The sequence below is a fragment of the Salvelinus fontinalis genome, chromosome 21 (assembly GCF_029448725.1).
Source record: "Salvelinus fontinalis isolate EN_2023a chromosome 21, ASM2944872v1, whole genome shotgun sequence".
In the NCBI taxonomy this organism is placed as follows: Eukaryota; Metazoa; Chordata; class Actinopteri; order Salmoniformes; family Salmonidae; genus Salvelinus; species Salvelinus fontinalis.
This window is the reverse complement of record NC_074685.1, coordinates 37,435,944-37,580,122: the sequence shown is the minus strand read 5'-3', so window position 1 is coordinate 37,580,122 and position 144,179 is coordinate 37,435,944. Positions and strand designations below refer to the sequence as shown.

The 144,179-nt window shown below is 42.8% G+C and overlaps 4 protein-coding genes, 1 long non-coding RNA gene and 1 pseudogene across 10 annotated transcripts; 2 read left to right on the top strand and 4 right to left on the bottom strand.

Moving 5' to 3' along the window:
• Positions 1-5,678: 5,678 nt before the first annotated feature.
• ndufa8 (NADH:ubiquinone oxidoreductase subunit A8) lies at positions 5,679-25,135 on the bottom strand. Its single transcript, XM_055875098.1, has 4 exons — positions 24,955-25,135; positions 24,308-24,471; positions 13,560-13,725; positions 5,679-6,168 (listed from the first exon to the last, which is right to left on the bottom strand). The coding sequence occupies exons 1-4, from the start codon at positions 25,003-25,005 to the stop codon at positions 6,031-6,033; spliced, it is 519 nt and encodes a 172-aa protein (XP_055731073.1). The 5' UTR covers positions 25,006-25,135; the 3' UTR covers positions 5,679-6,030.
• Positions 25,136-26,133: 998 nt separating this feature from the next.
• On the top strand, positions 26,134-48,131 carry LOC129818834 (MORN repeat-containing protein 5-like). Its single transcript, XM_055875097.1, has 5 exons — positions 26,134-26,343; positions 26,517-26,664; positions 27,335-27,446; positions 28,113-28,244; positions 46,755-48,131. The coding sequence occupies exons 1-5, from the start codon at positions 26,297-26,299 to the stop codon at positions 46,832-46,834; spliced, it is 519 nt and encodes a 172-aa protein (XP_055731072.1). The 5' UTR covers positions 26,134-26,296; the 3' UTR covers positions 46,835-48,131.
• Positions 48,132-50,055: 1,924 nt separating this feature from the next.
• LOC129818833 (LIM/homeobox protein Lhx6-like) lies at positions 50,056-65,079 on the bottom strand. Of its 2 annotated transcripts, none has more exons than XM_055875095.1 (9): positions 64,554-65,079; positions 63,711-63,785; positions 63,217-63,399; positions 61,486-61,607; positions 53,544-53,764; positions 52,898-52,998; positions 52,482-52,577; positions 52,132-52,321; positions 50,056-51,814 (listed from the first exon to the last, which is right to left on the bottom strand). In XM_055875095.1, exons 1-9 carry the CDS (start codon positions 64,731-64,733, stop codon positions 51,732-51,734), a joined length of 1,251 nt encoding a protein of 416 aa, XP_055731070.1. In that variant the 5' UTR covers positions 64,734-65,079; the 3' UTR covers positions 50,056-51,731. The 2 variants fall into 2 exon arrangements, with proteins under 2 accessions (XP_055731070.1, XP_055731071.1); XM_055875096.1 differs by having other exon boundaries at positions 52,147-52,321; positions 64,554-65,078.
• A 1,636-nt stretch (positions 65,080-66,715) lies between these two features.
• Positions 66,716-94,566, bottom strand: LOC129818832 (probable RNA-binding protein 18). Of its 4 annotated transcripts, none has more exons than XM_055875092.1 (6): positions 94,333-94,566; positions 92,894-93,316; positions 81,079-81,205; positions 80,282-80,368; positions 72,941-73,029; positions 66,716-68,141 (listed from the first exon to the last, which is right to left on the bottom strand). In XM_055875092.1, the coding sequence occupies exons 2-6, from the start codon at positions 93,307-93,309 to the stop codon at positions 67,982-67,984; spliced, it is 879 nt and encodes a 292-aa protein (XP_055731067.1). In that variant the 5' UTR covers positions 93,310-93,316; positions 94,333-94,566; the 3' UTR covers positions 66,716-67,981. The 4 variants fall into 4 exon arrangements, with proteins under 4 accessions (XP_055731067.1, XP_055731066.1, XP_055731069.1 ...); XM_055875091.1 differs by having other exon boundaries at positions 94,233-94,565; XM_055875094.1 differs by having other exon boundaries at positions 80,288-80,368; positions 94,233-94,565.
• A 3,545-nt stretch (positions 94,567-98,111) lies between these two features.
• Positions 98,112-129,943, top strand: LOC129818276 (ribosome-recycling factor, mitochondrial-like; annotated as a pseudogene).
• Positions 129,944-132,060: 2,117 nt separating this feature from the next.
• LOC129819156 (uncharacterized) lies at positions 132,061-134,358 on the bottom strand. 2 transcript variants are annotated; one of them, XR_008754026.1, is made up of 4 exons: positions 133,345-134,164; positions 133,059-133,169; positions 132,610-132,870; positions 132,061-132,484 (listed from the first exon to the last, which is right to left on the bottom strand). It is a non-coding gene; the product is annotated as an uncharacterized LOC129819156 (long non-coding RNA). The 2 variants fall into 2 exon arrangements; XR_008754025.1 differs by having other exon boundaries at positions 132,610-133,169; positions 133,345-134,358.
• Between the last annotated feature and the right edge of the window lie 9,821 nt (positions 134,359-144,179).

Sequence of the window (144,179 nt, the reverse complement as noted above, 5' to 3'; positions counted from 1 at the left end):
AGGCAGGCGCAGGTAGACGCACGCATTGTCACAATATTGCAGACCGTTTACTAGCTAGTTTACTCTGTAAAAGTATACCACAAAATTATTCTCGACTACCGTGGTCTCCCGTGCAATAAAAGCTAAAGATATGGGAAGTAACCATAAACTGATCATAACCTAAATGTTATAACGTTTGTGTGTGTGACTCAAAACTCGACTGGTTTTTAGTGCATTCAATGTATAGCCAGTGTAGTGTACTGGTTTCAATGCACATGAGCTTTGTTTATGGAGTTTGCCCCACCAACATGCTCATGTTAAAATCACCACTCTAGAATGTTGGGCCAGTAACCGAAAGGTCGCTGTTTCGAATACCCGAGCCGACAAGGTGAACAATCTGTCGATGTGCCCTTGAGCAAGGCACTTAACCCTAATTTGCTCCAGGGGCGCCGTACTATGGCTGACCTAGCCCAAGATGTACTCTTAAGGAGCCTAACGTTGCCGCTATCCCTTAAGGTCCAAGGACCTTTTGTTAATTTTCAGAGGTAGACTGGCTCTGTCAGCCAAAAACAACCAAATACTCCATCTAAACGTACATCGATATTCAATTGCGATACGGTTCTTGAAACATAAAGCACTCTACTTTCATATCCCGTCAAATTAATTTCAGATGCAAAATATACACTTGCTGTACATTGTTTTAACCGGCTTTATCACCGTCGTAGCCAAAAGCATTTTACAGTAACAACACGTTTCTGGCAGCCTTCTTCCGTTACACACAAATATTCCTAGAAAATTAGCACATGTGGTCCCTCGGTGGTCCGTCTGTCTTCTGTAAACAAGCGCCATAACGTGGAGATATGGCCGTGTGGGAACGCTAACTCAAACAAGGTGTGCATCAATTGAATGTTTTTTTTTACAGTATTTCTCGCTGATATGAAAGATTACGCTTCCAAATCCGTACCGCAACCGATGCGTGTTAATGTTCAGACCGAGCATCGATGCTCTTAACAAAACCACCCATTGTACAGAAGACGCCATAGGGCTCTGGTCAAAAGTAATGCACTGTATAGGGACTTTTTTAGTCTGTCAGCTTTTGTCATTCTTTGTTTTTATCCTCATGTTTGTGTAGTCAATATTAATGTATTTAGTTTCATCGTTTTTTCTTGTGATGCGCATTGTGTTGCATTCATGTCTGAAATGTGCTATATAAATAAACCTTGATTTGATTTTGGATGCAGTACCACAACTCATGGAGTGCTAAGCAGTGAGACAACACCCTGGGGAGAAATAGCAGACCTTTAGACAGATCATGTCATCACCCACTTTAGACAGATGCACAGATTTTAAAAACACATTCTACTGATCCTGATGAAGAAAGGTGTTAAACACTTAAAAATATAAATCACCAGCACAGTGCTATTCAAGGACACAAACTGAAATACAAACTAAGCTACATTTGTTTACAGTAAATATAAAACAGTTTATAAAATGCATGTTTGTTCATGAACAAATGTTCATAGAAAGATATCGGACCGGGGAATACATATATACAAAAAAAATTATTAACAGTTAAAAGTTTTTTTTAGGATTCCCCTTTGCACATACTGTACATAAGATACACTAGATCTATAGAGGCACCTGACCCAGAGTGCCGTGGTGCGAGAGCTCACCTGTGCCATCTTGTCTTTGCCCTGCTCACACCTAGCTCGCTGAAACACACACACAGCAGTTGCTAAACGTTAGCTGAACCAAAACATTCATGGGAGTTTTAAAAACACTGAAGGTAAAAGACAGTATGTAAAGCTACTAGAATGCAAACGAAGATTGTCACTTTAAAATAGCTCTGTCACCAGCTACGATTCCATCTTTATAGGTATGTGATCATATAACACATTATTTTCTGAGTAATTGTTTCTTTTTATATGGTATTTGTACACATCTCTAATATACCCAGACACATTTCTGTATACCCAGCCACCTTTAAAATGACCCTGAAACAACAACACTTTGGAAGGTTAAGATCTGGCTGAAAAGTGTTAACTTTATTTATTATTAATTCATTAGAACAACAGGTCTCCGGGGAGACTAGGGTCTTGAAGAAACAGTTTAGTACCCAGTAAAGTTCTTTCTCCTGTTAGCCTAAACTGGCTTGGTGCACTGATTTCTATAATTGGCCAGGGGATCAGTGGTTTGGGTGGTTGTGTGGGGTTTGTAAAAATAGGTCCCTCCTGTCAAACACATGACAGTAATCCCATTAAAATGCAAGAATTCTCTCTCTGCTAATCATGTTCATGTTATGGTTCATGTTTTGAATTTCTCAAAAAAATATATGCCAGGATTTTTCCAACTTCAGCTGAAATACATTAGGAGCTAGTGCCACTCTTTGGGCTTGAAAAGCACATCGAAAGTATTTTAAATGATTTCAAATGGTGTTTGAACCAAGGTCGGGGCTTAACGAGAGATAGGACCAGGGCTTATTCAGACTAGACTGGTGGGGATCCAGTCTTCCAGAGCTCGTTGTACTCCACAGAATGACAATTCCCATGAGTGGCAGAGTCAGACTGTGTATTAAGAAACATGAAAGTTGAACTCCGCTCAACAGCATGTACAGATCCGAGAGCTCAACAGCATGTACAGATCAGAGAGCTCAACAGCATGTACAGATCAGAGAGCTCACAGATCAGAGAGCTCAACAGCATGTACAGATCAGAGAGCTCAACAGCATGTACAGATCAGAGAGCTCAACAGCATGTACAGATCAGAGAGCTCAACAGCATGTACAGATCAGAGAGCTCAACAGCATGTACAGATCAGAGAGCTCAACAGCATGTACAGATCAGAGAGCTCAACAGCATGTACAGATCAGAGAGCTCAACAGAAGATGAGGATAAACAAATCAAACGCATCCGCTTGACGAGGTTCATAATGGTATCGATACTTTACATTTTTGCAAGACAGATTTTTTTTATTAATTCAATACCCTAATAGCGATCAAGAAATGCCTCAAATCAAGATGATTATCTTGAACAAAAAGTGATTTTGCGGGCGCATTACTACAACTAACAATGAATGATCGTCAGTTAATATACCAAACACTAAAAAGACCAAAGAAACAGTGCCTACGTAAAGACTTCCCTTCACACCTCATAGAATTCCATCCCAGGGCTCCAACAAAGATGACCTGGTGACTGTGAGAGAAGGAGTCGGGCAGCAACTGACTGTTTGTACCCACGAGCCACCGCCACTTCAAATATTTATTTGATTCTGTCAAAGCGGCGGGCTAAACAATGGGAATATTGACAGGTGGGAACGTGAATTAGCTGGTTTGTTTAAGTGTTTTAGCACCGCAGTCTCCTGTCCCGAGCAGGCTGTTGCTTTGAGAAAGTCCTGTATTGTATTTCTTTCCTCTGCCAGAGTGGGTTTCCTGTCAACTGATGGTGACCCCACCCCCTTTTCCTGTATGAGGCTCTGAGCCCGGCCCGTCACAAGCCCCGCGGCCCTGCTGCCTCGAGCCACTAGCCTGCATTGAGCCCCCCCCCTCATTCAGCACCCCCTTCCATCCCTCCACTCAACTCCACCCCACCCACAGGCAGGCCCGGCCTTGTGCCACTCCATCCCCTCTCGACCTCTCCCCCTCCATCCCTGCTTAGTCCCTTCCCCTCCATCCCGCTAAACATCTCCCAGGTCAGAACCACCGATGTCGGACGCTTCCTGCACGAGCCACCGTTACAGACCAGAAACCACACCTCAGGGGATCATCAGGGGATTTCTGCAGAAGACAGAATTGGCTCCGACAACAATTGAGTTATTTCGGGGAGGGGGGGGGGGGGGGCAGTTCCAAACAGGGCAGTAGAGGAAAAGAGTGTCGCTATCACAATCATGTCTTCCTGGTTTAAGAAGTCTTCGGAATTCAATCAATCTGTGGTTGTCGGCCTGTATTTGGAGTGTATCATCTCGATACTCGTCTGCTCTGTCTGAAGTAGGCTATAGGTCTCATCTGTGAATTTGTTTTTTAGAGGATGGAGGAAACCTGTGAGAAAAATGTAAAGAATATACAGACTGTGTCCTCAGTACGCTCAAGATTGATTCATATTTTCACGTAAGCAGTGACATTAGAATGTGGGTATCTGTAGATGTTAACATTTTACATTTACCGTGTATCAGTAGGTTCACTTGGCCACAGGGTTTTTGGAAAGAGGCCACTTTACATAATTTAAAAACACCCCAGGGCCACATAGTTGCGTTTAAGTCTGAGACCTGTCAAACGTACAGTCCTATTGGTCCCTATAGAAATTAACCACATGGCATAGGTTAATTCTCAGAGTTGTGCCTTAAGCTTTAAGGGAACAAGAAGTCAAACCACAAGGCCCACCCTTAAAACCCTTTCTCCCCTGTTCCCCACCTCCAACAGTCAGGGGGTACATGGTGATAGGTCAACAACAAAAAAGTTACATCGATTTTACAATGGTGGGGTGACAGGACTGAGTCAGAGGCTACGCACCGAATGTCTGCATCCCAATATTGCACTACTTTTGACCAGATACCTATAGGGCCCTGGTCAAAAGTACCAAACTATATAGGGAATAGGGTGCCATTTGGGACTGAAGCTCAGACTCAAGGAGCAGTGTTATGTTTCCCTTGATGTGATACCCTGAGCAGCCCTGGGGCTCTGAGGCCCGGCTGGTGCTCTGTGATGCTGGTAGTGTCCCAAATGGCACCCTATCCTCTATGTAGTGCACCAGAGCCCTACAGGAGCTCTTGTAATAGTAGTACACTATGAAGCGAATAGGGTGCTATTTGGGGTGCACCCCTGGCAGACAGGCCCTCCCTGGTCGGCAAAGGCAGCCCTGCCTCTCCCCCTGCCAAGGAAACGTCAGGCCAAATCCACCAAAGACCTCTCAGACTCCACACTGCTCTGACATCAGCCCATACAGCTGAAGAAAGCAAGCTAGGGAATGGGAATGACATGAAACCACTATTGACTAGTATGACTATGTAGGGCCCTATCCAATGTTATGTCTTGCCCACACACATTGAGAAAAAAGAACATGGTGGAATGGTTTTAGCTTTAAGTATTTACACCTTTATAACATTACCTTTTTGTATATATGTATATATATATTTAAAAAAATACAGGCCTTATGATTGTTAACATTTTTGTGAAAAGTTCAAAACAAGTCAGAGTAATATGGTGAATTCCCTGTGGGGACAAAGTCGGGTTGAATGGAGTACTCTTTTGGCCAGTGAAAGACCCCTTAAGACAGTTTTGTTCCAATACTCGTTAAACCGTTTTCCTGTGTCAGTGTTAGTGTGGATATTGGCACAGCAGCGTTCTCTCCAAATGGCACCATATTCCCTATATAGTGCACTACTTTTGACCAGTGCTTTTTAAACTGGCTGTCTTCCCAGGACCCTGAACTCAAGACACTTACGCAACAAAGTTGATGACTACACTTCAAGATTTGAAGTGGGAGACACACATTGTTCCTGTCTGCACAATCCACTTAGTGTCTCCTACCTACAGTTCGTACCAATTTAATTGTGTTATTTCTAACAAACTCAAGACGAAACATTTCAGCACAACATTTGCATGAACTGATGTGTGATTAGATACAGGCCAAGTTGTGCAATGGACCAGATCTAATGTGTGATTTAATGTACTAACTACTAGACAGGACAGGAGATTTCTAAACAAGTTTAAATTAAATATTTTTTTATTTCACAACAATAAACACATAGGTTGCTTTTTGTTCAATCCTTAACATTTCTACAACATAGGGATTGGAGAGCTGTACGATGGCTGGTGCACAAAGAAGTCCCTTCCTGTCCGAAGAAGTCTGAAGATAGTGGGTGTGCTGGAGGAGACAGCAGGCAAGATGAGGCTCTGAAGGACTGCCTCTTGGTGTTGGGTGAAGTTGCTCCTAGATGCTGATCTGGGGTCAGTTTAGCGTTCTCCCCACTAATGGTTAAGGTTAGGATTCGGGGAGGGGAAGCTGATCTTAGATCTGTACCTAGGGGAACTCAACCCGGAAGTACTGACTACCTCCTTTACCAGCTCCAGAAGAAGAGTCGACTGCCGTGCTTGGCTGGCTGCAGTTGGCCCTCGATGACAGGGTTGGGCTCCGGCCGGGGTCTCGAGTGGTAAGCATTCTCAGGAAGGGGCCGAGAGGTGTCCACCTTTGTCACCTGAGAAGAAACACATAAGGGTTTAAACTTCAGAAAAGACAAGATGAGGGAGAAAAAAGGCCGGTTTGTTTACTATGAGTATGTAGAGTGAATTTTTTGCGCTTGAAAGAGAAAGCATAAACCAAGTACATAGGCTCAATTAAAATACGTGTCAACAAGCTTCAAGCTGTTTTCAAATGTGAGATAGTACAGTTTACCCAAACCTTAAAGGGATATCGCAGGATTGAGATTTAGGTCATTTTTCTACTTATCCAGAGTCAGACGAACTCATGGATAGCAATTGTATCTCTGCATGCAGTTTGGAGATGATTGAAGTTAGCATATCGTTAGCTTAGTACAATTTCTGGAAGTCTCCAGGTACAGTAGCCAGCTCCTTTCAAAAGTAGGGAAATAAACATAGCTACCCCCCCCCCCCCTCTTGCTTTTGTTTTTTTCCATTTGAGCCACTCAGTTGTTGTGAGAAGGTAGAGGTGGTACACAGAAGACAGTCCTATTTGGTAAAAGACCAAGTCCATATTATGGCAAGAACAGCTCAAAAGAGCAAAGAGAAACGACAGTCCATCATTACTTTAAGACATGAAGGTCAGTCAATCTGGACATTTTCAAGAACTTTGAAAGTTTCTTCAAGTGCAGTCACAAAAACCATCAAGCGCTATGATGAAACTGGCTCTCATGAGGACCGCCACAGGAATGGAAAACCCAGAGTTACCTCTGCTGCAGAGGATAAAGTTAGAGTTAGAGTTACCAGCCTCAGAAATTGTAGCCCAAATAAATGCTTGGGAGTTCAAGTTCAAGTAACAGACACATCAACAGTTCAGAAGAGACTGTGTGAATCAGGCTTCGTGGTCAAATTGCTGCAAATAAACCACTACTAAAGGACACCAATAAGAAGAAGAGACTTGCTTGGGTCAAGAAACTCGAGCAATGTACATTATTTCCACATTACACTGGTGGAAATCTGTCCTTTTGGTCTGATGAGCGCAAATGTGAGATTTTTGGTTCCAACTGCCGTGTCTTTTTGAGACGCAGGGTAGGTGAATGGATGATCTCCGCATGTGTGGTTCCCACCTTGAAGCATGGAGGAGGTGTGATGGTGCTTTGCTGGTGACACGGTCAGTGATTTATTTAGAATTCAAGGCACACTTAACCAGCATGGCTACCACAGCTTACTGCAGCGATACGCCATCCCATCTGGTTTGCGCTTAGAGGGACTATCATTTGTTTTTCAACAGTTTATCCGAGGTGAAGCTGGTTGAGAGAATGTGAAGAGTGTGCAAAGCTGTCATCAAGGCAAAGGGTGGCTACTTTGAAGAATCTAAAATAAATATTTTGATTTGTTTACCACTTTTTTGGCTACTACATGATTCCATATGTGTTATTTCATAGTTTTGATGTCTTCACTATTATTCTACAATGTAGAAAATAGTAAAAAAAAAAAAAAAAAAAAAAATAGAAACTTGAGTAGGTGTCCAAACTTAGTGGGGCAAAAAAGTATTTAGTCAGCCACCAATTGTGTAAGTTCTCCCACTTACAAAGATGAGAGAGGCCTGTAATTTTCATCATAGGTACACTTCAACTATGACAGACAAAATGAGAAAACAAAATCCAGAAAATCACATTGTAGGATTTTTTATGAATTTATTCGCAAATTATGGTGGAAAATAAGTATTTGGTCACCTACAAACAAGCAAGATTTCTGGCTCTCACAGACCTGTAACTTCTTCTTTAAGAGGCTCCTCTGTCCTCCACTCGTTACCTGTATTAATGGCACCTGTTTGAACTTGTTATCAGTATAAAAGACACCTGTCCACAACCTCAAACAGTCACACTCCAAACTCCACTATGGCCAAGACCAAAGAGCTGTCAAAGGACACCAGAAACAAAATTGTAGACCTGCACCAGGCTGGGAAGACTGAATCTGAAATAGGTAAGCAGCTTGGTTTGAAGAAATCAACTGTGGGAGCAATTATTAGGAAATGGAAGACATAATTTCCCCCCTAATCTTTACAGGAAAATGCCACGGGCACTATCTGATGTGTGGAAACATTTCACTGCAGCTAATGTAGAAGGAAAAGCTGTGTACATGTGCAAATACTGTGCCAAATCATATGTGAAAAACACAACAAAGATTCAGAATTATCTGGCCAAGTGCATAAAGTTCCCTCAGCGCTCACAACAAGCAACCTCTGACAAAAGTCTATTTGAGGTGAAAATGATGAATCAGACACCTTATCGATAGCAACAGCTCATGGTCCTTTTTTTACTCAATGGAGGAACGTAGTCAGAGAAATGCGGATGAATGTCTTGCTCAAGCTGTGTATGCAACTGGTTCACCTCTGATGCTCACAGGCAATGTGTATTGGAAGAAATGTCTGAATGTTCTTCGCCCAGCATACACCCCTCCAACCAGACATGCTTTATCTACTCATTCCCTTTCTTTTGATGTTCAGTGAAATCCTCCCATGTGAAGAGTCAACTCATTTAATTAAAGTTCAATTCGTAAAAAAATTTTTTTGTTTTTATTGGAAGGATTTAATCATTTGCAATTATGTCTACTTATGATAAGGTAAAATGTTTATGTTTCTGTCTCCATATGATATGGTAAATATATCCAATGCAAAAAACATCTACATTTAAATTGTATTAATATAAAATGTGCATATATTTCCATTAATCCCCATATATCCCGTTAATTCCCATATGCCCGTTAATTCCCACGGAAAGTTTCCACCTCTGAATATTCCCCAAAATGTGGAATCATAATTGTGTGGGTAAGTCACCTGCTCATTATTGACTAGTTAAAATGTGAGATATATATATATATTATTGTAAATAATTCGAAGAAATTATCAATCTCCCAATGAAGTGAATGGAACGTTGCAATTCACTAACATTTACATAAAGTAGTAAAAAGTAGAATTCGAACAAACTTTCAGTTTTGCATAAAGCATAAGGATTTGTTAATAATATGACGACCCGACCCTAATTATTGGTCTTAATTGTAATTGTGTAACTGTAATTGTGTATTCTGTACTGCCTCGTGTATATTAAAGGTCCACAGTTAATTTCATACATTTTTACTTTTATTCGAATCAACTCTGTTCTACACCAGCCCTGAAAATGTCATAACAATATGACAACCCTATCTTGAGATACTGGACAAAACGTGTTGAAAGAATTTTTAAGTAGGGATTAACTTCTTGCGACTACAGGGGGTGCTGTTTTCTCATTAGCATAATTGCATTACAGACTAAACGGCTTCCTACTAAATTCTTGCTCGTACAATATGCATATTATTACTATTATTGGATAGAAAACACTCTATAGTTTCTATAGGCGTTGGAATTTTGTCTCTGAGTGGAACAGAACTCATTCTACAGCAATTTCCCTGACATGGAGTCAGATTTCACACATTTTGGCCCCTGATCTGGAGTCAGTTTAAAGGCCACTGTGAACGCTACCAGGATACGGACACTGCTTACGTCTTCCCCTGGATGCCTTTACGTGATGACGATTTGAATGGTATCGATTGCGCAATCACAGCCACTATAAATGAAAAAATCCTGTAGGTAGGAACTCTTTTCCAGCTGCACCGGATGCGCGTTGGACACCGCGCTGCTCTTTTTCCAAACATTAGTGTAGGCAGTAATATTTCTCCTGTCATGTTTTTACCCGTTATAGGTGTTAACAGCATCATAAGGTAGTTAATTTGAACCGTTGTATAGCAATTTATATCCTTTTAGTGCGATTTTGAGGCATTGCTTTGTTGTGCACTTTGACGCGCTGGGCACATTTCGGGGTCCCGGTCGTACGTTAGTGGGCATTTCGACGGACAAGTGGACATCTTTCGACCAAAAGAAGATTAGACCCAAGAAAGGATTCTTTGCACAAGATTCTGATGGAAGAACAGCTCAAAGTAGGAACAATTTATTATGATAAATCGTGTTTCTGTCGAAAAATGTTAATGGCTTATGACGCCATCTTTTTAGACGTAGCTTCGCTTGGCGCAAACTGTATTGAAAAGTAAGGATAATTTAAAAAATGTAAATCAGCGATTGTATTAAGAATTAAATTGTCTATCAATCGCTGTCCACCCTATATTTTTTAGTCACGTTTATGAGTATTTATGTATACGACTAGATCACTGTCTAATATGGCGCACGACATTGTCTGACCAGCTGGGCAACTTTTGTCATTGTCTAACCATGATTTTGGTGGCTAAATATGCACATTTTCGAACAAACTGTATATGTATGTTGTAATATGATGTTACAGGAGTGTCATCTGAAGAATTCTGAGAAGGTTAGTGAAAAAATTAATATATTTTGGCGATGATATCGCTCTCTTTGGCTAGAATCAGTGCTCGGGTAACGTTTGCGTATGTGGTATGCTAATATAACGATTTATTGTGTTTTCGCCGTAAAACACTTAGAAAATCTGAAATGTTGTCTGAATTCACAAGATCTGTGTCTGTCCATTGCTATGTGCTGTGTATTTTTAAGAAATGTTTTATGATGAGTAAATTGGTAATACAAGTTGCTGTCTCTAGTAATTCTAGGAGCTTTGGTGAGATTTGTGATGCTGGCTGCAATGGCAAACTATGATTTATACCTGAAATATGCAAATTTTTCTAACAAAACCTATCCTATACCATAAATATGTTATCAGACTGTCATCTGATGAGGTTTTTTCTTGGTTAGTGGCTATCAATATCTTAGTTTAGCCGAATTGGTGATAGCTACTGATGTTGAGAGAAAATGGTGGAAAAGAAAAATTGTGATTTTTGCTAACGTGTTTAGCTAATAGATTTACATATTGTGTCTTCCCTGTAAAACATTTTAAAAATCTGAAATGGTGGCTTTATTCACAGGATCTGTATCTTTCATTAGGTGTCTTGGACTTGTGATTTAATGATATTTAGATGCTACTATTTAATTGTGACGCTATGCTAGCGATGCTAATCAGTGTGGGGGGGGTGGGGGGTGATCCCGGATCCGGGGTAGATACTCGTGAAAGGTTAACATTGACCAGTCTGCGACCTCTCTGAACTTTTCCGATGACTTTAAAATAAAACCCCAACAACGGTAAGGCCTATCCCCATGAAATAAATGATCTGTGTTCCTGAGAAGCTTTTCTATAACATGGAATACAAAGTAAAACACCAAAACCACAGTTTAATTTTGATCCCTTACACCCTAGTAATGTATTTTCGTTATGTGTCGGACAAAGTTTGATTTTGGAAGAAGCTAACCGCTTAGCTAGATAGCTAACTAGCTACTAAATTAGCACACCAAATGCACAACAGCAGAGCATTTATCACATTTTAGACAGTTAACTTAATAGTTATAAGATACCTAGCTGGCAAACAATTAGCTGTGAATTCCATACTGTAACTAGATCACCTGGTACGCATCACCCGGGGCAAACTACCTGCCCTCCAGGACACCTACACCACCCGATGTCACAGGAAGGCCATAAAGATCATCAAGGACAACAACCACCCAAGCCACTGCCTGTTCACCCCGCTATCATCCAGAAGGCGAGGTCAGTACAGGCGCATCAATGCAGGGACCGAGAGACTGAAAAACAGCTTCTATCTCAAGGCCATCAGACTGTTAAACAGCCACCACTAACATTTAGCGGCCGCTGCCAACATACTGACTCAACTCCAGCCACTTTAAAAATGGGAATTGATGGAAATTATGTAGAAACGTACCACCAGCCACTTTAAACAATGCCACCTAATATAATGTTTACATACCCTACATTACACATCTCTTATGTATATGTATATACTGTACTCTATCATCTACTGCATCTTGCCATCTTATGTAATACATGGACCACTAGCCACTTTATACTATGCCACTTTATGTTTACATACCCTACAGTACTCATCTCATAGGTATATACCGTACTCTATACCATGTACTGCATCTTGCCTATGCCGTTCTGTACCATCACTCATTCATATATCTTTATGTACATATTCTTTATCCCTTTACACTTGCGTGTATAAGGTAGTAGTTGTGGAATTGTTAGGTTAGATTACTTGTTGTTATTACTGCATTGTCGGAACTAGAAGCACAAGCCTTTCGCTACACTCGCATTAACATCTGCTAACCATGTGTATGTGACTAATAAATTTGATTTGATTTAGATTTTTGGTATGTGCTGTACAACAGTGAGTGACTCAAAAGGCTCCGGACTCTCATTGTTGTGTCCTTGTAAACAAACACCATCTGACTGGGGACTTACCAGTAAGGTTCACAAAGAAAAATTTGGTGACAGGTAAAATGAAGTACGTGATCTTTATCTCCTAACGTATTGCACATGTTGACTGCATGTATTTACTTAAAAAGTAGCTACAAATATTAAAATAAAAAAATGCTGACAGTAATAAAAAAAAAACATCCCGTGGCTATTTCCAAATACCCCAGGATAACGTAATGACGCCACAAAAAATACAGCGCTAAACGTGCAACACGGCATTCCTAATGCCCAGAACTAGCCTAGGTGCTGCCATTGGCGTCGGCTAATGGAGATCTCAATAAAATAAAATAAAATCTACTCCAAAGCTGAGTGATTGATCACTCAATAGTTAATAAATGTGTAAATTTGACTGATACTAGATTCTACCCACTTCCTCATTCTGTCCCGTTGTCGCAACGATGTATCCGTCTCAATGGCGCTGCCCGTGCGCTCACAGATACTTGCGATTTCTATTATCAGTAAAATTAACGAATTTATAAAATATGTGTAGCTTTTTAAGTCTGGCTGACTCTGGGTAAGTAAAAAAAAAAAAAAACGATCTAAATGTCAAACTCTCGTAGTATCCCTTTAACACTGCTGGAGGACTGAAAAGGCAAGTACACCGTAGTATACAGCTGGTCATTCAAAAGCTAAAAATACTTCAAAGAGGATTAACTGTTGCACGTCAGGGGCATAATATAATCAGAAATCTCTTTCATTACAAAGGTTATTGTTAAATTATTGCTAGTGAACTTGGGGCTTGGTGTCACCCTATGATAGTTTGTCACATTCCAAAAAAAAAAAGAAATCTACAACACGCTAGCTAGCTTATCTTGCACTGTAGGGTATAGCTAACAGTCTCTGTTTGGGACGTACAAGCAGCTGTCTCTAACAGAAACTGTTGCACAGAAATGAAAACGTTTGCTAACTAGCTAGCAAACAAGCCACCTTTTTAATCCCAGATCTTGTCGGGATTAATCATTAAAATGATTGCTAATGAACTTGGGGCTTGACGTCACCCTATGAGAGTTTGTTACATTAAACGACATACCGGATGTTACGGTCAAGTAACTTTTAAATGCCCAGAACTATACTGCGAGGCAGTAAAGCTGCAGGCATTATGCCTCCGGGGGACTCACCTTGGACAGTTCTCCCAGGTTGGGTCTCTCCCAGCCAAGCTTGTCCAGCACACAGCTGTCAAAGGCCTGCTGCTGCTTGCGGCATTGACGCAGCTCCGCCAGGTTGGAGTAGTCCAGGCAGGTCCAATACTCTGTGAAGGACTCAGCACAGCTTCCTTTTATCTGCCTGGAGGAAAAATTGAAGCAAGCATTTGTTAAGGACATTTTTTTTTAAAGGTGACAACTCAGACAATCACTTCCCCAGGCAGCTGTTGACTTAATTACTAAGAGTGACTCCCTTTAAAAAGGAACGGATCTCTTTGTAAACGGCCTATGTGGCATCGGTGAGTCATTAACGGTTGTTCTAGTGTCATTTGACTACATTGTACAGTGCCTTTGAAAAGTGTTCAGACTAGGGATGCACGATATAGTCGGCGAGAATATCAGAATCGGTCAATATTAGCCAGAAATGCCAACATCGGCCCGATGTCTAGTTTAACGCCGATGTTAAAGCTGAAGTGCATACCTATATAGCGTAGGTAGGTGACATAATGACGCCATAATGAAGAAAAATACAGCCCTAAACGTGCAACACAGCATTCCTAACCTAGCCCACAAGGTCTGCGGTGTGGATCTATTTTGAAGTTTCAAAGGAAGATAACAAAAAGGCCATATGTAACGTTTGTGCTGCTATTATTTCCTGAGGGGAGAAAGGGAAATCTTTCAATGCCACAAACCTAATTACTAATTTGAAAGTGCATGACCCCCAGACGTTCAGCGACTACTTGGAACAAAAGGAGAAAAAACTAAGTGCACACTTCCAACAACTAAACAAGTTCAAGTCCAGCAGTCATTTGAAAGAGTAAGAACATTTCAGTGAGACAACTCAAAGGCGAAATCCATTACTGCCAAAATAATGGAATTCATTGCCCTTGACAATCAACCGTTCTCTGTTGTGGATGAGGTTGGCTTTCGAGCCCCGGTACACACTACCAAGTAGGCGCTATTTTTCAGATGTTGCCCTACCGGAGTTACACAGTCTTGTTGAATCGCACATCCACGAGCTACTTGCTATGGGCGTCACTGCTATTAGCTTTACGACTGAAATTTGCTCAGCCCCATGAGCATGGCGAGTCTGACAGCACAGTGGGTCGCCGAGGATTTCGTATTGAGGAAAGCCATATTGCATGCTCAAGAATGTGCTGGTTCCCATACCGTTGCTGCCATTTCAATGGCATTTGAGAAAATGTTTGAAACTTGGAAAATCCCCAAGAACAAAGTACACGCTGTGCTACGTGACAATGCACGTAACATGACAAAAGCTTTTGAAGATTGCGGGGTCGCCAGTTTGCCATGCATGGCACACACGCTGCAACTGGCTGTGAACTAAGGTGTTTTGGCCCAACGCAGAATATCTGACATAGTGGCAACAGGTAGGAAGACAGTGGGTCATTTTAAACACTCACAGAAGCATACAGCCACCTGCAAGCAACACAGGAGCAGCTTGGAGTGCAAATAAAAAGGCTTAAGCAAGACGTTTCCACCAGATGGAACAGTACTTTTTACAAGATGGAGAGCATGCTGGAACAAAAACGAGTGCTTGGCGTGTACGCAGCTGACTGAGTTACCTGCAACAATCAGTACAAACCAGTGGAATCTCATTGAAAACATGAACACACTTTTAGCTCCATTCGAACAACTGACTCGAGAAAAAGCTCTTCAACTGCATCTGCAGCAGACGTGATACCCTCTGTCATGGCATTGAAACACCTGCTCAACAAAACTTCCGACACAGACCGCGGGGTTAAAACTTGCAAAAGTACTCTACTAGACGCCGTGAACAAGCGATTTGGGGACATTCTCTCTGAGCCTCTTTACTGTGACGCCACCATGCTCGATGCTAGGTACAAGGACCGCTACGCCGATGTAGACAAGAAACAGGGTTTACGTGAAATGTTAACAGACACAGCTGGACAAGATGGAAATGGACACAGTGACAGTGCGCACCGAAGAAGAGGACCCATGACAGAAGAGGCCACAGACAGACAGGAACAAAACGTCACTGCTTGACATGCGTGATGAAATCCTGCATGAAGCGACTGAACAAAAGAACAAAACAGCAAGTAAGTGAAAGAAATAGGTTTTGATTATGTTTTACTGGTAATGGGGACATACGTAAATGCCAACAAAGTAACTTTTGGTCAGAGTGTGTATCTCTGTGAGAGAGGCGTTGTATTTTCATTTTCTGCCACTACATCGGCCAACATTTGCTAATGCTGATCTATGCCTAATGATTCTTTGGAATGCAAAAATAATATGTTGTATTAAATGTACTAACCCCCCCATTATTTGCAGATACTAGGATACCTGACAGAACCTACTATTCCCAGGAATGCACTTGGACACTAGAGAAGTTTCCCCATCCTAGCTAAAGCTTTGCGCAAGTATCTTGGTGCTCCCTGTACTAGGGATGACAGTGAGCGCCTTTTCAGTGCAGCTTCACACATTGTAGACGAAAAAAGAAACAGACTCTCGTGACAAAGCCGAGCAGGTCCTCTTTGTGAAGAAAAACCTCACCCAAATGTTAAAATTGTAAATGGGCAGTCATATTGTAACCCAGCCATCTAGAGTCATTGGAAAAATGTTTACTAAGCCTAATGGCTTTTCTGTTGTTCATTCATGGCTGGTATAGATCAAGATTTTAAATTTAATACAAAGCAGTTTTTTCTTCTCCCTAAATGAAAGATGAGATGATGTGTTGTAAATTTGCTCTCATTATATCAATCAAGTCAGTTGAGCACATTTGTAAAGTTTAAGTTGTGTCATTTATAGCAATTTGACAGCCTAGAGACAGTAATTTTTTTAATCAGTTAAGGCTAAAATTATTAACTGCATTTTAGTTTAAACCAATATTCCTTTCAAAGCATTTAAGTTCCTCCATACAGTCAAGATTGGATAGTAAGAAGAGCCAGAGTGGCATGAGCTGATCACGCGTGTTCACATGAGAGTGAGCTCTGTTCCATTGCATTTCTACAGACAAAGGAATTCTCCGGTTGGAACATTATTGAAGATTTATGATAAAAACATCCTAAAGATTGATTCTATACTTCGTTTGACATGTTTCTACCAACTGTAATATGACTTTCGTCTGAACTTTTGCCTGGACTTGCCTGCGCCTCGTGAGTTTGGATTGTGTACTAAACACGCAAACAAAAGGGAGGTATTTGGACATAAATGATGGACTTAATCAAACAAATCAAACTTTATCAAACAAATCAAACATTTATTGTGGAACTAGGATTCCTGGGAGTGCATTCTGATGAAGATCAAAGGTAAGTGAATATTTATAATGCTATTTCTGGCTTCTGTTGACTCCACAACATGGCGGATATCTGTATGGCTTGGTTTTGTCTGAGCGCTGTACTCAGATTATAGCATGGTGTGCTTTTTCCGTAAAGTTTTTTTGAAATCTGACACAGCGGTTGCATTAAGGAGAAGTAGATCTAAAATTCCATGCATAACAGTTGTATCTTTCAGCAATGTTTATTATGAGTATTTCTGTAAATTGATGTGGATCTCTGCAAAATCACTGGATGTTTTGGAACTACTGAACATAACGTGCCAATGTAAACAGATTTTTGGATATAAATATGAACTTTACCGAACAAAACATACATGTATTGTGTAACATGAAGTCCTATGAGTGTCATCTGATGAAGATCAAAGGTTAGTGATTAATTTTATCTCTATCTCTGCTTTTGTGACTCCTCTCTTTGGCTGGAAAAATGGCTGTGTTTTTCTGTGACTTGACTCTGACCTAACATAATCGTTTGGTGTGCTTTAGTCGTAAAGCCTTTTTGAAATCGGACACTGTGGCTGGATTTACAACAAGTGTATCGTTAAAATGGTGTAAAATACTTGTATGTTTGAGGAATTTTAATTATGGGATTTCTGTTTTGAATTTGGTGCCCTGCAGTTTCACTGGTGAGGTTAAGCAAACCCTAAGTGGGCTGTCATGTGCCTTTAACTGAGAAGTGGCTTCTGTCTGGCCACTCTACCATAAAGGCCTGATTGGTGGAGTGCTGCAGAGATGGTTGTCCTCCTGGAAGGTTATCCCATCTCCACATAGGAACTCTGGAGCTCTGTCAGTGACCATCGGGTTCTTGGTGACCTCCCTGACCAAGGACCTTCTCCTTGCTAAGTTTGGCAGGGTGGCCAGCTCTACGTAGTCTTGGTGGATCCAAACTTCTTCCATTTAAGAATGATGGAGGCCACTGTGTTCTTGGGGATCTTCAATGCTGCAGAAATGTTTTGGTACCCTTCCCCAGATCTGTGCCTCGACATAATCCTGTCTCTGAGCTTTATGGACAATTCCTTCGACCTCATGGCTTGGTTTCTGCTATGACATGCACTGTCAACTGTGGAACCTTATATAGACAGGTGTGTGCCTTTCCAAATCATGTCCAATCAATTGAATTTACCACAGGTGGACTCCAATCAAGTTGTAGAAACATCAAGGATGATCAATGGCAATAGGATGCACCTGAGCTCAATTTCGAGTCTCATAGTAAAGGGTCTGAATACATATGTAAATAAGATATTTCTGTTTTAATTTTTTATATAATAGCAAACATTTCTAAAAACCTGTTTTCAGTTTGTCTTATGTGCAGAATGGTGAGAATTTTACTGTATTTAATTGATTTTAGAATAAGGCTGTAAAGTAACAAAATGTAGAACTTCACTACTATGGCCTATTTATTGCCTTACCTCCTCACGCCATTTGCACACACTCTATATAGACTTTTTCTATTGTTTTATTGACTGTACGTTTGTTTATTCCATGTGTAACTCTGTATTGTTGTTTGTGTCGCACTGCTTTGATTTATCTTGGCCAGGTCGCAGTTGTAAATGAGAACTTGTTCTCAACTGGCCTACCTGGTTAAATAAAAGGTGAAATATTTATATATTTTTTTAAATAAGACTTTTTAACCACGTTGTAGACATTGCTTCAGTAAATGCTTTCATTCTCCACAAGCAGATGGCCAAAGCTAAAGGTCAAACCCCTCTCTCCCAGTTGGCCTTTCGGGACAGCTGGTGTTGGAAATGGCTGCTTTGGGGCCCAACGCAACCTCACAACCATCACAAGACCCCCCCCACTCAGGGTGAGCGCCACTATCCAACACATGTCAAAAGGAAGAACTGCAAGCATTGCACAAAACACGGGGGGGGTGAAATGCCAGACCTCCAGTCCAAAATGTCAGTTCGCTTTTTGTTTCCTGGCAGAGAGGGACTGCTTCAAAGACTATCATGACATGCACAAGCTACGGTGAAAGTGAAGTCTAATCATCTACACCTGGGATGTAAAACGAACACGAATGCCATTTGTAAATAGTTTATTTCTATTTTTGCACCTTTTTTAGTGAAGGACATGTGTGTAACCAAGTTTGTGTTTGATAAGATGTAGATATCTATATCTTTCTGTTGCTTTTATATTGTAAACATTTCATTTGTATGTGGGACCAATACATTGGATATGCCTCGGCTAAACGTTCAGGATATCCCCTGTATGTCCCCCGACACCACCACGTTTGAGAGAGTTTGTTGTAGATGTTTTATAGTGAACAGTAACATGTAGACACATCCAGTGTGCAAAAACAGTGCAGACTGTTTGGAGAGGTTTAGGGACACTTGGAAACGTCCCGTGACCACACCTGACACCACTTACTAAAACATCGGCCCATTTCTAGTTAGGTCTATCAATCCCATTTTCTTCTGATAAGTGTTCACGTTGTGGAAGCCATCTGATGTGTTTCCAGCTTTGGGCATCAATAATTCACTAATAGCTTGTAAATGAAAGATGACTTTCAAAATAAATAAGTTACTTGTGTGTGCTTGATCTTGTGTATTCTGAACGATATAACTCCTCTCTATCTTCTGATCTTTTCCTCAATCTCCAAGATGTCTTCTTTCTAAATATACCAAGTTCTGGCATGTCAGATTCATGGAATTACACATGAATAGCAGTTACTTTTGGGTATGTCTATTTAGGCGGAAATCTACATTTTGCTTGAGAAATACTGCACCAAACACCTTAGACGTAAAATTGCGCAACTAGATTTTTTGAGTTATCTTCATTTTGGAGACTTTGAGGAAGTGAAATAGGCTTCTGCGTCTACAGTGTCTCATGGAGGACAAACATCATTAACCAAACGCGGAATCGGTCAGGAAACACACCTCTAAGACAGGGTTTTCATTAGGAAAATGTGGCACCAGACCTCTGACTGGCAGCATTTTCATTTACCGGACATTTGAGAAATCTACCAGACCCATATGCATTGGGTGTATAACCTGATTAGGGCATCCATCCACAGTGCTCAGAATGACAAATCACATTTAGATTATGGTAATTAATATTAACAGAACATGCAAGTCGAGGATGGTCAGCTTGTCGAGAAAGAAATAATCCGTTTTGGAATAGGCTATGGGACAATTGTTGAATATTATACACTACTGTTCAAAAGTTTGGGGTCACTTAGAAAAGTCCTTGTTTTTGAAAAAAATATTATAATAATAATCCATTAAAATAAGATCAAATTGATAAGAAGAACAGTGTAGACATTGTTAATGTCGTAAATGACTAGTGTAGCTGGAAAAGGCAGATTTTTTATGGAATATTTACATGGGCGTAGAGACCAATTATCAGCAAACATCACTCCTGTGTTCCAATGGCACGTTGTGTTAGCTAATCCAAGTTTATCATTTTAAAAAGGCTAACTGATCATTAGACAATGCTTTTACAATTATGTTAGCATAGCTGAAAACTGAGGTTCTGATTAAAGAAGCAATAGAACTGGCCTTCCTTAGACTAGTTGAGTATCTGGAGCATCAGCATTTGTGGGTTCGATTACAGGCTCAAATGGCCAGAAACAAAGAACTTTCTTCTGAAACTCATCAGTCTCTGCTTGTTCTGAGAAATGAAGGCTATTCCATGCGAGAAATTGCCAAGAAACTGAAGATCTCGTACAACGCTGTGTACTACTCCCTTCACAGAACAGTGCAAACTGGCTCAAACCAGAATAGAAAGAGGAGTGGGATGCCCCGGTGCACAACTGAGCAAGAGAACAAGTACATTAGAGTATCTGGTTTGAGAAACAGATGCCTCACAAGTCCTCAACTGGCAGCTTCATTAAATAGTACCCGCAAAACACCAGCCTCAACGTCAACAGTGAAGAGGCGACTCCGGAATGCTGGCCTTCTAGGCAGATTTGCAAAGAAAAAGCCATATTTCTGACTGGCCAATAAAAAGAAAAGATTAAGATGGGCAAAATAACACAGACATTGGACAGAGGAAGATTGGAAAAAAGTGTTATGGACAGACAAATCTAAGTTGAGGTGTTCGGATCACAAAGAAGAATATTCGTGAGACGCAGAAAAAATGAAAAGATGCTGGAGGAGTGCTGGACGCCATCTGTCAATCACAGTGGAGGCAATGTGATGGTCTGGGGGTGTTTTGGTGGTGGTAAAGTGGGAGATTTGTACAGAGTAAAAGGGATCTTGAAGAAGGAAGACTATCACTCCATTTTGCAACGCCATGCCATACCTTGTGGACGGCGCTTAATTGGAGCCAATTTCCTCCTACAACAGGACAATGACCCAAAGCACAGCTCCAAACTATGCAAGAACTATTTAGGGAAGAAGGAGTCAGCTGGTATTCTGTCTATAATGTAGTGGCCAACACAGTCACCGGATCTCAACCCTATTGAGCTGTAGTGGGAGCAGCTTGGCCGATGGTACGTAAGAAGTGCCCATCAAGCCAATCCAACTTGTGGGAGGTGCTTCAGGAAGCATGGGGTGAAATCTCTTCAGATTACCTCAACAAATCAACAACTAGAATTTCAAAGGTCTGCAAGGCTGTAATTGCTGCAAATGGAGGATTCTTTGACTAAAGCAATGATTAAAAATCATTATTTATAACCTTGTCAACGTCTTAAGTATATTTCCTATTCATTTTGCATCTCATTTCATGCATGTTTTCATGGAAAACAAGGTCATTTCTAAGTGACCCCAAACTTGTGTGCGTGTGTATGTATATAGCTTAAAATGTTGATTAACAATTTCATCACATTATAAGTGCAGCAGTGTGCACAAGGCAGTAGGCTGTGTGAATGTTCGTTCCATAAGGCAATTACCGGGAAAGTTGCCAAAAGCACACCACACATGCAAGAGGTTTCATGTGACAGAATGAAAAATATCCATTAGACATTTTTCCAGAGGGGATATCTAATATGCAACAACTAGCATGGGTTGCTAACATGACTAGGATTGTGCCTACGTCTCTACTAACTTTGCACAACCAGACTCCAATATTTGCCCATTCTTCCTTGCAGAATTGTTCAAGCTCAGTCAAATTGCATGGTGACCGCTCATGGACTGCACTCTTCAAGTCATTCCACAGATTCTAGATGGGATTTAGGTCGGGGCTCTGACTAGGCCACTCAAGGACATTCACCTTCTTGTCCTTCAGCCACTGTACGGTTGCTTTGGCGGTGTGCCTTGGGTCATTGTCATGTTGAAACGTGAACCATCTTCCCATTTTCAACTTCCTGGCTGAGGGATGCAGGTTCTCCTCAATAATCTGTAAGTATTTTGCACTGTCCATTTTCCCTTTTATCCTGATAAGTGCTCCAGTCCCTGCTGCAGAGAAACACCCCCACAACAGGATGCTGCCAGCGTCGTGCTTTACTGTAGGCATGGTGTTCTTTGGTTGGAAAGATGTATTGGGTTTTCTCCAGACATATCGTTTTGCATTCAGGCCAAAAAGTTCAATTTTGGTCTCATCTGACCACAGCACCTTTTGCCACCTGGCCTCGGAATCAACAATGTGCTTCCACCCTGGAAGGTGGTTGGTTATACCTCAGCAGGTTTGCAATTGCAATTCTAAAGGGGGGGGGGGGGGGGGGGGTGACGACTTGGATATTGTGGGTTACTGTGTGTAAATAAAGCCAGAAAAAGTATATTTTATGTGTTTTGAAAGGGGGAGGTGACTTTCTATACTCACTGTATATGGCTGATTTTGGTTAGGCTACTTTGAAGCAAGGCAAGACAGGCCTCATAATAAGTAGTAAAAGTAAAACATTTAGGTTTCAAACAATTAAGTATATGTTTTCAAAATGCATACTGCCTCCAGCTCATTTAAAAGTGGTGTGTGACACGCTGGAAGAGCCTGCCTTCCGTTATCTATGTATTTGCTGTTTTAGATGCTGTAGCATCTCTGCTGAAACTAGGCTCTGTATCTGTATGATAAACAAGATACATAACAAATATATACTGCACAGACATGCTAATTTAATTCCACTAAATTATGCAAATTAACCTATAAGCATGACAAGTCAAATGAATTTTCTATCGACTGGTATTTACATAAATGAATAGGCTATAAAATAATTATTTCACAATGAGATTTTTCTTCTTCGCCCAGACAATTGGCCAGTGCTAATTTTATTTACCAGCTTTTCTATTTTAAAAAATGCGGCCAAAAGCGGGCTATAACCGGCTAACGGAAAACTCTGCTCCAAGACTGAAATCTCGTTTTTCTCATGAGCAACAGAAAAAAACACGTGGCAATCGGCGAGTTCAGTTGCTCTTTAAGCCTGTTGCTCCTATCAGTAGAATAGGCCACTGACGTATATCCCAAATCAAACTCCGGCAACTCCATCGCACCCAGGCAACTAGAGTGAGTTCTAAATGTATCCCTTTCCAAGCACATGCGTTGACTTTCTTATTGAGGAATTAACAAGTGGGTTCATAATATTATAATAATGGAACCAGATTTTGTTAAAAGACGTTCCAGATGCATGTACTACTATCTAGCTACGCCTAGGATTATTTACATTTGCAATGCGAGTAAACTACAACTTTGAGGTGGGTGTAGGACCTCCAAAGCCTAAACAATCAGGTGTAATTATAAGTTTGTCAAATCTGGCACCATTACAATAATTACATGCATTACCATTCTCAGAAACCCTATGTTTACATCTGGGACCAGAACTGTTTATTGGTTCCTGCTTTGGAAGTGGTGCTCTTTGTGGACCTGACACAGAGAGAGCCTGCATCTCAAGCCCTGCCCCATTCAGTGACAGCTACCAGTCACTGCAGAGGTGTGTGCACGCACGTGCACACTCGTCCGGTAGTGTTATTAGTGCACAGCAGCCTTATGTAAACACAGACACCATGCCCGACAGTGAGACAACCCAGGCAGACCACTTCCATCTATATCGCAATTATGACAGAGAAACAGCAGCCTACAGTTATCCTATAGCTACAGCCTCCCTCTCTTGACTCTTGTTGGTCAGTTGCAGAACAGAAGTGGAAAGGTAAACATGTGCTAAGTTTAACCCAAACATAACATACACGTTGCCTTTACAACGGTGAATAAGTTCATGTCAAAACACCCTGGTTGAGAGTTTCATTGGATGAAAACAAAGCGGTTCAAAAAACGATAAAATCAAAACAGCAGACCTCAAAGATTAGCACGCCATTGTAGAGATAAGAGAGCTGAATATGGATCCGCAGTTTCATTCAGAAACATACACCCTGACACTGGGGTTCACATCTTTTCTTTTTTTTTTAAACACACTGAGGCTTAAAATCGCATCACAACGATCACTGGTTCTTTAATGACACTAAAACAGTCTGGAAGTTGCTCAAGTTAAAACAGACCTACCTTTATCACTTTGGGTGCGAAGTCACTCAACACTATGATTGCCTACCTGAAGAAGTTAAGAGCACACTCGTTGACTTTCCTCCCTTCGTTCAGACACTTTCTTGGGTCCTTCTCCTCCCAGCGACAGAGCATGAACTCCTTGTTGGCCTTGTCACACTGAGAGCCGTAGTGGTGGGCAGCTCCCTTCAACACCGCAGATGACACACTGATCTACACATGAGCAAGGGAAGAAATGACACTATTTAACACAAACACACATACCGTATTTAGACACGTCTAGCCTACTTCAATATCAAACATTAACAGCCTAATCTAGTGACCGATTGCAAAATAATTCCACAACAACACGCTAGCTTGTTAGCTTATCTTGCACTGTAGGGTATGGCCAACAACCCTGGGTATGTTAAGAGACAGCTGTGTTTGTATGTTCCAAACTCGAGCAAACATTCTACCCAGATCTTATCGCAATCTAGCTATGCGTATACAATACTTTCCAATCACCACAAAAGCTAGCACACGAAACCTAGCTACTAAACCTGTTGGAAAGCCAGTACAGTAGTAGCCTATTTAGAAAACGTTATAACTACCGGTTCCCAGCCTGCTAGTGCTATGCTAGCTGCAATTACAGCTGATTTAGCTAACTAGCAAGCTAGCATTGCCAACCAGTTCCTCAATACTATGATTAGTGCTTACCTCCTCAACATTTAAGTCGTTAAAAGTGGGAACCTCCACCGAACCCGGCATGGTTCGGTTTATGTTAGAATAATCAAAATGAGAGAATAAAGTGATAAACTCCTCAACACACTCAAGGTCCTCGTCTATCTACAGGACGAACCCGCACAAGGAAGGTCAGTGTATTGCGCATGTCTGCAGGTTTCGAATGCGCTTCAGTGACGCAATTGCACTTTAGTGACGCAATTTCTTTGCGACACAAAACTGAGAAAATGTGAGCCAGTTATTCTCTTTTCTCGATTTTTAGAGCAATTTGCATTGTCTCAAGTATTGTGTTCACAAGCCTAGTTTTTTTCTCAGACAAGAGATAACATGCTCGGCTTCTTTTAGCATAATAAACTACATGCAAATGGTGAAATAATCAAAAAGACACAACCCTAGCTTCACCGTTTCCACGGCGACGTTGTCAAACAAACACCCTGCAGGCCTAGTTGCAGAAATTGCTTCCCACTGGATAGCAGCCACAAAGTCAAAATTGGCCAAATCGTAAAAGTGAAGGAAAAGAAAATGTGCTTTTTGGTCTTAAATTAAGGTCCGGGTAAGGTTTAAAAATCACATATTAATAAGAGAAATTGTACAAATATGCGGGGTTTGTGGCTGTTGTAACTAGTGACGCCCACAGAAACCAGACACAGTGATGCCAATTTAGCAACTTTTCAGACTACCCTGGCAACCTTTTTTTTCAAACAGCACCTAGCAACAAATTTAGCTACTTTTAAAAATGTATTTGTAACTTTTAGCAACTTTTGAAAAGTGTCTCAAACGCTAAAATGCACGCATTTTCCCTCTAAATTACACAAAAACGATTTTCTCTGTCACACACTCAGTCACAACACACGTGCCTGGCTGCAAACGTGCATTGTGAGTGACGTCAGCAGAAGGCCAGCAGCAATTTCAGTAAATTGCAAATCATTGTTGGCTGACTGCAGCAGCAGTAGTAAGGTTTGACGAGCCGAACCCAATGAATATAGTTGCTCACGAATGTTTGATCTTGAACAGAACTTACAACATCAATCAACATGTCTCAATCAAAAATGTACAGAAAAGAGTGGGAGTCTGTACCTTAATGTCAAATCATATTTTTTTGCCGAGATGGCCAGTCAATTTGTGTAACGTTATTGTGTATTCTACGTAATGACGCAGTTTTACGTTATCACGTAATGACATCACAACGTCATTTAGCAACTTTTAGCAACAAATCAACCTGGCTCTAGCAACTTACCCTGAAAATTTGTTGGCAACACTGACCAGACAGCTAAACTAACCCCAGTTGTTCTATGTAGCTTTTAATAAAATAACACATATGGAGTTCACAGGTAGCAGTTACACTGGAGCCTTCAAGAATGGCAGGTAAATTAATCACTATTTTTGTCGTAGAAATTTAGCAAATTGGTAAGTTAAGTGTCAAAATTGTAATGTTGGGAAGCTAGCTAGCTTGCACCAGTTCTTGCACAAGTTGAAGTTCATTGTTGTTCTCATCTCACCACTGGTGAATTAGATATGTAATTTGCTCTGTTCTTCAGGATGGAGGGAGAAGGAGAGTATAAATTCCCCACAGAGACAAGATATGTTGGGGAGATGAAGAATGGCATGTTCCATGGAAAAGGTGTACTCAATTTCCCAAATGGAAGCAAATATGAAGGAACTTGGGAGAAAGGAATATCCAAACAGGTGTGTGTGTGTGTGTGTGTGTGTGTGTGTGTGTGTGTGTGTGTGTGTGTGTGTGTGTGTGTGTGTGTGTGTGTGTGTGTGTGTGGGGGGGGGGGGGGGGTCTATGTGTGTGTTTCACATTGGTTATAGTGGACATTACATCTGGTCCCCTTTAGCAATGATATACATTAATTGTTGCAATTATTACGTTGCTATACCTCTCCCCCTACATGTGCTCTCTGCATGCTCCACACAGGAAATACATTCCTTTTTGGTCAACAGTTCATTCATGCGTATCTCAGCCATAATAGTAGCCAGTTCGATTATTATCATGATTACTACGCTCCATTAGACATGATCTAGCAAGCAAGCAAGCCCATGACCAAACACACCTTACTCCGAGCCAGCGCAGACCCTTTGTTCATGGTAAAAACTCCACAGGATATGGAACATAGCCTCGATCTCTTAACAAATGATGCATGATTAAAAGACAATTCAACCATATTGACATAGACCTATGTTGTGGTAAAATGTAATTGCCCAATCCAAACACAAGTTTGTCTCTTTTTTGCCTAATATCCCTCTTTTGCCATTAGATGCAAGTTTCAAGTTTATGACTGAATATAAACAGTTTGATGCAGGGTACTACAGTGTTTCAAATCACTGAAACTACAAAGTGTTTAATCCACAGGGTAAGTATACTTTCTCTGATGGACTGGAGTACCAAGAGAAGGACTGGGCGTTTTGTGATGGCTATGACAGACAGTTCTACACTGAGAGGTGCAATGGACTCAAACCTGCAGGTAAACTTTAGCTTATTTTTCTGTGAAAATCTTCCACAGGGTGTATATGAACAGATTTTAATAAGCTTTAATGGTGCTAAAACAGTGTCGGTTCCTCTTTAATATAAGCAGACTAAATCCTCAAATCCTTAAAAGTGGCAATATGTAACTTTTTGGGCGACCTGACCAAATTCTCATAGAAATGTGAGTTGTAGATATCATTCTACTTGAAAGTCTAAGAAACAGTATATCTGTTCTATGTGCACCATTTCTATACTTCCCGTTCTTAAGTTTTGTTTTTGCGTCTTTTACTTTCGGTTTTGTACATCAGCTTCAAACAGCTGAAACAACAATAATTTTGGTTATCGAAAATATATTTCACAGCGGTTTAGATGGTACAATGATTCTCTACACCAGCTTATTTTGTCACATAAACTGAAATTAGGGGAGCTATTAGAGTTTTAGCAACCAGGAAATGGCGGAGCGATTTCTGCATAGTGCAACTTTATTTAAAGAATTAGGGTAATCATCTATTTAGTCTATACCATAGCAATGGAATATAATATATTATCTCAATGGTTTTTACCGCAATCTGTCTTTTTTTCTTAAATTAGGTCACTTCATTTGTTGTTGTTTGTCTCAATACATATAACCAGTCACTTACTCTCTGTCTATCTGACCTGGCAGGGGAGTCTCAGCTGACAGACCTAGACTCATTGCGTGTCATCCCAGATGGCTGCTATGACTGTGGGGATGGATTCTACGACCCCAACGCCAGGGTCGTCACTGACTATGAGCATCACTTTCTCAGAAACGCAGGTGAGTGGAGACTGTTGGAGCTCACTTCAAGGTTTTTGTGAGAACAGATCCTGGCGTCTTGTATCACATATGTTTCTGACCTCCAGCTCATTAGAGCTCAGAGAGCGTGCCACCTTGTCTCCATTACAATTTGACTTTGACATATGTCTTTCTTATCTAATTGTTTGGCCTTTCAAAGTAAAATGTATTCCTTTATCATAATGTTCAGGGTAGATATTAACCCATGAGTAAGCGTCGGCCACCGGGGAAACATTTGATACTAAACTGAAAAATTACTATACTGGTGGATTACTCAGATTCTCTAATATAGTAGATTATTTTAGTCAGATACTTTGCTGAGGCAGCCTAATTACCCTATAACTCATCATCTGCTGGTCCTCTCAGCCAAGCTTGCCTCTCCACTGCAGTCATTTTAGTTTTCTTTTCAAAGGGAAAATGTAAAACACATTTTTTCCACCCATTGAGTGCCCAATGTGGGATCTTTGATTTGAAGGCAATGAGGTATGTCAGGTTTTCCGATAGCAATTCCAATACCCGTGCCAGTTTTTCATAGTTTTGCATCACCAGACAATGTCATGGTTTAGGAACGGTTATGGATCTAGTCGTATCTCTGTGAATGGGATGCATGGTGCTTTATGGGAGATGGCCCAGCTGTCATGTCCTGTGAAATAATAGACATACTGTATGCTATCTTTTGGCATAGGTTGCAGCCAAGTCAGCATTCTTTGGAAACAGTGAGTGTAGCTTAGCCTATACATACACATACAAGAACTGAAAAACAAATTATGATATGAACATTTATATTTATGATTGTCTTTGATTAGCACACCACAAACAAAGTGTGTAAATTTGGATGATCGCTGACAGGCAGACAGCGGCCTGTGATTTACAAGTGGTCCCAGCCAAACATAATACATATAAGAATCCGCATATTAATCACTATGTGATCCGGAGCATGTAAATCTAATTCATGTGTATAGACAAAAACAGACGAAGAGATGCACATCCTGAACAGATGTCTTGAACATACTGTATGTAATAAGAATTATGTTCCCGATTTTCCTCGCTTTGGGTCCTTCATAACAGTTCTGCTATTGATCAATGAAACGGAGGGAAAGAAAGGTAGAGTTGAGGATTAAAATAGGAGGAGCTTTAAAAACAATACTGTTGTTCCAATAGTCTGATTCAGATTAATTTGGTCTGTCTGCTGTTTGTTCTGTGATTTTGCACAGGACATATATAATTCATTTTGCACTGATTTGTGATTTCAAACTCAACATTATAAATCTCTCAGATACATTATCATCTCCTAGATGGATTATTGGCCCCTTATCCAGACACTTCTATAGTGCATAATTAAAAATGTAATCTGCATATGTTTCTTTTAATGGAAACATCCAGTGTTTGTGTAAGAGGAACTGTGTACGAGTGGGATCATTGGGCTTCGGGCCCATATGACGTGACGAGGAACACTGTGTGTCCTCTGGATTTATTTTAATCTCTGAGAGGTTGAAGGTACATTTGTCAAAATGGGTGTGAAGACGGAATTTATTGCCAATGGCTTCCGTCCAGGAAGGAGGAGAGCAGAGGGTCCCGGCACTTACTGGACGTCCAGAGGAACTGCTCTCCCTGCGGGGACGACGTGTTTTGAGGAGGAGAGGAAAGAGTGCACTCACAGCTGTGGTACAGGACAGAAGAAGGGTTGTGTGCCAAATGGCACCCTATTTCCTATATAGTGCACCACTTTGTGCACTATATAGGGAATTGGGTGATTATTTGGGACACAATCAAGAACAGAAGGGGGAGATAAGAAGCAGGGGTAAAAGGGCAGGGGGACAGGGGAGCGGAGCAGGGCCCTCAGCCCAGAGAGCTGCTGCTGGGCCGGGAAGGAAGAGTCAGGGAAATGCCCAGGCTTTGGGCCAAGACTTGAGAAGAAGTACAAAAGCAGATGGGAGGAAGCCCTGAGGAGGAATCTCTAAGTCTTCGCAGCAGCGGAGGAGGGGCGGGGCGAGACAGATCATCTGGATGTGACCCAGCATCTCTCAGGTCGGTCCAGTCCGGGAGTGGAGTGGTGGCGCCATGGCGCGGGTGGAAGAAAGGAGTGTCCCCGTCCGCCTGACTGTCAACCAACGCCACATGGAGCCCACTGCTGCCTGCCTCCCAGGTATAATCGACTGTGTCGTTGTATCCTCCTCTTTACCCTTCCCTACTCTCCCCTGTCCTGGCAACACACACACGCACAAACACACCCCAGCACTGCTCTGTCTCCAAAAACAAACAACCTAGGAATCACAGATAGAAATCAAAAGAAAGCTTGAGACTTTTGTAAATGAAAGGTACTTTTCCTGAAACCATCGGAACACCATTCATAGTTAGAATTCGAATGAGTGCTTCTAATTCTATGAGGCCATAGGGGTATTTCAAGGGGAAGTGTAGGACACTGGAGGCTTTGTAATCTGAAGGCTGCTGTTGCCAAAGCCAAGCCCCCATCATTATCTTGATCATGTGTAATAACACTGGCTAGGAGAGCCTTGTGTATGAACAAGGTTTAGGAACTTCACAGAGCATCTTGCATGGAGCAAACCGCACAGAGCCGAGGTGGCAGGCAGGCAGTGATCGACTGACATCCCAGCTAACAACAAGCGTTCCCGCAACTTTAGAACATTTTCCCTAAAAAGTTTAATTAGTTCATTAACTAACGTTTTTATAAGAATGTTCCTCTGCTGCAAGGAATATTTCAAAGAGACCATTCCCTTAATGCCAGGAGCATACCACTGCTGGCTTGCCTCTGAAGCTAAGCAGAGTTGGTCCTGGTCAGTCTCTGGATGGGAGATCAGATACTGTTGGAGGGCCAGTAGAGGACACTCTCCCTTTGGTCTAAGTCGATCTCAATGCCCCACCACCTTTTTATTTAGTTTTGTCATTTTTATTTTTCAGAGGGTGGTTACAGGTACAAAGAAAATCTAATAAATGCATATAAAGATAACCCTGATCCATTCACCCCCTCAGTCCCCATCCACCCGCCCACTTCCTCCCTCTCCCCATCCAGAAACCATGCTTCCCACTCCGCCATGCACTTTATTATTTATTTCATAACTTTGCCCCAGAAGCATTTAACAACAGGTCACTCCCTCATCATATGAAGGAATATGCTTACCTGATTTAGGTGACTCAGTGAGCAGTTGGGAGTTGGGGACAATTTCATCATAAAACATTTCCTGGGTGTTAAATACAGTCTGAACAAACTTGAAATGTATAAATTGATGGTTTGGATTACGGGATGCCAGGGTTATATTTTTCTCACATTCTGTTCCATTTAAAGCATGGAACAGATTAAATTAAATCTGTAGACCATACTTCTTTAATGGCTATCTCAGATATTATGTTTAGATATTATAGAGGTCAGTCCTTTCGGGAGCCCAGATAATTTATTTATAAATCCCATCAATGGATGTTTCGGTAGTCGGGTTTCCCAAGGGACTCCATAGGCCAGTATTGCTGACCTAAGTTCTAAATGTAGAAAAAAGGAGTTGCCCGTTAATGTGTATTTCAAATTTTGGAATGTTCTCAAACCAATACTGTCCATGATATTGGTAAGGGTACGGATTCCATATTTGGACGATTGGGGTGTTCCAAAGGCTGCCCTCCAGATCGCAAGCCATTATTATGAAATATTGGAGTATGGGCATATCACTGAAGAGATATATTAAAACTTTTTGGGGATAGGGGGCAGCATTTTCACTTTTGGATGAATAGCATGCCCAGAGTGAACTGTCTCCTACTCTGTCCCAGATGCTAATATATGCATAGTATTATTACTATTGGATAGAAAACACTCTGAAGTTTCTAAAACTGTTTGAATGATGTCTGTGAGTATAACAGAACTCATATGGCAGGCGAAAACCTGAGAAAAATCCAACCAGGAAGTGGGATATCTGAGGTTGGTCGATTTTCAAATCAGCCCCTATTGAATACACAGTGGGATATGGATCTGTTTGCACTTCCTACGGCTTCCACTAGATGTCAACAGTCTGTAGAACCTTGAATGAGGCTTCTACTGTGATGTGGAGCCAGATGGGAGCTGTTTAAGTCAGTGGTCTGGCAGAGAGCCAGGTCCTGGTCACGCGCATTTCACATGATAGCGACCTGCGTTCCATTGCTTCTCTACAAAGGAATTCTCCGGTTGGAACGTTATTGGATATTTATGATAACAACATCCTAAAGATTGATTCTATACTTAGTTTGACAAGTTTCTTCGACCTGTAATAACTTTTGAAGTTTTCGTCCAAGGTTCGGCTGGACCTACACGAGCGTTTGGATATGTGTACTAAACGTACTAACAAAAGTAGCTACTTGGACATAAATGGACATTATCGAACAAAACAACAATTTATTGTGGAACTAGGATTCCTGGGAGTGCATTCTGATGAAGATCATCAAAGGTAAGGGAATATTTATAATGTAATTTCTGTTGACTCCAACATGGCGGAGAATTTTTTTTTCTTTTTTCTGAGCGCCGTCAGATTATTGCATGGTTTGCTTATTCCGTAAAGTTTTTTTGAAATCTGACACAGCGTTTGCATTAAGAACAAGTGTATCTTTAATTCTATGTAAAACATGTATCTTTCATCAAAGTTTATGATGAGTATTTATGTTATTTGACGTGGCTCTCTGCAATTTCTCTGGATATTTTGGAGGCATTTCTGAACATGGCGCCAATGTAAACTGAGGTTTTTGCATATAAATATCAACTTTATCGAACAAAACATATGTATTGTGTAACATGAAGTCCTATGAGTGTCATCTGATGAAGATCATCAAAGGTTAGTGATTTAATTCTATCTCTATTTTTGCTTTTTGTGACTCCTGTCTTTGGCTGGAAAAATGGCTGTGTTTTTTTACATCTAACATAATCATATGTTGTGCTTTCGCTGTAAAGCATTTTTAAAATCGGACACAATGGGTAGATTAACAAGATGTTTATCTTTCATTTGCTGTATTGGACTTGTTAATGTGTGAAAGTTACATATAAAAAAAAAATGAATTTCCTGCGCTGCCTTTCCAGCGGAATGTTGTCTCGGGGTTCCGCTAGCGGAACGCCTGTCCTGGAAAGGTTTTAAGGGATATATCACTGAAGACCACCTCTTCCAGGGCAATAGGAGACACTATACACTATATTTCTCTCGATACTCAGCCAGGGGGCAGAATAATCTAAACCAATATTAGGATGGGGCAAAATGCTAGAGCCTGGAAATACAACTTAAAGCTGCAATATGTAACTTTTTGGGCTTCCCGACCAAATTCACATGGAATAGATCTGTCATTCTCATTGAAAGCAAGTCTAAGAAGCAATTCTTATGCTTCCCATTCTTAAGTTTAGTTTTTATGTCTTCTACTTTCATTTTGTACACCAACTTCAATCAGTCCCCTTGGAGTTTGCCTAAAGGCATCTAAACTACTCAGACCATGAGAAACAAGATTCTCTGGTCTGATTGAACTCTTTGGCCTGAATGCCAAGCGTCACGCCTGGAGGAAACCTGGCACCATCCCTACGGTGAAACATGGTGTTTGCAGCATCATTCTGTGGGGATGTTTTTTAGCGGCAGGTACTGGGAGACTAGTCAGGATTGAGGGAAAGATCAACGGAGCAAAGTATAGAGAAATCCTTGATGAAAACCTGCTCCAGAGTGCGCAGGACCTGAGACTGGGGCGAAGATTCACCTTCCAACAGGACAACGACCCTAAGCACACAACCAAGACAACACAAGAGTGGCTTTGGGACAAGTCTCTGAATGTCTTTGAAGGGCCCAGCCATAGCCCGAACTTGAACCCGATCAAAGATCTCTGGAGAGACCTGAAAATAGTTGTGCAGCTACACTCCCCATCCAACCTGACAGAGCTTGAGAGGATCTGCAGAGAACAATGGGAGAAACTCCCCAAATACAGGTGTGCCAAGCTTGTAGCGTCATACCCAAGAAGACTCGAGACTGTAAACGGTGCCAAAGGTGCTTCAGCAAAGTACTGAATAAAGGGTCTGAATACTTGATATTTATTTTTTATTTTTTATACATTTACAAAAATAAATAACACCTGTTTTTACTTTGTCATTATGGTGTATTGTGTGTAGATTGATGAGGGAAAAAACTATTTAATCCATTTTAGAGTAAGGCTGTAATGTAACAAAATGAATACTTTCCGAAGGCACTGTAGGCCTCTACGAGTCTGTATGCTGGAAAACCTTGGTTGCGTGTGAATTGTAGTTGGTCTTAGATTTGTCCGGCTTGTCAAAATGGCGTTACTGTCTGTCCCAATAACCAGATGGCATTCAGTTAATTCTAACAATATGCTGTTCGTAGAATTAAAAAAAAACATAGGATCATATGATTTTGGAGCATACACATTAATAAAGGCAATTGTCTTTCCATTATGGATACATTTAAGGAAAGTGATTCTGCCTTTTTGGTATTCCCCTTTAATCAAGATGGTAATTTTGAGTTTCTTATGTATCATTATTAGTGCTGAGCGATTAACCTAAATTTCTATAATGTTTATTTTTTTAAACAACTGACAAGTCTGTTCAATTATTTGAATTCCATTTCCTTCATTTTTTTTCTGTGAGCTCAATGCGCACATCAGTTTCTCGAGAGATAAATCAGATCCAGCCTGAACTGTGAGGTTGTAGTTTCTGACAGGCCACCTTTCTACATAGTGTAATGAAACGGCAGAGAGCAGGTCTACTCCCTCCTTTTCAAAGAGCGCATCCTCGCGCTAGCTTGCGACTCTACGTCTTACAGGAACGCGCTCACCAGCCAAGCACACGCACTGTCGTGGATGCAAGGTCCGATCACTTCTGACACCAATGTAATGAAACAGCAGGGAGCAGATCTCGAACACTCGACCTCCTAGCCCGAAGTCCAGCGCGCTATCGACTGTGCCGCAAAAGCATGCTCGTGCGGCATAGTCGATTTCCGCGCTTATAAACCATGGGTCGTTACAATAGTTTAGTGCCTTAATAAACATGGTAATTAACTACAGTCGTGGCCAAAAGAGAATGACACAAATATTAATTTCCACAAAGTTTGCTGCTTCAGTGTCTTTAGATATTTTTTTCAGATGTTACTATGGAATACTGAAGTATAATTACAAGCATTTCATAAGTGTCAAAGGTTTTTATTGACAATTACAGGAAGTTAATGCAAAGAGTCAATATTTGCAGTGTTGACCCTTCTTTTTCAAGACCTCTGCAATCCGCCCTGGCATGCAGTCAATTAACTTCTGGGCCACATCCTGACTGATGGCAGCCCATTCTTGCATAATCAATGCTTGGAGTTTGTCAGAATTTGTGGGTTTTTGTTTGTCCACCCGCCTCTTGAGGATTGACCACAAGTTCTCAATGGGATTAGGGGCTGGGGAGTTTCCTGGCCATGGACCCAAAATATCGATGTTTTGTTCCCCGAGCCACTTAGTTATCACTTTTGCCTTATGGCAAGGTGCTCCATCATGCTGGAAAAGGTATTGTTCGTCACCAAACTGTTCATGGATGGTTGGGAGAAGTTGCTCTCGGAGGATGTGTTTGTACCATTCTTTATTCATGGCTGTGTTCTTAGGCAAAATTGTGAGTGAGCCCACTCCCTTGGCTGAGAAGCAACCCCACACATGAATGGTATCAGGATGCTTTACTGTTGGCATGACACAGGACTGATGGTAGCGATCACCTTGTCTTCTCCGGACAAGCTTTTTTACGGATACCCCAAACAATCGGAAAGGGGATTCATCAGAGAAAATGACTTTACTCCAGTCCTCAGCAGTCCAATCCCTGTACCTTTTGCAGAATATCAGTCTGTCCCTGATGTTTTTCCTGGAGAGAAGTGGCTTCCTTGCTGCCCTTCTTGACACCAGGCCATTCTCCAAAAGTCTTCGCATCACTGTGCGTGCAGATGCACTCACACCTGCCTGCTGCCATTCCTGAGCAAGCTCTGTACTAGTGGTGCCCCGATCCCGCAGCTGAATCAACTTTGGGAGACGGTCCTGGTGCTTGTTGGACATTCTTGTGTGCCCTGAAGCCTTCACAATAATTGAACCGCTCTCCTTGAAGTTCTTGATGATCCGATAAATGGTTGATTTAGGTGCAATCTTACTGGAAGCAATATCCTTCCCTGTGAAGCCCTTTTTGTGCAAAGCAATAATGACAGCACGTGTTTCCTTGCAGGTAACAATGGTTGACAGAGGAAGAACAATGATTCCAAGCACCACCCTCCTTTTGAAGCTTCCAGTCTGTTATTCGAACTCAATCAGCATGACAGAGTGGTCTCCAGCCTTGTCCTCGCCAACACTCACACCTGTGTTAACGAGAGAGTCACTGACATGTCAGCTGGTCCTTTTGTGGCAGGGCTGAAATGCAGTGGAAATGTTTTTTGGGGATTCAGTTCATTTGCATGGCAAAGAGGGTCTTAATTGCAATTCATCTGATCACTCTTCATAACATTCTGGAGAATGCAAATTGCCATCATACAAACTGATGCAGCAGACTTTGTGAAAATTTATATTTGTGTCATTCTCAACTTTTGGCCACGACTGTACAATAACAACAATCCATTGCGCATCTACTTGTCCGATCTGTTTCTTTTACACCTGCAACAGAAGAGAGAATAATGCACGATCACCTCACGATGTCGAGAGCAGCTGTTTCGTGAGGTATCTCTTCCTGAAAATACACAATCTAAGTGATTTGATAGTTTGGTATTCAGCAGTTATAAAAAGTATGCCTTATTTACACTGAAGAACTACAAAATAGTGATTTGTCAGACATCATAGGCAGCAGCTCTATAGAGATGAAATGATTACTTCGAATTAAATAATTAAGTAATCAAATAAAACATGTAATATACACAACTATAACGACTTTCCTCTTCTGACGAGGAGTAAGAGATATCGGACCAATGTGCAGCGTGCTAAGTGTCTATTTTAATATATAAAACTGAACACTACAAAAATGTGAAATAACAAACGAAAATCGAAACAGTCCCGTATGGTGCAAACACAGACACAGGAAACAACCACCCCCAAAACACAAAGGAAAACAGGCTACCTAAATATGGGTCCCAATCAGAGATAACGACTGACACCTGCCTCTGATTGAGAACCATACTAGGCCAAACACATAGAAATAGAACAACAGAACAAAACATAGAAAAACAACAGAATGCCCACCCCAACTCACGCTCTGACCAAACTAAAATAAAGACATAAAAAAGGAACTAAGGTCAGAACGTGACAGTACTACCCCCCCCCCAAAGGTGCAGACTCCGGCCGCAAAACCTGAACCTATAGGGGAGGGTCTGGGTGGGCATTTATCGCGGTGGCGGCTCTGGAGCAGGACGAGGACCCCACTCCACCATAGTCTCGGCCCACTTCTGTGACACCTTAGGAGCGGCGACCCTCGCCACCGACCCCGGATTGGAGACCCTAGTAGAGGGCGCCTCTGGACTGACGGGCGGCTCAGGACAGACGGGCGGCTCTGGAAGGGCCGGACTGGAGGAACACACAGGAGACTTGGTTCTTAGAACAGGCACAGTACTCACCAGGCTGGAGAGATCTACTGGAGGCCTTGTCCTTGGAGGAGGCACAGGATAGACCGGTCCGTGGAGGCGCACTGGAGGTCTCGAACTAAGGGCCTGAACAACCCGTCCTGGCTGGATGTTGATTTTATCCCGGCACTTGCGGGGCGCAGGCACAGGACGCACTGAGTTGTGCAGACCCACAGGAGACACAGTGCGTAGGGCTGGTGCCATATAACACGGATCGAGGAGACGTACTGGAGACCAGATGCGCTGAGTCGGCTTCATTACTCCTGGCTCGATGCCCACTCTAGCCCGGCCGATACAAGGAGCTGCAATGTAGCGCACCGGGCTACGTATGCACACTGGGGACACCGTGCGCTTCACCGTGTAACACGATGCCTGCCCGGTCACTCTCTCTCCACGGTAAGCACAGGGAGTTGGCTCAGGTCTCCTACCTGACTTAGCCACACTCCCCAAAAATAAATTTTTGGAGCTGCCTCTCGTCCCAGCCGCGCTGCCTCATACCACCGCCGCTCAGCTTTCGCTGCCTCCAGCTCTGCCTTGGGACGGCGACATTCCCCAGCCTGTGCCCAGGGTCCTTTTCCGTCCAAAATCTCCTCCCATGTCCAGGAGTCCAGAACTCGCTGCTGCCGTTTACCACGCTGCTTGGTCCTTGGTTGGTGGGTGGTTCTGTAACGACTTTCCTCTTCTTCTGACGAGGCGTGAGAGATATCGGACCAATGTGCAGCGTGGTAAGTGTCCATTTTAATATATAAAACTGAACACTACAAAAATACGAAATCACAAACGAAAATCGAAACAGTCCCGTATTTACAGACACAGGAAACAACCACCCACAAAACACAAAGGAAAACAGGCTACCTAAATATGGGTCCCAATCAGAGACAGCGACTGACACCTGCCTCTGATTGACCATACTAGGCCAAACACATAGAAATAGAACAACAGAACAAATCATAGAAAAACAACATAGAATGCCCACCCCAACTCACGCTCTGACCAAACTAAAATAAAGACAGAAAAAAGGAACTAAGGTCAGAACGTGACACACAACAACTAAATTATTTGATTAAAGTTAAGTCATGTGAAAAGCAGTAATGGGCAGTCACTGCCATCATGGACTTTTATTAATTGTTTTATAAATAATCGAAACCTAAAACGTGATTCTTTTTTCATATTCGAAACGAAACCGACCTCAAAAAGCACTAATCATTATGATTACATCTTTAGTTTATTTTGGGGCTGATGAAAAAGCAGCCAGTTTGTACAAATGGTTCTCTATTCTATGTGTGTCCTTTTAGAGCAGGTGTGTTTCTTGGTGCATTGCTATATCAATATAGTTTCTTGCTAGGATATAAAGACAGCTGGCACGTTTTAATAGGTTAGTTTAGGCCTTTAAAAATATATATTGAAAGAGATTTGCGTCAGTTCAAATCTGGTATCAGGACAAAATGTGATTCAGAGTCACCGAATGTATTTTAATTAAACTCAAGCGATAAATGGTAAATGCAATTTTCGTATATACGGGTTCACTGTATCTCCGCGCAGGGTAGAACAGAGAACTGTGGAATGTGCTCATATAACAGTTTTTATACTATGACAGCTTTAGTTCTAACCCGTCCGTTGGCCTATCATAGTAGAGGCTGAGCGCGGTTAACTTTGCTCAGCCTATGTTGGCACTCGGACTTGTCCAAGTCCCTTCGTGCTCTCCTCTGTCCGCATCTGGTTGTTGGGTAGATTAGATCCGTCTTGTGTCTTCCCATCGATTCTACACTCAAACAGTTCCTAATATGGTATTGTCCAGTGCCCTACCCACCCTGGTTGGCTTAGAGATATGCACCCCTCCCCTCTCCAGATTGACCACAGCTTGTATAGCCTGTCCCTCTATGTTGATCAGTCTTTACACACCTACACACACACACATCTGTATTGTTTGTGTGTGTGTAACAAAACAATATTCATCTTCAAACAATATGGTAGCGGGCTATAGTGCATAAACATAAATCCTAACAATATGTAGTGTTAAAGTAGAACTGACAGCGTTTTAACGACTTTCCAGATATGGAACAAACAGAATCAGTCAAAAATATCAAATTCACAGTTTATGCTACAAAACCAACTTCATAAGAGGTTTTAAAATAGGTTCTATTTGACTATTTGGTTCTATTAGCATTCCATGACGTACACTAAGGCATTGTTGGCAGAATAGATAGATACATTGTTGGCAGAATAGATAGATGCAGTTCAATGCATGATTCATATAATTCACCAATACTTTTCTTGGTAGTCCAAAAAAATATTGCTATCAGGTTGTAAATCACAGCTGGCTTGGTACATTGTTTGCTGCCTCAATTCGGCATGCACCGTTTCAGTTTCAATGACTCAATATTTTGGACAAAAACGGAGTGTCTGTCTGTGAATGTCAATACAATAAAACTAGCAATGGCAATGATCACACGTCAGTCATAATATAGCTAATAGGGTGGCGTATCTATTTATGTAGCAAGCTAAAAACACGGAGCCTAAGGTTAGCTAGATGGCTAGCTGCTAGGAAGATGTCATGTCATTGGTGAGTGACTGCCTCATTCCCCTCATAGTTTTTCGGTGACTATACACATCTAGAGATGCAGGTGTCATTTGGTTAGCTTGAACGAGAACTTGAACGACTGTTATCCAGTTAGCATATGTCTTGAGTTCGCAAATTCACTCTGGCTATCTACTCCAATTTCAGACTGCTCTTGTCTGACTGTGCCAGAGCGCAGAATAACTGATGAATTTACGCAACACCCGCTGAATATGGTCAGTAAACGTAGGCAAAACAATAGTTAGTCACGAACACTCTAGATAACATGTAAACAGCTTAGTTAACCAGCTCTGCTAGGGCGAGTAAAATGGTCAGAGTCAGGTGTTCTCTCATTTTTGTCTGGAAGTAGCTAGCTAGCAAGCTAGCCAACTTTAGCCAGGCAGGTAAACTGCAGAAGGACATGTAAGCTACAATTCCCCATTGTTTATCAGGGCAATTTTGACAGCCAACTAGCTGAAAAAGTTTGAGAGGGTGTATCTAATGTTTCCTCATTATATTTTAGCTCATGTTGCTCTGGCTAGAATTAGTTGTTGATCTTGTCGTTGATGTGGATAATTGAGGGAAATAGAGCCTACCATTTCATGGTTGTTTGAGCAATAGGACTGTAAAGTTCCCAAATGTAAGAGGACTCCCATGGTATTGACATATTTGCAGAAATCCATTCAGGTGTATGTTTTGGCGAATGCGTTCTAATGATCCAAGTCGCGCTGTTGCAACTGCCTGTGTAACGGATGTGAAATGGCTAGCTAGTTAGCGGTGGTGCGCGCTAATAGCGTTTCAATCGGTTAAGTCACTCGCGTTGAGACCTTGAAGTAGTGGTTCCCTTTGCTCTGCAAGTGCCGCGGATTTTGTGGAGCGATGGGTAACGACGCTTCGTGGGTGTCAGTTGTTGATGTGTGCAGAGGGTCCCTGGTTCGCGCCCGAGTCGGGGCGAGGGGACGCCATAAAGTTAAACTGTTACACCTGTAAACACACAGTCCAGTTCAAATTGAATGATGGCAGGCCCTTGTAGCAAATGGGTTATTTGCGTAAAGGCCTATTGTAGCTCTGATTTGCTATGGTGCACCGGTCTGCATAGACTCTGGTTCTGGATGAGACAGATGTTTTATTTACTGCAGTGTCTATTAACTGTCCAAATGCACGGACGGTTTCCCACTCTATATTGCTGTAGAATTTGCTGTAGAAAATGATCATACAGTATGGGAACATATTCTTCCTGGAGGTGTATATGAACAGATATTAATACGATTTTATGTTGCTAAAATGCTGTCAGTTACACTTTAATGATGTCATTATTATCTTTGATATAAAGTCCATGGATGTGAAACAAAAAGCAGGACCCACAGGGAAACCTGGGGGGGAAACCACCCAGAACCCGCCCTGCACTATCATAACAGGGTTGAAGCATAGTGGTGAGTATGAGCCTGATCTATGAAATTTCAAAAGCAGCATATTTGTTTTATGGTCTTATGGTATTGAGAAAAAGATATAAAGTAAAACATAAAATGATTAACCATTTACCCCTTCAGACCTTTAAATGTAAGTTTGCAGACGTCATAAATTAGGGTGGGTAATGATGGGGGGAAAACTAGGCTAAATATAGGAACAGAAATGCAAGCGTAAACAATGAAATATCCTCATTATTATTATTATGAGCAATATGCTCTAAATGACCTTAAACATAGGAAGAAGAGGAAAAACACAAGCAAAATCAATTGAGTGGAAGACTATATGGGACTGGTCATCTATCCTAAACAGTTTAACCCATAGGGATGCAATGTGCCGTTAAATTGAACTCACCCAGAACGTAGTTACCATGTTCTGAGAACATAAGAAATGGGAACATTGCAAGAAAATGTATGTGTTTTGCTTTCGGAGGGTTAGGAGAATATGCCATCAACGTCCCACCAAACATACTCAGAACATGTTTGCCATGTTCTCAGAATATAAGATATCAATGTTCAAGACATGTTTCCTGGGAACGTTGCAGGAACATTCTGTGTATCAGTTGTCAGGACGTCACCTGATGGTCCCAAAGAAATGTCCCCCCAAAAAAGTTGAATTACACATCATTCCTTTTTACTTTTGCAAAGCCAATGATAAACCACATCCATTCATAGCTCTTTGTCTGTTGGCAAGGTTAGGGATACACACACAGTGCATTTAACACAGTGTTTTCAACTTACATATTTGAAACATTTTGACATAGATGATTAGATTGTGCATGTTCAGAAAACCTCCCTGATCTTTGTGGTTGAATCTGTGTTTGAAATTCACTGCTCGACTGAGGGATAATTGTATGTGTGAGGTACAGAGATGAGACAGTCAATTAAAAATCATGTTAAACACTATTATTGCACAGAGAGTGAGACCATGCAACTTATTATGTGACTTGTTAAACAAATTTTTACTCCTGAACTTATTTAGGCTTGCAAAAACAAAGGGATTGAATACTTATTGACTCAAAACATTTCAGCTTTTCATTTGAATTCATTTGTAAAACGCGGTATTGTGTGTAGGCCAGTGACCCCAAAAATTTCAATTTAATCCCATTTTAAATTCAGGCTGTAACACAACAAAATGTGGAAAAAGTCAAGGGGTGTGAATACTTTCTGAAGGCAACTACTTTCTCAAGGTAACAAGCAAGAATATTTACATCATCATTCACTATGATCAGCTGATGGCTACTCTTTTCCTGATGTCAATAATCTCTCATTGGTTTAAGAGTCAGTTGCACTAGCTTGCATACAATTTGTGATGAGTGTGTTGTTGTTTGCGGAAAATAAATAGGCCTATAAATGTTGAAATGTTAGCTACAGAGGCAGTTGGTATGTTTTGAATTTCAAGTTATGAATTATGAAATGTAATTAAATTGTTTGCTCTTTTTGAGGGTGGTGGCGAGTGGGTGCTTGCCCTTGTTTTTTTATTTATTATTATTGCACCTGCCCCCCCCCCCTCCCTCCCAAAGGTCTGCAAAGCCCTGTATCCCACTGCCAAGGAAAACACCCCTGGCTTGGGCTGCTGCCACTCTATTGTGAGTCAAGGTGTGCCTCCCAAATGGCACCCTTTTCCCTATAAAGTGCACTAGTTTTGACTAGGGCTCATATGGCTCTGGTCAAAAGTAGTGCACTATAAGTAGCCTCGAGAATAGCGTGCCATTTGGGTTGCAACCAAGCTGAAGCTTTTTCCAAAAGATACAATCAGTAATGTTCATGTTTACTGTAATATCACAGGGTCCTTTACTGAATCCTGCAACTATCTCCTCTCCAATTGTAAATCCACTCAGATTATTTTCATTCCAACAAATAACCTCTCCCAGAATAATGACAACTCCGACGTCAACTATATTCAGGCGTTAAGTAACTAACCTGGCTGGTTGGCTAATCTATTGGTCAAGCTGATCTGACAGGCATTACGTTAATTTAACGCTGTTAAGTGTTTCTGCTGCATTAGTTGAACGGAAACAGTTTTTTTTTAACAAGGAGCCATTATCGTTTCCCTTTTACATTGCTGCTCGTGGGTGAGCCTTTCTGTGAGAGAGTTTGGGTAACGAGTTATATCCAGTTATAGACACCACCAAACAGTCCCAGTAAGGGCCAGGGGGGGAAAGGCAGAATTAGTATGGGAAGACAACCAACAAGAAAATAATTGTAGCATTAATGTCATGTTTATGATGTGCTAACTGACGTTTAATTAAGCAATAAGGCCCGAGGAGGTGTGGTATATTGTCAATATACAATGGCTAAGGGCTGTTCTTAAGCACAAAGCATACAGTTTTTAGTCATGGTATGTTGGCCATATACCACAAACCCCAGAGGTGCCTTATTGCTATTATAAACTGCTTACCAATGTAATTAGAACAGTAAAGAGTTTTGTTTTGTTGTAATACCTGTGGTATATGGTCTGATATACCACGGTTTTCAACCAAACAGCATTCAGGGCTCTCAAACCACCCAGTTTATAATATGCAATATAGTTTACATGTAGGGTGAAGTATGTATGAGTGGGACACTTTTTGGTGTTCTTATGTTTGCTCCTTCTCAAGTAATGTTTATTTCAAGTAAGGTCTTGTTCACATTTTTTGGGGATGAAACAACTTGATCATTTATCATTCAGTGGACGCTACAAACCCTTAAAACAACATCACACCCATACCTTTGCTAAAGCGTGTTGCTTTCAGTGTTATTGGGACAATTTAGTAAATTAACTGGGACACTATTTTTTTCATTAGTAATAAGTTTGTGTCCCATTTCACACTTGTTATGAACTCATCAAAAAGCCTTTGTAGATAACACACTGTTTTAAACATTTTGTGACAAACTTTTCCTTTCCTCGCCTTGTGTCCCTTTAATTCCTTCCACCATTGTCCGATGCTGCTGATTTGCTATATATAGCGTCTAAAATCGATTCAGAGCTGTTATGAACAACTAAAACAACATATTTCAATGTATTTTAGAATATCTAATGCAGGAAAGGTTTTTTAATTGATTTAAAGCTTAATTTGGTGCATTTGTTATAGCTGAAAAGTACTATAAATCAAATTTTCATAAAATATAACTGTTTACATGAAATGGTTATTATATTTGAAAGAACTACCAATAACTATTCATTTTAACAAAGCTAGATTGTGGAATTATAATTGACAGTATGACAACATCATCATTGTAGCGCAAGGATTCATATGTATGGGGGTTGTTCATCAAATGTATTTATAAAGCCCTTCTTACATCAGCTGATATCTCTGAGTGCTGAGTTTCAACTGGTCACCCCATCTTGGAATCCTGACCACACACACTACAATGATTCCACACTAACCAAAACCATTTTTTCATGCACAGAACACATTCAGCAACAACCCAATACACATTTTTGTGGTTTGCAATATTACCATAGTACAGTACTCTAAAACACAAATGTACCACTCGGTTTACACCTAATGTCCCACTAATGCTGACATTACCCTTGTGTATAACTCGTTTTTAACATTCATCTTTTTTTTTTACATGACAGTCGTGTAGACAAATGAACAAAACAATAAACCATGCAAGCTAAAATTATTTGAACCTGGTGGATAATATTTTTTATTATCCATTTATGATTTTTTTTAACTAGTGTGTAGGCAAAATTATTTTCCCAATAATTAATATATCCAAATTAAAGCCCCTAAACTATGTAGAGTATTATTTATAGAAGGCATTATTGCAGATTTAAATAACAAATCCACAGTAGGCAAAGAATTTAAAAACACATGAAGTGTTAAATGTTTAGATTCTGAACTTCCATTTCTTTCAGATTGCATCGAACTATGGTGGCCACCTGTGCCCTCAAATAGAATTGTATTAAGGTATCAATTTAGCATTGACTTAAACGCTCTGTGAAGCGATCACAATCCTAAGAGGGGAAATTACAGCAAAAATGAAAATGTGTGAATTCTATCTCATTACCATAAGCGCTCAGGGAAACGGTAATTGCAGTGCCAAGGCCTCGCCACCAACAGAAACCGGTGCAGAGGTATTAATTGGTTTAAAATAGTGATGAGATGTCCTTCTTGACGGTGACCTCCGTTGCAAAGAGGGGAGGCAACACAACGCGACAAAAATGATGGATAGCCTTAGTTTCGTATGCAGCTGCTGTGGTGCCTGGTGCGGATCCGGGCCAGGGCGCAACTGTGATTTTCAATTGCCGAACGCGTGAGCCAGGTAGAGTGGCGAGAGAGCCGACGGAGTGGCTGTTAGGACTATCGCAGGCAATTACACACAATCAGGCGAGAGCTTCAGACCTGTTCCCAACAATGGGCCCAGCGCACACTGTTCCACAGGGTGAGCACTCAAGTGTGTGCAGCTGCGACGCCCCGATTCAGTCCCAACAGAGAAGCTATAGCCTCCTCGGCTACCCCTTGATCTGCAATGATTAACTCATTTCAGTTTTAACGATATGAAAACCAATATATTATCTGTTGTTTTGGTAGTCGAGTCATCCTTGTAAAACTGTTTGTACATTTCTTTGGTGTGTGATTTAAGAAGTTATTTTCTCCTAATTGTTACCTTGATTTGACGGAGATGTAAACGGGACTTAAGTTGAATGTATGTGTTCATTTCAAAAGCTCGAATAGAATGACAATGATATGCTGCTTCCAGTCCAGTGGCTTTTCCCCCGTCTCCCTTGATTAAATGTTCAAATGTTTTTTTTATGAACTAGGCTATTAGAATAGGTTATTTGTTTATACTAGCCTTGTAGTTGTTAGAGGAATTTACCGTTTTAAAAATAGTTTTAAAAGGTTGTTGCTTTATTCTGACCTTTTATGGTCTTATTTATTATTCTGAAAATAGTTTTATTTTCCTGCAGATGACTATGAACACGAGTGGATTGTGTCCACTTGTCGGAAGAGCTGGGACGAGATCGTTGGACATTCACCTGAAAACTAGGCCACATTTCAGAACTGGACATTGAGTTGCGGGACTGAGCGAAAAAAAATTAAAAGGCAGCTCGTTTATGGAATGTTCAACTGTGGTGCATACAGGCCTACCTGTGAATTATATTTTGTCAAATCTGAAATATCCTACATGTTCGTTTCTATTTTAAATAGGTTTAATTTGACCAGATGCATAAAAACAAAATAGGTAAGCCTATTTCAGATGCACAAAAACATAGTGAAGCACATGTGAGCTACTGAAATTAAATATGTGGAGGAAGTCATGCTAGAAGAATATACTCACTTAGTCAAACATTTTCATGCAGTGTGAGAGGAAAAAACCCACCAATCCTTGATTTATAACTTGTAAAGCCAATTGTTTACTTGTAATGTTTGTCCTTAAATGTCCCTGCTCTGCTCTCTCTGCATGGTGCTGAAATGACTGTACCACCAGTGCAGGCCAATGTAATCAGTGTCAGATTGTTCTCTCAAGTGTCCTCGAAGACTCAGCAGCTTAATGGATGCAAATTAACATGAAATATGACTTCCTCTTATATAGTCTATGCAAGATATCCACCAGCACAATATACTGTTGCCGGTAGGCTTTGTTCCAGTCAGTCTTCTATTTAGATGCTATACTATATTTCTCAATATAAGGCTTTGGATCCAGTAATTGCATTTTCTACTATAATGTTGTGCTGTAGTGTTTTTGCCCAGACAGACAAGCGTATATTTGTGAGTGAGACGTTTTAGTCTGTCTCGGCTAAAGCTGCCCTTTGAAACAGGACCTAGGTTAGAGGATCAATCTCATGATGCAGCCTGACAGTGACTTCCTGTCTGTGATGGCGCTCAGCTGGGCTTGCTGGACGAATCAGCTGCAGAGTGGTGGAGAAGAAGAGGGGAGGAGATGAGTCATTACTGTGCACACTGACCCATGAAGAACCTGCCAGCTCAGCCATCGGCCTGTGATTGCTTCCTGCCCAGCGCCGGGCACGCACACTTTTACACACACACACACAAATTGACACACCGAGACATGCAAGTATGTATGCACACACACAACCAGGTACGCACCGGACATACCATACAACTTCAAATAATAGCCCAGGCGTTTATTTGCTTTTCAATCACTGACCACAACCGCCAGGTGTCTATTTCCTTAATGCACACAGCTTTTGCTCAGAAAAATGTTGTGAAGTCTACCATACTGTTTATTATGACCAGTATAAACATTATAACAAACCCATTGCTCTTTATCTACTTTTGAGCAATCTCAATGGTACTCAATAAAGTTCACTCGTAAACAATAACTTTAGACCCAGCATTTATTTGAAACAGGCGTTTATTTGTTGACAACGTGTGCCGATTATTGGCTATTAAATGAGACAGGCAGCTATTTGAGACTGGAAAATGCACACACACCAGAATGACCCGCAGAGGCATACAGTGCCTTTGGAGAGTATTCAAACCCCTTGGCTTTTTCCACATTTTGTTACATTACAGCCTTATTCTGAAATTGATGAAATAGTTTTTTTCCCTGTTCAATCTACTCACAATACCACATAATGTCAAATGTTTAAAAAATAAAAACAGAACTGACACATTTACATAAGTATTCAGACCCTTTGCTTTGACACTTGAAATTGAGCTCAGGTGCATCCTTTCCATTGATCATCCTTGAGATGTTTCTACAACTTGATTGGAGTCCACCTGTGGTAAATTCAAGTGATTGGACATTATTTGGAAAGGCACACACCTGTCTATATAATGTCCCACAGTTGACAGTGCATGTCAGAGAAAAAACCAAGCCAAGAGGTCGAAGGAATTGTCCGTAGAGCTCCGAGACAGGGTTATGTTGAGGCACAGATCTGGAGAAAGGTACCAAAACATTTCTGCAGCATTGAAGGTCCCCAAGAACACAGTGGCCTCCATCACCATGGCTCTTCCTAGAGCTGTGGGCGGCCAAACTGAGCAATCAGGGGAGAAGGGTCTTGGTCAGGGAGGTGACCAAGAACCCAATGGTCACACTGACAGAGCTCGAGAGTTCCTCTGTGGAGATGGGAGAACCTTCCAGAAGGACAACCATCTCTGCAGCACTCCACCAATCAGGCCTTTATGGTAGGTGACCAGACGGAAGCCACTCCTCAGTAAAAGGCACATGACAGCCCACTTGGAGTTTTCCAAAAGGCACATAAAGACTCTCAGACCATGAGAAACAAGATCCTCTGGTCTGATGAAACCAAGATTGAACACTTTGGTCTGAATCCCAAGCGTCACGTCTGTAGAAAACCTGGCACCATCCCTATGGTGAAGCATGGCGGTGGCAGCATCATGCTGTGGGGAGGTTTTTCAGCGGCAGGGACTGGGAGACTAGTCAGGATTGAGGCAGAGCTGAATGGAGCAAAGTACAGAATGATCCTTGATGAAAACTTGCTCCAGAGCGCTCAGGACCTCAGACTGGGGCAAAGGTTTACCTTCCAACAGGACAATGACCCTAAACACACAGCCAAGACAATGCAGGAGTGGCTTCGGAACAAGTCTCCAAATGTCCTTGAGTGGCCCAGCCAGAGCCCAGACTTGAAACCTGATCGAACATCTCTGGGGAGATCTGAAAATAGCTGTGCAGCGACGCTCCCCATCCAACCTGACAGAGCTTGAGGATCTGCAAAGAAGAATGGGAGAAACTCTCCAAGTACAGGTGTGCCAAGCTTGTACCGTCTTACCCAAGAAGAATCAAGGCTGTAATCGCTGCAAAAGGTGCTTCAACAAAGTACTGAGTAAAGAATCTGAATACTTATGTAAATGATATTTCAGTTTTAATAAATTTGCCAAAAATTATAAGACAGTTTTTGCTTTGTCATGATGGGGTATTGTGTGTAGATTGATGAGGGAAAAAACGATTGAATACATTTTAGAATAAGGCTGTAACGTAACAAAATGTGAAAGAAGTCGAGGGGTCTGAATACTTTCTGAATGCACTGTATATACAAATGTACAATGAGTAGCATAATACATAGCGAGCATACAGAGATCCGTTATCCAGCCCCTCAGGATCACTTGATACCAACCACTGATTTTCCCAGATCTATTTCTAAATTGGCTCTAAATTGGCTCCAGTGTGTGTGGATTGTGCGTCCTTGCTTGTGGATTGTTTGGGATTAGGGGCTTAAAAGGGCTTCTTCCATCAAATTGTTAGGGTCTAACTGAAATAAAAAATATAAAAAAATACAAATGTCACATTTTAAAGTCCATTTTATTGCATTTAGTACACAAAACATTTATGTGATGCACAGTCAATCAAATAAACTTTCGATTTCATTTCATTTTTTTAATAAAACAAGACAATTTTGACAATTTCCGGGGGAAAAAAAGTGCTCACAGGCTATTGTCTCAATAAATACGAGAACATTGAGGTCTTGTCTCCCTTAGTCCCTTTGTAAACACAGGATCCTATTCCTCACTGACTCCACTCCACAGCCAAGACACAAAGTTACAGTTTCACACAATCTCCCTCTCCCCAGGCTGACCAGCCACCAATGTCTATATACACATCATATCCCCAGTCCGCTGTACCACATCTCCATTTCACCCCGTAGAAGTGAAGCTCACAGACTAATTGTAAAAGACAGCAACAAAAACACTGACCTGACATGGATCCTGCACAGACATAAATGATAAATTAGTGACAATACATCTGGTTAGAAAAAGGGTAGGTGTTACATGTAATGTGACATGTATCGTCTTTTAGTCCTTCTTTACAAGTGGAGGAAGATTATCGGGTAACACATTTCAGACCTCCCTCTCTTTCTCTCATACTCAAATGTGATTGTTCAACGTCACCAGAGGTATGTCAATGCCAAAAGCCTCACCAAGGCTGTTACTGTAAATCCTAAATTTACAATTTGGAGCGTCAAATGATTGAGATATCCATATTATAATAATACATTTATATTTATCATAATCTTTGCACATGAGGATATGGTGAAAATTAAAATCACCCCCCCCCAAAAAAAAAAAAATTGTATTTCAATATTTTCACCAGTAAAAATGTAAAGTTACACCTTGCCACTATTTTTTTTAAATCATCCTAATAAATTTGAGTTTTTTGTTTTCTCTGTGAATTGTGGTTGTTTCACCTCAGCTGCCTGGAAATTAGTCATTATTCAAAACAACCGTATTAGGGTCGTTCTGTTTGCTTATCACGGATAAGATAAGGCACACAATCTACCCTCATCTGAGGCTTCTATCCTGTACAGAAGGATGCTGATGACAATGTATTAACGAAGAGCTGATCACAACGTGATCTCAAATAATACCAATACTAACAGCTGTGACTTGAAAAAAAAAAGGTTGAAGCAGATTCCACAACAAAACTCAGTTATTTCGCATTCCTTCATGGTATCATCATAGAGAGAAAGGAGGGAGGTTTCTTACCTCGGTGTCCTCTGTCAAGCCCACAAGTCCAATCCCTTGCCGTTTTTTCCCCCTCATAAGTACATCTTCTGAAATTTTACAGCGCACATGAGGCTGTATTCCTGTTAGCCTGGTCCCGTCACCCCCATCGGAGGATGGAGAGAGGAGTCCTTTCAGTCCAGCTCTGCACAAGGAGCTCATAGTCTGGTTCAATGTGTCTTGACCTTGAATAAGTCCCAGTGAGCAAAAGGAAGGGCTCACATCCTCCATGACAACAGTCAGACTGGCTGTATAATCATAATCCTGTTCGTGGGAAAAGAGTCGATGAGGCTCTCTCTCTTTCGCTCTCTGTCCGAGTGGTTAAGGGTGAGAGGTCAAGAGTAGAGAGCTTCTCAAATCTTGATCCTCTCCTTAAGTCATCTTGCTGATGGGAGGTCAGGATTCAAGGGTCAGAGGTCGGGGGAGGGGGGGGGGGTGGCAGCGGCAGCGTACATTAGTTAGCGGCTGAGGGGTAGCTGGGGCAGCGACATGGCTTGATGGGGGTTCAGGCTCTGTGTTGTTAGAACGGAGAATGGGTGGCCTGGTGGAACAGAAGAGAGGGACACACGTGAAATATTATAACTCAGTTCAGCACAGTATCAAGATGGGGGAGCAGTAAAGGAACATACTCAAGCACAGTACAATTTGTTTTATTGTTAGAAAACTTGAACTATCGACACAGCGAAACACAGCCACTACTGAGTAGACAAGGACAAATCCCTCCTCTTTATCGCTCTTCATACCTTTTATCCTTCTTCCTTTATTTTCTCGGAGAGGAGACGTAAGGATGAAAGTACTGAAAAGAGAGTTGGTGAAGCAGAGTAGAGGGCTTTGTGAGGATGTAGTGAAGAGACTAACCAACGTAACACTCACTGTCGATGTATCCGTGCAGGGCCACCATACGCGCCCTCTCAGGACTGCCAAAGGGGGAGTAATGCAGGTCGTCGGGCAGCGAAGGGGGCATCCGGGACTGGGGGTGGCCTTGTGGGGGTCCGCTGTGCTGGGGGGTATGCTTTTTGTGTCTTGCTCTGCAGTTTTGAAACCAAACCTATGAAAATGCAATGTTACCAGCTGTCATATATATATAAATATATAGCTATATTCTCATTGTTTTACCACCATGAGTCATGTGACACTTAGCATACACTCCAAAGCAACTTCCAACTTATTTACATTATTGCTTAGAGACGGCGTGAACGGCCCCTCACCTGTATGACTCTCCTGCTTAGACCCGTCATGTCCGCCAGCTTCTGCAGGGTCTGTGCATCAGGGTTGTTGTCCTGTGCAAACTGAGCCTGCATCACCTGGGAATTGTACACGAGTTATTAGAACTATATGACCTCACCGTCTCAGCGATTTTGACTGTATATTAGAAAATAGTGTAGTATCAGTGTCCAGAAAATGTAATATCACCACAGAGCTAAACAACAACGAGCCCATTGAAATGAATGAGACACCAAAGCACATCTGACGATGTTGCCAACAACGACCATTAGAAAGTTACCAAGACAGAGAGATCATATTCCCCAGCCTATTTGTAAAATAATTCAAATGTATTATTGACTTGTTATTGGAAATAGACATGAGGAGACAGGGACATGTGCTTCCCTCCTCTGTGACTTACCTGCAGCTGCTCAGCAGTGAAGGAGGTGCGTGCTCTCTTGGCAGGCTTGGGTTGGCTGTCCTGCTCTGACGGCACTGCCCCCTCCAGAGTGATGCCACTGCCTGAGACACCAGGGCACAGAGACAGGGAGAAAGAAAGGGAGGATAGGGAAGAATGAGAGAAAGACAGAAAAAAAGAGAGGGGAAAAAGCTATATTTAGAGTTTTCCCAGTGAGAATTGTTATCACCACAGTTACATCACAGTGTTATACACTCTTATGTTCCAAAAGGGGTTTTCGGGCTGTCCCCATAGGAGAACCCTTTTTGGTTCCAGGTAGAATTATTTTGGGTTCCATGTAGAACCCTCTGTGTAAAGGATTCTACATGGAACACAAAAGGGTTCTATCTGGAACCAAAAAGGGTTCTACAAAGGGTTCTCCTATGGGGACAGCTGAAGAACCCTTTTAGGTTCTAGATAACACTTTTTTTTGTAGTGTAGTGTATCCTATAGTGTTGTGTAGCTGTATACTATATAAAAGTGTACACATACAGTAGGTTATCATTTTGAAAGCAACTTTAGACAGCAGGTTCTAGAGAGAACACTGAGATAGGACGTTCTAGACTAGTGAACCCACTCAGAGCAGGTTCTAGAGAGCCCAGTGACTCACCGCTCTCGGCAGCTCGTTTGAGGTTCTCCACCATGGTGTCGTAGTGGATCCTGCAGAGCACCTTCTCCTCCACCAGGCCAAACTCTTCCCCCGTGGACAGCTGCCTCTTGCAGGAGAAGCAGGCGAAGCACGCCAGGTGGTAGGCGTTGCCCCTGGCTCGACGCACCCAGTCGCTGGCGTAGATCTGGCGGCCGCACCGGGCACACTTTGTACCGAACTTACTGTGAGAGAGAGAGAGAGAGAGAGAGAGACAGAGAGAGCAAGAGAGAGCTGTGGCATCAATATTCTGCTATAGAGGAGGACAAAAAAACGGAATTTAAAAAAACGGTCTATAACCAGACTTGTTATTATGTCAACTTTATGTACAAAATATGACCGTGTTTAAAGCTGAATGGAACTAGTCAAATTCATTAATTTAAATGGATGCACAGTGTGAAAAGCGCGATGATTCGGACATTCGGACTGGAACTTTAATAAATCAGGTATCCCCACCTTCCAATGATTTGGAAATAATTCAATAAATGAAGTCTTCCATATATCAACCTTAAAACTTTTTTTACTTTCAACACTTGTTCCACACTGAACCAAAGCAGCTCTTTTGAGGGCACTAACATTACAAATGTGAAGCAGAGCCTGGCTGATTACATGTTCTGGTCTGATTTTAAGGCGAGAGAGAGAAGAGAGAGAAAGAATCATGCTGATATATATTTTTTTTAATAGATAGCCTACTGTAGATCACTTGAAATATTAAAAATTGTTCTGTCAATATTGCAGAATTTGGTTTTTGCTTGTTCAGTCCATCAGTTTACATTATGAGTTGAATGGAAGTGGAGAATTATTTAATTTCAAACTAATAGGTTCACTGAATTACTTGGCCTCGCTATCCGGGGTCCATTTTTGCCAAAGTAAATGTTCCTACCGTCATGATTTTGACATGAAGCATATTTAGCCAATTTGATGTTTTACACCAATATCACAGCTGTTAGCCACGTAAGTATATGCAACGAGGGGCACATATGACAAACTAAAGTCCTATCAATGAAGTACTACATTTAGTTGATCGTTTCTGACTGCCTGACTGTCCTTGTCATAAACCTTCATAAAAGAGGCTATTGAGAGATCAGGTGTTAGTTTGTTTGACCTGGACATGTCCAGCCTGTTTAGATCCAGACATTCGGGTTGACCCAGTCAGTGTTTCAGGGGCAGGGCGGGGCCGATGTGAACGGACAGAGAAAGGCTGTACTAATGGTCTGCAGATGGCCCCTAGCCTGATCATCTGTGGGTGTGTCCGCGCTTGCGTTCATGCGTGTATGACAAGGAGAGTCGAGTCAGTCTACTAAGAGGAAACGACCCCCGTCTCCAGAGCTCAGAGATCTCTCACATAAACACAGTGACATAAGCATGGTAACAACCCCAAAGGCCTAGAGATGAGGGGTGAAGGGCCAAGTATAAGGGGCTGGGGGAAGCCAATCACCAATCATAGCCGACCAGGCAGGGAGCAGCAGACTGATTTGGTAGAAGGCAGCATCTCCCCGGCTCAATGCCAGGTGTCCCAAATTGCACCCTATTTCCTACACAGCGGCCCTGTAGGCCCCGGTCAAAGGTAGTGCACTATATAGGCAATAGGGTGCCATTTGGGATGTCCCAGTTCCAGAATGACGCCATGAGGTTGAGTCTAAGTTCTTATGTGCTTGGCTTCCACGCTCCACTGACTCTAGTGCTGAAAGAGAAGCACTCTGGGATACGTCCACAAAGAAATGACACAACGACGTACGAAGACAGGTCTGAGACTGACTGTACAGACCTGGCTGGCTGGATGTCTCAGCCTCTTCCCTGGGAAAAGGTACTACGGTACACACACACACACACACACACAGTACTACGGTATACACAAACACGCACAGTCACACACACACACACACCTCTCCTTCCCCGGCCCGATCACCTAAAACGCTCTGTTCCAGCTACATCCATTTGAGTTCATAGATAGGACTACTGAATGATGAGGGTAAGGACCGGAGGTACAGTATACACGTCATTATGCAAGAACACACACTGCTCACAACAAAAGCCTATTCAAACTTTGTGAAACCATTCCAGAGTTTGTTGTGTACTTTAAACCCGACTATCGATGGCGCTCTTTACTGAGAATACCGCGTGTTGATTAATTATGCATTGTGGAGGACAGATAAGAAAGACATGTTGTGGAACAGAACTGTAATCTACCATGACAGCTTGTCTGCCTCAGACTCTACGACACAACACAGAAGTGTGTGTGTGTCTGTGTGTGTGTTTTTTTTGTTGCACGGCATGCACGCATGTGTGTGCATATCATCATCTTTCTTCATCTTCACTAGCTTTGTAGTTAATTATGCCTTTGTATCAAAAAGCTGGTGTTTATTCTGGGTGTATGCCAATCCCCTATTACCTTTAGGAGGAACATTCTCTCCACAAAGCTTTCCTCCAGCCCTCCTCTCTGCTCCGCTCAGCTCCACATTCATCTACCTACAGCTGAAGAGAAGTATATTCATCCCCAAGATTGTTGAGCTTGAACGTATTATTGAAGATGGGCAAATTTCTTATTGAAATGTCCATGTACATTTTCTTCTGCAGATACTATTCTGAAAGCGTTCCAACGTGCATTCCTCTTTTAGTCACCAGTCTGAAATGAAGACCAAAATTACCATTGTATGAGATGTAGGCATATTTTCTTATCCAAACAGGATACTTACCCTATTTCCTATCTAGGTAAAAACACCTAATTTCCTCCTAAGTCAGTAAAGGACAGACACATCCTGATGTCCTGAGCCTCAGTGTGTTTGTTTACCTTCCTGACTTCTCCTGTCAGACAATCTGACATCTCAAGAGTCTTTTTCCTCTACCAGGTCTGGTTTCACTCACGGCATGCTCCTCTCAGTTGCTACGGAGACCTCATCAGTGCCTGGCGGGAAGCAGGCTGGCAGCGGGGCGGGTTGATGAGGACGGCTGGATAGGCTACATACGGCAGCTCCTCGCCCCCCCCCCCCCCCCCCCCCCTCCCCCAACCCCATACACACACACACACGCACACACCTTCCGCCCCCTAGCACCACTGACCACCCCAACCCCAACGCAGCGGCGAGGACGGCCACTCAGGTTACCGTGTCAGCATCCCAGGGTGCCCCTGATTGGCGGTGCTTTGCAACTTCCTGTGTGGCCTGCGGCTCACGGGCAGCTCACGGCTCGCTGTGTTTCTGTTTCGGGGCCTGGCTGACAGAGAGGGTTTAGTTACTACAGCGCCTGCTCTGTCCCATACCCCTCTGCCCCTCTGCCCCTGCTCTCCACCACCCCCCTTAGGCAGAGTAAACCCACTCTGATTTCCTGCTATTACGCCCCATTACAACAGCTGTCAGTCCAGAGCCAGATGAGAGACTGACACAAATTAGAAATATCTCCTTGTTTTTCTCTCCAGAGCCAGAATGAGGAATGAGTGACGCCCAGCCCTGTCTGGTCCTCAGAACTCACTGCAGTCTAACCCTTCCTACAGGCCTAGCAAGTCAACTGGTGTTGAAACACCATTGAGGTGGAATGTCAAGCTGCACAGTGGAAAAGGGAGAGAGATTTCAATCCAACCCTCTCTGCAGCAGAGCAATGAATTCAGTTTGACGGTTTTATACACACCTGACCAGTCACTGGTTAAGATCGTTGTAAACAAACGAACTCAGCATATGGGGATGCTTCTGGTCCCAACCACAACAATGCCCCATCATTCATCACTATGGCTTCCATCCATGTCCATTTCACAATACAAAATCCTTCATGTTTTATTTTAATTGCTGCCCCGACTGGAGGGAATAGAAGTATTTGGGGTTTCAGGGTAAATGGGGACGGGGCCAAGGGAGCCTTATGCTGATATGGGTCACATATAACATTATTATTGTGTAGCAGAATGCACACACAATTTACATGTTGTAAAAAAAACTTCACCTTAATGACTGACGGCTGGACAAGAGTAAATAACAAAGGTCTTTGTGTGGAAGTAGGCACAGTCAGTTTTACATAAGCAGGTTCCCATGGCAGGCACACACACACGTACTCGCACACTGACGCACACACACAACACACCCGTCGTGGACAGAAAGATCAGGCATTTTCCCTAAGCGCCTTTTGGAACGGGAGGCTCAGAGACATAGTGATCCCTGTGTGTGTGTGTGTGTGTGTGTGTGTGTGTGTGTGTGTGTGTGTGTGTGTGTGTGTGTGTGTGTGTGTGTGTGTGTGTGTGTGTGTGTGTGTGTGTGTGTGTGTGTATAGTGAATGCACGTGAATGCGTGTGTGTTCCTGCGTGCATCTATGTGTGTGGAGTGTGACATAAATCACATTCAGAAACACGTTGACCCGGACAACACTGGGTGCTGGGCTTGGGGCTTTAATTGCTGGTGATTATAAACCTCAGACCAGTGGCTCTGTATCAGGTTACCATCAGAAAAACACCAGGCAGGCAGACCCAGCTTACAGCTCTGTTCTGTGCTGGTGTTGTTGAACCCTCACAGCAACAGTGCCAGTATGGACCCCATCCCATCCCGCCCCCCACACACATCACACACCCCTAAAGCAGGGTCACTCCCTTCACCTCTCTGACGCAACCACACGCACCTGCACACACGCACACACCTCTCTTTCTGCAGGACCTGTTGCCATCCTCTGAGGGATTGGAGTCAGAGCAGGGAGATGCCACCGTGCCCACTGACTATGACTTTGCCTGTGGTGCTAAACTTTTCACACACATGCACGCACAAGCGAGCGCGCACACACAGACGCACACACTCGTGCACGCACGCATATACAGAGATGCCGCTGTGCCCACTGACTGTCGGGACAAAACCGTTCCCAGGCTCCCTCTCTAGTGCCAAGCTCCCTCTCAAGCTTGGAACCATTAAAGCCCTTTCACTATGTCCACAATAATACGTTAGACAGTCAATCACATTCTGCCTCTAGTTATGTTCCCAACATGCCACCATAGTCTTGTGGTAGCGTCTCAAATGGCACCCTATTCTCTATAGTGCACTACTTTTGACCAGGGCCCATGTGGCTCTAGTCAGTGCACCATTTAGGGGATTTGGTGCCATTTGGCACATAATATTGCGTCAGGAAAAATATATCTTTATGATGTGGAATTATTCCCGAATGAAATAAATAAAACTAGAAACGACCAGTTTAGAATGTTTGGGAGAATTGTGAAGGAGAAATGCTGGAGGTTCTGTGGGTTGCATTGTGTTCAGTGTTGCACTCCTCTTTCCAACAGCAGATGGGCGTATTTCTTACAATAATGGGATTTTAAAAACGTGGCAACGGTTAAGTTCAAACGCTTTTTTTGTTCAAGTTTTTGAATATCTTTTTGAACACCATAAAACTACACGACCCGCATCTCACGTGAGTGGACACTAGTTATGAAGGCGAAACGCTGGAGGTTCTGCGCGTTGTATTGCGGGGCATATGGTGGACTCCTCTTTCCTACAACAGACGGTCATACTGTATGGTTTACCATATTAAACTTTACCAGATAAATGTCCAAAATGTTTCAATCATCTGGAAAACTTTCCATAAATATAAACCAATATGTAAATTTGAATATTTCAACCTATCGGTCAGTAAATTAAATTACAGGCAATATTATTCTGAAATTATCTCCTTTTTAAATATACGGCCTTGCTCAGCTGTAAAGCAATTCCCTCTGCGGTTTATTATGAATGGGACAATATAACCATTCTGAGCCAGAAGAGTTCAATATAATTAGTTATTAATGACAAACTCCATGTGATATTCTCAGGATGCATACAGGTTTTTAGTATTTTAACTCAGATGAACATTACCTCTAGCTATTAATAAGACGCTATAGTCAGATAGTGTTTCACATTTATCCTGCATTATGAGAGACCATCTCATGGCTCATTTGAGCTTTGCAATCATAGTAGCTCAGTATTGATCATTTTCTCTTGTAAACATATTACATAAGCATTCTATTTAAAAGATATACCACGTTTACACTCCCTGCATGCATCTCTGATGGTGTTCATCTATTACTAAAGTCCAGTAATACATTCTTGGTTGACATTGACTTATTTTAGTTCTGTAGTCTAAGCTTTGATGCTGATCTGATAAGTACACTCCACGCCCGCATGCGTGGACACAAGTGCCGATGTTCCGATCTCAATAGATACACTGTGCTTCACAGGGACCGGGTCTCTCTGTTAAGGGCTTTAGATGAAACATCTTGTGAAGCATCACTTCAGATTATTAGCCTAACACAGAAAACAAACCTTCTGAGGCAGCAGCTCCTAAAACACAGTATCGACTTTAAAGGGCCAGTCACTTCACATTGACTGGAAATGGATGCGGAGGAGAGGAGGCCTGGCCAATTGAGAGCTTGCATTCAGGCTCTGTGTTGAGTGCTCTGCAATCATGACACGCTGGAGACGCGCATGCTGCATGAGACTTCACAGTTTAGCTTTAGCCGCGGAGTGTTATTCTTACTCTGCAGTGTGTGTGTGTGTGTGTGTGTGTGTGTGTGTGTGTGTGTGTGTGTGTGTGTGTGTGTGTGTGTGTGTGTGTGTGTGTGTGTGTGTGTGTGTGTGTGTGTGTGTGTGTGTGTGTGTGTGTGTGTGTGTGTGTGTGTGCGTGCGTGCGTGCGTGTGTGTGCGCGCGTGTGCGTATGTATGTAATTACAGGTATTTTAAAATATTGTGTCACATGTGTTATATGAATGGAGCTGGTAAAATATAAATATATATAAATATAGAATATTATAGAAAATATAACAGCATTGACAGCATTGAAAGCAATTGTGTTTATGTATATTTTGTGTGTGTTAAATAATGTGGAAAAATATGAAACTATCAACAAATATAATAGCATTGCATGCAAGCAATGATGAATGGTGTTATTGTGTTATTGTGTGTAGGAACTGTGGAAGTAGTGTGCAACAACATGCTATATGATAATAGCCCAACAAATTGTAGTCTTGGTGTAGCACTGATTAGAATCGTTATCAGTAAGTGTTACTGTGAATATCTTCTCATGTCTACACCTGTTGTGTTCAGCGCCCCAATAACACCTGCTAAATGTGTATGCGATTATATAATCAGATTGTCATTATTTGATCTCTCTTTGCTTTTTAAATCAAGGGACAAACTGAGCTGACGATCAATGGACGATGATTTAAAAAGTGTAAACCTGTACAAATTAAGTCGTGTTGTATGCCATAACATCATTATTATTGCTGTGGTATTGGCGTTGTTGTTATCAGGCCTAGTGGCCTAGGGCTTTTGCAATCGCTTATTGTTACGATAATTTTTTAAATATGATTTAATACATTTGTTATTCAAAACTGCAAGGCAAAGAAGCATGAATATTGCGCTTTAAAAAAAAAAAATACCAGCCAAGTCAGTTATGAACAAATTATTATTTACAATGACGGCCTAGGAACAGTGTCTTGTTCAGGGGCAGAACGACAGATTTTTGCCTTGTCAACTCAGGGATTTGATCTAGCAACCTTGCGGTTACTGGCCCAACGCTCTAACCACTAGGCTACCTGCCGCCACATTGATGTCATCTTCCTCATTAAATGCGCGTATAATATCCCAGCAATTTATAATTCCTGCAAAACACGTCTCACTGCACGCCCCATAACAAAAGTCTATACCAGCAGAATTTGATTTATTTTATAACACCTTAATATTTAGGCCGACGATGTAGCCTCAACAATGAGATTCATAAAAAGTGGCTACGTGGCTAGAGTTAACTCCTATTCTTATTTTGCTTATATGCTTTTGAATACCTTTTTAAACACCGACACATACAATTATGCGCATGGCCACTATCACGCAAAGGAGAGGCAGGTTTTCGTATGGCAGGCGGAAGCAAACATCAATAATATTTTGAAAACAAAGTCAAAAACTTACCCTACCTGAAATAATCCATTTTACAGAAGATCTCTTTGTTTTTGATGTAACAGCTGTTGTGTTGACGTAACGACGTCCGGCAGACAGAACACTCCAGACACCTCACGTGCCAGATCAAGTTATTTACCTGCAAAACAAAACAGTGTTAAAAAAAGAAGATTAAATAAAAGTAATAATAATAATCATCATCATCATAGTAATAATAATTATAACAATATGTCTGTATATAGCCTATGTGAAATCAAATTGAATCGGGCAAATTACATTCTTTCTCAAATAGTAGCCTAGGCGAAACGATTTAAATGAATGAACTTGTCCAATAATAATAACAAAATAAACAACTGTAAAAATAGCATAATTCATGTAGGCTATTATGCACTTTGCAATTGATTTTGTTCCAATAAAAAAAAAAACATCCATGACTTAGTAGATATTTTGGTGGAGCTACAAAGACAGTAGGACTTTTATAATAAATATGTTTCCCTCTATCCGGTAACTTTCAATTTGATTACGCATGTAAAAAATATATACAACACGTATGGCCATTGGGCCATTTGACTTCAGCTATACTGTGTATCCACTCATCAATTGTGCATACATACGCAGACCATGCAAAAGGTTTGAATATTGTTTGATTTTATTATTGCCTTTAATTTTACAATTATTCCTAAACCTTACAATTCGTTGAAGAATAATTCAAATGTAATTAATATATCTTATAATTGTTTTGTTCTTCTCGATGTTTGCCCGTGTAGCGTAGGCCCAGCCTACCAAGTAAAGGAAACTAATGAAATATGAACATTAAGCTAAACACAAATATTATATTATTACTTCGTTCTCCGTATAAGAAAATGGGCCATGTGAAAAATAAAGGGGAATGTCCTTGCAGCACTAGGCATATAGATTATTAAACAGAAAATATATATACAGCGAGTTTTGGTGGAGTGGACCATTGGGTCTGTTTTATGAGTGAATTTCAAATTTCTTCTTTATGATCAGCTAATATTACGGCACAACCCCCATACATCAAATAGCATTATGCTATAGGTTTTCTGAATACATTTTTTTTTTAATAGAAGCAAAATGTTCAAATCATTTAAAGATAAATAGCCTACAAAGAATCGATTTCAAAATGAATATAGTTATGCATTTAACAGGAACATGCATCGCTTCCTGATAAAATTGTTTCGACATGTATCGCTTCCATATAAAGACTTAAAAGAAATGGAGCACAGATAGCGGAATAATGATCCCCTTAGTTTGGTAACACACACTTCCTGCAACTCTGCAAAACACTCCCAGCCAGTTGTCTTTACTCCGGAGCACGCAAAGCGAGGCTGGGCGTTGTTCTTGATGTGAATTTGAAAGACAGAAAAACCATAACACGATGTATGACCCTGGCCTATCTAGGCTACTGTCCTTTCTTTTGTTTTAGAAAAAAAGTATTATGTTCAGAACAATGGAGCTTCAGAAGATCAACACTTTAGCCTACTAAATTATTTCATGGTTTCATAATTCGGAGTAGGATTTTATTTATATTCGTATTAATATTTAAGGAAGATAATGAAGTCAACGTGGATGTAGCTTGGGCTAAATACATCAAACATGTTAGTAAAGTTGTAAAAACAAAAACAAGTCAAAAGGATTTTCCATATCTGTTTTACATTCGCAGAAACATAAATCCTATGCTCGTGCGGTTTTAGCCTTTTCATGACCAATAACGCGCGCACTCGCACCTTGAGAAGGTATCTGTCCAGGATCTCCAAACCACAGCTCGCGCACACGTTCTTCCCGGTGGACGGCACGGAGGAGGCGGTGGAGATAGGCGAGCAGATATACGGGGTAGAGGGGGGACTCGGGGAGGAGCGCGCGTCCTCCCTCTCCATGTTCGATCGGTGCGATTCTCCGTCCGACTGAGACTGCACGAGAAACAAGTCAAGAATAAGGACATGGATTAAGCGTTAAGCGCATTTGGACCAAAATATTTGAAATATTACAGCCTATAGGCTACTTCATGACCTAAGTCATGCTTAGCATAGAAAAGCATATTGAGGCTCGCTATCAGGGTCACCATATATGTTGCATAAATACTTGACAGGCAATAGACAACTAATAGCAATAACATGACATTTTACGCATGGCAATAATTTAAGCTTCAGATGCTATAAAAAAATAAACAGCAATGCACACATTGCAAATAATGCATTAAAACGTTTACATAACTTCTCACCATGACGTGTGTGTATTTGGCTTCCACGCAGCGCGAGGCACCCGGTGTACTCTGCGGCGTTTCTGGAGAAATCACCTACAAGACAAGATTCAACGGCAAGTCGAAGTCAACTCGCGGCTAACGTACTATCCATCTCCAGCCATGAAATCTTTGAGAGACATTGCAGCCCTGAAGCTATATAAAGCGTTCAAACAATAACTCCCGATTTGAACCGTTGTGGACTATTTAGGGCCCTGCAACAAAAGCTGCCGTTTTAATGAAGCTATTTCAATTTGGATTGATTTTTCTCTGCACTTAACCCATGGCTCTTTAAAGTAATCGTGTTTTCCTCGCAATCCAGGGAACCGAAAAAAAACTACCTGCAATTACAAATAGCTTGAAATGCTCACGATAAGAGGAGACCCGGAGTGTCAATTTCAACTGTCAATCAGAAAAGGCAACGGGCCACCCAAAGAATGGCAAATTTGATTTTTAATGGCACTAATTAAAATCTAATTCTTCTCTGGCGAATTGGCATGTTGAAGAGGGTGGACTGCAAATCACACTTCATAATAGACGCGATTGTCTCTTCATGGCGCGAGGCGCAGCTGATCTTTGTACACAACCAGTGATTCTTATGATACCAATTTAAGACACATAAAAACAGTTGCAGTTAAGAAAGCAACATGATGCCAGCAGATAGATGACCAGTAGGATCCTAGTGTAGTCTATACAATGGTATCAACCAATAATATGTGGGTATCTTATGCTAAACCAGAAAGCAATCTTTCACATCCAAATGATTTTTACGCATATATTTTACGCATAGGCTATTATTGTAGGCTATTGTTTTCTTCACATTACCTGTTTTGAGGGAATTCCTTCGGATAAAAACTTATTTCCCTCTGGTAGAGGGGCCAAAACCTCATTTTTCCAATACATGAACGCACTTGGGATTCTGATAGAACGTAAGTCGAGTTCCCTTCCCTTCCCAAGCTCCGAGTTTGAACTGATTTCACTTTCATGCAAAAAAAAGATGAGCATCTATTGTATTCTCCGTGCCATGGATTTGCAGGGTTAATACACGTCTTGTTTTGAACCCACGGCGTGTTCTACTTCTACCCACGATCGATGCAACGGCCTCCGAGCACACATGCGATATAAAACATGAGAAACAGTTACGGTATCTATATGAGGAAGCTCGTGGGTGTTGCGGACGGACGACCAAGTGGAGGTTGCTCTTCAGAACGTCATATTTAGAACACTTAGAAAATGCTTCCTTCCCTTTTTTTCCCTCAGTTAGGGATGGAATTGCTGACTACAGGAAGTAGATGGGTTGGCAGGTTTGCTCGAGATCTGCGAGAACGCGAGACACAACTAGTGAGTGCAGGTTAGGGTACCGTCTCTCCAAGCGCAATTCGTCTGAAGTGAAAGTTTAGTTGCGCTCCAGGATTGGAGGGGGGAGGGTAAACTTGTTGTATTATGGCTGCGAATAGGGTACGGTTCATGGACACCAATTTTCTGACAGAGCACCGCCATAATGGAGTTTTGGCACTTGGCAATTTCTGTTATGGGTCATAATAAATAACCTATTTCCAAATTAAAGTAAGTCTGATGTTGGATAATGTGGGTTCAAGTCAATACTTTATGATTTAGGTTTAATTGAAAACAATTAGGTCTTGAATAGTTCCTTTTAATGTGTGTTTATTATTACATATTTACATGAGCCTATTATTTCTGCATTCCACACACAAACCATCATAGAAAACAAAGTCTCTCTGGAAATTATTTAACTGGCTATCTTTCTTGTTAAGTGATTCTAAAGAAGGCAGTCATTAGAAACATAGCACTTCATCGACTCATGTTTTTACCATTTGCATAATTGCAACATAATTATGCACCATAAAGGTTTATTAAGGTTAAATTATTCATGCTATAAATGTATTATTTTGGATTCTTTCACTATGCGAGACTATAGGCGATAAGATTTTAAACGAGACACAAAATAAAGGTAGTTTATTTACAGTTCAATTTTATTGTTAGGCCTCTAATGTCAATGTATTATTATTATTTGATACCTTGACTATTATAATAGATATTAATATTAGGGATTGTGTCTTATATCCGATTACTGAAGGATTAAAATCTCAACGGAAAAGTTTGATTCTGCAAGAGGATCTATTGAAAATTTGACACAAAATAAACATGACATCTAATTCTCACCCCAAATATGGGCTTTCTAGGACCTTGAAGACAATATGCTTGTCTCATTGACTCATGATAATCCTAAAAACGCATAGGCCTATCTATCACAGCATCCAAAAATACCAACTAGCAGTAATTTATTTAATAATGATTAAAACGATGGATAATCAGGTCATCCTATGATTTTCAATATACAGACTACTATCTTGAGACCCGCGCGAGTACCTGGAACTTTGGCAGTAAATATGTCACGCGCGGATCTCCCCTTCAAAATGAGAACCATGTTGAATACTACCAAGAGTTTGTGATTTCCCGGAAGCTGTTTCAATCATATCAGGTTTTAGCTATGTCACTGTAAAAACATGTTCAATTCACAGGAAGATTGCTAAATAAATCATATTGAAAAATGTTGCAAAAGGTCAAATATTCTGAGGTAGGCCTACTCTTTTTCTTACCATTCAGGTTGCAGGCAGAGTAACCATGCACAACTCATGAGGGCATCGATCAGACGCCCACATTTCAGGTGCTTGCAACACATTTAATGGGAGCGGGGTGAAGAAGCTCAATGTGATATCAAGCTAATTTCTTGATTGAAGAACATTCTATTAGCGTATTTTTATTAGTCAGACTATGAGGACTGTTATTTTATAATCCTCATTGAAAATAGATATATACCGTGCACAACATCGCTGAGGAGTGGTAAATAGATATGTGAATCTCCTGCTCTAGTTGAACCAGATTCTTCTAAACATTTGGCAGATCTACAAATTATGGAATACATAAAATAGCCATGTAAAAACTTCAAAAACGACAATATAGACGACAATATAGGGCGGTATATTTACATTGAAATAAAAAAATACAAATATTATTTGTTTTCAAAGACAATTTTATGATTGAACAATGTCATCTACGAGTTGAGTTGCAATGTCGTTTACCGGGTGTCATAGCATAAATAAAAATAGTTATAATTGTCCAAAGTTGCTCAACATTCTCCACTTTTGATGGCCCTCAAATCACACTCAAACATAGCCAAATATGTGTTATGAATAAAATACATGTAGCGTAACCTTCTTTGATCACAAGAAACACAGAATGGTGACAACCACTCAGTTTTAAAATACATGATTTTTTGCCTTGCCTTCTTTTTTGTTACAGACCAACATGATCATGTTGGTCTGTAGCTAATGATAACAAGTGACTCAGAGCATGTGGGAAACATAATATACTGTATTAGTCCACGACATCAGGTCAAATTGGAATTATGAAGGGTAATAATGTCAAACTCCCAACACTGAACGGCAAAGACAGAAATGAAACATTACAATAAAATGTATTTGAAAAAAATCCAAACAGAAAAACAATAGTAAGATAAATGGAAGGTGTGATATTCTACACATCATACAATACATATAGCCATTGAAAATTGTTTTGGCTGAAGTTGTAGAAAAGTAGATTACAAAAAAACAAAACCTTCCTTGAAAAAAAATTATAATTCCTCTTCCAAGTAAGAATACACACAATAGGAAAAAATTTGAATGGCTTGTTGCGCCATCTGTCCAAACCTGAAGTCATACAGTTTGGTGGCCTGACTCCCACTATAGCCTGGTCCCAGATCTTTTTGTGCTCTTGCCAACTCCATTGCAGTCATTGTCAATGAGTGACAAGGAGTTGGGAAAATAGCACAAACAGATTGGCATCAGGCAACTCCCACAACACTACAGTGTAACAATAATTTAACAATCTGAGCATATTCCATATATACGTTTGCATCATGGTAATGTTAATTAGCACTTCAATTGTCTTGGAATCTGTTAACGTATTACAGGAGACCGCTGTAGAGGAAGTCACTGAGCCAGTCAGGTATTGGTAAGGTTGCAAAATTCCAGTAACTTTGTCAAAATTCTCAACTTTTCCAGAAATCCTGGTTGGACGATTCCAGATGTCCTGCTTATTCCCTTCTGATATTGGGAATCTCCGAACACTGGGAATCTTCAAACAAGGAATTCTGGAAAGCCTGGGAGTTCGGGGAAAGTTAACGGGGGAATTTTGCAAGCCTAGGTGTTGGATGTTCTGTCCCCTGTGTGTCATCTCCTGAACTTGCGGAAGGGTCTGCTGTAAGGCTGTTGGCGTTTCTTCTCCGGAGGCTTGTTGTACATGTAGGCTGAGGGGCCCTGGTACTCCTCGTCTGGGTTCTCCTCCATCATCTGAAGCTTGGCCTCGATCGCACGAATCTTCGCACTCGTACTTTGTATGGGAGGGAGAAGAAGAGAGAGTGAGTGGGTAGGAGAGAGCAAGAGAGGGAGAGAGTGTGACTGCGAGAGAGCTATAGAGTGAGTGACTGAGTGAGTGGGGTAGTAAACAAGGGAGAGCGAGGGGGGGGGGGTGCAGCAGGAATAAAGAAAGAAAAAAAGGAAACTCTTCCTTCTCTTCCTCCACACTGACTGGTCTATGGTTGGTGAGTTTGTGTTATTGAAGTTTATGGTAAATTAAATGAAATGCACTTTCCTGAGGACTCTCCCTTCAAGGACAATTTAGCTTTTTTACAAACAAATCTCAATTTTTGATGAAAATGGCATGTTATAGAAGGTTCCAGACACTTTGGTTGTGCAATTTTCACTTGTTTTTGAGGAACTTACCCGCACCAAATATGTCCTTTTGAAATGCTCTCAGCAAGGTTCGTACAAGTCAAATTCAAGGACTTTGAAGTACTTTTTCAAGCACTAATATTTATTTTCAAGGACCATCAATTTGTAATAGTTCCTATTATGCAATTGTTTCTAGTCACCACCAGATGGCAGTATATTGCCACAACCAGATGAAAAAAAACAACTTACTATTCATCACTACCTTCCTTACAAGTTTGACTCAATATTACATTTCACTATTTATTTATTACATACATACATGAGTGGTAAGTCAGTACTGATGACGTCGACTGATTTCCTTATATGAACTGTAACTCAATATTTTAGTTCAATGTACAGGATAACAATATTAAATTGTCTTTATATTTAAATGGTCTTTATATTTCACAAAATCTTAGGTCCCACAGGCTGTCCCAACACAATGACATGAAAGTGAATTCTAACAGTGTAAAAGGCCCCTAGTTGACTCTAAAAGGTTGTATTCTAGACCCATTTGAAGAGAAACAAGTTATTCATGTGTTTGATAAGATTAAAGATTCTCTCAGGGGATCCTATTTACATTTTAAAGAACCCCACATGGGTCCGCGACCCCAAGTTTAGGAACCACTGTAATACTAACCTCTCTCCTTACTTGCTTCAATGCTTCCTTTCTCTGTGTATCTCCTTTGCGTCCTTCATTGCAGCCTCCATTCAACGTTAGCTTCTAACCTCATCCTTCTAGCCATAGCTCGCTACCAGATTATCAACAAGAGCACTTGAGCTACATAGCTAGCAAGACATCTGACTGAAATATCAGCGACTATTTACCAGATGTACACTCGTTCTCCGAGTCAGGGAGTTTTTGTTAGGGGATGTCTGTTGACACAGCCGAGTTTCCCGTAGGACAGAGAGGTGAATGAATATGCTGCTAACAAGGCAAATCCGGGGGAGCAGGCGAACATAACGAGCATACATTAATAATTTGCAATTAGAACGCAGATCAAGAAGGCTTCTGAGCGTTGATCAACACTGGGAATGCAATTATAAATGCGTAAATTATAATTAACAAAATAAAAACGTGAGTAAATGCTATTTCACAAATAAAAAGTTGCGTAAATGCCGTTTACGTGCGTTTAGCCTCTACTACATCCCTGGTTGGGTCTGGCAAAACCCCTTCATAAACGTTAATATCCTGCCAGGCAGGATTTAATCTACATTTTAGCTATCGATGTGACGTTGGGTGGTGCCTAATCAGTCAGTTCTGTACCTGCCTGGCTGAGTGGCAGTGTGGGTGGAATATCTGAGTTTGCCTGGCAACCAGAGTGCGAAACACATGAGGAAATAGAACTCTGTAGTCTGCCTGGAAATTAATTTGTAAGACCAATGCATTTTTCATATTTACATATTTGAAGTACTAACTTGAGAAAATTCTTATTTTCAAGGTGTACTTGAATTTCAGAGTGCCAAAATAAGCACCTTGTGTGAACCCTGTCTCAGTACAGTGGTGGTCTTTAGATGTAGACCACATGAAATTGTGTCATTCCGAACTTTGTCCTCAATGTTATATTCCATTTAGTTGCGACTCGAGCGATACCTCGCCGTCCATTCGAGCAGAAGGCTACACAGACAATTGAACAGCTGGACAGGAGTAACAGCTCGAGTCGCAGAAAATGGAATTCAATGTTGCGGATAAAGTTTGGAATGACAATTTCATTATACAACATCTAAAAGACCTGCATGACTATAATGACAGCATTTCTAAAAGTATTTGGGTGTTTTGGAGTATTTGTTCATGTTTTTCAAAACCCACGTACTAGACAACAAGGATGACGAAGTGAATCGCTGGTTGGGGTAAGTTTCTAAAAAATAAGTGAAATCGCAAAAATAAAGTGTCTGGAACCTTCTATAACCTGGCATTTACATCAACAATTGAGATTTTGTTGTAAAATAGAAAAGTTCTCTTTTAAAGTCCATCTTAGACATGGTTGTTTCATCAATAAATTAAAAAGTGTTGCATTTGAGCTCACGAGGGCATTTGTTTTTATAAATGCTACTTTCCACTTTTAAAAAAATGTATAAACCCACCTCAACCACACTCCAGTACTCCTGCACACTGAATACGGTACTGACACTGACCTGTATATACTGGCATTCTCGTGTTTCTTTAAATCGCATCGTAGTTCTTGTGGGGTTTTATTCGTACTTAAATGTTTTATTCTATTTTTCTATTATTATCTACACTATATACACACACACAAAAGTATGTGGACACCCCTCAAATTAGTGAATTCAGCTTTTTCATATATATATATATATATATATATATATATATATTTTTTTTTACCTTTATTTAACTAGGCAAGTCAGTTAAGAATAAATTCTTATTTACAATGACGGCATACCCCGGCCAAACCCTAACGACGCTGGGCCAATTGTGCGTCGCCCTATGGGACTCCCAGTCATGACCGGTTGTGATCCAGCCTAGAATCGAACCAGGGTCTGTAGTGACGCCTTTAGCACTGAGATGCAGTGCCATAGACTACTGCGCCCGTATTTCAGCCACACCCGTTGAAAACAAAACTAAAACGACAACAGTGGAGAGGCAAACTTGGCAGATGAGTTATGGGGTAATTAGGCTTCCTCAGCAAAGTATCTGACTAAAATAATATATTAGAGAATGAGTAATCCACCAGTATAGCACTTTAAACATTTTTAGTATAACATGTTTACCAGGTGGCCAGAGCTTACTCATGGGCTAATATTTGCCCTGAACATTATGATAGAGACATACATTTTATATTGAAAGGCCCAACAATTAGATACAGTACATTTGGAAAGTATTCAGACCCCTTGACTTTTCCCACATTTTGTTACATTACAGCCTTATTCTAAAATGGATTAAATAAAAAATGCCCCTCATCAATCTACACACAATACCCCATAATGATAAAGTGAAAACAGTTTATTTTTGCAAATGTATAAAACATTTTCTTTTAAAGTGGCCTCCATCATTCTTAAATGGAAGAAGTTTGCAACCACCAAGACACCACAGACACCTAGCCGCCTGGCCAAAGTGAGCAATTGGGTGGCCTTGGTCAGGGAGCTGACCAACAACCCGATGGAAGCCACTCAGTAAAGACGGAAGCCACTCAGTAAAAGGCACATGACAGCCCAGTGTTTGCTAAAGGACTCTCAGACCATGAGAAACAAGATTCTTTGCTCTGATGAAACCAAGATTGAACTCTTTGGCCTGAATGCCAAGCGTCATGTCTGGAAGAAACCTGTCATTGCTACGATGAAGCATGGTGGTGGCAGCATCATGCTGTGGGGATGTTTTTTAGCAGCAGAGACTGGGAGACTAGTCAGGATTGAGGGAAAGATGAACGGAGCAAAGTACAGAGAGATCCTTGATGAAAACCTGCTCCAGAGTGCTCAGGACCAAGACAACACAGGAGTGGCTTCGGGACAAGTCTCAATGTCCTTGAGTGGCCCAGCCAGAACCCAGTCTTGAACCCGATCGAAAATCTCTGGAGAGACCTGAAAATAGCTTTGCAGCGACACTCCCCATCCAACCGGACAGAGCTTGAGAGGATCTGCAGAGAAGAATGGGAGACACTCCCCAAATACAGGTGTGCCAAGCTTGTAGCGTCGTACCCAAGAAGACTCGAGGCTGTAATCGCTGCCAAAGGTGCTTCAACAAAGTACTGAGTAAAGGGTCAGAATACTTATATAAATGTGATATCAAATGTATTAAAAAAATAAATAAAAAAAATGTCAACCTGTTTTTGCTTTGTCAATATGGGGTATTGTGTGTAGATTGATGAGGGAATATCACTGTATTGTTGGGAAAGAAATTCACTGTACTGTTTTTAACACCTTGTGCACGTGGTGATTCAACTTTGAAACTTTCTCTATAAATATTTTCTTAACTCCATTTCTTGAACTGCACTGTTGGTTAAGGGCTTGTAAGTAAGCAGTTCACGGTAAGGTCTACACCGGTTGCATTCAGCGCATATGACAAATTAAATTTGATCATCACTATCTGGTTTTGATGACGAAGGTGAGGAGCGTCGCGTAACATTGTAAAATACATTGCAGTACATATTTTGCTGGTCTATCGCACGTGCTATTATGACCGATGGGAAAAACAGTGTCCGTAGTCAGCAGTAACGTCTTTTTTGTTATAATATCGCAAATGGACGTGGCAGTGTCACCATCAAGGATTCCAGCTTTTAAATACATTTAAGTTAGACTTTTAGGTGTTGATCATGAGTTCATGAGTCTAATATACACCCTAACCTGGTATATCATACTGTAATTCATAGGCTTCTAAAATAGTGTAGGGAGGGAGGGGGGGAGGGTGAGTGAACTATGAAGGGAGAGTCAGAGAGGGAGGAGGGGCAGAGAGATTGGACCGACCTGAGATTGGTTGGTAAGTCTAGTTCTGCGCTGCAGGACGGCTCCAGGCTGGCAGGACCATTCTTATCCCCTCTGAAACCCTCAAACCTCTGAAAGAGAGAGACAAAGAGAGAGACAGAGAGAGAGAGACAGAGACAGAGACAGGGAGAGACAGAGAGAGACAGAGAGAGACAGAGAGAGACAGAGAGAGACAGAGAGAGAGACAGAGAGAGAGACAGAGAGAGAGACAGAGAGAGAGAGACAGAGAGAGACAAAGAGAGAGAGAGACAGAGAGAGAGAGAGACAGAGAGAGAGAGAGAGACAGAGAGAGAGAGACAGAGAGAGAGACAGAGAGAGAGAGAGACAGAGAGAGAGAGAGACAAAGAAAGAGAGAGAGACAGAGAGAGACAAAGAGAGAGACAGAGAGAGAGAGAGAGAGACAAAGAGAGAGACAGAGAGAGAGAGAGAGAGAGACAAAGAGAGAGAGAGACAAAGAGAGAGACAAAGAGAGAGACAGAGAGAGAGAGAGAGAGACAAAGAGAGAGACAGAGAGAGAGAGAGAGAGAGACAAAGAGAGAGAGAGACAAAGAGAGAGAGCGACAAAGAGAGAGAGCGACAGAGAGACAGAGACAGAGAGACAGAGACAGAGAGAGAGAGACAGAGAGAGAGAGACAGAGAGAGAGAGACAGACAGAGAGAGAGAGACAGAGAGAGAGAGAGACAAGAGAGAGAGAGACAGAGAGAGAGAGACAGAGAGAGACAAAGAGAGAGAGAGACAAAGAGAGAGAGCGACAGAGAGAGAGAGAGAGAGAGACAGAGACAGAGACAGGGAGAGACAGGGAGAGACAGAGAGAGACAGAGAGAGACAGAGAGAGAGACAGAGAGAGAGACAGAGAGAGAGAGACAGAGAGAGACAAAGAGAGAGAGACAAAGAGAGAGAGAGACAAAGAGAGAGAGAGAGACAGAGAGAGAGAGACAGAGAGAGAGAGAGAGAGAGAGAGACAGAGAGAGAGAGACAGAGAGAGAGAGACAGAGAGAGAGAGAGAGAGACAAAGAAAGAGAGAGAGACAGAGAGAGACAAAGAGAGAGAGAGAGAGACAGAGAGACAGAGACAGAGAGACAGAGAGACAGAGACAGAGAGAGAGACAGAGAGAGAGAGACAGAGAGAGAGAGACAGAGAGAGAGAGACAGAGAGAGAGAGAGAGAGAGAGAGAGACAAAGAGAGAGAGAGACAAAGAGAGAGATCGACAGAGAGAGAGAGAGAGACAGAGAGACAGAGACAGAGAGACAGAGAGACAGAGACATAGAGAGAGAGAGAGACAGAGAGACAGAGACATAGAGAGAGAGAGAGACAGAGAGAGAGAGAGACAGAGAGAGAGAGAGACAAGAGAGAGAGAGACAGAGAGAGAGAGACAGAGAGACAAACAAACAGAGATACAAAAACAAAAGCAAGGAGAAGAACATCTGTGAGACATGTAAGTAAAGTAACATAGGACATGATGAGGTATAAGGAGAGTTTCTAGAGAATGAACTGCAACTTCCTCCCACATGGCTGGCTGCTGAGCAGAACATGAGCTGGTAACCACAGATGGAGCAGAGCTTTGGGGCCAGCTAGCTTACGGTAGGTTGCCTACAGTCGCACCATGGTTGGACCAGGTAACCAGAGCGGAGCCCGTTTAGATTACGGTTGCACCATGGAGGGACCAGGTCACTCCGTTTGTCTGCTGCTGCTTTTGGTCAAATCCCCTCACTGGCATTGTGATGCCCTTTTCTGAGGCATTGTGGGGAAGGTGAACGGCACAGCAATATAACTGTGCATTCATTCCTCTCAAAAACCGCCCCTCAGAACTTCCCCAACGTGAGTGATGCAATGTGAACCTGTAGAGAGAAGAACGAAAAAAACACATCAACATACAAGAAAAGACTCATATTAGAATTACCAGGTCTAGTAATCAGTTAGGATCAATAGGATGCATTTTTAATAAGCGGGTTCAAAATGCATCGTGTTGCTTTCTGAACCAATATGAATGGATGAATGACATTTTTCTGACATTCGTCAATTAGCCGACGCTCTTATCCTGAGAGACTTACAGTTGGTGCATCTATCTCAAAGGGATGCTTCAGGTCGGCAATGAGGCCCCTTATCTACCTCCCCAGAGACAAGAGTAACTCGTGGCATTTCTATGTCTCCGTGTGCAGTTTGAAGGAAGTTGCTAACCAGCATTTAGCGCAATTGCTAACTAGCGTCGGAGCAACGAGACTGGAAGTCCATGGTAACTGCCAGCGTGCTAGCAGATACCATAGACTTCCAGTCATTGCGCTAACGCTAGTTAGCATTGGCTCGCTGAACTACCTCCAAACTTCCTTTAGACTGGACGCAGAGATAGAAAATGGGTATCCGTGAATTCATCGGACTCTGGGGAAGTAGAGAAAGGGCCTCGCTGCCCGAATCCCAAAGCGTCCCTTTAAGATAGCTAGGTGAGACAACCACATATCAGTCATGAAAATGACTCTTCCTCAACGCAACATGGAAATAAGTATTACAATGAAAGCAAACAAACGGGCCCCTTGCTTTCTCACGCCAGAGTACTTAACAACCCACTAGTCATAATAGATGCTGAGGTCATACATTTAGGACCATGATTAGGCGTCAAACAATGACCCTCAAATACTCCCTTCCCTCCATTTTACAAGGCGTTCTATAAGAATGTATCCTATACGTTCCGGACAGGCAAGCACCAAGGGTCTATTTACTGCACGCGTGACCCGTATCACATTCCTCTCCTTAGATCATTGCCTCTTCCCTCCATTATCTCTAAGTTCACAGGTTCAAAAGGTCGGGCTCAGAGGTGAACGACTCTCAACGTTTCTGGGGAAAGGGGGGGGGGACGACATCCGTCCAGTGGTTGACGCATATCTGATGACAAAGCTGGAGATCTCCAGACAGTCGGCCTGTCCATCCCCTCGGTTAAGCCATGGTGAATTTATATTACAGAACATGGCAAAATCAAACCGCGTGCAAATCAACAGCACGAATCCTTGAATGACGAGCCAGCAGCATACCACCCTGCATACCACTGCAGGCTTGCTTCTGAAGCTAAGCAGGGTTGGTCCTGGTCAGTCCCTGGATGGGAGACCAGATGCTGCTGGAAGTGGTGTTGGAGGGCCAGTAGGAGGCACTCTTTCCTCTGGTCTAAAAAATATCCCAATGCCCCAGGGCAGTGATTGGGGACACTGCCCTGTGTAGGGTGCCGTCTTTCGGATGGGACGTTAAACGGGTGTCCTGACTCTCTGAGGTCATTAAAGATGCCATGGCACTTATCGTAAGAGTAGGGGTGTTAACCCCGGTGTCCTGGCTAAATTCCCAATCTGGCCCTCAAACCATCATGGTCACCTAATAATCCCCAGTTTACAATTGGCTCATTCATCCCCCTCCTCTCCCCTGTAACTATTCCCCAGGTCGTTGCTGCAAATGAGAACGTGTTCTCAGTCAACTTACCTGGTAAAATAACGGTAAAATAAAAAATAACGTGACCGTTACTTAAAAATGATATTTAAAATAAAAAAAATGTCATCAAAATGATTGAATCCTATTGGTGTTAATGTCACTCGATACAGAATGGCTCAGTGAGTCAGACACGGGATGTGGAAATGGACTAGACGCACACGCATCACCGGGGCCGAGCTCCCAGCCATCCAGGACCTCTAAACCAGTCGGCGGAAGGTCCTAGAAATCATCAAAGACTCCGGCCGCCCAAGTCATAGACTGTTCTCGCCGCTTCCGCACGGCAAGCGGTACCAATGCACCAAGTCTGGAACAAACAGGACCCTAAACAGCTTCTACCCCCAAGTCATAAGACTGCTAAATAGTTAGTTAAATAGTTAACCAATAGCCCGGACTATCTGTGTATTGACCCTTTTTGCACTACCTCGTTTGACACATCACATGCGCTGCTGTTACTGTTGGTCTACCCTGTTGCCTAGTCACTTTATCCCTTTCTTAGTGTCCAACAAGCTTTCTCTACCCATAACCTTGTTCTGAACACCTCCAAAACAAACGTCATGTGGTTTGGTAAGAAGAATGCCCCTCTTCCCAGGAAGGTTTATTACTACCACTGAGGGTTTAGAGTTTGAGCTAGTCACCTCATCACCTCAGCTTGAGGTAGTCACCTTGAGCTAGTCACCTCATCACCTCAGCTTGAGCTAGTCACCTCATCACCTCAGCTTGAGGTAGTCACCACATCACCTCAGCTTGAGGTAGTCACCTTGAGCTAGTCACCTCATCACCTCAGCTTGAGGTAGTCACCTCAGCTCGAGGTAGTCACCTCATCACCTCAGCTCGAGGTAGTCACCTCATCACCTCAGCTCGAGGTAGTCACCTCATCACCTCAGCTCGAGGTAGTCACCTCAGCTCGAGGTAGTCACCTCATCACCTCAGCTCGAGGTAGTCACCTCATCACCTCAGCTCGAGGTAGTCACCTCATCACCTCAGCTCGAGGTAGTCACCTCATCACCTCAGCTCGAGGTAGTCACCTCATCACCTCAGCTCGAGGTAGTCACCTCATCACCTCAGCTCGAGGTAGTCACCTCATCACCTCAGCTCGAGGTAGTCACCTCATCACCTCAGCTCGAGGTAGTCACCTCATCACCTCAGCTCGAGGTAGTCACCTCATCACCTCAGCTCGAGGTAGTCACCTCATCACCTCAGCTCGAGGTAGTCACCTCATCACCTCAGCTCGAGGTAGTCACCTCATCACCTCAGCTCGAGGTAGTCACCTCATCACCTCAGCTCGAGGTAGTCACCTCATCACCTCAGCTCGAGGTAGTCACCTCATCACCTCAGCTCGAGGTAGTCACCTCATCACCTCAGCTCGAGGTAGTCACCTCATCACCTCAGCTCGAGGTAGTCACCTCATCACCTCAGCTCGAGGTAGTCACCTCATCACCTCAGCTCGAGGTAGTCACCTCATCACCTCAGCTCGAGGTAGTCACCTCATCACCTCAGCTCGAGGTAGTCACCTCATCACCTCAGCTCGAGGTAGTCACCTCATCACCTCAGCTCGAGGTAGTCACCTCATCACCTCAGCTCGAGGTAGTCACCTCATCACCTCAGCTCGAGGTAGTCACCTCATCACCTCAGCTCGAGGTAGTCACCTCATCACCTCAGCTCGAGGTAGTCACCTCATCACCTCAGCTCGAGGTAGTCACCTCATCACCTCAGCTCGAGGTAGTCACCTCATCACCTCAGCTCGAGGTAGTCACCTCATCACCTCAGCTCGAGGTAGTCACCTCATCACCTCAGCTCGAGGTAGTCACCTCATCACCTCAGCTCGAGGTAGTCACCTCATCACCTCAGCTCGAGGTAGTCACCTCATCACCTCAGCTCGAGGTAGTCATCTCATCACCTCAGCTTGAGGAAGTCACCTCATCACCTCAGCTTGAGGAAGTCACCTCATCACCTCAGCTTGAGGAAGTCACCTCATCACCTCAGCTTGATGTAGTCAACTTGAGGTAGTCACCTCATACAAGTACTTGGGAGTATGGCTAGACGGTACACTGTCCTTCTCTCAGCACATATCCAAGCTGCAGGCTAAAGTTAAATCTAGACTTGGTTTCCTCTATCGTAATTGCTCCTCTTTCACCCCAGCTGCCAAACTAACCCTGATTCAGATGACCATCCTACCCATGCTAGATTACGGAGACATCATTTATAGATGTCGAGCAGCTAGATGTTCTTTACCATTCGGCCATCAGATTTGCCACCAAGCTCCTTATAGGACACATCACTGTACTCTATACTCCTCTGTAAACTGGTCATCTCTGTATACCTGTCGCAAGACCCACTGGTTGATGCATATTTATAAAACACTCTTAGGCCTCACTCCCCCCGATCTGAGAAATGTACTGCAGCCCTCATCCTCCACATACAACACCCGTTCTGCCAGTCACATTGTGTTCAAGGTCCCCAAAGCACACACATCCCTGGGTCGCTCGTCTTTTCAGTTCGCTGCAGCTAGCGACTGGAACGAGCTGCAACAAACACTCAAACTGGACCGTTTTATCTCAATCTCTTCATTCAAAGACTCAATCATGGACACTCTTACTGGCAGTTGTGGCTGCTTTGCGTGATGTATTGTTCTCTACCTTCTTGCCCTTTGTGCTGTTGTCTGTGCCCAATAATGTTTGTACCATGTTGTGTTGCTACCATGCTGTGTTGTCAGGTGTTGATGCCTTGCTATGTTGTCGTCTAGGTCTCTCTTTATGATGTGTTGTCAGGTGTTGATGCCTTGCTATGTTGTCGTCTAGGTCTCTCTTTATGTAGTGTTGTCTCTCATCGTGATGTGTGTTTTGTCCTATATTTATATGTTATTTATTTATCTTATTTTTTAATCCCAGCCCCCGTCCCCACAGGAGGTCTTTTGCCTTTTGGTAGGTCGTCATTGTAAATAAGAATTTGTTCTTAACTGACTTTTCTAGTTAAATAAAGGTAAAAATCCCTATATGTATATATCTAGCTCAATTACCTCATACCCCTGCACATCAACTCTGTACTGGTATCCCATGTATATAGCCAAGTTATCGTTACGCGTTGTGTATTTATCTATTTCTGTCTTTCTGCATTGTTGGGGAGTAAGCATTTCATGGTTAGTCTACACCTATGGGTTTACGAAGGCATGTGCCAAATAAAATGTGATTTGTTATTCTTGATCTGTCTTATGTGGGGAGCATGTCATGAACCTTGAGAGGGGTGGGGGGGGGGGGTCTGGAACCAGTTGTCCGCTGCTTGTTATTGTCAAAGGAGGGCTGCACTGCTAACCTTGACCTGAACCTGGTGTCTCATTCCCCTCAGGGGAGAGTGGGGGGACAGGGGGTGTACAGGAGGGGCGTGATTCGGTCCCATACAGGATTTCCTTAGTCCATACGGCAGCTGCCTATTGTTAGGGACAGACCAGGGTTGCTGGAGTCCAAGAGATCTCCCCACTGACTGGAGCACTGTCCTCTCCAGTCCCACACTCCTGCCTTTCTGCTACTGTTCTACACTCGTACCATGTCCATGTGTGGCCTGTACACCATGCTGCCATTTTGTTGTACCCAACAACACTCACACACACCACTGAGCAGACCACAGGCAAACACAGTGCTGTATGCAGGACACTTAGGTTAAGGCTGGCCTTTTTGCCCTAAGAGAGGGACACACAATGAATCACAGGCCATGCTGTCTGTCTGTCTTTCTGTCCGTGTTTGTCCGTGTTTGTCCGTGTGTGTCCGTGTGTGTGTGTGTGTCCGTGTTTGTCCGTGTGTGTCCGTGTGTGTGTGTGTGTGTGTGTGTAAAAGGCGAGAGCTTTAACCGGGTGACATTTACCTTTACCTGTGCGTGTGCCCAGCGCACCACCAGCTTCTTGGACAGGGCCAGCTTCCCATTCAGACAATGGATCGCCCTCTCAGCCTCCTGGAGACGGGAAAAAGGGGTTTGATCCTCATGAAAAAAACAATTTCACCATGAAAAACGAGGCCAGTATCACTACATTGTAGTCATTTAGCAAACACTTATCAAAGAGCTCTTATACAAATCAATATTATTTATCATAAAGTGATAACAGAGACAGTAACGACTGATGGATGGATCACCCAGTCCGTGGGGCTCTAGTGGTGTGTGTGTTTGCGTGTGTATGAGACTAATAAATACACACTTCCTCTGAATAACACCCCAGGGACAGCCTCCCATCACACTTGAGACACTCACAGTGAATAAGAGATCTTTATCTCAGCTTTGGTGGAGCCCTGAAGAGCCCTATGAAGTTTGAGACAATATCTTCACGGGGAGAGATGGGAAACGGTTGGCTATACTGTATCTTTTGTCTATGCTGTGTATAGCTTTTGACTTGCCCTAACTTTTCACTTTTGTGAGTTAATTGCCAATGCACATTTATACAATGCACTTATCTTTACCAATAAGCTGATAACTACTTCATTTGGGAAACATTTACTTACAACGACTGTGAAATGTGGTCGTCTCGACTAGCCGTCTTCAGATGAACGCACTATTAAGTCGCTCTGGATAAGAGCGTCTGCTAAATGACTCAAATGTAAATTCATATGAAGCAGAGACTGTCTTTTCTTGGAATTGAAAGATGTGAAATGGCTGGTGGGGTGTCGCACCTCTTTGGTGTGGAAGTTAACAAAGCAGTATCCTCGGGGCTGGCCCTCCAACGGTCCGGACTTGTGGAACAAGAAGTCAAATTGTTTCACCTTCCCAAACTTCTCCAGAAGCTTCACCAGGTGATACCTGTAGAGGAAACACACACACTTATACTGAGACTCACTCCAGCGCGTTTGATCTGCTGTGACAACGTAAAATCAATGTATTTTGTCGTTTCTGTATTTGATTTGCTTGGATAAACTCAGTCACGTATTACTTTGAAATAACATTTAGTGGACATGTGTAATCTCCAAACACATTTGATTCATATAAAGACTAAATTGAATTCCAGTAGAATCGGTTGAAACAAATCATTACGAAAATGTCTCTTTCAATACAGGCCGGGTCTTTCAACGCCAGACTTCCACCATCAACTAAGACGACTCATAACATAAATTAGCTAACATTCCTTTGTCACGGACAGTCCAACCTATTCATAAAACATCATATAGCATGACTCTATTTGCCTTCCCTGTCACCTGCTCCTGATTAGAATGACCGGTCTCTTACACCTTTTTAGCCGCAGTAAATCTTTCATCCACACAATACAGAGGATACAGCGGCAGGACAATGAGAGAAAAAAAAAAGAAAAAGAGGAAGCCTGAATTCAAGAAAAACATTCGCTACTGTACAGTGCACGGCTGCGTGCGGCTAGCTGCCGTAACTGCCTTGGCCTGTTAGCCTACAATAGTCGTGGGAAATTGAACACGTCCACCTTCCACTCAGAAGGTTATTAGCATTCGGATTCATTGTCACTAACATCCAGGATCCATTATAAAAATATATTAATTGCTTGACCGTCTGACTCTTGAGGTGGTCTCGACTATAGCCTCATTGCCCTGTTAACAAGTGTTAAACTATGAAGAGTTCCTTACAGTAGTACATACTGTACTGGCCCGGCCTTGTACCAATCAATAGATGAATTTGTCATGACCATGGCTAACAGCTGCACCAGTGATTCAGAGGGAACTTGAGGTTATACCTCCCGACACAAGACTCAATATGTTGGCATAAGATTCAAGCCTACACTCATTCCACACACTGTGAAGTTCAAGTAGAAGTGATTACGAGAGTTCTCTCACACGCCATCTACCGTATAACCGAGAGAGAAGTTGGGACAACAGTAAAGGAGATATATTTAGTCCACGCTGTAATGGGGGGGGGGGGGGGGGGGGGGGGCAGTCTGAACAAGAAGCAGCCAATTTCATATTTCCATGTCGACGGTCTGTATTGGTGGGCAGCCTAGCATGCAGTCTGTGCGTAGGAGAGTGCATTCTCTCTGTTGTCCGAGCCAACTATCACTGTCCGTGAACGCCAAAAGCCTATGCTGCATGCTACCATTTCAGGGAGTTATCAGAAGAACATCAACAGTGTAGACTGGGCATGACCAGATGAATAGAAATGCTACCTAGTCATAGGGTCACAATATACAGTACCAGTCAAAAGTTTGGACACACCTACTCATTTAAGGGTTTTTCATTTTTTAATAGGGAAGACATTAAAACTATGAAACAACACATATGGAATCATGTAGTAACCAAAAAAGTGTTAACATCAAAAATATATTTGAGATTCTTCAAGGTAGCCACCCTTGGCCTTGATGACAACTTTGCACCCTCTTGGCATTCTCTCAACCAGCTTCATGAGGTAGTCACCTGGAATGCATTTCAATTAACAGGTGTGCCTTGTTCAAAGTTAATTTGGGGAATTTCTTTCCTTCTTAATGCGCTTGAGCCAATCAGTTGTGTTGTGACAACGTAGGGGAGGTATACAGAAGATAGCCCTACTTGGTAAAAGACCAAGTCCATATTATGGCAAGAACAGCACAAATAAGCAAAGAGAAATGACAGTCAATCATTAAGACATGAAGGTCACAGACAATGCGGAACATTTCAAAAACTTTTAAAAGTTTCTTCACGTGCGGTCGCAAAAACCATCAAGCGCTATGATGAAACGGGCTCTCATGAGGACCGCCACAGGAAAGGAAGACCCGGAGTTACCTCTGCTGCAGAGGACAAGTTCATTGGAGTTACCAGCCTCAGAAATTGCAGCCCAAATAAATGCTTCACAGAGTTCAAGTAACAGACACATCTCAACATCAACTGTTCAGAGGAGACTGTGTGAATTAGACCTTCATGGTCAAATTGCTGCAAAGAAACCACTACTAAAGGACACCAATAATAAGAAGAGACTTGCTTGGGCCAAGAAACATGAGCAATGGACATTAGATTGGTGGAAATCTGTCCATTGTTTCACAAAGACACAACCGCTGTGTCTTTGTGAGATCCAGAGTAGGTGAACAGATGATCTCCGCATGTGTGGTTCCCACCGTGAAGCATGGAGGAGGTGGTGTGATGGTGCTTTGCTGGTGACACTGTCTGATTTATTTAGAATTCAGAGCACACTTAACCAGCATGGCTCCCACAGCATTCTGCAGCGATAAGCCTTCCCATCTGGTTTGCACTTAGTGAGACTATCATTTGTTTTTCAACAGAACAATGACCAACACACCTCCAAGCTGTGTAAGGGCTATTTGATCAAGAAGGAGTGTGATGGAGTGCTGCATCAGATGACCTGGCCTCCACAATCACCCGACCTCAACCCAATTGAGATGGTTTGGGATGAGTTGGATCGCAAAGTGAATGGAAAAGCAGCCAACAAGGGCCCAGCATGTGGGAACTCCTTTAAGACTGCTGGAAAAGCAATCCAGGTGAAGCTGGTTGAGAGAATGCCAAGAGTGTGCAAAGCGGTGATCAGGGCAAAGGGTGGCTACTTTGAAGAATCTCTTATATATTTTGATTGGTTTAACACTTTTTTGGTTACTACATGATTCCATATGTGTTTTGCTGTCTTTGCTATTATTCTACAATGAGGAACATATTAAAAAATTAAGAAAAACCCTTGAATGAGTGGGTGTGTCCAAACTTTTGACTGGTACTGTAACTTTTGCCTACATTCATTATCTCTTATGGAATTATAAAACGGGTAGTGGTTGTGTCATAGTCATCACAGGTACGTTGGAAGCATGACATGCAGCTACATTGGCTGACATTGAATTCCACATAATGCAATAGAGCCTCAGGTCAGGCAATAGTCTAGGTCTAACCAGTATTTAGCCACTGTGCTTCTACACCTGCAATGCTTGCTGTTTGGGGTTTTAGGCTGGGTTTCTGTACAGCACTTTGAGATATCAGCTGATGTAAGAAGGGCTATATAAATACATTTGATTTGATATTTATTGATCTCAAGCTAAGGTCAGATACAACACAAAATGTTTCCTATGGAAGACTAATCACTTAGTTTAAAGAAATAGCTACATTATTTCAAAATGTAAAACAATTAGAATGTGAATGTCCCTTGGTAGCCCATGTTACGTAAATAAATGTAAAAAAAACATGGGTGAGCCTTTATTTTTTTTCTCCCCGGAGTGACTGCCTGGGAATTGTGTTGTGTACAAGTAGCCTAACAGAGATGCTTGTTGCTTTCATACATTTGTCCAGCAGTTATTTTTAAATCGTGGAAAGGTATGTAGCCCAGGAGCAGGAGTTGTGGGAGTACTAGGGATCCCGGGTTACGTCCCAAATGGCACCCTATTCCCTATACAGTGCACTACTTTTGACCAAAGCCCTATGGGGCCTGGTCAAAATTAGTGGACTACATAGGGTATAGGATGTTATTGTGGGTACACCCATGGACTGGATGTATTAATGTCTTTCCTTGGCCTCCCAGGAGCTTTCTCTACAAGCAGAATTTCTCACTTTCCCAGACTCCACCCTCTGCAGGCTGGAATGGAGTGTCTTCCTGCGACCTGCTGCTGGCACAGATTGAGGAATTGATAGTGGGCTGATACACCGGGAAGGACCACGGGAGGGGACGGGACCACGTCTGGCCTGTAACAGACCACAATGCACTTCTCCTGGGTGTTGTAAAACGTGCCGGCCGGCAGGAGATTGAGGAGGGGAGCTAAGGGTTGGTGAGGGGAGGAGTGATCTCCTTGCTCGAGGGGGTTCTTCTGTGAAAGCATGAACCCGAGCCAAGCTGGACATCTGTTAAATAACCAGGCAGTGAAGCGAACCAGCACCTACAGTTCCTCCATCTATTTGAGGACTGAGTCAGGGAGGAACTGAATGCTCTCTGAATATGGCGACCACTCTCAAATTGGGCACCAGAGAGAGACAGACAGAGAGAAAGTAAGAGACCAAGAGAAAGAGACCGTTTGCCTGGTCCGTTTGCCTGGTCCAACATCTGACATGACCCAGAGGCCATGTTTTATGGTCTATAATCTCACATGAACATGAGGTAAAGGAGGCAGTCTTCCAAAGCAGGTCTTTCCTGGTAAAGGATAAGTTAAAGAGGGCAGTGAATTCTCCCAGCCAGGTCTTTCCTCCCATCCTTTTCTACCTTTCCTCTTCTACCTCCATGCGTTGGGTGGAGCCGTGTTATAGGGCTGTGATGGTCATGGAATTTTGGATGACGTTTATTGGTCAGACAAAAAAACGCGGTCACCGTAACAACCATTAGAATAGCAACAAAAATAATAATACACAGGCGAGAGCTGCTAAGTGACACGAGCCTACCAGACAAGCTAAACTACCACTATGCTCGCTTCGAGGCAAATAACACTGAAACATGCACGAGAGCACCAGCTGTTTCGAAAGACTGTGATCACCCTCTCCGCAGCCGATGTGAGTAAGACCTTTAAACAGGTCAACATTCACAAGGCCGCGGGGCCAGACGGTTTTACAAGGACGTGTACTGCGAGCATGCGCTGACCAACTAGCAAGTGTCTTCACTGACATTTTCAACCTCTCCCTGTCCGAGTCTTGTAATACCAACATGTTTTAAGCAGACCACCATAGTGCCTGTGCCCATGAACACTAAGCTAACCTGCCTAAACGACTACCGACCCGTAGCACTCACGTCTGTAGCCATGAAGTGCTTCGAAAGGCTGGTCATGGCTCACATCAACACCATTATCCCAGAAACCCTAGACCCATTCCAATTTGCATACCGCCCCAACAGATCCACAGATGATGCAATCTCTATTGCATTCCACACTGCCCTTTCCCACTTGAACAAAAGCAACACCTATGTGAGAATGCTATTCATTGACTACAGCTCAGCGTTCAACACCATAGTCCCCTCAAAGCTCATCAATAAGCTAAGGACCCTGGGACTAAACACCTCTCTCTGCAACTGGATCCTGGACTTCCTGATGTGATCAAGACAAAGGACATGATTGCGAACTACAGGAAAGAGAGGACCGAGCACTCCCCCATTCTCATCGACGGGGCTGCAGTGGAGCAGGTTGAGAGCGTCAAGTTCCTCGGTGTTCACATCACCAACAAACTAACATGGTCCAAGCTAGAGGTTGACCGATTATGATTTTTCAGCGCCGATACCGATTATTGGAGGACCAAAAAAAGCCGGTACCGATTAATCGGACGATTTTTATATATATATATATATATATATTTTACAAAATTTTTTTTGTATAATGACAATTACAACAATACTGAATGAACACTTTTATTTTAACTTAATATAATACATCAATAAAATCAATTTAGTCTCAAATAAACATGTTCAATTTGGTTTAAATAATGCAAAAACAAAGTGTTGGATAAGAAAGTAAAAGTGCAATATGTGCCATGTAAAAAGCTAACGTTTAAGTTCCTTGCTAAGAACATGAGAACATATGAAAGCTGGTGGTTCCTTTGAACATGAGTCTTCAATATTCCCAGGTAAGAAGTTTTAGGTTGTAGTTATTATAGGACTATTTCTCTCTATACCATTTGTATTTCATATACCTTTGACTATTGGATGTTCTAATAGGTACTTTAGTATTGCCACCTTGAAGCATTGCGAAGAGCTGCTGGCAAAACGCACGAAAGTGCTGTTTGAATGAATGCTTACAAGCATGCTGGTGCCTACCATCGCTCAGTCAGACTGCTCTATCAAATCATAGACTTAATTATAACATAATAACACACAGAAATACGAGCCTTAGGTCATTAACATGGCCGAATCCGGACACTATCATCTCGAAAACAAAACGTTTATTCTTTCAGTGACATACGGAACCGTTCTGTATTTTATCTAACGGGTGGCATCCATAAGTCTAAATGTTGCTGTTACATTGCACAACCTGCAATGTTATGTCATAATTACGTAAAATTCTGGCAAATTAGTTCACAACGAGCCAGGCGGCCCAAACTGTTGCATATACCCTGACTCTGCGTGCAATGAACGCAAGAGAAGTGACACTATTTCCCTCGTTTAATATTGCCTGCTAACATGAATTTCTTTTAACTAAATATGCAGGTTTAAAAATATATACTTCTGTGTATTGATTTTAAGAAAGGCATTGATGTTTATGGTTAGGTACATTCGTGCAACGATTGTGCTTTTTTCCGCAAATGCGCGTTGTTAAATCATCCCCCGTTTGGCGAAGTTGGCTGTCTTTGTTAGGAAGAAATAGTCTTCACAGTTCGCAACGAGCCAGGCGGCCCAAACTGCTGCATATACCCTGACTCTGTTGCACAGAACGTAAGAGAAGTGTGACAATTTCCCTAGTTAAAATAAATTCATGTTAGCAGGCAAAATTAACTAAATATGCAGGTTTAAAAATATATACTTGTGTATTCATTTTAAGAAAGGCATTGATGTTTATGGTTAGGTACATTGGTGCAACGACAGTGCTTTTTTTGCGAATGCGCTTGTTAAATCACCCGTTTGGCGAAGTAGGCTGTGATTCAATGATACATTAACAGGCACCGCATCGATTATATGCAACGCAGGACAAGCTAAAAAAACTAGTAATATTATCAACCATGTGTAGTTAACTAGTGATTATGTTAAGATTGATTGTTTTTTTATAACATACGTTTAATGCTAGCTAGCACCTTACCTTGGCTCCTTGCTGCACTCGCATAACAGGTAGTCAGCCTGCCATGCAGTCTCCTCGTGGAGTGCAATGTAATCGGCCATGATCGGTGTCCAAAAATGCCGATTACCGATTGTTATTGAAACTTGAAATCGGCCATTCTGATTAATCGGTCGACCTCTAGTCCAAGCACACCACGACAGTCGTGAAGAGGGCACGACGAAACCTATACCCTCTCAGGAGACTGAAAAGATGTGGCATGGGTCCTCTGATCCTCAAAAGGTTAGCATCACTGCCTGGTATGGCAACTGCTCAGCCTCCGACCGCAAGGCACTACAGAGGGTAGTGTGTACTGCCCAGTACATCACTGGGGCCAAGCTTCCTGCCATCCAGGACCTCTATACCAGGCGGTGTCAGAGGTCGGCCCTAAAAATTGTCAAAGCCTCCAGCCACCTTAGTCATAGACTGTTCTCTCTGCTAACGCACAGCAAGCGGTGCTGGAGCACCAAGTCTAGGTACAAGAGGCTTGTAAACAGCTTCAACCCCCAAGCCATAAGACTCCTGAACATCTAATCAAATGGCTAACCAGACTATATGCATTGCCCCCCCCCCCCCTCTTTTACACCGCTGCTACTCTCTGTTGTTACCATCTATGCATAGTCACATTAATAACTCTACCTACATGTACATATTACCTCAACTAACCGGTGCCCCCGCACATTGACTCTGTACCGGTACCCCCCTGTATATAGTCCCGCTATTGTTATTTTACTGCTGCTCTTTGATTACTTGTTACTTTTATTTCTTATCCGTATTTCTTTTAAAACTGCATTGTTGGTTAAGGGGCTCGTAAGGAAGCATTTCACTGTAAGGTCTACAGCTGTTGTATTCAACGCATGTGACTAATAAAAATTGATTTTTAAGATGCACATTTTCTCCTCTCCTGACTGCATGTGCTGCTGCAGAGAGGGGACATTGCCTAGGCAGATATTCCCAAACTGGTGTACGCATACTCACGTCGGGGGTACACCCCAAAAAAATGTTCCTTCACATTTTCAAACAGTCCATTTATATTTTCCAATGGGGCTATACATTTGGGTAAGGTTTTTTTTCTTGCCTGAGTAGCCTCGTTTCACTGACCCCCAAAAAATTACACCATCTAGTGTTCAGCAAAATAACAACACAATGTCAAATACAGGTAGTCTAGTCAAATAATTAACATCCAATCACATTAACCATTACTCTCTCGTGGGAATTCCACTAACGGTCTGTATATAGCCAAACGTAGCTGCTGCTCATGTTGGTGTCGGTACTGATGGCGCATAGTGGAGTGGTAACGTGTGTGCAATCAGTTGCTCCCGACGCCACTTGGGTACACTGCTGCATCCACCGAGAGGCTCTTGCTGCCAAGGGAACGCCTGACAGCTTGAAAGACGTTTTGGACACTACAGTGAAAATGGTTCACTTTGTTAAAGCAAGACCCCTGAACCCTTGTGTATTTTCTGCATTATGCAAAGCTATGGGCAGCGAATATGTAACGCTTTCACAACATACAGAAGTGCGCTAGTTATCAAGGGGCAAAGTATTGACACGTTTTTCTTTTTAATTGAGAGACGAGCTTAAAGTTCTCTTTACTGACTATAATTTTCACTTGTCTGACCACATGCATGATGACCAGTTTCTCACACGACTGGCCTATCTGGGTGATGTTTTTTCCTCGCTTGAATGATCTGAATCTAGGATTACAGTGACTCTCTGCAACTATATTCAATGTGCCGGACAAAATTGAGGCTATGATAAAGAAGTTGGAGCTCTTCTCTGTCTGCATTAACAAGGACAACACACAGGTCTTTCCATCATTGTATGATTTTTTTGTGTGCAAATTAACTCAAGCTACAGACAATGTCAAATGTGATATAGCGAAGCACCTGAGTGAGTTGGGCACGCAATTACAAACAACGGATTCGTTATCCCTTTCTTGCCCTAACCTCCAGTCCACTTATCGATATCTGAACAAGAGAGCCTCATCGAAATTGCAACAAGCGGTTCTGTGAAAGTTGAATTCAAAATCAGAAGCCACTGCCAGATTTATGGATTGGGCTGCGCTCAGAGTATCCTGCCTTGGCAAATCGTGCTGTTAAGACACTGATGCCCTTTGCAACCACGTACCTATGTGAGAGTGGATTTTCAGCCCTCACTAGCATGAAATTAAATACAGGCACAGACTGTATGTGTAAAATTATTTAAGACTGAGACTCTCTCCAATACAACCCGACATTGCAGAGTTATGTGCATCCTTTCAAGCACACCCTTCTCATTAACCTGTGGTGAGTTACTCACAAGTTGATGAACAAATAAGGTTTCATATGTAAGATGGTTAAATAAAGAGCAAAATTATTGATTATTATTATTAGATTATTATTTGTGCCCTGGTCCTATAAGAGCTCTTTGTCACCTCCCACGAGCTGGGTTGTGACAAAAACTCACACTCATTATGTTTAATAAATATGTTGTATAGTGTGTGTGGCAGGCTTACAATGATTGCAAAAAACAACATTTGGGAGTGCACTGACCCTGGTGCTAGAGGGGGTACGCAGCTGGAGGTTGAATGTTTGAAGGGGTACGGGACTAAAAAAAAGTTTGGGAACCACTGAAACAGAACATTTGTTTGCTACAACACCTTGCTTGTCTCAGCAAGGAGCAACAAAGTCTCATCGTGTTGTTAAGTCCATGTTACTGTAGAGTCTGTTACAGCAGAAACGGACTCAACCGCACAAATGCCCAGCCAATTCCTTCTTCGGTCAGCTGTTTTATCCACATTTGTTATTTTAACGGTTATTTTATTTTCATGACGGTCTTCATCCATAATTGTCAGTTACACAGTTATACGGTAATTGTGCCAACTCTAGCCATGTGTGTGTGGTGTGTGTGTGTGTGTGTGTGTGTGTGTGTGGGAGATGTGCCTGGGCAGGCGGGTCGAGCAGGCGCGTTGGGGTGTTGCCTCCTTCGCTAAAGACACACTCTTGAAACACAGTCAGGCTGGTGTTTGTCTAACGACAGCCTGTGCCTGAGACTGGTGCACAACATGTTTCGTAAGATATCACATCTGCTGCTATAAGAGCTCAGCTGCCTCTTCAAAAACAAATGTGCCAAAGTGTTGATTCTGCTCCCTGAGATATGGGGAAGGTAGCAAAAGCATTCCCAGATGAAATGCAGCCTATATCATTCAAAGAATCATTCACAGAATCCAGACTGTGACCTCGGAATTATGCATTTTTCAACGAGCTAAACTCCGATGATCTCCCAACTTCAGTTGAGCTTTTCTACCACTCGTAGTTTCTCCAAGAGAAGGAAAAAAACGGGGAATTTAGCAATCGCTCAGCTTTGTCCCGAGACTGAATTCTTCCAGAGATCTGCAGGGCATGAGATCATGACTGATGATGGTGCTGAGGATCTGACATCATTAAGACCTGAGGATTAATTAGCATGGAAAATAACGAGAAAATAAAGGATTCTTGGCTGAGAGAGACAGAGAGAAAAACACAGAGAGAGCGTTAGAGGGACGAGAGAAAGAGAGCGCGAGAGGGACGATAGAAAGAGAGCGCGAAAGGGACAAGAGACAGGGAGAAAGTAGCCTAGTAGCAGTTGTAGAAACCGTGTGGTCGTGTTAAAAGGGAATCTTCCAGTTTGGACTTCTCCTTAGAGAAATGAGTGATCAATGGCTCCTGATGGTGCAGCAAGCAGTGAGTCTAAGACTTTGTCCCAAATGGCCCCCTAGTCCCTATATATTGCAATACTTTTTTTTACCAGGACCTATCTCCTCTTCAACACCACAATCAATCTCTCTGACAGAGACTACACATTAGCGGAAAAACTAAGAAATTACAGCAGAGATTTTTACCTCATCTCCATTACTCACTTATTTGATCTCCTGGCTCGCTGTAAAAAGAAAAAGAACAAGGTGACTGTAGCTGAATACTGACCCTCACTCAGAAAACAAGAACAGAACTCTCTACAGTGCTGCCTGCCTGCATGTCACTTTACAGAGAGGAGGGCCCTGAAGTAGGTCGTGCTACAGCAAACACTTGGAGCACGTGAACTAATTCATCTTACCAATCACCACCCTGTGGGCATATTTTGTTGTTTTCCTTATACCCCATGTAGTGCACTACTTTTGACCAGAGCCCTATGGGAATAGGGTGCCATTTGGGATGCACCCCAGGTTATTTAAAGGAAAACAGAGGGTAGAGGGGAAGGAAATGCCTGTCTAGACACCAGCCCCAGCAAGCTGTACATTTTCCAGGAGCCCACCAGCCAATCCCAACCTGTGCTGCCCTCCACCCCACTCCTTCTTCTGAAGCAAAAAGAGCAGCCAGCAAGCTACAGGTTGACAGAGTAAACACGCCAGGTGAGTGAGAAATGATGGCAGCCCTTCAGCAGAACAGGCCGCCATGCCCGAGTGCCTCTCTTTCACACGCCCAACGTTGTCTGCTCATTCTCCTGCCCTCACAGACACACGGCTAATCAATCATACGGGCCAGTCACGGCGGTTGCTCCGCTGGGCTGCTGCTGCATTGCCTCCCTGGCAGGGAAGAGCGAGCGCCCCACCTCCCAGTCAGGGGCGGAGAGAGTAAAAGTTGCCCATAACAACTAGCCTCGTACAACCGGCCTGATCTCGCAAGCTCACATAAATGATTCGTATCTGTGTAGCAGGCTGGTGAGATTAGGCTGGTTGTACGAGGCTACCTTACCACTGGTTCAGGGTTAAATACATGTTTAATCTACCTGATGGTTAAGGCAAGGATTTGAGAGTAGGGCGATCTGATCCTAGAGCTGTGGTTAGGGACAAATTCTACCTCGAGGTTCATGGACCAAGGGGATTCACTCACTCTGTGATTTTAGGATCGATGTTCCCGATCCACAGGCGATGGCCTTCGTGTGACGAGCTTTCTGAAATGATAGAGGCATTCTCCACGGTCTCCACGGCCAGCTGTGCTGTCGTGGGTTTCTTGCTTTCTGAAATGATAGTGACATCATCGTCTGCCGTCTCCACCGCAGAAGGTGTACGTTTCTTGCTTTCGGAAACGATAGTGACATCATTGTCTGCCGTCTCCACTGCAGAAGGTGTAGTTTTCTTGCTTTCTGAAACTACGGTGACATCCTGGTCCTCCACGGCTGATGGTGTGGCTTCCTTCCCTTCTGAAATGGTAGGAGGACTCTCCGCTGTCTCTACTGCAGACCGAATAGGTTTCTCGCGTTCTGTAACAATGGGGGAACTCTCCGCCGTCTCCACTGCAGACTCCATGGGTCTCCTGAGAGAGAAAGAGAGAGATAGGCTTTGGGAGTGTGCCCGTCGGCAAAATAATGTGGCCCACAACTTGATTAAATACTGATAAACCCTTATGAAAATGAAAACATCAAGTAGCCTAGCTAGCTAATCACAGGTCCTATTTTTGTGATCATACGTTTCACTGCGTTCACTGTTCAGACAGAAACATTAACTAGCCATCAGACTGTTAAATAGTCACCACTAGCCAGCCTCAGCCCAGTACCCTTCCCTGAACTTTAGTCACTGTTACTAGCCTGCTACCACCTGGTACTCAACCCTGCTGCCCTATGTACATAGTCATTGAACACTGGTCACTTTAATAATGTTAACATACTGTTTTACCCACTTCATGTGTATATACTGAATGCTAGTAACAGCTCATGTTATATAACTGCTGTTGTACACCTTTTCAATTCATATACGTTACTGTCCATAATGTCTATACACACCATGATATGCATCTATATTTATATCCCAGACTATGACATGCATTGCTCGTTCTAATATTTCTGGACTCCTTCTTTTTGGGAATTTGCGTGTATTGTATTGTAGGTATTACTGCACTGTTGGAGCTAGGAACATAAGCATTTCGCTACACCCGCAAAATATGTGTACGCGACCAATACAATTTGATTTAGCTAGCTAGTTTACGTTAACAGCAATCCAGTTAACTATCATTGGCAATGGATCTAGTTAGATGACTAAAGATACACCACCAGGAAATAAATATATATATAATATATATATATATGAATTGTTTGTTTTGTGTTTCTGTTCACCTTGCAACATGGATTTGTCAATGCCAAGAGCCCTCGACACGGACGGGTGTCAAGCTTTGCTAACGAAGTAAGCTAGCTATTATGCTAGAACTAAGTGTCTGTATCAAACGTTTAATTTACCTTGTTCGGTAGAAACTTTGTCTGACGGTGAACGGCTCAACGTTAAGGGATTACTATATCAACAAAACGTCAATAGAATTCTATAATTTAGTTAAAATACCTTAGTACACAAAGCTCCGGTGAGCTAGCTACTAGCCGCAAGATAGCAAAAACAAAGGCGCCTTTGAATGACGTCTTACACAATCTCGCCCAAAAAGAGCACACACATTGATGACACCCAAAACATATTATTTGAATTAATATGAGGAATAACGCAAGCGTCGGCTCCAGGTATTGCTGCTTTCAAGACAACTGAGTATTCGTGAAATCAGTATTCATGACGTCAGTGATATTTTAGTCGGAACTAAGAAACTCTGAAATGTCCGACTTGCTAACTGGTTGTAGGTGTACACGTGCCGCGTTCAACGAATCAGCAAGTCGGATATTTCCGAGTTTCCTATGTCCGACTAGCATCAGATGGCGGTTCAAAACGATTTTCCCCAGTCGGAGTTTGTTTTTCCCCGAGTTCCCAGCTGTCACCCACTAAAGTCGGAAGTCAGGGATTTCTGAGTTCCCAGTTATTGTGAACGCGGCATTTTTCCCAACGCTCATCACAGCCTTGCGCAAAAAAAACACATTTTACAAGATATAGCTAAGTAGTAACATTAAAATGCAACGAAGTTACAGTGTAAAGATCAAATCCCAAATATACTCTCGTATCGATCCAATATGTCTTTAAGGTTACTCGAATGCATGTCCAATGACCTTCCTTCCATATATGAGCTGTTACTAGCTGTTTGGGGTTTTAGGCTGGGTTTCTGTACAGCACTTCGAGATATTAGCTGATGTACGAAGGGCTATATAAAATAAACTTGATTGATTGATTGATATGACAGATACATTCCACAAACTTTTTTAACGTTAGCTAGCTAGTAGTAGCTATCATGCTAAACTAGTTAGCTTTCGTGTCAGCGTGTCACATGCATGATTGATATTGATATGATCGATATGCAGTCAACTATCTAATACCCCTTGACTTAAAAAGTCTGGTAAAATGCTACAGTTGAATCTATAATCCTTACTTGCTACATCATGTTTTGGAATAACACATTAATGATATACTGTAACATACCCATTGATTCTTGAAGAATACAATTTATAAATGACTCATGACCTTAGTTCAACTGTCATAACCCATCAGAACCCAAAATATAGGCCTAAGTTTTACTCCAATGTTTGTTAACAAGGTAACTATAAACAAACACTATAGCCTCTGAACATGCTTAAAACTATATATTTAATATCATGGGTGATCAGTCTTTGCATCCATAGCTCTGTCAATGAATTTAGCTTTTCAGCGAAACATGGTCGGAGGAGACGCTTTGTAATTGTTTCAATTAAGAATTGTAGCTTTTTAACAACATAGGCCAGCAATATTCAGTGATGTCGTACAATGTGGGCATACCAGCTGAACTCGCAGTTTATGAAGAAATATCAAACAGAGATACAGTATCCCACTGAACACCTGTGCTACAGTTTTTCTGCTTCACTTCACGTGTAAAGACAGCCATCATCCCTCCTCTATCGCTTCCAGTGGACTCAGACACACTACCAATTGTTACATATACCCTAGAGGTAACACAAAAGAGTCATGCTTTTCATTTTTGATCTTCCTATAGCCTTACCACCAGGCACCAGCCGTGTCTTTTAGTGAGCCTGCCTGCTGCTGGCTTTACAAGGGAGTGATAAAATCAGCCAACCTGGGTTTATTTAGAGAATAAAGCACTTGCATGGTCTCTGCCTTCTGTCCCAGATATTATTGATTCAGTAGAGAGCTGCTGACTGTAACAACACAGAGGTTGTAAGGGAGACTGTGGGCTGTTCTGGATTTTTTGTTCATTCTTTTGACCTTTATTTAACTAGGCAAGTCAGTTAAGAACAAATACCTATTTACAATGACTGCCTACAATGGCCAATCCCGGATGATGCTGGGCCAAGTGTGCACTGCCCTATGGGACTTACAATCACGGCCGGTTGTAATACAGCCTGGATTCTTACTAGGGCGTCTGTAGTGATACCTCTAGCACGGAGATGCAGTGCCTTAGACTGCTGCGCCACTCGGGAGTCCTAACATACAGCAGCAACATACAGTCTGTAGATAGACATAAGTATCACCCTGCCTGCCTAGATCCCCCTGCCTTCTTGTGATGTACACTCAGTGGCCAGTCTATTAGGTAAACCCATCTAGTACTGGGTCAGGCCCCCTGTAGCCATGAAGGGAGGCACCTGGTCAGCAACAATGTGCTGATATGCTGTGGCATTCAAACGTTGATCAATTCTATAAAGGGACCTGTCATGTGCCAGGAAAACATTCTCCACACCATGACACCACAGCCACCAGCCTGTACCGTTGACACCGGGCAGGATGGGGCCATGGACTCATGCTGCTGACGCCAAATCCTGACTCTGCCATCAGCATGACGCAACAGGAACCAGGATTCGTCAGACCAGGCAATGTTTTTCCACTCCTCAAATGTTCAGTGTTGGTAATCGCGTACCCACTGGAGCCACTTCTTCTTGTTTTTAGCTGATCAGAGTCGAACCCGGTGTGGTCATCTGCTGCAAAAGCCCATCTATGACGAGGACCGACGAGCTGTGCGTTCCGAGATGCCGTTCTGCACGCTCCTGTGGTACTGTGCCGTTATTTGCCTGTTTGTGGCCCACCTGTTAGCTTGCACAATTCTTGCCATTCTTCTTCGACCTCTCTCATCACCTAGCTGTTCTTGCCCACCGGACTGCCGCTGACTGGATGTTTTTTGTTTGTCGCACCATTCTCAGTAAAACCTAGACACTTGTGCGTAAAAAGCCAAGGAATCCAATCGTTTCTGAGATACTGGAACCGGCTCGCCTGGCACCAACGATCATACCATGCTCAAAGCCGCTTAGGTCACTGGTTTTGCCTATTCTAACGTTCAATTGAACAGTAACTGAATGCCTCGATGCCTGTCTGCCTGCTTTATATAGCAAGCCACGAGCGAACCATTTTCGTGTACTAATAAACTGGCCACTGACTGTATATCAGTAGCCCATCTCTCTATACACATACAGCAAGGTGGTATTATGACTAGGAGCCAAGCCTGAAGCTTCACACTTAGATGTAGGTTGCATCCCAAATGGCACCTTATTCCCTATATAGTGTACTACCTTTGACCAGGACTGATAGAGCTTTGGTCAAAAGTAGTGCACTTTGTGGGGAATAGGGTGCCATTTAATTGGCACACAAACATACTGTTGAGGCGATTTCCAAGGATGACGTTGACACTGTCTATCCACCTGGTGTGATAGTATATCGTAGTGCCCCATTTCTCTTAATGGTGTGTAAGGAGTGTGAATTCATCACACACAATAGAGGATGTCATCCAGGGTATGACACATGGCTGGTTGTCAGTTGTCAAAGATGATCTTATTTGAAAATATATTGCTCCATTATCTTTTCTACATACTTTATATCTGGGTTTAGTCGTTTAAGTTTACACTGCAAACTTTTATCACCCACATTTTCAACATTTAAAAAAAAATATTTATGATTTAGCAGCAGCTGTGTGCTTAACACTTGAGGCAGCAACATACAGTATGTAGATAGACATAAATATCGCCCCCTGCTGGCTATTGTTGCAGCTTGCCATCCATGGCACTGTAATTTCACTACACTAATATGAACGGAAAATTAGATACATAGATGTTGGTATTTTATTTCAGTACTTTAGTATTTTTATTTTGCGTGACTATGCTTGTGTGTTATCATAAGATCAGACTGTAATAATATCTGCATAAGTCCCAAGAATGTTTTTGTTACGCTTCTCTGTATCTCTGTCATTTGTGTGTCTGTGTGTGACAGCGATGGCATTGAGTCAACTGGGCCTACTGTGGCCGGCGTTGTGCCGATGCCTGGTCCCTTTGTTGAAGTCTTCCTGTCAGCTGGTGGTCAGCTCCAGAGTCCCATCGAAACATCGCCCCACTGCCGCCACCTGCGTTCGCCTGTATGCCACCAAGATGAGTAAAGGTGAGTGGAGGGCCGGTTGCCTCTCAACTGCTTTGTACCTATTTGATTTTGTCTTGTGTTGCCCTCAAAAAACCCTCAAAGGCTCAGGAAATATAGGGGTAGGAATCACGACTCCATCCATCCATCTCTATTCTGCTCGTGTACTGAAGTGGTGGACGGAACGTTCAATAGCTTTTTTAGTCTTTTTGAGAAGGTTGAAGAAAACCCCACTTCACTGTGTTTTCTCATTTTGCTTTTATTTGTAATAACTCTGATTGACTAGACTAGACTACCAGCATGCAGGTCTCCTTCCTCTCCTCCATCCTCCTTCTGTTCTTCCCCCTTTGAAGTCGTGAAGGCCGCTGCTTTTCTTTCCCCCCTCAGCGAAGGCAGCGAAGGGCCAGGCGGCCAAAGTGAACATCAACTCCTCGCTGGCGGAGGATATCATCAGTCTGGAGGAAGTGAAGGAGGAGACGGCCGCCGTCCTCACCGCCCTGAAAGAGGACTTCAGCCGCAACCTGAGCATCAAAACCTCTCCAGGTACATAGGGGCCATAGACTAAGGTAGGGGCTCTCACTCTCGGTCACTCCCTGATTCAATGGAAAGGGATAGTCTCTCATGACGACTGTTGAGGAGCTGGCCACTGCACTCAGTTCTGGGTGCTGAGATTATAGAGAGGATACTTTTCAGTTCTATTTTAATGTATGTGTATACCAGCCGCCGATTGTTCAAAAAGGGATGCAGAGCCCTGCAGGCCTGAAGTTTGAGCTGTGTCCATCTTTGTAAGCATAACAAGTCCACTGTTGGTTCTCATTTAATTATTGGTCAAAAGATGAGGAAAAGTGCATCTCCATGTGTTTACTTTCTCCCTGAGGGGTGAGAGTGAACCCTGCCCTTTACCTTGACCCCTGTTGACCTTGACATCCAGGTCACAGCCTTTCCCCTCCCCTGTTCCCCCTCTCCCCTTGGGGCAGTTCAACCCTGAGAGGGGGGCTAAAGGGGAGGGCCCGAAGGGGAGGAAGCTCATCCCCACCCCCCTCATCCCTCCCTATCTTCCTTACCCTCTCCCTCCATTCCCCCCTCCTTACCCTCTCCCCTTCCTCTCACGCTCTCCCTCCGTCACCCTGTGCCCCTCTGTCCAGATGCACAGTAATCCATGGAAGCTGCAGGATTTAGAGCTGACAGGGAATCTTGACTGGAGAGATGCTGGAATGGGGGAATCATGAGATAATTTTGTTCTTGTGTGTGCTTGATAATAGTCTCATCTGGGTCTTGTTATGTGGTGTGTTTGTTGTAAAGGGGAGAGGAAAGTCACCTTAGCTGAAGGAAGGCCTGTTGTAGAGGGCGGATTAATGTGGTGAACCGTCGTCTGGGTAGGACTGAATCGGTCATGGAATTAAGAATGACCGTAATTGGCTAGCCAAATGACCGATCTCCGTAATAATCGTTAGAATAGCATATATATATATGTATATATATATATATATATATATATATATATATATATATATATATATATATATATATATTTAAATAAACATACAGTACCAGTCAAAAGTTTGGACACACCTACTCATATATTTCAGTATATTTCCATTTTTCTAAAAACCTGTTTTCGCTTTGTCATTATGGGGTATTGTGTGAAGATTGATGAGGGGGGAAATAATTTTATCAATTTTAGAATGAGGCTGTAACGTAATACAATGTGGAAAAGGTGAAGGGGTCTGAAAACTTTCAGAATGCACTGTATATATACAATACCAATCAAAAGTTTGGACACACCTACTCATTCCAGGGTTTTTCTTTATTTTTACAATTTTCTACATTGTATAATAATAGTAAATACATCAAAACTATGAAGTAACACATATGGAATCATGTAATAACCAAAAAAGTGTTAAACAAATCAAAAATATATTTTAGAGTCTTCAAAGTAGCCACTCTTTGCCTTGATGACAGCTTGCACCCTTTTGGAATTCTCTCAACCAGCTTCATGAGGTAGTTTTCTTATTGAACCTTTATTGAACTAGGCAAGTCAGTCAATGATGGCCTACCGGGGAACAGTGGGTTAACTGCCTTGTTCAGGGGCAGAACAACAGATTTTTACCTTGTCAGCTCAGGGATTCGATCCAGCAACCTTTTGGCAAACTTGCGGTTACTGGCCCACCGCTCTAACCCCTAGGCTACCTGCTCCCCGGCAGTTTCAGTTACCTAGGATGCATTTCAATTAACAGGTGTGCCTTCTTCAAAGTGAAATAGTGGAATTTCTTTCCTTCTTAATGCGTTTGAGCCAATCAATTGTGTTGTGACAAGGTAGGGGTGGTATACAGAAGATAGCCCTATTTAGTAAAATACCTAGTACATATTATGGCAGGAACAGCTCAAATAAGCAAGGAGAAACGGCTGTCTATCATTACTTTAAGACATGAAGATCAGTCAATGCAGAACATTTCAAGAACTTTGAAAGTTTCTCCAAGTGCAGTCGCTAAAACCATCAAGCGCTATGATGAAACTGGCTCTCATGAGGACTGCCACAGGAAAGGAAGACCCAGAGTTACCTCGGCTGCAGAGGGTAAGTTCATTAGAGTTACCACCCTCAGAAATTGCAGCCCAAATAAATGCTTCACAGAGTTCAAGTAACAGACACATCTCAACATCAACTGTTCAGAGGAGACTGCGTGAATCAGGCCTTCATGGTCGAATTTCTGCAAAGAAACCATTACTAAAGGTCACCAATAAGAAGAAGAGACTTGCTTAGGCCAAGAAACATGAGCAATGGACATTAGACCGGTGGATATCTGTCCTTTGGTCTGATGAGTCCAAATTTGAGATTTTTGGTTCCAACCGCCGTGTCTTTGTGAGACGCAGAGTAAATCAAATCAAATAACATTTTCTTAGTCACATGCACTGAATACAACAGCTGTAGACCTTAGAGTGAAATGCTTACTTACGAGCCCCTAATCAACAATGCAGTTAAAAAATATATATGGATAAGAATAAGAAATAAAAGTAACAAGCAATTAAAGAGCAGCAGTAAAATAACAACAGCGAGGCTATATACAGGGGGTACCGGTACAGAGTCAATGTGCGGGGGCACCGGTTAGTCGAGGTAGTATGTACATGTAGGTAGAGTTATTAAAGTGACTATGCATAGATGGTAACAACAGAGAGTAGCAGTGGTGTAAAAGAGGGGGGGGGGGGGGGCAATGCAAATAGTCTGGGTAGCCATTTGATTAGATGTTCAGGAGTCTTATGGCTTGGGGGTAGAAGCTGTTTAGAAGCCTCTTGGACCTATACTTGGCACTCCGGTAACGCTTGCCATGCGGTAGCAGAGAGAACAGTCTATGACTAAGGTGGCTGGAGTCTTTAACACTTTTTAGGGCCTGTCAGGACCCGGTGAGAGAAACAGTCACTAATAGTCGGCAGAACCCAGAAGATGAGGCAGACTCAGCAGTACTAGAGATGATGATTTAATAAAAGGACAAGATCTTCAGGCAAAGAATATAAATCCACCACGTCCCAAAATAAAGCCAAGAGGCACAAAATGGATATCCTCCAAAATACAAAGAAACTCCACAAAGTGGGAAAAACAGCAGTGAAAAACAAACCTCAAAAGACTACTCAAAAATACACAAGAACTAAACCAGAGAACCTCTGGAAAATCCAACAAGAGAAATATATGTTCACAACAAGGTTGGGGCTGGGTGCTAACATACAAACACTGAGCAAAGAACTGAGGAACACACAGCGTTTAAATACCAACAAGGGAATGACACACAGGTGCAAACAATAATAGATAAAGGAAAAAACTAAAGGTTCAAAAAAGGTGCAATGGGGACATCTAGTGACAAAAACCATAACAGTCCTGGCCAAAACCTGACAGGGCCGTCCTCTGACACCGCCTGGTATAGAGGTCCTGGATGGCAGGAAGCTTGGCCCTAGTGACGTACTAGGTCGTTCGCACTACCCTCTGTAGTGCCTTGCGGTCGGAGGCTGAGCAGTTGCCATACCAGGCAGTGATGCAACCAGTCAGGATGCTCTCGATGGTGCAGCTGTATAACCTTTTGAGGATCTGAGGACCCATGCCAAATATTTTCAGTTGTTCGAGGGGGAATAGGTTTCGTCGTGCCCTCTTCACGACTGTCTTGGTGTGCTTGCACCATGTTAGTTTGTTGGTGATGTGGACACCAAGGAACTTGAAGCTCTCAACCTGCTCCACTGCAGCCTTGTTAATTAGAATGGGGGCGTGCTCAGTCCTCTTTTTCCTGTAGTGCACAGTCATGTCCTTTGTCTTGATCACGTTGAGGGAGAGGTTGTTGTTCTGGCACCACACGGCCAGGTCTCTGACCTCCTCCCCATAGGCTATCTCGTCGTTGTTGGTGATCAGGCCTACCACTGTTGTGTCATTGGCAAACTTAATGATGGTGTTGGAGTCGTACCTGGCCGTGCAGTCATGGGTGAACAGGGAATACAGGAAGGGACTGAGCACACACCCCTGATGGGCCCCTGTGTTGAGGATCAACGTGGCAGATGTGTTGTTACCTACCCTTACCACCTGGGGGCGGCCCGTCAGGAGGTCCAGGATTCAGTTGCAGAGGGAGGTGTTTAGTCCCAGGGTCCTTAGCTTATTGATGAGCTTTGAGGGCACTATGGTTTTGAATGCTGAGCTGTAGTCAATGAATAGCATTCTCATGTAGGTGTTCCTTTTGTCCAAGTGGGAAAGGGCAGTGTGGAGTGCAATAGAGATTGCATCATCTCTGGATCTGTTGGGGCGGGATGCAAATTGGAGTGGGTCTAGGGTTTCTGTGATAATGGTGTTGATGTGAGCCATGACCAGCCTTTCAAAGCACTTCATGGCTACAGACGTGAGTGCTTTGGATCGGTAGTCATTTAGGCAGGTTACCTTAGTGTTCATGAGCACACTATGGTGGTCTGCTTAAAACATGTTGGTATTACAAGACTCGGACAGGGAGAGGTTGAAAATCTCAGTGAAGACACTTGTTAGTTGGTCAGCGCATGCTCACAGTACACGTCCTGGTAATCCGTCTGGCCCTGAGGCCTTGTGAATGTTGACCTGTTTAAAGGTCTTACTCACATCGGCTGCGGAGAGCGTGATCACACAGTCTTCCAGGAACAGCTGGTGCTCTCATGCATGCTTCAGTGTTATTTGCCTTGAGGCGAGAATAGAAGTAGTTTAGCTCATATGGTAAGCTTGTGTCACTGGGCAGCTCTCGGCTGTGCTTCCCTTTGTAGTCTGTAATGGTTTGCAAGCCATGCCACATACGAGGAGCATCAGAGCCGGTGTAGTACGATTCGATCTTAGTTCTGTATTGGAACCTTGCCTGTTTGATGGTTCGTCGGAGGGCATAGCGGGATTTCTTATAAGCTTCTGGGTTAGAGTCCCGCTCCTTGGGGACCCGCCAGCTAACCCTAACCCTCCTTGGTATAACCAGCCAGCTGTATGTTGATAGTGTTGTCGTTCAGCCACGACTCCGTGAAGTACAAGATATTACAGTTTTGAATGTCCTGTTGGTAGTTTAATCTTCCGCGTAGGTCATCTATTTTATTCTCCAAAGATTGCATTCGATCGCCTACGAATACTCAGAAGGCAGCCCCTCCTCTAATCCCTTTTTCTCTGCCTCCTCTTCACGCAAATCACGAGGATCTGGGCCTGTTCCCGAGAAAGCAGTATATCATTCGCGTCGGGCTCGTCAGACTTGCTAAAGGAAAAAAAGGATTCTGCCAGTCTGTGGTGAGGAATCGGAGTCCTGATGTCCAGAAGTTATTTTCGGTCATAAGAGACGGTAGCAGCAACATTATGTACAACATAAGTGAAAAAATAAGTTATAAACTACGCAAATAAACGAACAAAAAAAACACAATCGGTTGGGCACACGTAAAAGCGCCATTGTTCACTCAGTAGGTGAATGGATGATTTCTGCATGTGAGGTGCCCCTGTGCATGAAGGAGGAGGTGTGCTGGTGTGGGGGTGCTTAGATGGTGACACTGTCTGTGATTTATTTAGAATTTAAGGCACACTTAACCAGCATGACTACCATTGCATTCTGCAGCGATACGCCATCCCATCTGGTTTGGCTTAGTGGGACTATAATTTGTTTTTCAACAGGACAATGACCCAACGCCTCCAGGCTGTGTAAGGGCTATTTGACCAAGAAGGAGAGTGATGGAGTGCTGCATCAGATGACCTGGCCTCCACAATCATCCGACCTCAACCCAATTGAGATGATTTGGGATGAGTTGGATAGCAGAGTGAAGGAAAAGCAGCCAACAAGTGCTCAGCATATGTGGGAACTCCTTCAAGACTGTTGGAAAAGCCTTCTAGGTGATGCTGCTTGAGAGAATGCCAAGAGTGTGCAAAACTGTCATCAAGGCAAAGGGTGGCTACTTTGAAGTATCTAAAATCTCAAATATATTTTGATTTGTTTAACACTTTTTTGGTTACTACATGATTCCATGTGTGTTATGTCTTAGTTTTGATGTCTTCACTATTATTCTATAATTTAGAAAATAGTAAAAATAAGAAAAACCCTTGAATGAGTAGCTATCTTTTGACTGTAACTGTATACATACAGTGCATTCTGAAAGTATTCAGACCCCTTCACTTTTTTCACATTGTGTTACGTTACAGCCGTATTCTAAAATTGATAAAATTACTTCCCCCCTCATCAATCTACACCCATAATGACAAAGCAAAAACAGGTTTTTAGACATTTTTGCTAATTTCACACACAAAAAAAAACTGAAATATACTGAAATACATTTACATAAGTATTCAGACCCTTTGCAATGAGACTCAAAATTGAGCTCAGGTGCATCCAGTTTTCATTGATCATCCTTGAGATGTTTCTACAACTTGATTGTAGGAAAGGCACACACCTGTTTATATAAGGTCCCACAGTTGACAGTGCATGTCAGAGCAAAAAAACAGGACAAGAGTTCGAAAGAATTGTCTGTAGAGCTCCGAGACAGGATTGTGTCGAGGCACAGATCTGGGGAAGGGTACCAAAACACTTCTGCAGCGTTGAAGGTCCCCAAGAACACACTAGCCTCCATCATTCTTAAATGGAAGAAGTTTGGAACCACCAAGACTCTTCCTAGAGCTGGCCCCCCGGCCAAACTGAGCTATCGGGGGAGAAGGGAGATGACCAAGAACCCGATGGTCACTCTGACAGAGCTCCAGAGTTCCACTGTGGAGATGGGAGAACCTTCCAGAAGGACAACCATCTCTGCAGCACTCCACCAATCAGGCCTTTATGGTAGAGTGGCCAGACGGAAGCCACTCCTCAGTAAAAGGCACATGACAGCCCGCTTGGAGTTTGCCAAAAGGCACCTAAAGACTCTCAGACTATGACGATTCTCTGGTCTGATGAAACCAAGATTGAACTCTGTTGCCTGAATGCCAAACGTCACATCTGTAGGAAATCTGGCACCATCCCTACGGTGAAGCATGGTGGTGGCAGCATCATGCTGTGGCGATGTTTTTCAGCGCCAGGGACTGGGAGACTAGTCAGGATCGAGGGAAAGATGAACGGAGCAAAGTAAAGAGAGATCCTTGAACCTGCTCCAGAGCGCTCAGGACCTCAGACTGGGGTGAAGTTGGTTTATGCTGCAGTAGTTTATGTGTCGGGGGGCTGGGGTCAGTTGGTTATACCTGGAGTACTTCTCCTGTCTTATCCAGTGTCCTGTGTGAATTTAAGTATGCTCTCTCTAATTCTCTCGTTCTCTCTTTCTCTCTGAGAACCTGAGCCCTAGGACCATACGTCAGGACTACCGGGCATGCTGACACCTTGCTGTCCCCAGTCCGCCCGGCCTTGCTGCTATTCCAGTTTCAACTGTTTCTGCCTGCGGTTACGAAACCCCTACCTGTCCCAGACCTGTTGTTTTCAACTCTTAATGATCGGCTATGAAAAGCCAACTGAGATTTATTCCTGATTATTATTTGACCATGCTTGTCATTTATGAACATTTTGAAAATCTTGGCTCTCTCAAATTTTCTCCTTCTCTCTTTCTCTCGGAGGACCTGAGCCCTAGGACCATACGTCGGGACTACCGGCCGTGGTGACTCCTTGCTGCCCCCAGTCCGCCTGGCCTTGCTGCTATTCCAGTTTCAACTCTTCTGCCTGCGGTTATGGAACCCCTACCTGTCCCAGACCTGCTGTTTTCAACTCTTAATGATCGGCTATGAAAAGCCAACTGAGATTTATTCCTGATTATTATTTGACCATGCTTGTCATTTATGAACATTTTGAAAATCTTGGCTCTCTCTAATTTTCTCCTTCTCTCTTTCTTTCTCTCGGAGGACCTGGGCCCTAGGACCATGCGTCGGGACTGCCGCCCGTGGTGACTCCTTGCTGTCCCCAGTCCGCCTGGCCTTGCTGCTATTCCAGTTTCAGCTGTTCTGCCTGCGGTTATGGAACCGCCACCTGTCCCAGACCTGTTGTTTTTCAACTCTTAATGATCAGCTATGAAAAGCCAACTGAAAATTATTCATGATTATTATTTGACCATGCTTGTCACTTATGAACATTTTTGAACATCTTGGCATAGTTCTGTTATAATCTCCACCCGGCACAGCCAGAAGAGGACTGGCCACCCCTCATAGCCTGGTTCCTCTCTAGGTTTCTTCCTAGGTTTTGGCCTTTCTAGGGAGTTTTTCCTAGCCACCGTGCTTCTACACCTGCATTCTAGCTGTTTGGGGTTTTAGGCTGGGTTTCTGTACAGCACTTCGAGATATTATCTGATGTATGAAGGGCTATATAAAATAAAATTGATTGATTGATTGATTGAAGTTTCTTCTTCCAACAGGACAATGACCCTTCAGGACAAGTCTCTGAATGTCCTTGAGAAACTCCCCAAATACAGGTGTGCCAAGTTGTAGCCTCATACCCAAAAAGACTCGAGGCTGTAATATCTGCCAAATGTGCTTCAACAAAGTACTGAGTAGAAGGTCTGAATACTTATGTAAATATAATAATTCTAAAAACCTGTTTTTGCTTTGTCATTATGGGGTATTGTGTGTAGAATGATGAGTGGGGAAAAAGCAATTTAAACAATTTTAGAATAAGCCTCTAACGTAACAAAATGTGGGGGAAAATCACGGGGTCTGAATATTTTCCGAATGCACTGTATATACAGTATATATATAAAAAATGTGCACACATTTTCTCCTTTCATCCGGTCCTGACTGCATGTTCTGCCATAGAAATATAATGAATAGAGTGGGCGTCCCCATTCAAGTGAATGATGGCATAATGGGTGGACTGGCGGCCATTACGAGTGTACCCATAGTCCCAGTCGGTATTAAATAGAATGTTGCGGTCCCATGGTTACCTTGGTTACCCCATTGGCTCACAGCAAAAACTTGATCATTTTCAAACGCAATTTTCTTGTTGTCTGCTTGTTTTAGTCAATTACGAAACTACATTCCAGAAAAGTACACGTGTAAAGATTAGTTTTCTACTTTTCTTTTTGTTTGACCAGGCGAAACAGTTTGTGAATAGTTGGTAGCTCACTTCTAAATTCTCAAACTACCGTAAACTTAAATTAATCGCAGTCTCAAATAGCCGCCTGTCTCTAATACCCAGGCATCGGCACACATTTTCAGCAAATAAATGCCTGTTTCAAATAAACGCCAGGTCTAAATTCATTGTTTACAAGTGACCTTCATTGAGTACCATCCAGCTTGTGCAAAAAATGATGTATTTGTATTGTAATGTTTATACTGGTCACAATAAACAGTCTGGTAGTCTTTACAACATTTTATTGAGCAAAAGCTGTGCGCATTAAGGAAATAGACGCCTGGCTCAAATAGAAGCCTGTCTCCAAAAAACAATGGTTGTGTTCTCCGATTGAAGCAAAATAAGTGCCCGGGCAATTCATTTGAGTTTTGCGGTAAATGCTTAGCTACTGCAATTCCAACCAAAAAAACGTCTTAGCTTTGTTTTACGCTAGCTAACAGCTAAATGTTTGTTTTTGACTTAAATTGTAATTCTTTTTTCGAGGCTCAACGTGGTGTCAGGTAAAATATAAATGTTTTTTCCAACAACCAATGAGCAAATCCGCCGTAAATCCAGCTGCAAATTGAACGTTGAGATTTCTGAAAGCCCAGTCTCTTTGACAATGACAAGGAGTGGAATGTTAGCTAAAGAGACTGATACTCAGACTACTTCCATTCTATTCATCGTTTGATATAACACTTTGCTTATTTCAGCAAGGGGCAACAAAGTTTCATCAAATTATTAATGGTCCCGCACGCACACGCGCACACACGCACACGTGCACGCGCACACGCACACGCACACGCACACGCACACGCACACGCACACACACACACACACACACACACACACACACACACACACACACACACACACAGGGGAGGTATTACAGCCTGCCACTCTGTCAGTTCCTCTGCTAGAAGAAGATTAACCTCTCTTTTCCATGGGAACGCTGGGCTAACGTCAGGCTATCCAGTCCTCGCTGGACAGCTCTGTGTATACTGGCTCAGATTAATACACTGTGAAAGGAGAGCCATTTTTATAACAGATCAGGAGCCCAGTCACCCAGAGATGGGTTAGCATAGGCTTCCATAGTTCAAAACGATTAGTTCATGTCATGTCATCCTCATGTTCCCAAGATGCCCTCCAGTCTAGGGCACCCACCCACTAAACATCACCAGTATAAAGTCACACAAGAACCAACTCAAAGTCTGTTTTCTGATAGGACTTTATCATGAGGAAGCCAGGGTCGTGTTCAGTACTAGGGAGAAAACGTTTTGAAACGGGGGGGGGTTAACTACTACCTGAATATTTTCCTATGATAATACATTTTTGTATTCTGTTGCAAAATGTTTGTCTACGGTGTATCCTACTGAACACGACCCAGGATATGTACGTTTAGTTTTTTGAGAAGCCTATATTGTTGACTACTTGTCTGCCTTTCGCCATTGTGGGTCAGCTGCCTGTGCCCTGACCAGGAAGAGCCCATTTGGCTAATGGCTTCCCGGGCCGATCCACATCCCTCCTCATGCCGTTTAGGAAATGCCTGTGTGCCCTCTGGAAGTGTAAGCAGATGTGCAGAGCAGGCAGTCAGGCACACGTCCATAGAGGCCCAGGTAGTCTCTCTCGTCCACCTGCCGGCTCTAGCAATTAGCCTGGGGAAGAGGCAAGGGCCCAGGTAGCACAGTCTGGCTCTTAGTTAGGCTGACATTGAGTATAAAATCAAGTTTATTTAAAGTACTGCGTATTATCACACATTCCTATTACTTTCAGGTAATACATACAGGCACTGAGTACTTGCCTTGGGTTGAAGTAAGGGCCCAGAGTCACAGACATGGCTTACAGGAAGTCTTTCCTACCAGACAACATCTCAGACCAGACTAGCTCTTACTGTCGTGGCACGCACTCACTGTTCCCAATAGCTGGGTCCCTCTCCTTGCCCCGTCCTGGGATCGAACCAGGGACCCTCTGAACATGTCAATAACTGCCTCCCACGAAGCATTGTTACCTATCGTGCCACAAAAGCCGCGGCCCTTGTGGAGCAAAGGAAACGGCTACTTAAAGGTCTCAGAGTGAGTGACATAACGATTAAACTGCTACTAGCGCACACCTCTAAGTAGCGAGCGATTTCACACCGGTTGCACTCAGTTACAGTTACGGTTTGGTCGTTGGTGTTGAATGCGTCCAAATCTGTTAAGGACCTGTCTTTGGACCCGGAAATTAGAATTAAGGAAGCAATAGTTTGTATCAACGTACTATTTTACTTTCTAAAGCACAAGTATAAGTACCCAGACTGGCGGTAGTCCCTCTCCTATACAAAACAAGCTGTAGAATAATCTTGAGCCCACCCCACCTCCCCACCATAGAGTTGGTGATGTAAGGCAGAGGACAGAGAGGGAGGAAACAGCGGCGTCTGAGGTAAACCAGATGAGGAAAGGAGACTCGTGTTGGAGAGTAACTCTGGTTCTGCAGTCTGCCGTGTTAGTGGGGGAGAGAGAGGAGATGATGGTTAGGGGGGGGGGGGGGGGGGGGGGGGGGGGTCTCAGAAACCTCCTGCACCCCATCAAAACCAAACCAAATCAAAGTGTATTGGTCACGTACACAGCAGGTGCAGCGAAATGCTTGAGTCTCAAGCTCCAACAGTGCAGTAATGCCTAGCAGTAAAAAAAAAAAATGATCCTGAAAATATCAGGACAAGCAATGTCAGAGACAGTATATAAATATATATACATATAATGTATGGACAGTATATGAATACAAAATACGTGTACTGCAGTAGTTATATAGGATGAGCCATGTCTAGAATAGAGGATATACAGTGAGTGTACAGAACATTAGGATTACTTTCCTAATATTGAGTTGCACCCCCTTTTGCCCTCAGAACTGCCTCAATTTGTCGGGGCATGGACTCTTCAAGGTGTCGAAAGCATTCCACAGGGATGCTGGCCCATGTTGACTCCAATGCTTCCCACAGTTGTGTCAAGTTTGCTGAATGTCCTTTGGGTGGTGGACAATTCTTGATACACACGGGAAACTGTTGAGCGTGAAAAACCCAGCAGCGTTACAGTTCTTGACACAAACTGGTGCCCCTGGCACCTACTACCACACCCTGTTCAAAGGCACTTAAATATTTTGTCTTGCCCATTCACCCTCTGAATGGCACACATACACAATCCATGTCTCAGTTGTCTCAAGGCTTAAAATCATTATTTTCTCCCGGGTGGCGCAGTGGTCTAGGGCACTGCATCGCAGTGCTAGCTGCGCCACCAGAGTCTCTGGGTTCGCGCCCAGGCTCTGTCGCAGCCGGCCGCAACCGGGAGGTCCGTGGGGCGACGCACAATTGGCATAGCGTCGTCCGGGTTAGGGAGGGTTTGGCCGGTAGGGATCAGTATGTAAAAAATAAAATAATAATGTAATAAAATGTATGCACTCTACTGTAAGTCGCTCTGGATAAGAGCGTCTGCTAAATGACTAAAATGTAAATGTAATTATTTAACCCGTCTCCTCTCCTTCATCCACACTGATTGAAGTGGATTCATAAAGGGATCACAGCTTTCACCTGGATTCTCCTGGTCAGTCTGTGTCATGGAAAGAGCCGGTGTTCCTAATGTTTTGTGCACTCAGTGTACATATAAAGTGGGTGAAACAGTTTATAAACATTATTAAAGTGACCAGTGTTCAATGACTGTGTACATAAGGTAGCAGTCTCTAAGGTTCAGGGTAGAGTACCGGGTGGTAGCCGGCTAGTAACAGTGACTAAAGTTCAGGGCAGGGTATTGGGTGGAGATGGAAGCTGTTTCTCAGTTCCTCACCCCAACCATAAGCCTCAGCTTACACTTTGCCAATTGAATTGTGGGGAGGTTGGTTTGGATCGAGTACTCAAAGCTGTTTTTGGTAATGAGGGTTTAGGCGGGCCTAGATAATGCTTATATTGGTCATATGCTTGGGCATGTCTTGTGTTATTTGCTGGTGACATCCAATTTCCCCTCTGGGAAATCAATTAGGTTTATCATTGAGGTATATTCAATTCATGTTTTATTCTGGTCCTTTGTTTTTCAGGAGCTCTGGATCATATCATGGTGTACACGACAGATGGCAAATTCCCCCTGAACCAGTTGGGTCAGATCTCCATGAAACCCGCTTAGCTCATCGTGGTCAACATGACTGGCTTCCCACACACTGCTGGCTGGGTGGGTTAGGGTTCTGCTCTGTATGAAACACACTGGGCTGATGGCAACGCACTGTGAAATGAACACGTCTCTCTCTCACTCTCTCTCGCTCTCTCTCACTCGTTCTCTCTCTCTCTCTCTCTATTTCTCTCTTTCTCTTCCACCATCTGAAACCTGAGTCGGGCTCTCTCTCTCCAGCCTTGTGTTCAGCCGTAGTGATCGATGGTTCTGGGAAGCCCTTTGATCTAGAGCGATTGAAACAAAGGCCAATATTTTGTGGTCAGCTGTCATCAGCAGGAAGTGACCGTGCTGTACCCTCTGCGAAGGAGGAGGACTAACTGCTCCAAGTGATGCTCTCTCACATACACACTTTTCATGTTCACATACAACGCACGCAGGCACGGACACACACGCGCACGCATGCAGACGCACAACCCTCGCTATTTCCCTGTCTTCATTCGTCTCTTTTCCTTTCCCTGTGTTGTTTCTTTCTCTCTTTTTCTCTCTCTCTCCTCCTTCTCTTCTCTCCCTCCTTCATCCTATGTTGTTATGAATGAGGGTTGTCCCCGTCTGATGCTGGGATCAGTTTTAAAGGGAGATGGATGTTTTTTGGCTTTGACTCAGATTCATTTAGTAGTGAAGCACAGTTCTGCTTCATCTTGAGGAGCTCAGCCCGGGAACTCACTAGCACTCAGCCACAATAGGTGTACAACAGTGGAGACTGCTGAGGGGAGAACGGATCATAATAATGGCTGGAATGGAGTTAATGGAATGGTATCAAAAACATGTTTTTTTTGTTTTTTTCACCCATTCCATTCATTGTACTCCATTCCAGCCATTATTATGAGCCGTCCTCCCCTCAGCAGCCTCTAATCATGTACAATGTTCCTGAGGGATCACACCTTTCAGATATGCCTCATTATGTGTGCTTCATTTGGAAACACTGTCACGCCCTGACCTTAGAGAGCCTTTTTATGTCTCTATTTGGTTTGGTCAGGGTGTGATTTGAGGTGGGCATTCTATGCTTTGTTTTCTATGTTTCTTTATCACTGCTGGCTTGCTTCTGAAGCTAAGCAGGGTTGGTCCTGGTCAGTCCCTGGATGGGAGACCAGATGCTGCTGGAAGTGGTGTTGGAGGGCCAGTAGGAGGCACTCTTTCCTCTGGTCTAAAAAATATCCCAATGCCCCAGGGCAGTGATTGGGGACACTGCCCTGTGTAGGGTGCCGTCTTTCGGATGGGACGTTAAACGGGTGTCCTGACTCTCTGAGGTCACTAAAGATCCCATGGCACTTATCGTAAGAGTAGGGGTGTTAACCCCTGTGTCCTGGCTAAATTCCCAATCTGGCCCTCAAACCATCATGGTCACCTAATAATCCCCAGTTTACAATTGGCTCATTCATCCCCCTCCTCTCCCCTGTAACTATTCCCCAGGTCGTTGCTGCAAATGAGAACGTGTTCTCAGTCAACTTACCTGGTAAAATAACGGTAAAATAAAAATAAAATAAAAATTTCTATGTTTTGGCCAGGTATGGTTCTCAATCAGGGACAGCTGTCTACCGTTGTCTCTGATTGGGAACCATACTTAGGTATCCCTTTTTTCCCTCCTTTCAGTGTGGGTAGTTAACTTTGTTAGTGGCACTTAGCCCTGTAAGCGTCACGGTTGTTTTCGTTGTTTGTTGTTTTGTTGGCGTCATTATCTAAAATAAAAGGAATATGTACGCTTACCACGCTGCACTTTGGTCTTCTTCCAGCACCGGCCGTGACAAACACACATAGATAAGCATATTGCGCACATATCGCGCATATATGATACGCATGTTACCATTATCATTGAATCAGTTCAATAGAGGAAATTCACCATATCACATTATGTTGCACACATATCACCATATCTGAGCGAGAAAGTTCAGACAGAAACGCCAAACGATATATATTCAAATGGGCCGAAAAACCCACTGGTACCATCACACATGTACAAACTTTACTGCTGCAACATCACAATTCCTTCAGACCAAATGTTAAAAGGGTGCAAATGTGTGATGTGAAAGCAGGGGTATCAATTTCTTCTTTTTTTTTTCTCCCATCCACTTTCTGGACTAAACCACTGGGGAAAGAATTGGCAGCAAGATTAAAGGATTTATTTGTATGTATTATTTCACAAGGCCTATTGCCTTGCATGTTAAATTCAAATGTTTTTTTTTTTTTTTTTTAAACAGCCTCTCCTAATCTCTGGTTCCTGTCTTTAACTCCAGAATGATAGATCCAGCCCATACCTATGTTTGATTGTTCTCAGCATTGAATTCATCATTATTTCCCCACAGCTCCAGCAGTTACGGAAATCTGGGGGAATGCTGTGCTCTGTTCTGGGTAGCTCCGTAAACACCAGGCGTGTTCTGGTTAATATGTAAAAAATAGTGGGATAACGCTGAGGTTTCTGATTAAACACAGCCACAGCCCAGCCGAAAGGAACGAACAGAGCTAAAGAAACACCTTGTTAATGATGTGGAGGATACCACACACACACATTAAGACATACACACACACAGCCTTTTTCCTCCCCTTCCCTTCTTCCCCCAAAATTCAAGTGGTTTAATTCATGCTGCCATTGCCACTGCACAACAGGCACTGGGGGTTTGCAGTAACACTGTACTGCAGTTAATGCAGTACTGGACCTTGTAATGAATGACTGGAAAACAATGGCCTCTCGTTAGGAACGTGGGTAATGGATGTGAATAATTATAATCCTATTTGCTTTGGGTGCTGTACAGTCACCTCTGTGTTGGCTTAGCAGGGCTGTTAGACTGTTAGGTAATGGGAGGTTAAGGGGCTGCTGGTGGGCGGGGATGCGAGGGGATGGAAGGAGATTTCTATCTGGTGCTGGGATCTATCTGGTAATGTTGTGATGGGCAATGGTATAAAGTACTTAAGTAAAAATACTTTAAAGTACTACTTAAGTCGTTTTTGGGGGTATCTGTACTTTACTTTACTATTTATATTTTTGACAAATTTTACTTTTACTTCACTACATTCCTAAAGAAAATAATATTCGTTTTACTCCATACAATTTACCTGACACCCAAAAGTACTTGTTACATTTTGAATGCTTAGCAGGACAGGGGAATTGTCCAATTCACACACTTATAAAGAGAACATCCCTAGTCATCCCTACTGCCTCTAATCTGGCGAACTCACTAAACACAAATGCTTCGTTTGTAAATTATGTCTGAGTTTTGAAGAGTGCCCTTTGTTATCTGTCAAATTAAAAAACAGGAAAATGGTGCCATCTGGTTTGCTCAATAAAAGGAATTTGAAATTATTTATACTTTTACTTTGATACTTAAGTATATTTTAGCAATGACATTTACTTTTGATACTTCAGTATATTTAAAACAAAATACTCTTATACTTTTACTCAAGTAGTATTTTACTGGGTGACTTTCACTTTTAATACTCAAGTAGTATTTTACTGGGTGACTTTCACTTTTACTTGAGTCACTTAAGTATGACAATTGCGTACTGTTTCCACCACTGGTGATGGGTACCTGAACAATTGAACAATAGTGTGTTCAGTCTTAGCATGTTGTCCCCACACGGCCTGTTTTGAAGATGTGTCTGAACAGGCTTCCATATCATAGAATTAAATAGAACACATTCTGGAGTCTCCACAGGCCTCAGTCTGTCTCGTCTCTGCCTCTCTCTCTCAGGCACCTCTCCCACAACTCGCAGACACAGACAAATCACATATCCAGATTACAGCATTTTCTTTAATTGCCTTTTGGAGTCCAACCACCATTAGAGTTCTAATATGTTACACAGACATATCCTCTAGTCTAATGCATTGTGGGTATCTGGCCAAGCCAGGACTCCCCCAGTTATTCAAAAACACGCACACACACACACACACACACACACACACACACACACACACACACACACACACACACACACACACACACACACACACACACACACACACACACACACACACACACACACACACACACACACACAGCCACCCTGCCCCGTCCCACTCCTCCCATCCCGTAGAGGTTACCAGAGGTCATTGCCCTGCACTGCAACCCCTCAGCCCGTTCCCAGAGGACTTGGTTCTGACAGCGCCCCGCGGCACTTCCACACCGCATGTGCTTCTCCTGCCACGGCCAGGGCTGAACCCCCCCCCCACACACACACACACACACACACACAGACACACACTCCAGAGCTGCTCTGTGGGGAGATGCTACACAGTTCACCCAGCTCGCCATGTATCAAAGCCAACCTGACCAGGGACAGCCAAGGTCTGCTTCCTGGTGCTCCTATGGGCAGGAGAAAGGCCAAGGCAGTCTAAGGGTGGGGGCCTGGGGTGGGTTGATAGGGGCGGGGTGGGTGTCTTGAGGGTGGGTGCATTATATTGAATTAGATTCGATTTATTGTTTCCCAAGAAATACATATTTTTTTCACAGACTCGTACATTGGATAGGGGCTGGAACTGGTGAATGGATAGGGGCTGGGACTGGTGAATGGATAGGGGCTGGGACTGGTGAATGGATAGGGGCTGGGACTGGTGAATGGATAGGGGCTGGGACCTGGTGAATGGATAGGGGCTGGGACTGGTGAATGGATAGGGGCTGGGACCTGGTGAATGGATAGGGGCTGGGACCTGGTGAATGGATAGGGGCTGGGACCTGGTGAATGGATAGGGGCTGGGACCTGGTGAATGGATAGGGGCTGGGAGTGGTGAATGGATAGGGGCTGGGACTGGTGAATGGATAGGGGCTGGGACTGGTGAATGGATAGGGGCTGGGACTGGTGAATGGATAGGGGCTGGGACTTGTGAATGGATAGGGGCTGGGACTGGTGAATGGATAGGGGCTGGGACCTGGTGAATGGATAGGGGCTGGGACCTGGTGAATGGATAGGGGCTGGGACTGGTGAATGGATAGGGGCTGGGACTGGTGAATGGATAGGGGCTGGGACCTGGTGAATGGATAGGGGCTGGGACTGGTGAATGGATAGGGGCTGGGACTGGTGAATGGATAGGGGCTGGGACCTGGTGAATGGATAGGGGCTGGGACCTGGTGAATGGATAGGGGCTGGGACCTGGTGAATGGATAGGGGCTGGGACCTGGTGAATGGATAGGGGCTGGGACCTGGTGAATGGATAGGGGCTGGGACTGGTGAATGGATAGGGGCTGGGACCTGGTGAATGGATAGGGGCTGGGACTGGTGAATGGATAGGGGCTGGGACTGGTGAATGGATAGGGGCTGGGACCTGGTGAATGGATAGGGGCTGGGACCTGGTGAATGGATAGGTGCTGGGACTGGTGAATGGATAGGGGCTGGGACCTGGTGAATGGATAGGGGCTGGGACTGGTGAATGGATAGGGGCTGGGACTGGTGAATGGATAGGGGCTGGGACCTGGTGAATGGATAGGGGCTGGGACCTGGTGAATGGATAGGGGCTGGGACCTGGCTGGGTGGTTGGGAGTCTGTCTGCAGGTAGTGTAGCTCCAGCCCCAGTCCAAGCCCCAGCTGGAAGTTATTAGGTCTAGGTCTTAATGTGTGTTTGATGTGTCCTCAGGCCATGGCTGCTGCCACCCGCGCCCTGCGTGAGAGCAGCATGAAACTCAACCCTGAGGTGGACAGAACCATCATCAGGGTGCCTATTCCCAAGTAAGTGAGCCAGTCCTTTAGAGTCTCTCTCTCTCTCTCTCTCTCTCTCTCTCTCTCTCTCTCTCTCTCTCTCTCTCTCTCTCTCTCTCTCTCTCTCTCTCTCTCTCTCTCTCTCTCTCTCTCTCTCTCTCTCTCTCTCTCTCTCCCTCACTCATCTCTCTCTCTCTCTCTCTCTCCTCTCTCTCTCTCTCTCTCTCTCTCTCTCTCCCTCTCCCTCCTCTCTCTCTCTCTCTCTCATCCTCTCTCCTCTCTCTCTCTCTCTCTCTCTCTCTCTCTCTCTCTCTCTCTACTTCTCTCTCTCTCTCTCTCTCTCTCTCTCTCTAATTCCAATTGAATAGGCTTTATTGACATGGGAAACGCATGTTTACATTGCCAAAGAAAGTGAAATAAACAGTAAAATATATTTTTAAAGTAAACATTACACTCCCAAAATAATTTTAAATGTTATATGTGCAAATAGTTAAAGTACAAAAGGGAAAATAAATAAACATAAATATGGGTTGTATTTACAATGGTGTTTGTTCTTCACTGGTTGCCCTTTTCTTGTGGCAACAGGTCACAAATATTGCTGCTGTGATGACACTGGTATTTCACCCAATAGATGTGGGAGTTTATCAAAATTGGGTTTTGTGGGTCTGTGTAATCTGAGGGAAATATGTGTCTCTAATATGGTCATACATTTGGCAGGAGGTTAGGAAGTGCAGCTCAGTTTCCACCTCATTTTGTGGGCAGTGTGCACATAGCCTGTCTTCTCTTGAGAGCCAGGTCCGCCTAAGGCTATGCTCACTGAGTCTGTACATAGTAACCTTTTATTTAACTAGGCAAGCCAGTTAAGAACAAATTCTTATTTTAAATGACGGTTAACTGCCTTGTTCAGGGGCAGAACGAAATGTTTTTACCTTGTCAGCTCGGGGATTCAATCTAGCAACCTTTTGGTTACTGACCCAACGCTCTAACCACTAGGTAAGGCTTTAATTTTGGGTCAGTCACAGTGTTCAGCTATTCTGCCACTGTGCACTCTCTGTTTAGGGCCGAATAGCATTCAAGTTTGCTCTGTTATTTTGTAAATTCTTTCCAATGTGTCATGTAATTATCTTTTGTTTTTTCTCATGATTTGTTTGTGTCTAATTGTGTTGCTGTCCTGTGGGGTCTGTTTGTGGGGTCTCTCTCTCTCTCGCTCTGTCACTCTCTCCTCTCACTCTGTCACTCTCCTCTCACTCTCTTTATCTCTCTCTATTCTCTTTCTCCCCCCTCTATCTCTCTCTCTCTCTCTCTCTCTCTCTCTCTCTCTCTCTCACTCTCCCTTCTCTCTCACTCTCAATATTCACCATCTTTCCTCACTTTCCTCATTCTACCATTTCTCCCCGTCCATCTTTCTGCATTTCCTCCTCTCATACTTTCCCCCCTCCCGTTTTATTATTTCTCCTGTCAGTCCCTTACCTGACCTACTGTCTCCTTTTAAAATGCCACATTAGAGAAATGCGCGAACATGTCTGTGTGTTTCTAGGTGTTTCTGACATATTCGTTTAACTCATTCGCCCGACTGTAGCAGTTAGAAAACACCAACCTTAGTCAAAAGTCCTCTGTCCAGCTCAGCTCCCTGCCAAATCCAATAACTTGCTTGTGTCCCAAATGGCACCCTATTCCCTACGGGCCCTGGTCAAAAGTGGTGCACTATATAGCGAATAGGGTGCCATTTAGAACACAAGGACCTTTGACGTGCTGCCGTCACTCGCTAAACCACAAAATATGTGTGATTATTAAGTAAGCGGAGCCCCAGCAACAGCAGGTGCTTGTCTGGCAGCGCGGGATAGTGGGACGGACGGACGCCTTCTTCCTCTTCAATCAGTGTCGGCACGCAACCCACATTTGCATTTCCAAAGAGAGCGAGCGGCTTGATTTGGCCCAGACTCAGTAATTACGCATTATTGTTTGCAGTAAATAGACTCCACTTTTGGATTGTTTGCAAATAGTCCCAGGCAAAAATGCCAATTAAGGAAAATAAACCGTTATCACCAGGCAGCAAAGCAAACCAAAAACAAAGTTGTTGACTGCACTGCGACCTTGAAAACTATTTTTCAAGTGGCACAGAAACTAAAGGTATTTGTTTTTTGGAATTAAATGAGTTGGGCATTAATGGAGATAGAGGAGGAAAATCTGCATAACTCATTGCAGGCATTTTAAACCGTGTGTGTGTGTGTTGCCCCTTGTGTGTGTGTGTGTGTGTGTGTGTGTGTGTGTGTGTGTGTGTGTGTGTGTGTGTGTACATACGCACGTTTGTCCATCCGTCCCTACAGGGTGACGCGTGAGCACATGGAGAACAGGGTTAAGCAGTTCAGTAACAAGTCCAAGGAGTCTCTGAGGAGGGTGAGACCATATCAGAGGACACCATCCAATTGGTGGAGAAACAAGTACTGAGACAGGGATTCCTGTCCAGTCAGAGGACAGAATTACAATCAGTAGTTACAAAGGTTCAGATTAATCCTTTCTATAATTTCACAGTATTTGTATAATAATACCAATAGTAGTAGTTGTCTATTAAGTGTTTTCTCTCCTCTTCTCCACTCTCTCTTCTCCACTCTCTGCAAAATGGCAAACGGCTTTTGCAGCGGATATAGACAAGCAGCTGGCCACCAAAACCAAGGGTGACATTACTAAAATTACCACACCTCTATTTTTGATACAATCATGTTTGCAATGGTTCCTCCTGCAAATATAACTGAACACGATACTGAACACGATACTGAACACGATACTGAACACGATACTGAACACGATACCGAATCATCAACAAAAGCCAAACGTGTATGTTTAATGATGGAGAATTGAGGGAGAGCACATACTGTACTGTACTGTAGGTTCGGTTGGCGCTACCTCTAGGGTTGTTTGCGTGTTCCACTCATGCGTAAACAGAAGTTGGCATTGCACGACAGTGGCTGCTGGGTTTCTCTGTCGCTCTCGTCTTAAAACAAACACAGAGGGGGAGAAATGGACTTTTAATGGCATCTGGGAGCCTCCTAATCAAACTGAGGCCACAGAGAGCTGTGTTTATGTAAAAAGCACCACACTCACTGTAAACTGTGTGAATTTCCTGGCCTGAGACACCGAGACAGTCTCCCAGAGGACAGGAAGAATAGAGATATTAACGTGGTGCCAACATTTGTTCCAGGTTCAGCGTTAAAGGGATAGTTCAGTGATTTTACATATTTAGATATTTCTTTCTTTACCTTGAAAAGCAGTCTATGGACAAGGCAATCCACAGTTTGGTTTTGTTAAACTAGCCACTGCAAACAAATGCTGATATTTCAAGGTAAGGAAACAAATATCAAGGAAAGGAAACATATCTAAATTGCTCAACTTTCCCTTTAACTCCAAACTCACTGATTCGTTCTGTCAGTTTGTCGAGGAGTAATCCTACAGCTACCAAATGTAAACACAAGAAAGTGGGCACCCACCAGTATTTATGGACACCCTTTTAATCAAAACACTGCTTTGTACATCAACTCTGTTCTGTGTTTTCTTCTTCTCTTGCCTTTCATGTGAGTAGGATGTTAGATCTCCTTCGTTAGTTAGAGTGATAATTGTCTACATTCTTCCTGTGTACTAAGCCAGAATTATACCGCACCACACCTCTATGGTCTTTCATCCATCCGTCTATAATAGGGTGGTATGCTTGGCCCTACCCTGAGACACCGCACGCACGCACGCACGCACGCACGCACGCACGCACGCACGCACGCACACACCCTGAGACGCTACACACACACCCTGAGACAATACACACACACACACACACACACATTAACACAGCATGAGACGCTGCACACACACACACACACACACACACACACACACACACACACACACACACACACACACACACACACACACACACACACACACACACACACACACACACACACACACACACACACACACACACACACACACACACACACACACACACACACACACACACGCACACCCTGAGACGTTAGTTTGGCCTTTAATGGGCAAAACAGACGAGGGTCATTGGATAAACAACGGTTTAGAGGAGGAGAGCCCAGACAGGAGGGAAATGGCATTGATTCTGGGTCCACATGTCAGCAATTTGGGGGCATTGTGTATCTTGGCCCAAAGCAGAGGCTCATGATCGATGGAGGAGTGAAAATCTCAAATCCCTGGCACCGAACGCAGCCCTGGAAATTGCTTTCAGCTGATAGCTTCATTTCAGTTGACGTTTATCAACTGAATTACTGGTCCTCAGCTCACAGCACTGTTTACTGCTGCTGCCACGGAATGGAGAGGGCCGTCGGGGAACGGTGAGGAGAGAGGAAATGTTTTTTTGTTGTTGTGCCTTTTGTCTAAATTAACACTCACTATTAGAATTGATAGTGTTAGACTAGTGTACCCCCCTTAGATAAACCAGCGGCTGGTTGAGAGGATAAAGTAAGAGGAGAGGTAACTGCAGTCAGTCCTTGTAAACAGAGATACTGTATGTTACAGTTCCTCCCTAGTTATCTGAGCAAGAGTAAGGAAGTCTCTCTCTCTCCCAGGGGGCTCGTCTTCCTACTTTACTTTGCGTGCAGATTATGCATGATTTAATTATTCATTTCTGGAGTCTTGTGACTATGGTGTAACATTGATATGCCGGTTAGATTTGGTGAGAGTAAGAGAGTACTTCATTGGAGCCTGGCGGAGGGGTTGTGCAGGCATGAAGCAGGCTATCATACCTCCCTGCCAGTACTGCTCTGATTACACACCCAACACCCAGCCCATGTTCAGAACGGTGGTTATGAGTGTTTCGAGAGAGCGAGAGAGTGAGATGTAGAGAGCCGTGAAGCACTTCAGTGGCCTCAGAATTGGCAACCCGTACGCCCATCGCGTCTTCGCCATGTGAAGTGCGCGAGCCACCTGACGATCTCATCAAGAATCCAATCAGCGAGGATGTAGAAAATGCACTTCTGGTGTGATGGGAAAGACTTGCAGACAGGTAGTTTGTGCCATAGGGGCATATTCGCTGCATATGTAAATCAGACTGGAAATTAACTCAGATTTGATGTTCAGAAAGCTGTTAGGAGGGAGGGGGCAAAATTGGAGGGTGGGCAGAGAGAGACCCTTGTCTCATGAGCTAGGCAGAGAGAGAAAAGAATAGGCTCTGCACAGTTGCTGATCCATTATTCATATTTGGTGGCATTGTTTGAAATACAATTAAGTCGGTTCTCAGATAAGAACGATTGCCCTTGCGGGCCTACTTTGGTAGGCTACAATCTTGATGGCCTGCTATGCATATGGTTCAGGACTAATGGAATATCATGTGAGGTCTAGGAATGTGTGACTTTGGGGTCATATGGTCAAATGCGCATGTAGGATGAATGATATGCATTAATGCAGAGGTTTTGATCCTGTAAGATGCTGTGCTGTAAGCATGGGTCTAATGTAGGCCCTTAAAAGCCATTTGAACATCTCAAGAATAGGTCTATTATAGTGGGGAAATTGTGGTTGCATATTTGAAACACCATTAGCAGGAGGTGGAGGATCTTAATCCTCAGGTAACTAATACTGGGGAGAGAAAGTGCTTCCTTCCTTTCCTCTTGTCTGACATCTGACTGAATTGACCTGGCCTGTGAGCCATTTCAGCGTCACGGGCGGAACGTGCACTCGTTTGGGGGGTGGGGTCATACCCCTGGGTGGGTCAGTGCACGCCTCGCCACGGGCCCGGCTGCCCGTGCGCCTGTCTCTCGAGTAGAGCGTTGCTTTAGTCTGAAGTGGTTAAAATGTCATTCCAAATCGCCTGGACGTCGTGATTACCGGCACAGGAGGAATTATATATTTAGCTTTATGTTCGCTGCGATTTCCTCCCCCCGTCTTGATCTTAAGTGACTGGTACCCTCGACGGTTCCTATCTCTGAGGAGTTGAACTCGTCCCCTGGGAACACTGTAATCAAGGGCCTCGGAGCGGAGCGGCAAAGAGGAGAGAGAGGAAATGGGATGGTGGTGGTGGGGGGGAGGAGGGTGTGATGGGGCCGGGGTATCATAAATGACACAGTGTTCTGTGTTCCTATTCTAATCTGCATATGACTCATAACCCCCTACTGCAAGTATAGACTGTAATACATTCATAAGAAGATGGCTGTGCCTATATTTGAAAGTATGTGAAGGTGCTCATGTAAGTCCCCCACTCTCAGAAACGTATATAGCCTACAAAGCTTATACCTTACCCATATGAAGGCTTCACCAGTTGAGGAAAGCAAAGCAAAGCGATTGACTGCATCCTCGTTGTTCACGGGGCTCAAGCGTAATGGAGTTGGACTGCCGCAAGACCTATTGTTGCGTTGAGCATCTCTATAATCCTCATCTTCTTCGACCGTGTAAATTACCTTGAGAAAGACCCGTGTCCCTTTACTGTATGAACTCATCAGACTTGCAAGGCATGTCGTGGCTGTTGGTGCTCTCAACGTGTCAACATGATGAATGGTGCAAGAGCCTGTGTGGTGATTTGAGATTGTACTTGCCGTTTTTCCGGACTGTGTTGCCATTTTTAACACCGACTTGCAAACAGGTGATACCTGTTAATTACAACAGTAACTTGTACTGATAGGTACTTTTAAACGAGAACGGTCTACTGGGGACGATGCTCATGTCAGTGTCTATGTTTCTTACTTTTGTTGGTGACTCTGGAGGTCACAAGCTTGAACATCCCAAAAGCTCTTTGAAAAATGCCTTGGCACACACACACACACACACACACACACACACACACACACACACACACACACACACACACACACACACACACACACACACACACACACACACACACACACACACACACACACACACACACACACACACACACACACACACACACACACACACACACACACACACACATAGTCCGAAACGTGACTCCAATCTTTAGGCCCCTTAAACTCTAACCGGTCCTGAGATATCCTCTGAGATATCCTGAACTAGACTAATACATGATAATTCCCCTCATAAAAAAGAGGTGATCATTTGCTTTCCAAATGCCACGGATTGGACAGGAAGTCTGTTAATCTGAAACCCGATCCGGGAGGAAGGAAGGACTCAAGAACCAGCGTTCAGAGCTTTCACCGATCATATTCATCACAGCCGCCAGGCCCGGCCAGGCCCAGACTCATTAGCCTCAGCACTGCACTTAACTAAACATCTTTTCCATAAAATAAATGCTTCCAGGTTACTCTGCCTAGCCCAGGTTGCCTCCTCACCCGGCCGCCTCGCCTCAATGGCCCATCTGATCTCAATTACCTCAGTCAGTTGGTTAGCGGTGCTGGTGCTATAGTGGTGGTGTAGTGATCAGACCTGGTTTCAAATAGTGTTTGAAATCTTTCAAATACTTTGTCTGTTTGCTTTAACCTGTCTGGAGTGACCGGGTTTGGGGACTGTTGGGTCTTTCGTTTTGGTTCCACTGCAACAGACAAGCTCAACCAAGCACACATAAAGTATTTGAAAGTATTTCGAATAGTATTTCAACCCAAGTCTGACTGGTGGTGGTGTAGTGATACCGGACCCCTAATCTGACTCTGAACCTGCAAGGCCACATCACAGCTCCATGGCAACGGGTAAGAGCCCAAACTGAGGTGTACCCCGACCGACACAGGTCTGCCTACGCGCTGTCCCTCTCATTTAGAATACAACCCATGTATCCCAAATGGCACCCTTATTCCCAATATAATGCAAAGGTGGACTCTGGTCAAAAGTAGTGCACTATATAGGGAATAGGGTACCATTTGGGAGACATCCAAGGAGGTAAGAGGAGGGGAAAGCGTTATTGAATAATTGGTTCCTGATGCTTTCCCCCTTTCCTTTGGAATATTAATGACCAGATAGTCGGCGTCCCAAATGACACCCTATCCCCTATATAGTGCACTACTTTTGACCAGGGCCCATATACTCCCCATATGTAGGGAGAATGATACCATTTGGGACACAGCCATAGTCTTTTTGGTCTCTGGGTTGATATTGCAGAAGGATGAGGGGCCTAACGCATAGGAGGAAGTCCTATGTGATGGGTTTAACTGTCATTTGTGGGGGGGGGGATCAGACATTTGGTATTCTAGTTCCAGAGGAAGTAGCATTTCTCTTAAGACAGGAGGAGCTTGGCTCAGGCTGGTCTAAAAGTATTTATGGCACAGGTTTGCGAAAGAATGGTTTGGAGCATGTCATTTATTTCTCAGTTCACATGCGAAAAGTCAAACGCAAACAGGAAAGATCAGAAGGCTGAAAGCTGCAGAACATGTGTTGATGTCGACCATAGAAGATGTTTTTGTTGGTTTATTTTTAATCAAAAGGTCCTTTGCAGATGAAGAGTCTAAGACAAAAATTTCTCTGTTACTGTTTCTCTTTGTCACGCTCCCTCTGTCTCCTCTCTCTCTCTGCCCCCCCCCCCCCCCTCTCTCTCTCTCTCGCTCTCACACACACCTGTACAGGTAGAATTTTCCCAGGTATTAGAAGAAGCTTGCCTGCATGCCATGGACTCTGCAAGCTGGATACAGGCTTCAAACTAAATCAGAGCATTAATTAATCTGATGCCCAAAGTGAACACATAATTTTTCTTATCAATCTCTCTTTATTTTTGTTTTTCATTCACCAACTTAGTTTATTAAGGCATGGTTTCCATAGTAACTCTGAGTCCACATCCTCACGACACCAGTGTGAATGTGTTTATGCGGAGAGGAGAGGGCACCACCTTGTGGCAGTACATGAACTAACAATCTGATTTCCACACAGAGATGGGGGTTTAGAATAATGTTTTCCCATGTATCTTGTTACAAAAAGCTATTATTTTTTGTAATCGTTGCTGCTGAGTCCAGGAAGAGAGATGTAACTCCTGCTGTGGTTATGCTATTGTTATTTAAGTTAAGGAATTAGTCTTATCTGATTGTCTGTGACTGATTAGGCCTGTATGGACGGACTGGAGGCCTATAATGGACTGTAAAGTCTTTATGCTACATGAACTTCTGACAATCAATTAATCAAACTTTATTTACATAGTAAGAGAATGCATTTCAAAGTGCGAAGGCAGGGGAGAAAAAAAACGCAAAATGTTTTCTATAAAAATATACATTTAATATAGACAAGGAAAACAATAAGCGAGAAATTAAAATATTAAAATAACAGTGGACACGAGAGACTAATGCAGAAATAAATAAAATAGGCTTAAATAATAGGATACATAGAATAAATAGAGTTGAGGAGCTCAGCTCAGTGCTCCTTCAGCCGTGTTGAGAGGTCTCTCTCTCTCTCTCTCTAATGGAACACTAAACCGCAGTGTTCTAGAATCATCTGTGATGAAACTCTCTGTTCTCTTCTGACTCACAGTCACAGAAAACCACTCCTTCAACCTCACACTCTCAAGAGCCAAGATCCAATCTCTCTCTACAAGTGTTCAAGATTAGAATATAGACAAATGGTGACTTCAAAAAATAGCGTGATAAAAAGCTCTTCCTGAGAGGAAAATTGCATTTTGAGTGTAGAAGTGGTGAAAAAATGGACTGGGTTTTGAGAGGACAACTCTATATCATTTTCTATGGTTATACGTTGGGATAAATGCGGAAGACACATTTCAGTTGAAGGCATTCAGTTGTACAACTGACTAGGTATCCCACCCTTTCCCTTTCCTTTACCCACAGTCCTCCTTACCCCAGAGATTATAATGTAACTTTACTGCCCTCCATATTGTGTTATCATCTGCTGGGTTCGCAAATGACCAATCTGAAGTTAAGATATTGAGTCCGTGTTCAGATCACACACACACAATCTTCAGCCTCAATACTGTCATGGGGAACTAGAAACAATTGTTATTCTTTATTAAGCCAACATAGGGAGACAGAGACTGAGTCTGTCAGTCCCTACCTTTGCTGCACTTTATTATTCCATAATATGGCGTGGGTGACAGGTTGTACATAGTTTGTTTCTATATTTAGTCTGGGTTGAACAGATAAGCAGGGGTTCATTATGTACACATGAATACGAACCAATTGGTGTGATGCGGCGCCATTCAATACTATTGCAGTACTTATTCTGTCCTCCTCCTTTTGGTCACTAAGGTCTACGCACTGTCTGTCCATTTGTAAGGTCAACAGGGCTTCTATCTCACCATATCCCTCTCTTTCTTTCTCTCTGTCACGAGAATGTTCAATCCCAATGATAATAACTAACAATCAATAGCTTTGGCCAATCCCCGAGGTTTGTTAGACCATGGGTTTAATAATAATTAGGCAACGACTCAGTTTATGCATAAAGGTTAGTACAGTTTATTCACGAGAACGTTCTAAAGTCAAGAATGCAAACACAGTCTTTATAACACACACAAACAAGTTCAAATCTTAAACTACGCCTTCCTCAGACATTCGGTGTTTTTCCACTACACAGATACATTGTTTAATCTGCAACATGTTTCATACTTTTCTGCAAGCCTAACAGTTTCTCCCCTCCACGGGTGGAGACAGAATGTCCTGTAAGGAACACAGTGGTCCAGCTTGTCTGTCGATAGCTCCTCTTATCATTTGTTTCACACTTGCGCCCTGCTTACATACTAAAAAGGAACAAAAGGTCCTTGTTCTAATTCGGACTAAAACTACACCCATCATCAGATTATAGTTTTATGATTCTAATAAATGTCATACAATTATACGGTTTCAGAGTGGAATTATTGAATCATTATCTTTAAACATATACATTATTTTATCACCCTCTCTCTCCCTTATCTCTCTCCCTCTCCACACCTATGGGTTGGTGAGTGTGATGGACCGTGGACGGTAACCTGTCGTCCTTCGTGCTGTTTGGGGTGGTGGTGTAGATTGTGGTGGCTGTTTACCTGTGTGTCTGTGTGGTGCTGCTGCACTCCCTGTGCTGTAAGAACCAGGAGGAGAAAACGGACATGGAGAGTTCAGAGGTCACACCAAAAGAGATTGTGGACAGAGGTCAAGTGCCTGGCTCAAGGGCACATTTAAGAGACGTACTTCCCATCAGATATGCCTGTCAGACCTGGGATTTGAACCGGCGATCATGCAGTTTTCTGGCGGTGTTTGCTTTTGCCACAAATCAAATCAAAGCAAGTTTATTTTATATAGCCCTTTGTACATCAGCTAATATCTCGAAGTGCTGTACAGAAACCCAGCCTAAAACCCCAAACAGCAAGCAATGCAGGTGTAGAAGCACAAGCAACCTTATCACTGGTAAGGTTATCACCCCAATCAATTTGGAGGTGGAGGGTACGTCATGGTCTGGGGTGGTGTGTCAGTCATCGGACCGCGCTTGTTGTCATTGCAGGCAATCTCAACGCTGTTACAGGGAAGACATCCTCATGTGGTACCCTTCCTGCAGGCTCATCCTGACATGACCCTCCAGCATGACAATGCCATACTGCTCGTTCTGTGCGTGATTTCCTGCAAGACAGGAATGTCAGTGTTCTGCCAGCGACGAGCCCGGATCTCAATGTCACGTCTGGGACCTGTTGGATCGGAGGGTGAGGGCTAGGGCCCCCCCACCCCCCTCCACAGAAATGTCCAGGAACTTGCAGGTGCCCTGGTGGAACTGCAAGTGGAACACAGTACTTAATGCAGCTGGTGGCCACACCAGATACTGACTTTTGATTTTGACCCCCCCTCCTTTGTTCAGGGACACATTATTCCATTTCTGCTAGTCAGATGTCTGTGGAACTTGTTCAGTTTGTCTCAGTTGTTGAATCTTATGTTAATACAAATATTTACTCATGTTAAGTTTGCTGAAAATCAACACAGTTGACAGTGAGAGGACGTTTATTTTTTTGCTGAGTTTGTTAACGCTCTGAAAATCATCTGTGAAGGAGATGCTGATTAACTCCGCCCCCTGCCTGAGTGATTTGCCAACCCCACCTCCAGTGGGAGGAGGTACCTACAGGATGCTCTCTGCTAAGCAATGCTGCTCACGTCACCTCCCAGTCCCACCTGCTGATGCCCCAAGCCTGCTCATGCCTCCAAGTAGCGTGGGTAAGCAGCTATATCAGTGCAAGCCAATGCATGCTAGTGCCTGAGAAGTACTACCTCTCTCGCTCTGGAATATGAGACATGCTGTTATATGAGGTGCTGTTTCACACCGATGCCATCAGAATTACTCTATTTCCCTTGCTGCGTTAATGGACCATTTCCCAGGCGTGGTACTCGGGTCTGGATCAGTAAGTCCTTTTTAAAAATAGGATCTGTGACTATACATTATAGTCAGTCATCATATAACCCTGCCCATGTGAACATCTTCTTGATCCCTCAGTGGGAAGCCATGGAGAAGCTCTGCGGTGAAGACGACTGACACGAGTCCACTCCTGTCTACTCTGCAGGGAAGACCCTGCACATGTTAGCTTCTGTCTAGTAACTCGCCCTGAGAATCATCGATATGTTTATAAAGTGTTACATTGGGAAGCATTTCGATCATGTAATGTGTTTGATCAGCAGACACACCAGGATTCTTTAGCCAGAGTCACTTATTGAGCTTTTTCTGATATATTGATTGCCAACATTACTGAATGGACTGAATGCATTTCATTAGGACAAACCTGCATTGGTGGTATTACCCAAATTATTAAAGTTACAAAGAGGGAAGGTATTTTATCTGTTTTAAGGATGAAGTGTAGTATTAAAACTAACAGTTGGTTGTAATGTGGTCTTTTATCCAGTAGGTGGAAACGAAGCGTCATATAATCTGTAGAATACGAGCAAAGGCAGTTCAAGTAGCAGTGATTCAGTTAAAGGTCCAACGCAGCCATTTTTTATCTCAATATCAAATAATTTCTGGGTAACCTTAAAGTGATGGTTTTCAATTAAAACAGTCAAAAAGGGGAAAAAATGGCTGATGAGCAATTTCTCAAGCAAGAATTTTACGAGGACTGCCTGGGAGTGGTCTGCGTGGGGAGGGAAAAACCAGCTGTTATTGGCAGAGGTTTGAAAAGACTGCCTGAAATTTAAGCCTGTTTTGGTGGGATGGCGTTTGGCCTGCCTGGTGACATCAACAGGCGGTAAATTAGTTAATAGACCAATAAGGAAGAGTTCCAAACAGCTCTTACACTAAAAGGTAATTATCATAATTTTCACAATTTCATGTCATAGTGTGGAAGTATACACTGAGTGTACAAAACATTAGGAACACCTTCCTAATATTGAATTGCACCCCCTTTTGCCCTCAGAACAGCCTCAATTTGTCAGGGCATGGACTACAAGGTGTTGAAAGCAATCCACAGTGATGCTGGCCAATGTTAACTCAAATTCTTCCCACAGTTGTGTCAAGTTGGCTGGATGTCCTTTGGGTGGTGTCCCATTCTTGATACACACAGGAAACTGAGCGTGAAGAAAAACACAGCAGCCTTGCAATTCTTGACACTCAAACTGGTGCGCCTGGCGCCTACTGCCGTACCCCATTAAAATGCACTTAAATCTTTTGTTTTGACCATTCGCCCTCTGCATGGCACACATACACAATCCATGTCTCACGGCTTAAAAATAATTGGGTAACCTGGCATCACCTGGTCAGTCTGTATCATGGAAAGAGATGGTTTGTGTATATAAAACACAGAATCACATTTTTGAATGCACTGGGCATTTAACCAATTTTATGTCCAGTTTTCCTGAAAAGAGGTTTTACAAAAATGCTTGCATTGGATTTGCAAGCAATAACTTTCACATCTGATTCAGAACTGTCAGTTATCATGGAGTCTCTCTCGTAATACAAAGCCCTGATCTCACCCTATAATCCCCAAAACAGTGCAGACTCCTGAGTTGCCATGTAATGGGGTGATTAACCAGTGAAAGCTGTTTAGCCCAATTCTCTGATATAATGTGTTATTTTGTGTTTTACATGGTAGGAATTTTTAATCTCTGTCTGCACCTGAAAATAAAGACAATGTGTCAAGTAAGACTAAGATTGAGGTCTCCAAAAGATCCTCTGATAAATCCTCCTAATGTGGTTCTGCAATGTTTTGCGAACAGACTGTTGTGAAGAGCGATGATCTCTGTCATTATCTCAGGCAAGACTGTAATCTTGAGATTTGTTGTCTGTGCTGGGACTATTTAACCATTTCCTTTCAAATTATAATTAGTGTCTCTAAGAAAAGAACAATGGCTGTAGAGTATAATCCTTCAATTTTCACTGGCAGGTCAGAGATTACTACAGATTATAGAATGGGATTACAGAAAATGTCATCCTAACATGCCAAAACTATACCTTGGTATAAGACATTTGATGGTATGGAGAAGACAAGTGGGTCTCTTAACTTTGAGGAGGAAGGCATTTTCTAATAGCTACTGTTATCTTCAAGTGAAAGCAAATCTGAGCGTAATCTCTCGTGGACAGACTTTGAGCATCTGATCAAATTACGCAAAATTAATCAGACTAATGAAAAAAAAAATATCTTAACATTTAATTGGACAATGATATTCTGTTAGGCATTCTTTATTCATTTAAAATAATCAAAAGAGAGACATGCCTTAATACAGATACATTCAAATTATGTCCCTTTTAGTATATACAGTGCATTCGGAAAGTATTCAGACCCCTTGACTTTTTCCACATTTTGTTACATTACGTGAAAGGTTCAGTTGTCGTCTGGTTTACATTGAGTGGCTACAGTAGAGTCTGTGGCTGCTCGGTTGTTGGCTGGGCCAGTCTGAGGCTCTAGCTGCTGCTGGTGTAGATAAGGGGGCAGGGCTGGTTGTGCCTGAAGGTATCAGTTTGAGCAAGACAAGTTGCAGAATGACACATGTAAGTGGTTATTTGCTATGAGAAGTGTAAATTTTACCGATGTAAAAGAGGAACTCGGCTCCAGCTATCAAGTACATCACCATCACGAGACAGGAACAACTGCAGACAGAGATAGCAGATGGTAAGACATTCACGGCAACAGAATACTGGACCGATGCATAATTGTACTCTTTATGAATGTGGTATTAAGTCCTTATGTAGGTACCCTTCAAATAAAGTGTTACCCAATATTGTAATTCAGGTATCTGAAGACTCATCTGGACGACAGCAGAGCTGAAGCTTCCATTGAGCCAGACCCAGTGGACGGCTGGGATGACCCCGTAGCCAACCACTGAGCCGAGGATGGCAGTACGCTGGTGTCGCCACTCCTTAGAGTGGTAGTGAGGGTGGATCTAAGCCAAGAACACGGCCAATATCAACGCTATGACAATCACTGGGCACACCTGTCTCCGGAACTTTAGAGTAGAGGGGGGGTAGAAGATACGCTATGGGAAAAGATATGTCGGGAGGAGAAGAGATGTCATTTCAGAGCCAGTTTGCGTAGTTATATGTTTAGTGTCAGATTGCATGTGTTATAAAAAGTTATCTTTACTGAAACAAACGGTATGAGTGAAAAATAGAACAAATGGTGGAATGTATTGTCTAAGACACAACGCCGCAGTGGAAGGCATACAAGACCCCTGGAACGTAACAGCCAAGGTTCCAACGTAGTCCAGTGGCAGCACTTCTTCTCTGAGAGGTGGCAGGAGAACAGGTGGTACCCCACAGAACACAGCATACACACCTACAGAAACGACAGGTAGCTTCATACAACAACAATACTCCTGGACACAGTTAAGCCTTACAGATAAGACCTGTAAACCATAACAAGCTGTAGGAGTTTCAAGGACAGACAGATATCTGTGATCTCTCCCCTGCCTCTCTCTCTCTCTCTCACACACACACACACACACACACACCTGAAAGCAGAACCGTCCTATGCAGTATATGCCGTAGTCTTTGTTGGCTCCTGAAGCTGGCAGTACCGTAGACATGTCATTAACCCCCAGTAGGAAGAAGAGCAGGAACCACAGAAGATGACTCCATGTTGACTGTCTCATTTGACAGGATAAAAATACTAAAAGGGTGGAAAACCATCCAACACAACACACTCTCAACAACGAGCCTCGTTCCATATCTGTTTGTGCCGTTGTTAAAGGAATTTAAATTCCTGTTTATCAACCAATTCAATTAAAACACTCTGCCCATAAATAAGAATTTGTAAGATAATTATCAGCATTAAATGGACAGAAACCAGTCTTAAAGTCAATCAATCAATAGCGTTTATTCTCGAGAGTACTGATCATAATACATTTTACATCAGGTTATATAATAAAGATGATGTCATAGGTTTTAATGTCCAACCTCCTCTCGGATACAATGGCAATACAGTTCGAGTTCTCATTACTGTCTGCCACCTGTTAAACTATCTACAACCAACCCAAGGTCTTTCCCCTCCCTGGGTAGAGACATCATTCTAGCCTGTCTGAAGATAAACCCATTCTTTCTAACAAGGAACACATAACATTCAACATTTATGATTATAATAAGATTCATTCTTACAGTGATATAGTAGTATTCTGTTTAGTTATAATTCTAAGTCAAATGTATACATATTTTAGTCATTAAACACAAAAATCCCGTAACAGCCGTCTTGCTAACTGCTATGGTCATTGTTTGACGTGACAATAACCGTGGGAGTTGGCAAGACAGTACAGACCTGGGACCAGGCTACACAACAACAACCAGGTAAATATTATAAAACGATACAAAAACATACTACATTACATTGAGCTTATACTATTCTCTTGACATACCTTTTTAGACAGAGTTTGGATTGTAAGCGGGCTCCGTATCCATCTGTAATGTATGTTTCTTTCATGAATAACAGGATCTGTTCAAATGTGTACAGGCGGATTCCCCTGGGCACAAGGACTGGCCAGCTACTGGTAAATCCAGTTCATTGTAGTGGGCACTCTTATGTAACTTGAGGAGTTTGAGGCATATTGGAACATCAGATTTCACAGTTCTGGCACGGTTTTAAGGCTGAAAATATGAAAGGGGCACACAACAGGGTAAAGTTATTGGAGGCCACTAAGGTTCCACTGCAATATAACGTTGGCACTGAGACGCAGTGTCTTAGACCGCTGCGCCACTCGGGAGCCCCCCCAATAGCAAAGACCAACAGATGATCTGAAGCTATGACAGGAAGAAAAAAATCTGCAAGTCCACATCCTTTGGGTAATAGACAGCTTATTGGAATAAATCAGAGCTAAGCGGTTGATCAAAATGTATGCATTCTAATCATTATTTGAAATTCAACATGAAATGTAGACAGTTATGCTAGCTAGCTATAGCTCTCATTCAACTTGATATTAAAGATGCTCGTCAATACCTATTCAATGGAACGTGCCAGGATGATGGAAATGACACGTGCGCAGAAGCTTTGGATCTTTAGCTATCGAGATAAGGGTTCCGAAGAATTGGCACCCGCAGCCACTCTGTGTTCTAAATCAGCTGACGGTATCAAACAAGTTACACCCCTTGTTTTTATCTTTTGACTTTTATGAATTCGAATTCATAAAAAATAGACAAAGTGCAAAAGTAATTGGTGTAGTTTGGAGGGGAAGATATCCCTGAATCAATAACAGTTGGTTGTACTCATTTAAAGTCATATGGGGTGGAAGCTACTGAGTTTTTAAGGAAGTATTTGCAAGTAAAATTGAATAAAAATTCAGAGGAAATAGAGTCAAAAAGTTATACAGTAATTGCCGTGGATTTGAGGGAAGAGATCCCTGAATCAATATCAGTTGGTTGTGTTCATACATGTGATATGGGGTGGTTTTAAGTATTTTTTTTTAATGTAAAGTCAAAAATAACCAAACAAATTGCTTTGGATTGGAGAGGTCCCTATGTATTACAGTTAGTTTGAGATTTCATGTGGTTGCAAAGCCATTGAAGTTGTTGAGCTAACACCACATTTTACTTGCACTTCTAAGACTGTCCTCTTTGCTGCGAGTACAGACAATCAATGTAAAGTCCCTTTTGAAAACAGAATAACGAAAACAAGTGGTGCAACTTGGGGGGTGTATTCATTAGTCGGATTCTGTTGCAAAATGTTTTGTCTGTTGCACATAGTAAAATACATAAAATCTATGTGTTTTGCAACAGAAAACGTTTACTCCAAACGGAAAACATTTTGCAACGAAAACGAGAGTTTCCATTGGACAAATTTGGGTAGGTGCTCCGTGTTTTGTTTTGTTTCTTCCGTTTGGTTCCTAGGATAAACAGTAAACGGTTTCCTTTAAGCAACAGACAAAACGTTTTGTAAAGGAATCCCACTAATGAATACACCCTGGTTCTCTATCTTTTTGTATTGTCCTGAAACGTTATGTTGAAGAGGTAATGTAAAGTCAGAATCTTTAACAAAGCAAAATATACTGCAGTCTTTCATGTTAGCATTAGGCAGGGCAAACCCGATTTGGTGATTTCTAGTATACCATCAAAATAAATCTCAGCACATTTTTAGACTCTTTCTGCAGTTTTAACCTGATTAAGTACGATGCCATTAGAAATTATTGTTGAAAGTTAAATTTATATTCCTAAAACTTAATGGCCCTGTGCAGTCAAACGTGATTTTCCTGTGTTTTACATACATTTCCACACTATGAGGTTAGAATAATACTTTGAAAATTATGATAATACCCTTTGTGTAAGAGCTGTTTGAAAAGACTGCCTGAAATTTCAGCCTGTTTTGGTGGCATGGAGTTTTGGCCTGCCTGGTGAGGCCAATAGACCAGGCCAATAGACCTATATGAAATAGGCCTATATGAAATAGGTTTGAAACTCTATTTCATATAGGTCTATCTGCCAATAACCGCTAGTTTTCAGCACCAAAAACCCTGTTTTGACAAGTGGCAATAAATCATATTGATTGGGGGGGAAATCTGGTTTTAGACGATTTTGAAACTAACACAACAAAGAAAAACACATGGAAACTGAAGATCTTTTCTACTTCACTGGTTAGAGGACAACTTGCAGAAGACCATCAGCTACATTTCAGAGTGTTGGATTTTGATAATCCAGCCGCTTTGTCATACCATGCAATTATCTGAGGACAGCGCCCCGCATACAAAAGCATGAAAAACATTTTCCAACCAAGTAGATGCATCACGAAAGTCAGAAATAGCGATAAAATAAATTGCTTACCTTTGAAGATCTTCATCTTTTTGCAATCCCAAAGGTCTCAGTTACACAATGAATGGTCGTTTTGTTCGATAAAGTCCTTTATATCCCAAAAATGCCTGTTTCTTTGTAGCGTTTGATTCAGAAATACACCGGTTCCAACTCTCCCAACATGCCTACAAAGTATCTAATAAGTTACCTGTAAACTTGGTCCAAACATTTCAAACAACGTTTCTAATCCAACCTCAGGTACCCTAATATGTAAATAATCGATAACATTTAAGACGGAATAAACTGTTTCCAATACCGGAGAAAAATGAGGAGCGCGCTCTGATTCAAGCGCACCAAAAGACTAGAGTTCACCTGGGTGACACTTAGAAAGGATACGAATACTTCTTCATAAAAAAAAACATTAAACCATTTCTAAAGACTGACATCTAGTGGAAGCCATAGGAACTGCAATCTGGGTCCTAATAATTATGCTCTCCCATAGAAAAGCATTGGAAAATCCAGTGACCTCAACAACAACAAAAAATCCTGGATGGATTGTCCTCGGGATTTCGCCTGCCAAATCAGTTCTGTTATACTCACAGACATTATTTTAACAGTTTTAGAAACTTGAGTGTTTTCTATCCAATACTACCATGCATATGCATATCCTAGGCTCTGGGCCTGAGTAACAGGCAGTTAACTTTGGGCACCTCAGTCATCCAAACTTCTGAATACTGCCCCCTAGTCTTAAGAAGTTTTAAATAACACAGCTCAAAAACCACACTGAATCTGGGAATAAGTTGTATAGGACAACTTGGTGTGTGGCCACAAAATCAACAGCAAAAAAAAACTAAAAGCAATTGTTCTTGACTATAAACTTTTATACTAACTACACCAATCTGAGGTAAAAAGGATGTGTAACCCCCCCCCCCCCCCCCCCATAGAGGCCCACAGTGGACGTGTCATAATACCCATAATAAAATCTAGTGGCCAAACACGGAAATGTTTCCAATCGTTTTTTTCCGCCTTACATTTTTCCCAATAGGGGATTTCAGAATCACTTCAAACAAGGTCTGTGTTTCAGGTAGGCTTTCCCTGGTGTGACGTTTTGATAACCGTGTATATCGTTCTCTCTCGGACAAGGTGAATTCTATCAATATATTAGTCTCTCGCAGATTCGAAAATGCTAATTAGCATCAAAGTAGACACCATGCAAGACTACAAATGCCTGCAAGCTCCTGCACATCATCTCTAGCTGACATCTTTGCTGTCAGCTAGCTAGCTACATTTTCATTTATTGTACCATATTTCATTTATCTACCTGTAATACCAGTGGTCTTATGTATCCATTTGGTCTTGTACAGAATACTATCCTTATAGCAGTCAGATATTTACAATGTGCCATGAATACTAGGTTGTTTTTTGCAAAGAAGCTAGCTAGCTACCTACCTACCTAGATGATTATTAGCAACCAGATCCTCTTCTCGTTCAGCCAGTAGAGATCTATATCTAGACCCTTATTTCTTCCAATTATACACTACTTGACCAAAAGTATGTGGACTCTCATTCCAAAATCATGGGCATTAATATGGAGTTGGTCCGCCCTTTGCTGCTATAACAGCCTCCCCTTTTCTGGGAATGCTTTCCACTAGATGTTGGAACATTGCTGTGGGGACTTCCATTCAGTCACAAGGGTATTAGTGAGGTCGGGCATTGATGTTGGGCTCGTAGTCGATGTTCCAATTCATCCCAAAGGTGTTCGATGTGGTTGAGAACTGTGCCGGCCAGTCAACTTCTTCCACATCCATCTCAACAAACCATTTCTGTATGGACCTCGCTTTGTGCACGGGGGCATTGTCATGCTAAAACAGGAAAGGTTTTTCCCCAAACTGTTGCCACAAAGTTGGAAGCACAGAATTGTCTGCAATGCCATTGTATGCTGTAGCATTAAGATTTCCCTTCACTGGAACTAAGGGGCCTAGCCCGAACCATGAAAAACAGCCCCAGACCAGTATTCCTCCTCCACCAAACTTTACAGTTGGCACTATGCATGTTCTCCTGGCATCCGCCAAACCCAGATTCGTCCGTCGGACTGCCAGATTGTGAAGTGTGATTCATCACTCCAGAGAACGTGTTCCAGAGTCCAATGGCTTTACACCACTCCAGCCAATGCTTGGCATTGCGCATGGTGATCTTAAGCTTGTGTGCGGCTGCTCGGCCATGGAAAACCATTTCAAGAGGCTCCCGACGAACAGTTATTGTGCTGACATTGCTTCCAGAGGCAGTTTGGAACTTGGTAGTGAGTGTTGCAACCGAGGCCAGATGATTTTTACACGCTCCAGCGGTCCCGTTCTGTGAGCTTGTGTAGCCTACCACTTCGCAGCTGAGCCGTTGTTGTTCCTAGACGTTTCCACTTCACAATAACAACACATACAGTTGACCGGACCAGGTCTAGTAGGGCAGAAATCTGTACGGGCCATTCCACTGCCAATGTTTATCTATGGATATTGCATGGCTATGTGCTCGATTTTATACACCTGTCAGCAACGGGTGTGGCTGAAATAGCCGAACCTAATAATTTGAAGGTTTTTTTTTAAATTTTATTTAACCTTTATTTAACCAGGTAGGCAAATTGAGAACACGTTCTCATTTACAATTGCGACCTGGCCAAGATAAAGCAAAGCAGTTCGACACATACAACAACACATAGTTACACATGGAGTAAAAACAAACATATAGTCAATAATACAGTGAAAAAAAATAAGTCTATATACAATGTGAGCAAGTGAGGTGAGATAAGGGAGGTGAAGGCAAACAGATATATGTATAAATAAATAAAATATAAAAAGGCCATGGAGGCGAAGTGAGTACAACACAGCAAGTAAAATAAAAACTAAAAAACACTGGAATGGTTGGTTTGCATTGGAAGAAAGTGCAAAGTAGAGACAGAAATAATGGGGTGCAAAGGAGCAAAATAAATTAATAAATAAATACAGTAGGTAAAGAGGTAGTTGTTTGGGCTAAATTGTAGATGGGTTATGTACAGGTGCAGTAATCTATGAGCTGCTCTGACAGCTGGTGCTTAAAGCTAGTGAGGGAGATAGGTGTTTCCAGTTTCAGAGATTTTTGTAGTTCGTTCCAGTCATTGGCAGCAGAGAACTGGAAGGAGAGGCGTCCAAAGGAAGAATTGGTTTTGGGGGTGACTAGAGAGATATACCTGCTGGAGCGCGTGCTACAGGTAGGTGCTGCTATGGTGACCAGCGAGCTGAGATAAGGGGGGACTTTACCTAGCAGGGTCTTGTAGATGACCTGGAACCAGTGGGTTTGGCGACGAGTATGAAGCGAGGGCCAGCCAACGAGAGTGTACAGGTCGCAGTGGTGGGTAGTATATGGGGCTTTGGTGACAAAACGGATGGCACTGTGATAGACTGCATCCAATTTATTGAGTAGGGTTTTGGAGGCTATTTTGTAAATGACATCACCGAAGTCGAGGATTGGTAGGATGGTCAGTTTTACAAGGGTATGTTTGGCAGCATGAGTAAAGGATGCTTTGTTGCGGAATAGGAAGCCAATTCTAGATTTGACTTTGGATTGGAGATGTTTGATGTGGGTCTGGAAGGAGAGTTTACAGTCTAACCAGACACCTAGGTATTTGTAGTTGTCCACATATTCTAAGTCAGAGCCGTCCAAAGTAGTGATGTTGGACAGGCGGGCAGGAGCAGGCAGCGATCGGTTGAAGAGCATGCATTTGGTTTTACTTGTATTTAAGAGCAGTTGGAGGCCACGGAAGGAGAGTTGTATGGCATTGAAGCTCGCCTGGAGGGTTGTTAACACAGTGTCAAAAGAAGGGCCAGAAGTATACAGAATAGTGTCGTCTGCGTAGAGGTGGATCAGAGAATCACCAGCAGCAACTTTGTGTATATATAGTGTATGAACGCGGTGAGATCTATTTCAATTCATGGTGTCAGTATACACTGCTGTATTAAAGCAATTCAGAACTAACTTATTGTTCTGTTGCAGATTTAAAGCCAGATTGCAGAAAAATGTATCCATAATCATGAACGAATAAGCAGATGTATTTGACAATGCACCTAGTCACCCATCAATCACGTAACACCTGAACTCCAACAAAGATATTGTTTTAAATAAATCAAAATAGTCAACAACGCATAAATATGTATTTTATACATAACATGTAAAGATGAATGTATTTATTCATCCGTGTCACAAACCTTTGACATCAAAGAGCTCCATATGAACTATTATACAACGGGTGGGTCAAATCCTGAATGCTGATTTGGTTAAAGCCGCATTCCAGCCGGTGTCTATTCCACAAATTGCCATCGACTAAATCTATAACATTAAAATGTCTATTTATTCTGTTCCATCTGACTGCGCAATTCACTGTCTCGTCAGCCAAGCAATTTCTAACCTTGATCTCCACTATAAAAAGCATTTAGACATTATCTCACATTTTCTTTTAGACTAATGTTTAGTTTTCAACAGCGGAGATTTGTATCAACCTTGCTGTCTGTTTCTCCGACATTTGCAACATTGTTTCAATATTCAAATTTAATCACCAGCTGTCGGGTATTAATGAATATCTCAGGAGTCGGGACGAGACAGACGGGCAGGCAGCGTTTCTAAGCCAGTCGAAACCACGAATCAGCTGGCATAATTTTTATGGATATATATGAAGAAATGTCAATTGAAAAAAGGTTAAACTAAACGAAGTGCAGCTAGATTGCAGTCTTTCCAGCTTCAGTTTGAAGTGATTGTTTTAGCTGTGTTGTTGGCTAGCTCCTCTGAACAACAGTGAGCACATTTTCTATGCCAGGCGAAATCGCACGTCATTAGCTCATTGTCATGGATGTATCCAAATAAATGTCACTAGAAAATGTCTTGGGTAACAACCCTAGATTTGTGTCGGGACTACATGGTGTGGAAGGATGAAATAGTATGAATAAATTAATCAAAATAACGTTTTTGACATTTTCATTAATCATTATTTGAATATGTTGATAACCCGTGGTAGAAAAGGGATAATGCCCTCGAAGCTGTGTTTGGAGGATATATTGGCACGGTTTGCCCGAACAACACCCATGTTTATATCCTCCAAACACCGGCTTCTCTGGCATAATCACTTAATTATCACTGTCTGAGAGCCACAGATTCTTCTGCTTTTCCATTTTAGGAATTAGACCAGCATCAATAACACAGAATGTAAAACATATTGTGATTTTTAGTTGGTGAGTTACAAATGGAGAAACAACTGGATGTGTAAGGTAGGTTTAATAAAACATACTAAACTCAGCAAAAAAAGAAATGTCCTCACTGTCAACTGCGTTTATTTTCAGCAAACTTAACATGTGTAAATATTTGTATGAACATAACAAGATTCAACAACTGAGACATAAACTGAACAAGATCCACAGACATGTGACTAACAGAAATTGAATAATGTGTCCCTGAACAAAGGGGGGTCAAAATCAAAAGTAACAGTCAGTATCTGGTGTGGCCACCAGCTGCATTAAGTACTGCAGTGCATCTCCTCCCCATGGACTGCACCAGATTTGCCAGTTCTTGCTGTGAGATGTTACCCCACTCTTCCACCAAGGCACATGCAAGTTCCTGGACATTTCTGGGGGGAATGGCCCTAGCCCTCACCCTCCGATCCAACAGGTCCCAGACGTGCTCAATGGGATTGAGATCCGGGCTCTTCGCTGACCATGGCAGAACACTGACATACCCTGTCTTGCAGGAAATCATGCACAGAACGAGCAGTATGGCTGGTGGCATTGTCATGCTGGAGGGTCATGTCAGAGCCTGCAGGAAGGGTACCACATGAGGGAGGAGGATGTCTTCCCTGTAACGCACAGCGTTGAGATTGAGCTTGATGTCATTGCAGGCAGTCTGATGATGCTGTGACACACCACCCCAGACCATGACGGACCCTCCACCTCCTAATCGAAACCGCTCCAGAGTTCAGGCCTCGGTTTAACGATCATTCCTTCGACGATAAATGCGAATCCGACCAAGAACACTTTTTGCCGGTCCTGTTTGGTCCAGTGACGGTGGGTTTGTGCCCAATGGCAATGTTGTTGCCGGTGATGTCTGGTGAGGTCCTGCCTTACAACAGGCCTACAAGCCCTCAGTCCAGCCTCTCTCAGCCTATTGCGGACAGTCTGAGCACTGATGGAGGGATTGTGCGTTCCTGGTGTAACTCGGGCAGTTGTTGTTGCCATCCTGTACCTGTCCCGCAGGTGTGATGTTCGGATGTACCGGTCCTGTGCAGGTGTTACACGTGGTCCACCTCTGTGAGGACGATCAGCTGTCCGTCCTGTCTCCCTGTAGCTCTGTCTTAGGCATCTCACAGTACGGACATTGCAATTTATTGCCCTGGCCACATCTGCAGTCCTCATGCCTTCTTGCAGCATGCCTAAGGCACGTTCACACAGATGAGCAGGGACCCTGGGCATCTTTCTTTTGGTGTTTTTCAGAGTCAGTAGAAAGGCCTCTTTAGTGTCCTACGTTTTCATACCTGTGACCCTAATTCCCTACCATCTGTAAGCTGTTAGTGTTTTAACGACCGTTCCACAGGTGCATGTTCATTAATTGTGTATGGTTCATTGAACAAGCATGGGAAACTGTGTTTAAACCCTTTACAATGAAGATCTGTGAAGTTATTTGGATTTTTACGAATTATCTTTGAAAGACAGGGTCCTGAAAAAGGGACGTTTCTTTTTTTGTTTTAATTTATGTAAACTACAGCAGAACGAGAAATACACTTAAGACTGAAAACAAGGAAGCCATGCCAAACGCAGCTATATCAACACCCTTCTTGTCAATTTAACAGGTTCATGTTGCTGCTGTAAATGAATACAGTGGTAAATATGCTACTCATAAGTCTGAAGCTTAGAATAAGCAGGACAGTGTTACACATGTGGGGGGAAACAAGTGACAAAAACAGTACACCACAGTTTTAAACGTTCTTGAATCTAGATGTTATCTAATCAGGAGAACAAGTGAAGGATGCAGCATAGGGAAAACGGGTGAAGGTAGGGTGGGTTTATAGAGAAAAGATGGAGAGTTTCAAAAAGGTCAAAATTGAGGGAGTATGGGGCATAAAAGGAGTAGTGTGGAATAAGCGATAACTAAAGGGATGGTTGGTCATGGAATAAACATAACATGGGGTGCTGGTGTGCTTCTGCACGCCTTTTAGGTCTGTCACAAATATCCGGCCCATGTCCAGTCATACTCGGGTTCTCAGCGTGTGTCCCTCGACGTCATTCCGTCTCAGTTGCAGCATTTAAATCGTGGTAATTGTGCGTCTGTGAATCACAACATTAAAGACGGTGAGTGATCACAGCATTTCCACCAATTGAGACACACACAATACAACTTAAGCATTGAGGACAGCATTTTGCTGACAACATGGTGGTTCACACTACGTCTACTGTGTGTGAGTGATGGAAGAATCTTATCTCAGCTGTAGGTCCATTTGAGTGTGTGGTCACTCAGGCCTGCACATCAACCAGTACTGGAACCATTGGAGTCTTGGGATGCTTGCTCTCAAAGT

Bases quoted from the DNA above. Each gene is read 5' to 3' on its own strand.
- LOC129818833 (XM_055875095.1), bottom strand. From the start codon at position 64,733: ATGCTCATCTTTTTTTTGCATGAAAGTGAAATCAGTTCAAACTCGGAG. The intron at 63,786-64,553 runs GTAATGTGAAGA...CTTGTCTTGTAG, and splicing joins AAGGAATTCCCTCAAAACAG to GTGATTTCTCCAGAAACGCC. The intron at 53,765-61,485 runs GTAGGGTAAGTT...TCTCTCTCACAG, and splicing joins TGTAAAATGGATTATTTCAG to TAAGTTCGGTACAAAGTGTG.
- LOC129818832 (XM_055875092.1), bottom strand. From the start codon at position 93,309: ATGGAGTCTGCAGTGGAGACGGCGGAGAGTTCCCCCATTGTTACAGAA. The intron at 81,206-92,893 runs GTGAGTGAATCC...TTTCCTCTACAG, and splicing joins ATCGATCCTAAAATCACAGA to GTATCACCTGGTGAAGCTTC. The intron at 73,030-80,281 runs GTAAATGTCACC...TCTCTCTTTCAG, and splicing joins GGGCACACGCACAGGTAAAG to AGGTTTGAGGGTTTCAGAGG.
- ndufa8 (XM_055875098.1), bottom strand. From the start codon at position 25,005: ATGCCGGGTTCGGTGGAGGTTCCCACTTTTAACGACTTAAATGTTGAG. The intron at 24,472-24,954 runs GTAAGCACTAAT...GCTCATGTGTAG, and splicing joins ACGACTTAAATGTTGAGGAG to ATCAGTGTGTCATCTGCGGT. The intron at 13,726-24,307 runs GTAGGCAATCAT...TTTTTCCTCCAG, and splicing joins TGTGCTCTTAACTTCTTCAG to GCAGATAAAAGGAAGCTGTG.
- LOC129818834 (XM_055875097.1), top strand. From the start codon at position 26,297: ATGGAGTTCACAGGTAGCAGTTACACTGGAGCCTTCAAGAATGGCAG. The intron at 27,447-28,112 runs GTAAACTTTAGC...CTGACCTGGCAG, and splicing joins CAATGGACTCAAACCTGCAG to GGGAGTCTCAGCTGACAGAC. The intron at 28,245-46,754 runs GTGAGTGGAGAC...ATTTTCCTGCAG, and splicing joins TCACTTTCTCAGAAACGCAG to ATGACTATGAACACGAGTGG.